The 134,664-nt window shown below is 34.9% G+C and overlaps 23 protein-coding genes, 2 long non-coding RNA genes and 2 pseudogenes across 34 annotated transcripts in view; 15 read left to right on the top strand and 12 right to left on the bottom strand.

Moving 5' to 3' along the window:
* Window positions 1-1,781, top strand: part of LOC104706503 (DNA polymerase epsilon subunit B) — a 3,476-nt gene extending 1,695 nt beyond the window's left edge. For both annotated transcript variants that reach the window (XM_087462525.1, XM_087462526.1), the window contains 8 exons: window positions 32-136; window positions 260-340; window positions 440-570; window positions 655-749; window positions 837-936; window positions 1,071-1,185; window positions 1,281-1,391; window positions 1,479-1,781. In XM_087462525.1, coding sequence (XP_087318651.1) covers window positions 32-136; window positions 260-340; window positions 440-570; window positions 655-749; window positions 837-936; window positions 1,071-1,185; window positions 1,281-1,391; window positions 1,479-1,619 — 879 coding nt within the window. In that variant the 3' untranslated portion in view covers window positions 1,620-1,781. The remainder of the gene's footprint in view (window positions 1-31; window positions 137-259; window positions 341-439; window positions 571-654; window positions 750-836; window positions 937-1,070; window positions 1,186-1,280; window positions 1,392-1,478) is intronic.
* Window positions 1,782-1,814: 33 nt separating this feature from the next.
* On the bottom strand, window positions 1,815-5,284 carry LOC104706500 (putative RNA 3'-terminal phosphate cyclase-like protein). The gene is made up of 6 exons (XM_010422699.3): window positions 3,552-5,284; window positions 3,286-3,435; window positions 2,820-2,998; window positions 2,554-2,729; window positions 2,260-2,470; window positions 1,815-2,159 (listed from the first exon to the last, which is right to left on the bottom strand). Exons 1-6 carry the CDS (start codon window positions 3,748-3,750, stop codon window positions 1,950-1,952), a joined length of 1,125 nt encoding a protein of 374 aa, XP_010421001.1. The 5' UTR covers window positions 3,751-5,284; the 3' UTR covers window positions 1,815-1,949.
* A 15,571-nt stretch (window positions 5,285-20,855) lies between these two features.
* On the top strand, window positions 20,856-22,925 carry LOC109125893 (protein FAF-like, chloroplastic). Its single transcript, XM_019228679.2, has 2 exons — window positions 20,856-20,988; window positions 21,103-22,925. Exon 2 carries the CDS (start codon window positions 21,152-21,154, stop codon window positions 22,565-22,567), a length of 1,416 nt encoding a protein of 471 aa, XP_019084224.2. The 5' UTR covers window positions 20,856-20,988; window positions 21,103-21,151; the 3' UTR covers window positions 22,568-22,925.
* Window positions 22,926-26,712: 3,787 nt separating this feature from the next.
* LOC104706498 (J domain-containing protein spf31) lies at window positions 26,713-29,959 on the top strand. Its single transcript, XM_010422697.3, has 9 exons — window positions 26,713-27,036; window positions 27,467-27,557; window positions 27,716-27,776; window positions 27,950-28,027; window positions 28,213-28,286; window positions 28,893-29,006; window positions 29,108-29,215; window positions 29,509-29,547; window positions 29,633-29,959. The coding sequence occupies exons 1-9, from the start codon at window positions 26,948-26,950 to the stop codon at window positions 29,717-29,719; spliced, it is 741 nt and encodes a 246-aa protein (XP_010420999.1). The 5' UTR covers window positions 26,713-26,947; the 3' UTR covers window positions 29,720-29,959.
* A 40-nt stretch (window positions 29,960-29,999) lies between these two features.
* LOC104706497 (glycosyltransferase BC10) lies at window positions 30,000-32,870 on the bottom strand. Its single transcript, XM_010422696.3, has 2 exons — window positions 31,093-32,870; window positions 30,000-30,354 (listed from the first exon to the last, which is right to left on the bottom strand). The coding sequence occupies exon 1, from the start codon at window positions 32,191-32,193 to the stop codon at window positions 31,102-31,104; it is 1,092 nt and encodes a 363-aa protein (XP_010420998.1). The 5' UTR covers window positions 32,194-32,870; the 3' UTR covers window positions 30,000-30,354; window positions 31,093-31,101.
* Window positions 32,871-35,297: 2,427 nt separating this feature from the next.
* Window positions 35,298-37,832, top strand: LOC104706495 (chaperone protein dnaJ 2). The gene is made up of 5 exons (XM_087462524.1): window positions 35,298-35,815; window positions 36,218-36,531; window positions 36,635-36,911; window positions 37,001-37,199; window positions 37,298-37,832. The coding sequence occupies exons 1-5, from the start codon at window positions 35,663-35,665 to the stop codon at window positions 37,618-37,620; spliced, it is 1,266 nt and encodes a 421-aa protein (XP_087318650.1). The 5' UTR covers window positions 35,298-35,662; the 3' UTR covers window positions 37,621-37,832.
* Window positions 37,833-37,914: 82 nt separating this feature from the next.
* Window positions 37,915-40,030, bottom strand: LOC104736217 (putative receptor-like protein kinase At1g49730). Its single transcript, XM_010456168.2, has 7 exons — window positions 39,713-40,030; window positions 39,126-39,381; window positions 38,989-39,041; window positions 38,848-38,915; window positions 38,670-38,765; window positions 38,518-38,587; window positions 37,915-38,437 (listed from the first exon to the last, which is right to left on the bottom strand). The coding sequence occupies exons 1-7, from the start codon at window positions 39,792-39,794 to the stop codon at window positions 38,130-38,132; spliced, it is 933 nt and encodes a 310-aa protein (XP_010454470.2). The 5' UTR covers window positions 39,795-40,030; the 3' UTR covers window positions 37,915-38,129.
* Window positions 40,031-40,716: 686 nt separating this feature from the next.
* On the top strand, window positions 40,717-43,341 carry LOC104706493 (uncharacterized). 2 transcript variants are annotated; one of them, XM_010422691.3, is made up of 4 exons: window positions 40,717-41,100; window positions 41,823-42,077; window positions 42,443-42,690; window positions 42,773-43,341. In XM_010422691.3, exons 2-4 carry the CDS (start codon window positions 41,864-41,866, stop codon window positions 43,163-43,165), a joined length of 855 nt encoding a protein of 284 aa, XP_010420993.1. In that variant the 5' UTR covers window positions 40,717-41,100; window positions 41,823-41,863; the 3' UTR covers window positions 43,166-43,341. The 2 variants fall into 2 exon arrangements, with proteins under 2 accessions (XP_010420993.1, XP_010420994.1); XM_010422692.3 differs by having other exon boundaries at window positions 40,814-41,100; window positions 41,838-42,077.
* Window positions 43,342-44,142: 801 nt separating this feature from the next.
* LOC104706492 (ubiquitin carboxyl-terminal hydrolase 8) lies at window positions 44,143-50,909 on the top strand. 2 transcript variants are annotated; one of them, XM_087462523.1, is made up of 13 exons: window positions 44,143-44,458; window positions 45,053-45,304; window positions 45,820-45,961; window positions 46,522-46,581; window positions 46,709-46,801; window positions 46,953-47,270; window positions 47,370-47,510; window positions 47,645-47,815; window positions 48,198-48,455; window positions 48,555-48,703; window positions 49,015-49,548; window positions 49,835-50,108; window positions 50,380-50,909. In XM_087462523.1, exons 1-13 carry the CDS (start codon window positions 44,367-44,369, stop codon window positions 50,491-50,493), a joined length of 2,598 nt encoding a protein of 865 aa, XP_087318649.1. In that variant the 5' UTR covers window positions 44,143-44,366; the 3' UTR covers window positions 50,494-50,909. The 2 variants fall into 2 exon arrangements, 1 of the variants encoding a protein (XP_087318649.1); XR_015564207.1 differs by having other exon boundaries at window positions 44,194-44,458; window positions 47,645-47,829.
* A 7,155-nt stretch (window positions 50,910-58,064) lies between these two features.
* Window positions 58,065-59,972, top strand: LOC104706491 (protein STRICTOSIDINE SYNTHASE-LIKE 3). The gene is made up of 3 exons (XM_010422689.3): window positions 58,065-58,853; window positions 58,959-59,126; window positions 59,423-59,972. Exons 1-3 carry the CDS (start codon window positions 58,234-58,236, stop codon window positions 59,820-59,822), a joined length of 1,188 nt encoding a protein of 395 aa, XP_010420991.2. The 5' UTR covers window positions 58,065-58,233; the 3' UTR covers window positions 59,823-59,972.
* Window positions 59,973-60,214: 242 nt separating this feature from the next.
* Window positions 60,215-67,449, top strand: LOC104706490 (replication factor C subunit 1). Its single transcript, XM_010422688.3, has 23 exons — window positions 60,215-60,426; window positions 60,642-60,689; window positions 60,788-60,913; window positions 61,179-61,646; window positions 61,731-61,798; window positions 61,879-61,954; window positions 62,037-62,098; window positions 62,182-62,327; window positions 62,501-62,637; window positions 62,718-62,906; window positions 62,994-63,115; window positions 63,197-63,404; window positions 63,801-63,854; window positions 64,283-64,452; window positions 64,634-64,724; window positions 64,914-65,083; window positions 65,391-65,430; window positions 65,736-65,860; window positions 66,065-66,137; window positions 66,261-66,353; window positions 66,442-66,691; window positions 66,851-66,907; window positions 67,065-67,449. The coding sequence occupies exons 2-23, from the start codon at window positions 60,687-60,689 to the stop codon at window positions 67,205-67,207; spliced, it is 2,871 nt and encodes a 956-aa protein (XP_010420990.2). The 5' UTR covers window positions 60,215-60,426; window positions 60,642-60,686; the 3' UTR covers window positions 67,208-67,449.
* Window positions 67,450-67,690: 241 nt separating this feature from the next.
* On the bottom strand, window positions 67,691-71,003 carry LOC104706489 (E3 ubiquitin-protein ligase RHF2A). The gene is made up of 9 exons (XM_010422686.3): window positions 70,597-71,003; window positions 70,247-70,384; window positions 70,095-70,141; window positions 69,725-69,787; window positions 69,502-69,610; window positions 69,049-69,395; window positions 68,853-68,957; window positions 68,430-68,773; window positions 67,691-68,057 (listed from the first exon to the last, which is right to left on the bottom strand). Exons 1-8 carry the CDS (start codon window positions 70,600-70,602, stop codon window positions 68,461-68,463), a joined length of 1,128 nt encoding a protein of 375 aa, XP_010420988.1. The 5' UTR covers window positions 70,603-71,003; the 3' UTR covers window positions 67,691-68,057; window positions 68,430-68,460.
* Window positions 71,004-72,998: 1,995 nt separating this feature from the next.
* On the bottom strand, window positions 72,999-76,618 carry LOC104706488 (outer envelope protein 61). The gene is made up of 11 exons (XM_010422685.3): window positions 76,182-76,618; window positions 75,762-75,992; window positions 75,546-75,602; window positions 75,307-75,435; window positions 75,101-75,178; window positions 74,914-74,984; window positions 74,741-74,790; window positions 74,410-74,584; window positions 73,707-74,244; window positions 73,475-73,618; window positions 72,999-73,375 (listed from the first exon to the last, which is right to left on the bottom strand). Exons 1-11 carry the CDS (start codon window positions 76,275-76,277, stop codon window positions 73,229-73,231), a joined length of 1,716 nt encoding a protein of 571 aa, XP_010420987.2. The 5' UTR covers window positions 76,278-76,618; the 3' UTR covers window positions 72,999-73,228.
* Window positions 76,619-85,484: 8,866 nt separating this feature from the next.
* LOC104706487 (protein AAL-toxin resistant 7) lies at window positions 85,485-87,438 on the top strand. The gene is made up of 2 exons (XM_010422684.3): window positions 85,485-86,604; window positions 87,155-87,438. The coding sequence occupies exons 1-2, from the start codon at window positions 85,736-85,738 to the stop codon at window positions 87,204-87,206; spliced, it is 921 nt and encodes a 306-aa protein (XP_010420986.1). The 5' UTR covers window positions 85,485-85,735; the 3' UTR covers window positions 87,207-87,438.
* A 322-nt stretch (window positions 87,439-87,760) lies between these two features.
* LOC104706485 (protein WHAT'S THIS FACTOR 1 homolog, chloroplastic-like) lies at window positions 87,761-89,537 on the bottom strand. The gene is made up of 2 exons (XM_010422683.3): window positions 89,401-89,537; window positions 87,761-89,246 (listed from the first exon to the last, which is right to left on the bottom strand). Exon 2 carries the CDS (start codon window positions 89,223-89,225, stop codon window positions 87,891-87,893), a length of 1,335 nt encoding a protein of 444 aa, XP_010420985.1. The 5' UTR covers window positions 89,226-89,246; window positions 89,401-89,537; the 3' UTR covers window positions 87,761-87,890.
* Window positions 89,538-92,111: 2,574 nt separating this feature from the next.
* LOC104706484 (ethylene-responsive transcription factor ERF016 pseudogene) lies at window positions 92,112-93,131 on the top strand (annotated as a pseudogene). The gene has a single exon (XR_015564546.1). The product of XR_015564546.1 is annotated as an ethylene-responsive transcription factor ERF016 pseudogene (transcript).
* Window positions 93,132-95,833: 2,702 nt separating this feature from the next.
* LOC104706483 (uncharacterized) lies at window positions 95,834-98,618 on the top strand. Its single transcript, XM_019229221.2, has 4 exons — window positions 95,834-96,631; window positions 97,713-97,808; window positions 98,133-98,200; window positions 98,375-98,618. The coding sequence occupies exons 1-3, from the start codon at window positions 96,014-96,016 to the stop codon at window positions 98,148-98,150; spliced, it is 732 nt and encodes a 243-aa protein (XP_019084766.1). The 5' UTR covers window positions 95,834-96,013; the 3' UTR covers window positions 98,151-98,200; window positions 98,375-98,618.
* LOC147939740 (uncharacterized) lies at window positions 98,133-98,664 on the top strand. Its single transcript, XM_087463618.1, has 2 exons — window positions 98,133-98,200; window positions 98,375-98,664. Exons 1-2 carry the CDS (start codon window positions 98,181-98,183, stop codon window positions 98,505-98,507), a joined length of 153 nt encoding a protein of 50 aa, XP_087319744.1. The 5' UTR covers window positions 98,133-98,180; the 3' UTR covers window positions 98,508-98,664.
* A 1,615-nt stretch (window positions 98,665-100,279) lies between these two features.
* Window positions 100,280-101,777, bottom strand: LOC104706482 (uncharacterized). Its single transcript, XR_754450.2, has 2 exons — window positions 101,553-101,777; window positions 100,280-100,538 (listed from the first exon to the last, which is right to left on the bottom strand). It is a non-coding gene; the product is annotated as an uncharacterized LOC104706482 (long non-coding RNA).
* Window positions 101,778-103,055: 1,278 nt separating this feature from the next.
* Window positions 103,056-104,482, top strand: LOC104706481 (protein OXIDATIVE STRESS 3 LIKE 1). The gene is made up of 2 exons (XM_010422681.2): window positions 103,056-103,665; window positions 103,803-104,482. The coding sequence occupies exons 1-2, from the start codon at window positions 103,394-103,396 to the stop codon at window positions 104,353-104,355; spliced, it is 825 nt and encodes a 274-aa protein (XP_010420983.1). The 5' UTR covers window positions 103,056-103,393; the 3' UTR covers window positions 104,356-104,482.
* Window positions 104,483-104,949: 467 nt separating this feature from the next.
* HMA8 (copper-transporting ATPase PAA2, chloroplastic-like) lies at window positions 104,950-110,893 on the bottom strand. 4 transcript variants are annotated; one of them, XM_087460356.1, is made up of 18 exons: window positions 110,243-110,864; window positions 110,043-110,120; window positions 109,595-109,692; window positions 109,454-109,507; window positions 109,247-109,333; window positions 108,994-109,161; window positions 108,541-108,651; window positions 108,196-108,264; window positions 107,789-107,898; window positions 107,511-107,616; window positions 107,239-107,305; window positions 106,836-106,915; window positions 106,233-106,687; window positions 105,911-106,085; window positions 105,590-105,721; window positions 105,336-105,486; window positions 105,089-105,220; window positions 104,950-104,996 (listed from the first exon to the last, which is right to left on the bottom strand). In XM_087460356.1, the coding sequence occupies exons 1-17, from the start codon at window positions 110,862-110,864 to the stop codon at window positions 105,129-105,131; spliced, it is 2,655 nt and encodes an 884-aa protein (XP_087316482.1). In that variant the 3' UTR covers window positions 104,950-104,996; window positions 105,089-105,128. The 4 variants fall into 4 exon arrangements, with proteins under 4 accessions (XP_087316482.1, XP_087316485.1, XP_087316483.1 ...); XM_087460359.1 differs by having other exon boundaries at window positions 109,247-109,340; window positions 110,243-110,383; XM_087460357.1 differs by having other exon boundaries at window positions 104,972-105,220; window positions 109,247-109,340; window positions 110,243-110,893.
* Window positions 110,894-110,965: 72 nt separating this feature from the next.
* LOC104706478 (ylmG homolog protein 2, chloroplastic-like) lies at window positions 110,966-112,960 on the top strand. The gene is made up of 3 exons (XM_010422677.3): window positions 110,966-111,545; window positions 111,978-112,180; window positions 112,559-112,960. Exons 1-3 carry the CDS (start codon window positions 111,240-111,242, stop codon window positions 112,800-112,802), a joined length of 753 nt encoding a protein of 250 aa, XP_010420979.1. The 5' UTR covers window positions 110,966-111,239; the 3' UTR covers window positions 112,803-112,960.
* Window positions 112,861-113,446, bottom strand: LOC104706479 (uncharacterized). The gene has a single exon (XM_010422678.3). It carries the CDS (start codon window positions 113,332-113,334, stop codon window positions 112,996-112,998), a length of 339 nt encoding a protein of 112 aa, XP_010420980.1. The 5' UTR covers window positions 113,335-113,446; the 3' UTR covers window positions 112,861-112,995.
* Window positions 113,447-113,486: 40 nt separating this feature from the next.
* On the bottom strand, window positions 113,487-115,906 carry LOC104706477 (uncharacterized). The gene is made up of 6 exons (XM_087462522.1): window positions 115,158-115,906; window positions 114,627-115,066; window positions 114,367-114,528; window positions 114,200-114,275; window positions 113,960-114,115; window positions 113,487-113,876 (listed from the first exon to the last, which is right to left on the bottom strand). Exons 1-6 carry the CDS (start codon window positions 115,878-115,880, stop codon window positions 113,754-113,756), a joined length of 1,680 nt encoding a protein of 559 aa, XP_087318648.1. The 5' UTR covers window positions 115,881-115,906; the 3' UTR covers window positions 113,487-113,753.
* A 4,379-nt stretch (window positions 115,907-120,285) lies between these two features.
* On the bottom strand, window positions 120,286-122,343 carry LOC104706476 (uncharacterized). 3 transcript variants are annotated; one of them, XR_015564201.1, is made up of 5 exons: window positions 121,551-122,092; window positions 121,241-121,287; window positions 121,064-121,164; window positions 120,827-120,964; window positions 120,286-120,518 (listed from the first exon to the last, which is right to left on the bottom strand). It is a non-coding gene; the product is annotated as an uncharacterized LOC104706476 (long non-coding RNA). The 3 variants fall into 3 exon arrangements; XR_015564202.1 differs by lacking the exon at window positions 121,064-121,164 and having other exon boundaries at window positions 120,827-121,063; window positions 121,551-122,343; XR_754449.3 differs by lacking the exon at window positions 121,064-121,164 and having other exon boundaries at window positions 121,551-122,090.
* A 1,766-nt stretch (window positions 122,344-124,109) lies between these two features.
* On the bottom strand, window positions 124,110-127,640 carry LOC104706475 (cytokinin dehydrogenase 7). The gene is made up of 4 exons (XM_010422674.3): window positions 126,706-127,640; window positions 126,311-126,589; window positions 125,199-125,461; window positions 124,110-124,549 (listed from the first exon to the last, which is right to left on the bottom strand). The coding sequence occupies exons 1-4, from the start codon at window positions 127,417-127,419 to the stop codon at window positions 124,240-124,242; spliced, it is 1,566 nt and encodes a 521-aa protein (XP_010420976.1). The 5' UTR covers window positions 127,420-127,640; the 3' UTR covers window positions 124,110-124,239.
* A 3,597-nt stretch (window positions 127,641-131,237) lies between these two features.
* LOC104709268 (uncharacterized) lies at window positions 131,238-133,750 on the top strand (annotated as a pseudogene).
* Window positions 133,751-134,664: the final 914 nt, after the last annotated feature.

Raw genomic sequence — 134,664 nt, 5'->3', positions numbered from 1 at the left:
TCTAAAACTGTATTCTCATCTTGTGGTGAAGGTGATTACATGTGGGTTTCCTCCCATAGAAGACAGGGACAAAACACTAAAGACACATTCTGAATGTGACTTCTTCGGAAGCGGCTCACAAACTAAAGAAGAGACGGTAATCTTTGATTTGTTGTTTGTGCTCCCAGATTGAGAATTTTCTAACTTTTCAATGCAATCCCTTACAAAGTAGGTATGTGACAGCAGACATAATATGTTTTTTTTTTTTGCCTGCCAACAGATAAAACTTGCAGACCTTGAAAGACAAGCTGTGAATGACACATATGTCATATTGTCTGACATATGGTTGGACGACGAAGAGGTGAGTTGGATACCAAGTACTCTATTTAACATCAATCTGTATGACTATGCTCCTTTTGTGACATTGCTTGATCGGCATAATATGTTATCCGTAGAGAAGGTTATCGGAAAGCTGGAAACTGTTCTTGACGGTTTTGAAAGTGTGGAGACAGTACCCTCCTTGTTTGTTTTTATGGGAAACTTTTGTTCTCGCCCATGCAACTTAACCTTTGGTTCTTATTCAACCCTTAGGTAAGGGATCATTGTAATTAGAGTCTCTTCAATTGTTAATGGAAATTATATTTTCTCGATGACATGTATTTGTATCATTCTCAGGGAGCAGTTTGGTAAACTTGGGAGGATGATAGAAAACCATCCGCGGCTAAAAGAAAATAGTCGGTTTTTATTCATTCCAGGTCCTGATGACGCAGGTACTATCACCACCATTAGTATCGAAATAATCTTTAACAGAAGTCCATGAGGCGACATGACTTATAAAAGCTCATGATATTTGACAGGTCCCTCAACAGTCTTGCCAAGATGTGCTTTACCAAACTATTTAACAGAAGAGCTTCGGAACATTATTCCCAATGCAATTTTTTCAAGCAATCCTTGCAGGTGACTTTTCTATACGACGTGTGAACTCTCTATTGCTCATTAGGATTTTTGACTTCTGAATTGTGAACATTGGATTTACTGAGATGGACCCAAACACTAAAGTGGCAGCATAATCTTGTGTTTGTAAAATGCAGAGTAAAGTTCTATAACCAAGAGATTGTGTTCTTCCGACAAGATCTACTGTATAGGATGCGTCGTTCATGCTTAGTAACCCCTTCCTCAGAAGAAACTGAGGACCCTTTTAAGCATGTAAACACATTTCTCGTCTCCATTATTTTCTTACTTTTGATTTAGAAGATTTTTGGGTAATGATGGAAAACCCCTGAAACCTGTTGTTGGTACAGCTTGTCTACACAATAACTCATCAGAGCCATCTGTGCCCTCTACCTCTCATGGTGCAACCCATCATTTGGAACTACGATCACTCTCTTCGACTGTACCCAACTCCTCATACGGTATTCATAAATCTTCTTATTATAGATTTAAAGTCCACTCCAAAGATTCCTTAGAATAATAAAGGGTTACCTGTTGTTTTAAAACAGATAGTATTAGGTGACAAGAGTGAGCAAGAGGTATGTAAATTCGGGGGAACAACATGTTTCAATCCAGGCTCCTTTTCAACTGATAGCACCTTTGTAGCTTATCGACCTTCCGCTCAAGAAGTCGAACTCTCTGCTTTGTGATTCTCTTTTAACATTCCATGAAGATCAATTACCAGACAAGCGTGAGCTTAAATGTACTTCATATCCTATTCTTTGCTTCTCTGTTGTACTCTTATTACAGTACCTCCTATTAGGATGTCTTTAATGTAACCCAAAGTTATTCATAAATTCAGTTCGATCCTATTATCAGTGTCGATCTAAATTATCAAAACAAAGTAGACGAAAATGTAAATTGCCATTACAACAAGGTCGAGAATACACATCCAAAGTTAACACTATAGAAAAGTGATTTCATTTAGACAAAACTGTAAAGCTGTTTGTGTTAACAAACACAACAACAATTGTGAGAAATCAAGACAGCTTTCTGGAGAGGTTAACTAAACCACTTCCAACGCACTTGAGTATAACAGTCCCTGTCAATGGATCAGGTTTGATTGTAAACTGAACTCCCATAAACTCCTTTATGTTCCTCAACGTCTCCACACCATAAGGAGATAACGTTCCCACTCGAACCTTTGACAAGTCTGGTTCGCATGACGCACACAGTATAAACAGCAATCCCTGTAGAAATCCAGAGAATTAACAACACGCAGTTAAAAGTCATTACTTTGAAAGCGATCCATTTGGGTATCTACGGTAATGCTTAGAATTTTAAACGTACCTGGTGGGTTGAATCGACAACTCCACCTTTCTCAATCTCATGAAGAAGCCATGAAGCTATTTCAGCGCCTGTGTCTTCTGCTGGCAATCTCTCTTTCTTCTCTACATCAAGCTCAGTTTCGTCTGTTCTTAAACAAGACACTGTTGTATCTGCAGATATGTAACACCCTGTAGTTGTTTCTGCTACCAAAGAGATCCCATATCCAGGAGATCTGCAATAACGTATTTATCAAAACGTTCAGCTCTTATCAATCAAGTATCTCTCGTCTTTAGTTTTTAGTTAAAACCTTCTTACTTTCCAGCCTGAGAACCAGCTCTGTGATCTAGGGTAATGTGAACATCAGGCAGGAGATTGTTAAAGATTCCACGAGCTGCAAATCTCATGGAATGTTCAAAGTCAGTAGTCACTCTTGTAGAGAAAGTGCTACCACGTATCCTCTTCACCATTCCTTCTTCTACCCAATGAACCGCCTGAAGCAAGCACCGATATAACAGATCAGAAATCTATATGAAGTGGGCAGTGAGGAAAAGAATAAAAGAAGGAAATTAATAAGTACATACAGTTAGAGTCTTAACAGTTGGAACTGTTAAGAAAACTTCTCCACCCCCATCTGGAGCTACTCCACGGGCTTCGATTTTAAGGTCTAAACCCTCTTCAGGGACTCCAAAACGCTTTAAGATTTGCAACGTAGTGGAACGGAATGTGTCAACGCTCGGGTCTCTTGGATCATTTGTAATTCCTGCAAAAGTTAAATATTTGCTCCCTCAGATCATATAACATAATCCCACATGCTTGCTTTTAAATCTGTAACCTTTCTCTTTTTCAAATATAATGTAATGAAGCTGGATGAATGACTCAAGCCTACAGCCCAAGCTTCATTTGGTCAAAACCAAGTACAGTGATTGATATATAGCACCTAAGAACATTCATATTTCTAATGACTCAAAAGCTTCTATCTTCTTCAAGCTCCCAGCGGAGAACAAAATTAACAAGAAGTCAGGTGCAGCAAGAACACTAGTTGGTTACCTCTGAGCCTAATGGAAAGGGGCTTCTTGCCAAATAATGCTAACACAACCAATGGCTCCAGATAATAGCCAATGGATCGACTCAGTGCACAGTTATGAACCAAGTTCTTCCCTCCCATTATAATTCCAGGCTTGTACTTTAATTGAGTACCTGCCAAATTGATATTGCAACAGAACCAATCAAGTAAAAAAAAAAAACAAATTGATACAAATCTGTACTCCAATCATATAAGCTTGAGCTCAAAAGAAAAGGTGAAACACACTTACCGGTCTCGTTAACCTCAACGACAGCGTCATCGGTGACAGTTTCGATGAGGCGGAGAAGAGAAATCTCGTGGGGGCGGAGACCAGGAATCATATCGTCGGAACGAATCTCATCGATTGTGATGCGTGTAGATGAAAGTGTTGAAAGAAGCAGCCTTTGCCTGAAGCTTTGGCTTCCCTTCATCTTCTTCGCCTTCCCCATTTTTTTTTTTTTTTTGCTTTTTTCTTTCTCTGGCGCTCTCTCGAATCTGTCCTTTTCAGACGTTTTCTTAAACCCTAAATCCTAACTACGATGACCTTCCTTCTTCTCACCTAACTCACACTTATGAGGCTTATTTTTATTATTTTAATTTGGGCTTTACTGGTTCAGGCCTTAGGCCCATAAATGTTTTATCCCCCTCTTTTTTTTGTTCGTAGTATATTCAGGTTCAATTCTAATAACACACGTAACAGAAGAAAAACAAATTATAACCATCACTCTCACTCTGTATGTATAGAAATTTTACTATATAGAACAAATGTTTTCACTTCAAGTTTTCAATCAAGAAAATAGCTGAAAATTTACGGTTTTGTGAATAAATCTTTAGACATTAAATTATGAAATATACTCTAAATACCACTAAATTAAGGTTTTGTTTCAAAAATTCCATCATTAAATTTTTTTAAAAAATACCACTACAAAAAAATTTAGTCGAACATTAAAACTTAATGTTTAAGGATTTATAATTTAAAATGTTAGGTTTTTTAATATTTTGAATTTAAGGTTTAGTTTTTTAACTTTTTAGGGTTTATGATTTAGTTTTGAAGGTTTAAACTGTAAAGTTTAGTTTTAGTTTGTGGTATTTCTAGAGAAAATACTTATTTTTTTATAAATATTATTTTTGGAAGAAAACCAAAAACTAATTTAAATAGAGTTTATGAGAATTTCCTTAAATTACTAACCCAAAATCAAATACTTAAAAGTTTTTATACTTAGAAGAAAAAAAAACTTAAAGATTTTTGTGATTGCCCACCAAATTTTCCCTGTAGATTTTATGCTATCTCCAAAAAGTAGTCACCAATAAAATGACGACACCCATAATCAAACTTTAGTGAAATCTAAGTATTTATGATTTGAACAGAATTATAGTGTTGGGCCATCCCATTTGTTCGAGGAGGTATTCAACTTGATGTTTTAAGGATTTGGTAGGATTTTAATATTTTAGAAATTTGAAAGATTTCAGAGATTTTTAGGAGATTTGATTGTATTTTAGATATTTTTTATTTTTCTTTTTAGAAAATGAAATGTGTAACTATAAGATTCTGTGAGATTTTATTGGTAAACTTTGTGTGATTTTAAAATATTTTGCAATACAAAAAAAAGAAAGAAAATCTGTCAAAAAAGAAAGAAAGAAGTTGTGGGAGATGAAGACATAAACTTGTCGAGACACCACCACAGAGCCTAAATTATGCAAGAAAGAAAAAGAAGATTTAAGTGAGATGAAGAACAGAGAAAGAAGATGAGCAAAATGGAGAAGAAGAAGGTGGAAGACACATGAGGAGAAGAAGGAACAAGTCAATAAGGAAGTTGGGCTTAGTAGTTTTGTATGTGTGTTGTAAGAAAAAATCCATGTGATCCTATATTTCAATGGTTCTCTATAGACAATAACCAAACAACAGAGTAAAGGGATAGAGAGAGAAGCAAACATGAATGGAAGAAAGAAAAAAAGCAAACGTGAAACAAAAAAATGTCGTGTGATGAGATACAACTTGAGGAAGAAGATGATGTGGCCATAGTTTCAATATTAAATAGTTTCAGCATTCTCTATTGTGTAATCGGACATGAGAGAAAATTGTGATAAAGTTACTTGTGTTCTGTTCTAATTTTCATTGTTAAACACTTGATTATCCCATAATTGTAACCTATCATCGTGAATGTGTTTCTACGAACAGAGATGGTCTGCGGAGAGTTGCCGGAGTTATCTGCGGAGAAAGCTTACAGAACAGAGATGGTGGTGGTTTTAGGACTGTGTTTTTTTTGTTTTGTTTTTAATGAAATCTTTTAAAATTTCACTCAAATGGTATGATTTTGAGAGGAGTATTTTTTAACTAAAAAACAAAGAAAAAGTCTCTTAGAATCATTCAAAGTAGTATTCTAAAAAAAGTTGTGATATATTGAATAACAAGAGATTTTAAGTTGGTTTTATAAACTATTGATTGAATAACAAAAGATTCTGAATTATTTTAAAGGATTTCATAAAAATCTTAGTTGAATAACATAGGATTTCATAAGATTTTTTAAAATTCTTAATTGAATAATAGAGGATTTAAAGAATACTTTAAAATCCTTTAAAATGTTAAGTTCAATACCTCCCTCTAAATGTTCTTGCGAACACATACATCTCTAATTTTACGCACATACATGTGTGTTAAAAATGCTTTAATTTAGCTATTACATTCATCATTTAACAATCATCTAACTAGCCTTACGATTTGAAAAGTTAATTACAATATACCAATTTAACAATAGTATTGTAGCTGTTCCAAAAAAAAATCCACTACCGGTAAGCAAGATTCTGTTTTGCAAATCAAAAGATTTGGCACAAAAGAAAACAAGAAAACATGGGTGTGACTGATTACCAAACACCAAATATACCAAAAACATTAGTTTTTTTTATTTCTTTTAGGAAGAAAAAAAAACAAAAGCGATGTCTCGTCAAACAAAAGAGCAAAAGACACTAATTACAACCTCTTAAATTGCGATTTAACCCTTATTATTCGATTGTACGGACAATTAGATTTAACGCATCGTTTTGTCCGTACAACTCACTCTCCAACTCCAGTCTTCTTGCTTTCCACTTTCATTTTGCATCTTGGTCCTTTATTTTACCATTTCATCTAACATATATGCACCACTTCAATCAACTCAATATTACAACCTCAAATTTACTACCAATCTCGAGGTTTTGATGTAACTAAAGCTATTTCTAACGAGAATAATACAATGACAATTGGGTAAACGTGAAACACTAGAGCATCCATTGAATATGATTGTTAAATAAATAAATAAAATATTTCCGAGTAAACATATTTAAAAAGCTGACATGGAAATTGTAACATGATGTTTGTCAAAAAAAAAAAAAAAAAAAAAAAGGGAAATTGTAACATGATTTAATTTGTTCTACTTGCTTGAATGCTACTTGCGGGTGCGTGTTTGTAAGGTGTGTATTTGATCCTTGCTATTTATATTCTCACTTGAATTAGAAAATAAGTTGTAACCACATATATACAAAATATATTTATAACAATGAAAGCTGCTTTTTTTTCATCTTTTGTTGTATGCCTAGTCTCATGAATCGGTGCCTTCTGAATCCTTATTTATTTGTTGTCGGCCACCTTTATTTCTTATCATCCTCTTTGGTTTTGTTACGGAACATCTTGAATCCTTGAATACATCGTAATTTAGTTACAACTTACAAGCTTGATTTCTATCAATCAGTACTTATATAACGTTCTAAACTAGTTTTCACACAAACTGTAAGTTGCATTCAAAATCTCAAAGGACAATAATATGCAAAGAAAAGAGCACCACAATTTAAAGAGGTTTATTTAGAAGTCCATAGTTTTGCATAATTAGATCATTGATATTAAAATCTTTACCAAAATTTTATGTTACCCGTTTGGATTTCTCGTTCGGTGACATTCAATATTTGAATTAGGGTGTTTGAAGTTTGAACTTCCCAGGACAGAGGATAATGCAAAGTATATATACTATCTTCCATGAGTGGTATACTTATGTTTACTAATTAAAAAACATAAATATTTATAAGAGTAACTTTTCCATTTTGCAAATACTAATTACAATCAGTTGTAATGCACGATAAATTATAATCATAAATATAAGAGTATTTTATAATCGATTAAATATCCAATAAAATTAGACATTATACATAAATTTGTAAATCAGTTGGACACACGATACGAACCATGTATATATATCTTCTTCTTGTTCTTCTTTTTAAAAGGATTATATCCCTATTATAAATCTCACAACTCATGTATGAGCTAAATCGTGCAAGATTGTGAAGTGGATTCTCAAGAATTGAGTAAAGTGGTGTATACAATCCAATCCATAACACATTAACACGTGACATACAAATATGGCAAATAACTTGGGATCTACGAGACTCACGTGGGAATATATCATACATGTTTACCGTACGAATTTGCATGAGATCATATATCCTTTGTTTTAATTGGATGGTCGAGAGAAACAGTAAAGTGATATGATATCATATCTCTCTCTTTTATTATAATTAAATTGTCTCTCAAAGAGATAATAAAGAATATTATGAAACGATAAAAATTCCTTCAGGTTGTACACCATTTAGCATATATTTGTGGCTACGTACGCTGCGTTCGGTCCTTTCACCCCACTTCCGATAATTCCTCCAATAGGAGCCGTCAATCTCACCGCGATTGGTACGGTGGCCCCAAAACGCTCAGACCAGCCTCCTTCGACCTTACCTAGAATTTTTTTGTTTTTTTTTTTCTCTTAACCTAAATGGTTTCTTAATTAAAGACAACGTATCTGTAATGTTTTTATAACTTTACAACTATGTATGTATATTACCAAAATGCAAGTGTGATTAATAAATTAAAAATTTTATTCTACACTAACCTAGACGTAGTTGGTCATTTCATTTGGTACACGTGGCATCCTCCCATTTGTTGAATTTGCTACGCTGAAATAGACAACACGAAATGGAAAAATTCCATCCAAAAGAAGAAAAATTCTCTCCAATCTTCGTTGCTTTTTATTTCCACCTTTGTATTAATAATAAGTAGTTAAATAAAAGGAAAAATGTTCTAAATTTTTGTTTCCCCTCTTTCTCTTCCTTTATTTTTCTGCCACCGGATTTGGCATCCTCTCCCACTTATAAAAAAAATACTAAAATTTGATGTCACAAATAAATAAGATATGTTAAACTATTTTTGATATTTTTCTAATAAAAACTCAAAAATAATTTTTGTGATTTTGAATTTTACATACTAATTAATATTACTTTTAAAAGAGCATGGTTAATTAGTATTTAGAAATATATCAGTGTCTGTCTTGAATCACATATTCGATGTTGGAAGTGGCTAATATTGGATTAATTTAACTTCAAAAAGACTTAATTTTGATAGTTTTTCAACAGCACAAAAGTTTGAAACTATTTTGTTTGATGGAATAGAGAAAAATGAATATTAAGATAATATTTTTTTTTTAATAAAAATTATTTGATGTATACTTGTTGTAAAAATAAAAAAAAATAGTTACGTTTTTTTTAGTTGAATGGTCTTGTAAAGTTTATTATTTTTTATATGATGTGATATTTCGTATTTTATTATATGCTTTTAACATGAACCCTTTTTCTAAAAAATTTATGTCGCTTTTTCGTTTTAAAATTGGCTATGAATTATTGAGAGAAATGAAAAAAAAAATACTTCGGTATAGCTTAGTGCAAGTAGTGGGGACTGCGGTATAGCTTTATTCTGGAAAGAGGTCTTCGACCACTGTTGACTATCACCATCGAAATTCCAAAAGGTCATGGACTCACGGTGCCCATAAGTTCAATGAAACACGTATAGTGTAAATTAAATCATAATTAAAAAAATAATGTGCCGTTTGTTTTCCAATAATTATACAATATCTTCGCAAATTATTATTTAGTTTCTCATTCATTTTTTCTAACGCAAATCAATGTATTCACAAAGAATTTAATCTATATAATCTACGAGTCCATCCAATTTTTATATAAAATATTGAAATATTGCCATAATTAATACATATGCTAAATTAATAGTATAATTGACATACGGTTGTTAAAGTTTTATAGCCTGAATTTTATAGTTTTGTTTTCTTACGCTTTAAACATGATATTATGACAATAGGTATGTATTCCAATATATATACATTAGAGGTGATAAAGGCTTGGATCTTCCCATTCATAAAAAAATGTTGTAGATTATATTTTATGATTATCTTAGATAAAATCAGTGAAAAAGAACTAACTTACTTATAAAGATAATCTTAGATATTATAATTATCTTAGATATTATAGGAGGCGCGCGAGAAATAAATAAACATGTACTAAAAAAAAAATTGATATATGGGGTGGTGTCTTTCGTGGATTCTCGAGTGTTTGGGTCACTGTGGAGGTGTTTTGTTTTCCAAAAACCATTAGACGCTGAAATCATTACAATTAAGGTTTAACGAGCAAAGAAATAAGGTAGTGTGAGGTTGTTTTTAGTTTTTAAGGGTTTTATTGTTTTAGAATACTTAAGTGATTCTAATGTCCGGAAAATAAATCCTGTTTAAAAGATATCTTGATCCTCTTTATGATGTATCTAATGAAATATATATACAGTATACATTATCAAATATTGACTCATGTGGGGAGTTAATCATTCACTCCTCAATCTTCTACATAAAATTTGGACTAATTAGCTTCAACTAAATGCATGCAACGATGAATTATATTGGCAATTGATAATATAGAGAATGTATATATGTAAAGGACAAATTGGTCAATCCTAGATACCTAGTCTCCTATGTAACACTATATATATTATATCTTACACATCTAATAGGATCATTTAGCCTTCTAACTATACATGGTGTCAGAGCTTCGATATCTAAATAAACAAAAACCTATTTTTTTTTCTCATGGCTTCTTCTCCAGTTACTTCATCTGAAACCGTCGCTTTTGACACCACCTTTCTTGTCAATGTTAGTATGTCGAACATTACCAAACTCACTAACACCAATTTTCTCATGTGGAGTCATCAAGTTCATACGTTACTTGATGGCTACGACCTCTCTGGCTACCTTGATGGATCTGTGGTCATTCCATCGCCCACTGTCACTACCAATAATGTTGTCAGTCCTAACCGTGACTATACCCATTGGAAACGTCAAGACCGGTTGCTCTATAGCTCCTTGCTTGGGGCTATCTCCGTTAATATTCAACCACTACTCTCCACTGCTACTACTTCTGCTGAGATCTGGTCGAAACTCACCGATACGTATGCGAAACCAAGCTGTGGTCATATTTTGCAGCTTCGACAACAAATCAAACACTGGGTGAAAGGTAACAAATCGATTAACGAGTACTTTCAAGGGTTCACTACACGGTTCGATCAGCTGGCATTGCTTGGTGCTCCCTACCCTCATGAGGATCAGATAGATTTCATTCTCGAAGGTCTCCACGACGACTACAAAACGGTGGTTGATCAGATCTCTGGTCGTGATACTGCTTCCTCGCTTACCGGGACCTATGAAAAGTTGATTAGTCTTGAAGTTAACTTCATGCCTTAGTGGTCAACTCCTCTGCTTTCCCTATTGCTGCCAATGTTGCGACATCTCGGGGTCACCACAATAACAATAGACACGGCCAGCACAACACCAACAACCATTGTCCCGCTTGCTCCTACAACAAGAACAACAATCAGACCTGGCAGCAGCAGCAGTTTCGACCACAGCAGGATCAATCTCGAGGATACCAAGGCCGATGTCAAATCTGTGGAGTCTTTGGACATAGTGCTCGCCGCTGTTCCCAGTTGCAGTACGGTAATGTTGCCTCGTCCTCCTCGGCACCATGGCAGCCACACACCAACATGGTTCATGCGTCTGCTAGCAATCCTTGGATCGTTGATTCTAGAGCGACGCATCATCTAACCTCTGACTTGAATAATTTGTCTTTGGTGGAGAATAAGTTACTCTCGCTGATGGTTCCAGCGTCCCTATCACCCAAACTGGTTCATCAATTCTCTCAACCCCCTCTAAATGTTTGACCTTAAATGATATCCTCTATGTTCCCGATATTCGTAAGAATTTAATCTCTGTATATTGTTTGTGCAATGCTAATCAAGTATCTGTGGCATTCTTTTCTGCTTATTTTCAGGTGAGGGATCTACGCACGGGGGTCCGGTTACTCCAAGGCAGAACTAAAGATGGGTTGTACGAGTGGCCAGTCACCTCCAATACTATCACCTCCCTGTTTGCTTCCCCATCACCAAAAACATCTCTTTCCTCGTGGCATTCACGACTTGGTCACCCTTCTTCTTCTGTTTTGCAAAACATTGTGTCTCAATTTTCTTTACCGCTTATTCATTCATCGCACAAAAACTCTCCATGTTATCATTGCTTTATTAATAAAAGCCATAAGCTACATTTTTATTCCAACACTATTCATTCTCGTGAACCACTTGAATATGTTTACACAGATGTCTGGACTTCCCCTCTTGTTTCTGTTGACAATGATAAACATTATCTTATCCTTGTGGATCACTTCACTAGGTACACTTGGTTCTATCCGTTGAAACAAAAATCACATGTACGGGATACGTTTGTTGCGTTCACGGCTCTTGTGGAGACGCGCTTCAAAACCAAAATCAGAACCTTGTATTCTGACAATGGAGGTGAGTTTGTGGGTCTTCGATCCTTCCTCTCTGAGCATGGTATTTCTCATCTCACCTCTCCTCCACATACACCAGAGCACAATGGTATCTCGGAACTCAAGCACCGCCATATTGTTGAGACGGGTCTTACTCTTCTTCATCAGGCTTCTCTCCCGAACCAATATTGGACGTATGCATTTGCTGCATCTGTGTATCTTATCAACAACAACCAAACTACTTGAAGTTGCGGGTCTTCGGGTGCTTATGTTTTCCCTGGCTCCGCCCATATGCACAACACAAACTCGATCAACGATCCCAATCGTGTGTATTTTTGGGGTACTCTTTAACACAGAGTGCCTACCTTTGTCTTGATACAGTCACAAGTCGAATCTATGTGTCTAGGCATGTTCAATTTGTCGAAACAGAGTTTCTTTTCCTTAAACTCACGCCCTCCTCTCACTCTCCACCCGATTTTGTTCCTACCCACAGTCCCTCTGTTCGTCTTGTTCCAATGTCGTCTCCGCCTCTCGTACATCCTGCTTCGTTGCCGCCCCCGAGCATGGATTCTCACCTACCGTCGCAGGCAATCTCGTCGTCGCCTTTGGTTTCCCAGGTACGTGATGAATCTCGTTCATCTTCGTTAATGGGCTCAGGAAATAATGCTTTAGGTTCGGACACTTTGAGTTTAGCACAGGCCCACTCCAATACCGACCAAAGCCCACCTTTACACTCACCTAATCCAAGCCCGTCTCACCATCACTCCAATACCAATCCAAGCCCAAGCCCATCTCATATCACCTCTCCCACTCCTCCTTCCTCCCCGACAACACCTAATCTCTTATCACCAACTTCTACGACACTGTCATCAACACCAACAACCTCACCGTCTCCATCTCCTAATCCCTCGCCTGCGCCTAATCCACCAGCGGTCCTCCCGCAAAACAATCACCCAATGCAAACTAGAGCTAAAAACAATATCACCAAACCGCAAAATCGACTCACCCTTCTCGCTACCTCTTACCACACCAAACCAACTATCCCGAGAACGGTGAACCAGGCTCTAAAGGATGATAAGTGGCGTGCAGCCATGGGCGATGAGATAAATGCTCAAACAAGGAATCACACGTTTGATATGGTTCATCCCCGTCCAGATATGAATTTCATTGATACAAAGTGGATATTCACATTGAAATACTTACCCGATGGTTCTCTTGATCGGTATAAGGCCAGATTGGTGGCTCGAGGGTTTACTCAACAATATGGATTGGATTACTCAGAAACTTTTAGTCCGGTTGTGAAATCACTTACCATTCGTCTTGTGTTGCAGTTAGCGGTTTCAAACTCATGGTGTCTTAAGCAACTTGATGTAAACAATGCGTTCCTCCAAGGCACAATAACGGAAGAGGTTTATGTCTCTCAGCCACCTGGCTTTGTCGACCTTGATCGCCTACATTACGTATGTCGTCTCCGCAAGGCTCTCTATAGATTAAAGCAGGCTCTGCGTGCGTGGTATCAAGACCTTAAAGGCTATCTGTGTTCTCTCGGCTTTCATAACTCGCTTGCGGATACATCGGTGTTTATTTATATTCATGGTGCTCAGATTGTCTACGTTTTGGTATATGTGGATGATATCATTGTTACAGGATCAACTCCGGGCTTAGTTATGACACTTATTGATGAGCTTTCACGGCATTTCTCCTTGAAAGATCCTACTGACTTGACTTATTTTCTGGGTGTTGAGGTCACACGTACGACGACCGGTCTTCACTTGATGCAACACCGCTATATCCTGGATTTGTTAACCAAAACAAACATGCTCAATTCGAAGCCGGTAGCGACTCCTATGGTGCCAACACCAAAATTGTCACTCTTGTCAGGTTCTTCTTTAGATGATCCACACCAATATCGTACTGTTCTTGGGAGCTTGCAGTATTTAGCTTTTACACGACCGAATATCGCCTATGTGGTGAATAGACTCTCCTAATTTATGCATCGACCCACCGATATGCACTGGCAGGCGGTCAAGCGCCTCCTACGCTATCTTGCATGAACGGTTTCCCATGGTATTCTTCTTCGTTCCATGACACCCTTGACCCTTCATGCCTTCTCCGACGCGGACTGGGCACGTGATGTTGATGATTTTGTTTCCACAAATGCTTACATTATGTATTTTGGGGATTCACCAATTGCTTGGTCCTCAAAGAAGCATAGAGGCGTGGCTCGTTCATCCACTGAAGCTGAATACCGAGCGGTTGAAAACACAACCTCTGAGATCCGCTGGGTGTGCTCATTGCTCACTGAACTTGGACTTACGTTGCCATCCGCACCGATAATCTACTGCGACAATGTCGGTGCTACTTACCTGTATGCCAATCCCATTTTCCACTCACGTATGAAGTATCTAGCTCTTGACTATCACTTCATTCGTGACGATGTTCAATCTGGAGCCTTATGCGTTGCTCATGTCTCCACCAAAGATCAACTCGCAGATGCTTTGACGAAACCTTTACCTCGGCCTCGGTTCCAAGAGCTTTTTCACAAGATTGGAGTTAAGGAACTACCTCCATCATGAAGGGGCATATAGAGAATGTATATATGTAAAGGACATATTGGTCAATCCTAAATAACTAGTCTCCTATGTACACTATATATATTGTATCTTACATATCTAATAGGATGATTCAGCCTCCTAACCTTACACATAAACCCATTCGGTAGTTATGCAAATATTTGACGTTCACATCTCGCTGCTGCTTCGTTCTCGTTCGAAAGTTATGCAAATGTAGTTAAATCGCAGTGTTAAAAAATTTTAATAACCAAAATAAAAATTAGCGCCCAAATTAAAATTCATTAAGGAGAAAGTACCAACTAATAATACCTATGACATTTGAAAATAAAGTATTACAATATATTAATAGTAAGAGTATATTATGATAAAAATCTACAATGGAACTATATATGCTCTTTTTTACTAGATATTTATATTAAATGTACATTTTATCATCTGAAATTTTTTTAACAGTTAAAAATGTAATAGCCGCGGCCACCATAATATTAAGGTGTCTATATTCCTCTCTTTAAAAAATTGTTTAAAAATTTACGGAAAGTTGGAACTTCACGTTTCATTGGCCTCCACTTGTTTTGGAATTTTATCCTAGCCTATGGCCTAACCTCCTTATTTGTTTATAGTTTCATACGCCACAGCCACACTTGTAGATTCACGCACCCCTTGTCGAAAAAAAGATAAAATAAAAAATCATGAACCCCTGATTAATTACTATATTTGGTTCGATAGAATTTCCTTACAAAATTTTCTTCTGATTAAATTTCAGTTAATCCTGAACTAGTGCTGAAGTCGGTGGATATCTATAGAATTTTATAGGACAAGAGAATCCCAAGTAAATAAATATTTTCAAGAATACTGTTGACTAGAATAATTAAAGAGAATCGATAAATAATTAGAGTATATCATTAACAGATGAATTGTTATTTAAAATGATAATGAATTTGCTATTCTTAAAGTGTTTTCATTTTAAATGTCCTAAAACAAGAGTCAACTAGCTAGGAATCGAACCATGCATTATATTGGTTGGAAACAAGTAAACCGCATTATAAACAGTACAGAAACGACGTTTGTATAAATGGGCGGCACTAAAATAATGCGTATCGTTTTAAAATAGTTTCTATCACATTATTTTTGGGTTAGAACTCCTATTTTTGAAAAGCTTTACGTATCCAGCCATGCATAACGAGGAAAGTGTGCCCATTCGTCATTTCCATTTTCACATCTGCCATATACCTTTTTATATATTAAATTATGTTTATGTTCAATGTTATATTCACGTAGGTAATATTAAATCCCAATATTGTTAGAAATAGTTGGTATAGTTTTCGTCTTTACGATATGGTTGCCGGTAAAGTGGCTTTTCTAAAATTTTGTTTACATAGATTTTGTTGTCGTTGTTTTATGACATTGATTTTCATATGCATATGTAATATCTAATTCGCTATGCTAAAATTCTAGGGAGCCAACTTCATATCTCACATACAGTTAATATGATTATTACAAAATTTTAAATATTAAAATCAGCCAAATATCAATTTAAACGATTATTTACACCACAATTCGCAACACAAAATTTTGATTTGGTAATTTCGTTTTGTTGTGATATGGAACATTAATTTTAAAAGTTACTATTTTTTTTGTTGTTGCTAATTTAGTATAGTTAAGCTAAGTCTAGTATTTCCTACACTGCGTACGAACGCGTTAAATTGCATCAAGGAAAAAAAAAAGTTAGGCCCGAAGTACCAAAAACTTAGATTTTTATTTTTTTGTTTTTGATGAACATGGTGAAAAAAAAAAGTTTTGATGAAAATAAACTAATTGAAATTGAATGGTGTTCCTTTGGTTTATAGGTAGAGACAAAACGCATCCATGTCTAGCTTTATGCCTTTCCCTTCTATTCATGTGTGGCGACGCGCTCTCTATCTCTCTCTCTCTCTACGCCCTAAAAGCTCTCTTGATCATGCAACTTTCTATATATATTACTACTAAATTCTATAGTCACTTCTTTTTGGTTTCGACGTTCATATTATAAATACCAAGAAAGGGATCAACATCGAGACCTTTTTGTTTAATTACTATTAATTGTTTATATTCTGATGAACGACGCTACGTATATGAGCATCTTCTGCACATTCGTAGAGAGAGAAAAAGAGAGACAAAAGGACCCAACATGCAAACAACAAGACACGAGCTTTCGGTTGCTTTCCACTTTCGTGATTCTTCTCTTGGGTAAGCTTACTTTTTAATTACTATTTTAATCTTTCCTATTTCTCTGATCAGCTATTATTAATTACAATAAACTCAAAAACCACTTTTCTTTCTATTTCATCTCAATATAGTTTTTGTTTTCAATCATAATTGTATCTCGACTGAAAACAAAACATTGTATCTCGACTGTGGGTTTTAAAATTTTTAAATGCATTCATATTGTAGTTTAGTTTGTTTACAAATAGTTTTTTATTACGAATATGGTCGTAGGTGTTATATATGTTCGTGTGTCCATATGTGCATTAACATAACTTATAACGGAAAACGAACTTATATAATACCCTTAATTATACCATCGAATGGGCAATATGTTTGTTCCCATTTTCTTTACGGTTCTTTAACTAGTTAATTTTAGTTTTGGAACGCACGAACATGTTTATGTGCAAACTTACATGGATATCCTTAATTCCTTATGTGCATTAACTAATTAATTTTAACATGTTTCTTAGCAACAATTAATATAAAAGGAATCAATTATCTTAATTAAACAATTTCTAACAGCATTTTGGTGATTTCTGTGCTATATTGTCTGAGAATAAATTCCATAAACATTTAAATCGGTTTCTAAACCATATGTTACATCATATGATGCTACGTATATCTATAAGGAGGGTACTTCTATATTGTATATATGGGGTGAAAGTATATTCCACGTATATATATAACAAAATAATAGAAACAATACATATAGATAAATAGGAATCTAAATCTATCGAATAAACCCCTTATGCTATATATTATCTATATGTTTTAGGTATTTTCATCTCTGTCATTTTATAACTTATTAGTATTTTATCGTTCTTCAAATTGATTCCATGCATAAATTTTTTTCGAATTTTACACACACTTGGGTAGTCAGGCCTAGACGTTTTCATCACACACATTTACACCTAGAGCTATATTATTTAAATAGAAATTTTTAAAATAAGAAAGATTTCCTAATGTTGTGGATTTAGCTCATATAATATCTCGAAAAAATTAAGCAAATAAATTACATAAAATTTTGAAACTGAACTAATATTGGAAATTAACCAAACGAGGTTATATCAGCGTTTTATGTAGGTTGGTACATTTTCTAAGTGATAAATTGACGGTGAAATAATTGTGTACAGTGATTAAATAATGATCCATAGCCTTAGAGAATTCAGTAGTTATTTGATGATGTCATGATGAGTTTAGTGTTATATATGGATAAACCTTTAATTTTTGGTAAATTAATTGGTCCGTCCAATTGAATTTGGTCCTTTAAAAGGAGAAAAGTGATTCCTTTGCTTCCACCTTAAGCGATGTTTTGCCCACAATGAGTGTCTCTCGCTATCTTCCTTTAACCTAATTGGAAATGTTTGTGCTTTGTGGATGTCGTTGCCTTTGTGTTTTCTCCTTTTGGTAATTTTCGTTTCCAAATATATATTACTAATTAAGTATTAAAGAATTATTTCATAATACTTAAAATCATTTGTGAAGCATTTACAAAGTTTTAAAGGTTTATGGAGGTTAGAAACAACATAACGTGAATATTTTGGAATATTTGATTTTTTTTCTCTCTCTTTGAATTTTTTACAACTTTTATGATACCATTTTTCAAAATTATGAATAAATGATAATTGATGATATAGTGTTAATCCTTATATAAATTATAAATAGCTCAATGAAAACATGGTATAACGAATATATAATTCAATTGATAAATAAAAGCATACTTGTTTTTGAGTTTTTAGTTTACTTTTTGGGTCCATTCCAATATATATGCCAATGTATCAAAACATACATTTGATTTTGAAAGAATTTGGTAGTGGCTCATATCCAGAATACCATAAAAGAAGGAGAAACTTTTTCGATTTGAATGTCCATTCCCACGAATTAGTGATTTCATTTTGAGCATGAGAGTAGGTAGAATGTCGAAACATAAGTCATGAGACTCACCGACTCATGACCAAAATATTATCCACGATGAGCAGAAAATATGGCTTAAAACAAAGGGCAGGTGTTTAAATTGTTTGAACTTTGAATGATTGAGATCTTTAAATACATTTTGATTCACTTAATGAAGAAGAAAAACAAAATATTTATATGTAAGAAACAAAAAAAGTGCATAATGGTATGGGTGATTATGAATTCATTACAAATGGAGATTAGACGTTGCGGGCCAATATTCTGGAGATATGATGCGATCATACCATTCGAAAAGAAACGAAAAAAAACTTGTACATATATACTCATGAAACCAATTTATTTAGAACAATACATGTAAGTACGTAGGGTACGCATTTGATATCTTTGGATACTTTTAGAACATTTTATCGTTTTCCGGATAGGACCAACAATGATCTCATCATCATCATCATTTTTATCAACATCATATATATACGGATATGCATATATATCTATACGCACGTAAACATGCAACCACGTACACTTGAGAACAAAAGTTTATTCAGTCTTCGTGTCCCCATGCACACGTCTCTATCTCTCGGACCGTATTTTACTCCTACCACACCAACTTGTGATTTTCCCAAATAAATCACAGACTAATTACGTACGATTAATATAATTAAACAGCCATATATTTTAGACCAAAAGCACCTAGTAAACTTTATAATATTTAATTATGATGCTCGTGTAGTTTTACATTTCTTCAAATAAACTTTACAAAGTGTTTCAAACTACGATTATATGTTTTGAAGGTTACACCTTTTATCACTTATATAACTTAATTACTTTCAAATTTTTATATGTTTTCTTTTTGTGGTTTGGTCACAAATAGTTTATTAGAATCGCTCTCCGGCCGCATCTTACTTACGCGCCAAAACGTTGACTGTAAACTAACATTGGTTAGGGTAACTGTTATTTTTTTAAAAAATGTAACCAACGTAATCATTTTTGTAGTAGTGCCATTATTCAAATTTGATAACATGGTTTTTTCAAATATATTACTTTCATAAAAAAAATGTAGTAAAGTAGAAAATATCAATTGGTGGATCCTTTTTTTTATCGATAATATGCATTGTGCCGATTTGAAACCGATTGATAAGTGTATATATATGAGATGACACTATCACAAACTATGTAATTTTTACCTTCTTTACTTTTAATTGTAGAAGATTTAACATAGCTATATTGAAGACGTCGACGTTATAGACTACAAATCATCTTACGTAATTAATATTTAAATTGTAGGTTTAGACAAATATTCTTTGATGACAACTATTATGAGATGCTTTAAGCATAAAGCTTCAAACGGCGTTGTTTTTGCTCAATAGTAGTCAGTAGTATAAAAATAAACCTACCACCAAGTGGTAGAAAGGTAACTAACTTATAAAAAAACGAACATCCTAATAATGGCATCCAGCTTTCTTTGCATATTTTTGGAACATTCTCATCGTTTTAGCTCTAAAGAAAGATGAAAATTGTGACTTCCACAATGTGCCACGTTATTGGTTCAACAGGGAATAGATGCCATACGTCAACATTTTTCTTGACCTATATGTACACTATAGTATTTTTTTTTTTGTTTTAACATTGATTTCGTTTCATATCCGTTAGTTTTGTTTGGCGACACACGCGTTAGTTATAAGAACACAACTAAAATTACCCGTCTCGTTTTTGTTTTTGCAAAGTTAGCGTAATACATGCAGAATTTAGATTGTAGTGCGGGTGGTCGGGAAATCATTAGAATTAAAACCCTAGATAAACACAAAAAAAAAGTAAAATCAAATTACAACTACACATGTATTTTCGAACATTATAACTAATAATAACTAATTCTCAGGCAATACATATAAATTGCTGATTAAATATGATTAACTATACACTAGTAATGTATTTTCTTTGTCAACAACATCAAAATACATGCATTTAATACAGTTTTTTTTTTTTTGCATCAAATTCTTAATTAAAAAATATATGTTACAATATTAAAAACTTTTTTCATTGTTTTGAGAAATCAATACCATAAAGATAATTGAAAAAAAGAAAATATGAAAGCAATGAAGAGAGTTTATGGAGGACCCCACAGTACATGGTTCCATAATGAAAGAAGTTCTCTCTATATATAAAGCACCTCTTCACTCCCCTCTTCATGTCTCATTCTCATCTATCAAACCATAACAAAACACATCTTCTCTAATCAAACACAACACTTTGAATATTTCACCCTTGCTTTGAACTCTCTCAAACCTCCAGGTATGTTACATGTCCCATAAACGTGATCATCATCACAATGAAACAAAAAAAAGAGCTTAATTTCATAATTTTGTATTAACATTTCTGATTTTTTTTTGTAATAATTTTGTGCAGCAAAGCGAGGGAATAGTGTTGTCAGGAGGTTTGTGATTCCTTATCTGAGATGATGGCTTGTGGCTTAAGCAAGAGCCTTGGCTTGTCTTCTTCTTTGAAGAGACAGCAAGGCATAGTGACGATCCTTGGTGGCATTTCGTCGAACACTTCATCTGCACCTTCACTCAGGAGAACCTTCTCCGCCGATTTGTCATCCAAGACTTGGGTTTCCCAAAATGGGTTTTCTCCTATGAAGAGGATCTCTTCCTCTGAGAAGCTTCGTGTTCCCTCTTCTCCTCCTGACGATGACGAAGCGGATGAAGAATCAAGATCCGGAGTCGATATCTGGGCACAGATTCAACAAGACAAGAACGCTAAGAAAGAGGATGAGACCGAACCGGGTCAGTCCAATGTATGGAGTTCGATCTTGTCCGACAAGAAGAAGAACGAGTCGAGCAACGACACGGTTCCTCCGCCGTACGTTCATCCTTTGATGAAACGTGCGAGTTCTTTGAGCGAGAAAAGCCTCGAAATTTGCACGGAGAGTCTCGGATCCGAGACGGGTTGCGAAGGCTTCTCTTCGTATGCATCGTCGGAGACTGGAGATGCTGAAATCGAGATTCAGGAGGAGACGAGTCTCGTTCTCAACGTGACGGAGACCAAGGTAGAAGACGAAATAACAGAGTCTTTGGTTGAGGTTGAGGCTGAGCAAGAATCACCAATCACGGTTCCGATTCACACACCTTGCATCGAGCTGCCACGAGGATCGTTTCCACCTCCGATTCGTTCTCTTTCGAGCCAATCTGGTTCGTCTCTGCACATGAAAACTCGCCGCGATAATGGCCGATTGGTTCTTGAGGCTGTCTCTATGCCGTCGCACAACAACTTCGCCGCGAAACGCCAAGACGGACGCCTCCTCCTCACTTTTGCTGAAGTCAGCGACGAACCCATCGAGAAAGAGGACGAGACTGAATCGGAGGTTCAGTGGTTCGAAGAGGAAGAAGAAGAGAAAGAAGAGGAAGAAGATGAGGCACCAGACGAGTTTGCCTACAAGCCCAATGGGATTCTCTATAAGTTAGCACAAAAGCCCATTCCTGTGACTGTTCATAGGTTGGCCCATAAGCCCATTGGGGTACCAAAGAGAAACGCAAAATGGCCTGTGACTGATGAATTCGACACCAAATCGGATCTCTCGACTCCGGTGGTTCACTCTCTGCCGCCGAGGCCAAGGGTGGCTCAGCTTGCTAGGTCAACAAAACCGCCGTCCACGGTGGACGATACCGTAGGAGCTGCTTGCTTCAACACATGTGACTACTCTTGGAAGTCCTCTAACACTGAATCTTTTGGCCCAAACACCAAAACCCAATTCCAAGCCCAAAACTTTGTCAACAAAGCAATTGGTGTTGGACATGACAGTTGGATTAATGGCTGCAAGGAACGTAGGAGGTCACTCTTATCAGTTGAGCCATTTTGCATTGCCACTTAGACCCGACCAAAAAGGAGGGGGGTAATTTACGAAGAATCATAAAGCATATGATATTATTATCTATATATGTGTATATGTAATCGAGTTTGTGTATACTCGAATATATATGCATATTAACCCAATAATTGTTGTTGATCATGGTTTTTTTTTACTTTAATTTTTTTCCTCTATATATGTTTTACCACTAACCTTTTTGGTTTGTGGGTAAAAAAAAAAGAAAAATAATTATATAAAGAAAATAAAGAATTAAGAGTAGGAGAGGGAAGAAAGTTTGAGGGGGTGAACATTATTAGAAGTATAATTTATTGTTTTTGATGAGGTTTGTGACCTCGTTAAAGTAAAGACATATTTACGAAAAGTGTTGTGTTTTGTACAAATTTTTGTTGTTCCATACTGTTCGCAAATAAAATATGTGAACTCGTTTTATTCATTCATGTCTCACTACATTAAAGTTGCAAGTATGAGCACATGAAGATAAAAATTAAGTTTAGTGTGAGAACTGAAACCAGAATTCTCCTTTGGAAGTGTTTTACGAGTGGAGGAGCTCACCATCGTTAGAGTTCCAAACTAAACTGACAGTTTTTGAGTGCTAAAAAGTGTATATTATTACTTGAGTGTAAAAATTTTTCCCCTCCCCAATACAATGACCCCCCTTATGTATTTATACTAGCTGATTACACACAATCAATGCCTAATTAAGTCTCTACGCAAATCTCGCATCCTAATCAATTCGATTAAATATGAGAATCTTTGACCGAGTCCGAACTCCGAGCTGACTCGTGGGACGCCTCTCCGCGTTCCAGCCTTCTCTTTAGGCTTGATGGGCCGATCAATGCTACGTTCTTGGCCCATTCAGTGTGTCCGGCCCATGCCCCTTGCCCATTATCCGAGATGACCAATCGTGGGTATAACAGTTACCAGTTTGAACTTTTAAAAATTTATAAGTTGAGAGAAAAACCAGTTAATTCTTTGGAAATTGGAAATAGAAAACTATGATTTTTTATGGAGATGTTCATGAGTGTACTGTCGAACGGTTCATGAGTTTGAACTTCAAAGCAAGAACAGTTCATGAGTTGGAAACAAATATCACATATTGGTTTCATTTTAGTTGAATTGTTGGGTACGTGCATATATACATTGGTTACTATTCATAAGCATCTCATATGTGACCCCCCTCCAAAAAAAAGTATTTAATTATATTATCCCCTCCAAAAAAAAGTATTTAATTACATTACGGGATAATAAAATCAATACCTAATTCATATGTGGTAAGAAAAATGCAGTATTTCTTAAATTACTAATAAAATGACTATATTGTGAACTCGATTATGATAATTTCTTCTGTTTTATGACAGATTTTGTTTTCCGTAGTATATTTTTTACTACCAATCAAGTTTTTTTTTAATCGTCTAAATTTATTATTTATTTTGTTTCATTTTTTGTATTCATCATCAAATATTTCTATCGTGAGTAATTTCTTCTGTCTCTATTAAATTAAATTTACTACAGACAACATTTTCTTCTCTAGACTAATGACTCATTCAATTGTAAATAAAATCATACTGAACGATTCTAATTACATATCGCTAGAGATCTCTGTAAGTGTAATTTACATGAACCTTAAGATCTTTTAAACAACATGATTAATCACATGACAGAATTATAAAGTAGGGTTAGCGGAGTACCTCCTCCATTCATTGTAATAGAGAACAACTTTCTGATGTCCTGATCTTCTAGTTAGGTGATTAGGTTTCTCTCCTCTTGCCTATAAACTTCTTCTTTATGTGTTGTCTCTCTGAGATTTATTTTGGATGCCTTTATGATGGACTAAAGGCATATATTTATAGGTGGAAAGAGGACATAATTCAGTTTCCTTAAGATTTAATCTCAGCCGTTCATCAAAGTAGAGATTGATTAGGAAAAACTCTTTTGTTACCAATTTAATTGGTTACCAAATATATTAAGGAATAACATTATTCCATAGAAAACGGATGACTATAAGACAACATAATAGAAAAAGAAAATAATCTTATTATATAAATCTTGATGTCAAAGTTACTCATTAACAAGATCGTGACATGTGTCAATTGTATATCTAAGATATTTACATGTGTCCAGATTATTGCTTAATATGATCGCGACATGTGTCAAATTAACGATCTTAGATTTTGATTCATGTCTAAGTTAATCGCTAAAAAAAAGTTAAAAAAAAATTTACCAAACAAAAAAACTAATCCAAAAACAAAAAGAAAAAATTTACCTATCACTGTAAGGAAATTGAACATATCTTATGTTTTATTACAAGTTCTAAATCTATCATAAAAAAGAAAATATATACAGAAGTAACAATAAATAACTATTTATATATAAAAATTGAACTAATTTCTTATTATTAACCTAATTCTCCTAGATTTTTTTTTGTATTTATATAATAATCACGACATATATAAATGTTTGGTTTCAATTTAATTATTAACATGATCGAGAAAAGTGTCAAGTCTATCGATTAGATTTTACACGGGTCTGAAAATTTAGAAAAAGAAAACTAACAATTTCATCATGTAAATTATAAATTTTTGTTTTCAAATTTAGTCGTCAACGTTATCATCACATATGTCAAGTTATCAATTTAAGATGTTGACAAGTGTAAAAATATGTTCTCAACGTAATAACAACACATTTATACAAAACTTCATTTTGAAGTTACTCATTAACATGATCGGAACTATATTCTATTTTTATGTTATATATTATTATAAATAATATATATGAGATTACAACACGTATAAATATTTGTAACATGTATCATGATTTAATCTAAAATATTATATTATTTATTTCAATTTCATTATCAATTATAAATATCTATATGATGTAAATTAAAATTTTATATGTTTTTAGTCAAATTTTGTTTTCAGTTAGGGATTTGAACAATTAATATTTGATTATATTCCTTCTTCTTAATTTTTTTACTTTATAATTTAGTTAAGATTTTACATTATTTACTTCAATTTGATTTTCAAATTAGAAACCTGTGATGATTTAAAATAAAGTTTTGTAATATTTTTTTTAAGTTAAGGATATGTAATACCAAAAAAAATTATTATGTTGTAGTATTTTTAGTTTCTATTTATATCTATGAATTATCCAAGTCTCATATATCATTGTGCTTATAGTTTTCTATTTTTTATTTTTATTATGTCAAATAATTTTTTTTTTTTTCAATTTCTCAATTTGTATTGGGTTGGTTATAAACTCATTGCAATGGTGGAGATGTTTTTTCTAAGTTTTTTTTGTGAGTAAACAATTTTAATGGTTAAAGAAACAATGACACAACAATTATAGTGGTTAAAGAAACAATGACACAACAATTTTAGTGGTTAAAGGAACTATGTCAAAGTGAAAGGAAAGATACATAAAATTGGTTCAATTTGTTCATACAAACATTTTATAGGTGATGATAAAGACTATACTTTAACAATAATATATTTTTTGGTGTATGAACATATTCTTTATGGTAAAACTTAGAGCTAATGGATGTTAATAAGAAGACACTTTGACGAGTTGTTTGCATGTAAAATATTATACCAATAAGTTGTGGAATGTTTTTAAAATTTGGCAATTCTGATATTCATTTTGAATGTTTGGCAAAATTTTTGGTTGCTGATAATTTTATTTTAGATTATTTTAATAATTTATATAATAAATTTAAAATAGAAAAATATAAATTAATACATTAATCTAAAAATAAAGAAAAAACAAATTTCATCAATGGGAATATGATTTTTCCCTAACTAAAAGATATTTATATATATTTACTTCTGAAAAGTAGTTTTTTATTTATAGCAAAAGATTAATATATCATATTACTTATTTTTATTTGACAATTTAAAACCCGCACGATGTGCGGGTCCTAATCTAGTTCCTTATAATCTCCGGTAAACTTTGCTCCATTAATATGAATAATTATTAATATCGTATTATTTGGGATTCAACATTCAAATTTTATAGTGTAAAAGCATTAATTAATTCTTGATTAACCTATTAATCAATTTTTTTTTTTTGATAATGTAATTTACTTTAAAAACCATATTTTGTCAAAGTGCTCCAATAAATATCTAAAAATTGATATTTTTCTTCTCAAAGAATAATAATTTATCTAGTTGACAGTTAATTACATTCTCTGTCCCTAAATCCGAATACACTTGTTTGACCCGAAAGACTCAGATCCAGACCCACAATTTAACCCATCCGAATACCCGACTGCAATTCCAGAATAGAGAGAGCCCAGAGAATCCGCCAATTTGGTTTCTCCCTTCAACTCTTTTTTTGTTTGCCATCGTTGGAAGGAGAAGAAGATAATCATAAGAAAACAGAGTCATGGGAGAGGTGAAAATAGAAGACGATGCGATTCTTAAATCTTTCCTCGCCGAGGTCGGTGAAGTTGAGAGAGACAACGAAGTCGTCAGGTTCCTTTCGAAACCCTTTTTTTCCTTATCTCTCTAATTTAGCTTGTACCCTTTCACCTCTGTTCCCGATCTGACATCGTGTTTATGCAATTCATAGTGGGCTAGGGTTTCTATGTTCTGCGATTACCTCTTAGGACGATCGTAACTTTGGGAACTGTATGAAACGGAATTAAACAGCTCTTTTGGATATGCTTAATTTTGACTATGCACTAATTAGAAAGTGGATCTTCTGAATATTGGATCAATTTCTCTCCTTTTTCACTGTCTTGTTGTTGTTTTGTTTTGGGGCAATACGAAGTTGTGATCTGGGGGTAGTTTTTGCACATGTCTTCTATGTATAGTAGTGTTACAGTTAATATCATTATGGTAGTTTTGTTGCATTTTCATGTCTCTAGTGATTTTATATCTTCAAGTTTTGAAACTTTTGTAGGATTCTCTCATGCTTCAAACTGAACCCGTTTGAGCATCTTAACCTATCTTTCGATTCTTCCACGGATGACGTTAAAAGACAGTACAGAAAGGTATTTTTTCTTCCTGCGAGTTTCACTTTTGAGGACATTTGTTTTTTATTCCATGGTTTATCGACTTGGTAGAAACAAAATCGTTGCCCAAGTGGTTACTACGCCACTGATTGACAACACACTGGAGACTTTGTGACTGATCTCAACCTTTTTTCCAGATATCTTTGATGGTTCACCCTGACAAATGCAAACATCCACAAGCACAGGACGCTTTTGGAGGTTTATATTCTTAAAATTTTGTTTTCCATAGTTTATTTACATATTCAGTTGTTTTTGTGTGAATCCACCATCTCGGTGTTGTATCAAGCATGAAATGCTTGGCTCTCTCCTTAAAGATTTGATTAGTCTGGATGAACTCGTAATGTTTTTAATGTTTTATGATAACTGAACAGCATTGGCAAAAGCGCAACAACTACTGCTGAACGACCAAGAAAGAGATTATATTCTCACCCAAGTCCATGCTGCGAAAGGTAAGATTTTGTAGTTTATCTTGGGTCCAACTGTCCACTGTCCAAGTATTACCTGTTTGATAACTTTCTGGAGTTGTTAGGAACTCCTCTGGCTTTTCTGAATCTGTAAATTATACCAGAATCTGTAGTTTACCTTCAATTTTTCTGTCTCGTCAAACCTTCTTTCTTTCGACGGTGAAATGCAGAAGAGCTTAGGATGAAGAGAAAGAAACAGTTAAAGAAAGATACCGCTTCTAAAATAAAGTCCTTGGTTGATGAGGTAAGAAACCCGTTTCTTTCGGGGTTCTGATCTAAGCTTTATTTATCTGACATCCTCGTTGTTTACCTCTTCTGTTTGTCCAACGTGATTGGATACAGAGTCAAGCTGGCTCATTGTAACCTGTGATATCTATAGTATTATTTTTGAAACTGCATATTTTCTTTATAAGACCCTAGCTTTTGTCAGAATCAGGCTTCTTCTGGAGGGAACTAACTGTTGTTGCTTGTTCAGTGAGTGTATAGTATCTGTTTCTTTCTGGCAAGTTGCAATTTTCGCAAGAAGTTTTCTTTGAGTTTCCAGATGAAGTTGTTGCCAGATGCATGTGTAACATAGTAGTACATTTTGAAAATATCTTGCTTAGCTGATATGATCTTGTTGTTCGGTTTAATACCCTGTTCCATGAAATAAGACTTCTAAGCTACATAATTTCTAGCTCATGTTTGTCAAAGTTTAAATGTCTTTCTTCGTTGTTGCTTTCACTGATTTCTGTTATGTCACCACTTATTGTATTCTCATATATCTAAATCCTTAATATCTTATGTTCCATTTTTTCTTTTAATAGTCCAGATTCCTTTTAACTTGTCTACACAATTTTTATGTACACAGGGAAAGCATGAGCACATATTTGAGCAATCTGAAGAGTTTCAGAGGGAGCTTAAGTTAAAGGTCCGAGAGATATTAACAGACCAAGAGTGGCGTAGAAGAAAAATGGCGATGAGGGTATATAGAGTTTCTAGTTCCCCTTGCGTCATATTTTCTGCGTGAGAAGTGGCACAATCATTCATTCGTTTATTTGTGTTATATTTCTTCTTGATATTTAGATATCAGAAGAAGAGGGAAGACTGAAGAAGGATGAAGCAGAACAAAAGGAGATATGGAAGAAAAAGCGTGAGCATGAAGAACAGTGGGAAGGGACAAGAGAAAAAAGGGTATGTTATTTTGTTGACCAATAATCCTAAATCATTACCTGCCTATGAACGCATTAGTTTAGTATCATTTTAGCTGACCTTTTGACACTTGTGTCAATGGATTTAGAGAAGGGAATTCATCTGAGAATAGTCTGAAGCGTTAATCACTTCTTATGAACAAAACTCTTTGACACTTGTTTTTGGATTCGAAGGAGCAAGTCCTGGTTCCATCTGCTGCTAATATGATCATAAGATCATATATGCAATTGGTTTTTGTCCTTGAAGTTGACTAAAGTTTGGGTCTCCCTGTGTAGGTATCAAGCTGGAGAGACTTTCAAAAATCAGGAAAAAAGGTAAGAGACGCATTGTTAGCTATTGGTGGATTACTTATTTCATTTGGGTCAAAAGTTTCAATCTAAGCTTCTGTTATCTCTTCAGGCCAAAAAAGGAGAGACGCGTCCTCCAAAGTTAAAGACAGAGGATCCGAACAAATCGTACGTCCAAAGGCCAGTCAAGAAAGGCTGATCTATGCCATTTTATAGTTGTTGTTGACATTGATAGACTGGTATTCTCGAGGATGATCTCAGACTCTTTCTGCTTGTGTGTGTGCTTCTCTTTGTACATCACCAACTAGATTTGTCTTTCCAAATAAATCAGAAACATGGAAGAGATATCTCACACGCTTATGACCTCTTTGTATTGCATCTCAGCCAGATGACGATGTCTTTATTAGACTTTAGATTAAAAAAAATTAACTTTGATCTTTTTATATATATTCAATGTGGTGTTCACCACAAGAGAGATCAAGAAAATAACATATCTCTTTCATTGATACATTTATAATGCTACAAACCCCAAGCCTTTGAGGTAAAAAGAGCTCTGCCATGTAACAGCACCAGCTCTAAGAACAAAAAGAAAACAAAAAAATAAAAACAAATTACAAATTCTCCATCTCTTAATCTGTGTTCTCGTGTCGTGTGATATATATATGTCACAACAGCTAACAGGCAAGCGCTGCCTCCAAGTACCACTAAAACTGGTATATTTATTTCGAACATCGTTTCGGTTTGCCACTTCTTAATCCTGAAAGTGGCATCTGTTCCTCAACGGTTCAACCCATATCATAAAACCTCTTGGGTCCAAAACTTTCTTTTGTCACCCTGAAACGACATACCCAAAAGCAAAACAAAATTGAGAGGCTGTTCATTTTTATTAAAGATCCAAACAAGAGAACACCAACACAATGCAATTCCACACATTTTCTTCACAGATGTATGACAGAGCAATGAAACAGAAAATAGCACAATACACTTCTCCGTATCATCCAAAATTGGATAATATAAATTGCTTCTTATGATTTATGATTAGAGCGCATAGTCTAGCCAATGCAGACATTTATCTTAACGATGATACATGCTTTTCATTAAACTTTCACTGAGAAATCAGAAGAGTCTGTGATGATTAATTCTGAACAACCTAAGTGCTCATAATCGTCTTTCCACCATTACCAAGATCTTGCTTAAAATCAGAGTATTGAGGGGTACAGCTAAACTATAGATTGGTAGATGTGTAATGTTAAGGACTGTTTTATCTCAGTTACTAAACAGTACAGTATCTAAATCCAAGCTGATTCTCATGACCATTCGTGCTTTCATAAACACTTCACTAATAAAACATACTCTGATAAAAAATTAAGTCTTGTGTAACCAACCACCATAGCCAAATGTTCTGCTTATAAACATGTTTCATATCAAATGGCTTTAGATCAAAACAAGCCCTAACATTACAACTATCTATCAATGTACGGTTTAGTTCCTTGACCAAGTCACATAGACACATACATAGTAATCCACAAGGATGAAAGTAAGTAAGAAGGGAAAAGGCTTTTGAACACTTACCTGCATAACTTAATCTCTGAAAATCACGGAATCTGCAATGGCCAACAGCGGCTTCAAGCAACCTGGAGTAAATTTGCGTGCGAAAAAGTAGGAGCTAGAGTGGTTTGATCGCCGGAGTCTCTGAATCAGCTCAGGCACGACTTCCTTAGGCTTATAGGTATAAGGATGTCCTTTCACAGTGCCAGTCCAGTTAACCCTAGTAAGCGTATACCCCGTGCAACCATCAGGATCCTTCATGTTCAACAGCGTTGGGAAATAATGCTCCTCAGGGTAACACTCGTCAGAACGATAACAAGGGAGCTTAAATTTACGCCACAAGATCCGATCTTTGATGGTTAACAAAGCATGTTTTCTAGTCATAACAAAGAACTGCGAACCAACTCGGAACTTCTCAAATGGAACCTCAGGCATCATAGCATACCTTCCCCGAGCAATGTAGCGTTTCCAAAGCCTCGGCTCATCAGATATCAGTTCCATAAAACTCCGGTACAAGATCCGGATACCTCTAGGATTAGGAGTAGGATCCGGATCAGATTTATCAAAAGTCGAAGACTCAAAGAGAGAGCTGTAAACGTAGTTGAAAGAGTGGAGAGGAATGCAATACTGAGAGAGCACAGCGAAGTAAGTATTCGCAGGATCATCAAGAAACGCGGTGGCGAGGAGCCGTCTCGTGGCGGAGATAAGCGTCGGAGAGGCTCGTGCCGTGCGCTTAGCATTGGCAATGAAGGCATTCTCAAATACAGAGCCGTTGCCAGGTCTTGTGATATTGGCATAAGGATCTCCGTGGACGTAGACGTTGTAGAGCGATTTAGGATGACCAGAGAAGAAGCGATCCCAGATTGGCGCGAAATGGAGATCGGAGTTGGTGAGGAATAAAAACGCAATCTTGAGCTTAGGGTTAGGGTTTCCAGATGAGAGATGGGAGAGAGAGGTTGAGCCAGCAGCGGCGATGAATAAACTCCGGTCATCAATCTCATCGGAGATTGGGATTAAAGATTCACCAGGAGGAGGTGAAGGGAACACATGTGGCGCAACGAAGAAGAAGACGAATGGGAGACATAGAAGAAGAGAGAAGACGAGAACGAACTGGTTCGAGAACATTTGGTTTTATACAAAAAAAAAACAAAATCGAAACTTTCTTCAAATCGGGAAAACCCTAAAGATTTGACTTTCTCTTCTTCTCCCCCAAAGATACAAATCTACCGGAATGTGCTTGGATCCTCCATGAATTTGAAGTTCTTTTTTTTAATTGGGGGTAAAAAAAATTAGGGATTTTTTTTTGCATCATTGAAGCTCTGAGAAAGAAAGAACTTCAATAGATTCTCATAGCCAGGGAGACTTGGGGGGGGGGGGGTGAATCGGTGGAGAAATTTTAGAAAGAAATCTCCAGAAATATTTGGGGGAAAAAGGGTAAAGATTGAAACTTTAAGGGGGAATTTAATGAGATTTTAGAAATATCTGTTCCAGATCTCAGATTGTAAAAAAAAAAAACAAAAGGGGTCTTTTTCACAGTCAGTGTGATGATGATGAAGAAGAAGAAGAAGAAGATTAGAGATGACGAAAGAGAGGGAGAGAGAGACGATCGATTGTGTTCGCTGCTGCTGTCTCTCCGTTTTGTGATTTTGACGCGCAACTTGTTCGTAGGGGTATTTTTGTCATTTACGTAAACGGACAAGGGTTAATATACCTGACGTCGTCAAGAGTTAACGGCGTTGCTCTGTGTTTTTTTGCCGTCGTTCATATAAACGTCGGTCGATAATGATGTGCAAGTGCTGTTTATTGATTTATTTAATAGTAATATGTATAAGTAACATTTTGTTTTTTAATTGTAATAAACGTGAGAATGTAATAATAAAACCAGCCATTAAATGTTGTATCTTAATTCGGTAGGTCCAACTGATTTGGTAACTGGTGTGGTGTGCACTATCTTCTTCTGCTGGTATGTTTTGTAGTATTTCTTTCTTTTATAAGGAGAAAGGACACGTATTAGATATTTTTAGACTTAATTGCTTATAGTTTTAATTATACCCAACAACAGGATTAAGACCTGCTTAATAGTCCAAAATCTTCGGTTTACCAAAAATATATAAGAGAATAACACATAAATTGCATTATAAAAGGCTAATTGTAATCTGGAAGGTCGAGAGGATTAAGTACGCAGTGAGCTTTCTATCGTAGATACTAGATAATTAATTTTTGTAAGCCTTTATCGTTTTTAGTACTTTCTTGACAGAGTAATTGCCAAAATCAACCCCAACTATTTAGCAAACATTTTCTTATACATAAACCTTAACATCTTGTAAATAACAACATAAACTGAATTAAATTTCAAATTTGCTATCTAAACTATATAAAATATCAATTTCAACATATGCTCGAATGTTGTTAAGTAGAAGTTTAACGATGATGAGTCACACGATCCTGTCACCCACATAACACTGAGACTTACCAAGATAACATCATTTTGGTCATTTTTTGGTTTGTTGTGGCAAAAAATGACCAAAAATAAAGTCCCACAACACACCCAAAAACAGACTTTAATACCCCGTTTTTTTGTCAAACGCTTTGTTTCTTGCCACAATCCACCCAAGAATGACCAAAAAGGACGTGGTTTGAGTAAGTCTTTGTGCCACGTGAACGTCACGAGTCTTTTGACTCAACATCATTAGACTCTGACTTAATACCGTTCGAGGTGATGTTGAAATTGACAATATTACATATGATTTAGGTAGCAAGTTTGAATTAAAATATAGTTTAGGTAGCAAATTTTTGAATTAAAATATAGTTTAGGTTGTTATTTATAGGGTATTGAAGTATAGATATGAATAAACGTTTAACAAATAATTAGGGTTGATTTTGGTCATTTTTATTTTTGGGCAAACTATCTGTGACATACATTATTTTGTCATATTAGAGAGAATATGTTTTTGTTTTTGCAACAAACTTTTAGGAGAAACAATTTTATTCATAATTTGATTTGCGGATTAACTATTTAATGAGAGAAAACATGTGAAAACTTTAGAATATTAGTGTGTTGTTTCTGGAAGATAATTTAATGTTTAAGAATTAAAATTAAAATTAAATCAACATTTGCTGTTACATCGTTTTTTAAAATTAAAACTTTAACTATTTTGCCCTAATGAATATTATTGTTTCATCATCTTTTATGATGGTGCAAACATGAAAATTAGTTTTAAAATTTAAAATATTTGTAAAATCATTTTAAATATTTACAGTGTCACTGAAATTTAAAACGTCATTTTTCTAATAATAAAATAAGCTCCAAAACTCAAAAAAATAAAATAAAGAGAGATAATCAATACGCAGCCTACCATAGCAACAAATATTGATTTTACTTAAATCAGTTAGAAAACACATGACTAACATACACAGATTGGCTAAGTTTAAGGCTGGATCCAGGACCCTGGGTAAAATTCTGGCAAAAAATCTAGCATGAGTGCGGGTTGTGTTCTGTTCTGTTCTATCATACGTTGAAACGTGTTATTCGTACTTCCCAAGTTGTATTAGCTAAGCTCTATCATCAACATTGTTCGTACTTGTCGTAGGCGACACATGACGCACTTACTTTAGTAAACCAGAATAAACAAGGAGTCCCCATATAAATTGTCTAAAGCACTTGAAGTAAAAAAAGAAAGAAAGTCTGAAAGCACTTAAGTAAACGAGTTTATATCTTAATCTTACTCATACCCTGATTAACGATTTGTGTAATCATTTTGTTTCGAAATATGTCATTACTCATGCATTTATGAAAATGATCATTTGGATCAATTGAGCTTAACAAAATTTGTCATCAATATCAATTTTTTGTTTTTTTTTGAACATCTGAAATTTGTCATCAATAACATTTATCAATTGGATTCTCCATGTATATTATTAAGTCAGAGTTGGTTAAATTATAACGATTTTTAAAAATTTGGATTATATGTTCGTGTATATATTGTTTTTTTTTTGTTTTTTTGGGTTTGCAGTTAGATTATGTTGATATATAATACTATAAACTCTTTAATCAATTGTGTCAACAAAAAAAACTCTTAAATCAAATATATTTAGTGGAAAATTAATGGATATTAAATGTATTTGGATTGTAGCTAGAAGATAAAATAAAATCTTAATCTATATAGAAAGGAGACTTTTACAATATGTTGGATGTCATATAATAAGATAGATGAGTAAATGAATTTCTTAATGTAAATGTCTAAGTTATCTCTTTTTTTTTTTCTTCTTTCTATGGTTTTTTATTTTTTTAATTAAATTTCCATTATCTTTTTGATCTCTTTTAAGAGAAATTTCCCACATTCTTTCTCACAGGAAAAGAAACGAATAAAATAAAAGAAAAAAACAAATTGTGAAAAGAGGAAAAGGGAAAAAAGAAAAGAAAGAAAGATATAAAAAGTTCTAGAGTGTTCCGCTCCACAAGACCTTGAACAGAAGAAAAGTCTTCGAGCAGCCACAACAAACTCCCGTCTCCTTCTCCCCCCCTCTCGAAGGACTTTTCCTTCTCTCTGTGTTTTTTTGTCTTTTAGGGTTTTCGTAATAAGAGAAAAGAAAGATGTTCGGAAGAGGACCTTCTAGGAAGAGCGATAACACCAAGTTCTACGAGATCCTTGGTGTTCCTAAGACCGCATCACCTGAAGATCTCAAGAAAGCTTACAAGAAAGCCGCCATCAAAAACCATCCTGATAAGGGTGGAGATCCTGAAAAGGTTTCTCCTTTTTTCTTCAATATTGCTCTGATTCTGTGATAATTGATTTGGTTTCTGTTTTAAAAGTCTAGTCTTTTATTTTGTTTGGTTAGTTTGATTTGGATTCTTCGATCGATGGTGCTCTTAGATCTTTGTTAATGTCTTCTTTATGTTCGATTTGATCTGAAATCTGCGAGTTTTAGGTCAACTGGTGACTCTCCTTTGTGTATAGACTCTTATAGATTTGTGATTCTGTTAATTAGATTCTTGAATTCGACTTGTCTATAAAAATTTCTTCTTTTGGCACTTGAGATAGTTGAATTTATTGTGTTGGAGATTATGTGTATTGAGTAAATTGGTTTGTCTGTAGAGTCTTTGGATTTGAACAAAAATATTCAAACATTATGTTACATGTCTCTGCAGTTTAAAGAGCTAGCTCAGGCTTATGAAGTTCTTAGTGATCCGGAGAAGCGGGAGATCTACGATCAATATGGAGAGGATGCGCTCAAGGAGGGAATGGGTGGTGGAGGAGGTGGGCATGACCCATTTGATATCTTCTCGTCCTTCTTTGGTGGTGGTGGAGGACACCCATTCGGAGGTGGTAGCAGTCGGGGAAGGAGGCAGAGGCGCGGTGAAGATGTTGTTCATCCCCTGAAGGTTTCCTTAGAGGACGTTTATCTCGGAACAACAAAGAAACTCTCACTTTCTAGGAAGGCTTTGTGCTCAAAGTGTAACGGGTTAGTACTTATTACCTTATCCTTTCACGGTTGCGGTATTGCTTTGAATATCCAAGATGTGTAAAAGAGGTTTTCACTGACATAATTTGCTTTATCATTGCAGAAAGGGTTCCAAGTCTGGAGCTTCAACGAAGTGCGGTGGCTGTCAGGGTGCGGGAGTTAAGGTCTCGATCAGGCAGTTTGGACCTGGAATGATTCAGCAGGTGCAGCATGCTTGTAATGATTGCAAAGGCACAGGAGAGACCATCAATGATCGGGATAGGTGTCCGCAATGCAAAGGAGACAAGGTTGTCTCTGAGAAGAAGGTGCTTGAAGTACACGTGGAGAAGGGAATGCAACACAATCAGAAGATCACATTCAGTGGGCAAGCAGATGAAGCGGTTTGTGATACTCTCTATTTTTCCTGTCTTTGATCATTATAATTTTTTTCGTCTATTGACTAATTCCTGCCTTTTTCTTTTGGAAACAGCCTGATACTGTCACTGGAGATATAGTGTTCGTCATTCAACAGAAGGAGCACCCAATGTTTAAACGAAAGGGAGATGACCTGTTTGTGGAGCACACCCTCTCTCTAACTGAGGCCTTGTGTGGCTTCCAGTTTGTCTTGACCCATTTGGACTCAAGAAAGCTTCTCATCAAATCCAATCCGGGAGAGGTCGTCAAACCTGGTACGTATTTTACTTTGCCCCAATCATACACCCCTTTCATTTTTTTATTTACGCCAGTTTATATGTCTTACCGTGGTGTCTATTTTGGTTGCTGATAGATTCATACAAGGCGATAAATGACGAGGGAATGGTGATGTACCAAAGGCCGTTCATGAAGGGCAAGTTATACATCCACTTCACGGTTGAGTTCCCAGAATCGCTGAGCCCGGATCAGACAAAGACCATTGAAGAAGTTTTGCCAAAGCCGACCAAGGCAACTATGAGCGATATGGATATAGACGACTGCGAAGAGACGACTCTGCATGATGTGAACATTGAGGATGAGATGAGAAGGAAGGCACAAACTCAAAGAGAGGCTTATGACGATGATGACGAAGAACACCCAGGCGGTGCTCAGCGTGTGCAATGTGCCCAGCAGTGATCCATCCACATGCGCATCTTAGTGATATCAAACATCTGCTTCTTCTTTTTGCATTGTATTATTTTTGGGTCTTTTTATAGACTTTGCCAATTCAGTGGGAAGAACCTCGTCCTAATTCAAATCCTTGTTACCATTTTTTTTAGTTTGAGAATAAACTTTGTAGTTCCTTTTAAGATTTTATTATCAATTTTTAATGTCCGAAACAAAGAAAATACTACCATTGTTCAATCCAGGTTTTGTTTTTAATGGTATTTTGACCAATAGTAGCAAGGGTTGCTCATGGCTTCAGGCATATTTGTACTTGGTAAAAGAATTGTTTTTCAAATAAGCTAAGAAACGAACAGATCCAAAGTTATATAAAGATGAGTACAATGCTACTACTCTGTTAGTTGTTATTACACATCTAGAATGGTGTGAAATGGGCAAAAGACAAAATAAGGACGATAGACCGTGTGTCTTATCATTTTTAACCATCCAACCAATCCAGTACACAAACAAGAAACTACTATTTATGCTGCAACATCGATCTTCTTTTGTAGATACCGGTATACATGTGTAATTGAGAATGAAGGAGGCTCGTACCTCGTTTTAATGCAGAGTCGAGCAACGGCTAGAACTTTCTGGAGTTCTCTAGAGCTATAGTTGTAACCTAAATCTGGATCAATCATTTTATCAATGGAGTTTGCAATGCATGAGTCTTGTACCCATTCGATCAAGTCGTTGCCTTGTCTGTCTGATGACTGTCCTGTGATTAGCTCCAACATCAATACTCCTAGTTGGAATATCACGTTTCCACATTCCTCATCCGCACATGATCCTACACACACCATTTTTCCCAAACCATGAAGAATTGGTTACATATCCTTGTTCTTGGAAAGAAGTGAATTTAAGTTTTACCTTCAGAGCAAGAATCATGGATTGCTTTGGGATGGTTTTTTGGGTGCCTGTTGACGCGGATATCTGAAATCTATGAGAGGAAGATTCCACTTATTAATAACTGATACAAAAAAAAGGGCTTAAAGGAACCTATATATGAGGGGAAAACTTACTTTTGGGGTGAAGTTTTCATCCAACATGATGTTACATGAGTTCACTGAAACATCATATATCTGTGCATCATTACTGCTGAAGATTAGCAAGTAGTCCTGTGGTCAAAGAGCGGATCATAATCATCTTCTGAGTCCCTTTAATAGTATAACTGGTATGTTAAAATAAAAGCAACATTACCAATGCAGCTGCGACTCCAATGGCTATCTGGATGCGAGTTTTCCAGTTCAAAGGAGTCTTTAGCGGATCTATCAAGAAAGAGACAAAAGATTCAACAAATGATTGCGTTTTGATGATTATGTTTTGAAGGGTTTTTATTACCATTGAGGTGGTCTTTCAAGCTTCCATTTTCAATGTTGTCAAACACTAGCAGCCTGAGAAAAAGCAAGAAGTAAGAAACAAAAACATGTTTTTTCATTCGTTCTTTCAAAGTTTCAAGAGAAATAGACAAAGGAAACCTCTTTCGTCCGATGCAAAAGCCGCGAAGAGTGAGGAGATGACGGTGACGTAAACGACCCAAGAGCTGGACTTCCTCATCAAACCGTTCACGTCCAAGATCAAGAGCATTGAGTTCTTTGACCAAAGCAACCTCACCACCTTTAAATTTGGCTCTGTATGCAGACCCGTGGTAGTTGCTGTAGATAACCTTACGAAAGCCTTCTGTTGCTTTGACTATATCCTTGTATCCAAATCGTCTGATAAATTCTATTCTTCCTGTAATGATGCCACAGTTGGAAGGGCAGGTTGTATAAATAACATACAACACAAGTCTAACACCAGAATAAAAGAAACTGAATCGGTGGACTTAACAATAGAGTTTGATGAAGCTGTAAGTAGAAACACAAAAAAAGTCTCATATATAGAGAACTCAAACCAAGTCACTCAAAATGAATCAGCAATAGTTACGACTTCAGAACAGAGTTTACAGCAAAAACCACTAAGAAAAGTCAAAATCAAGAACTCTAAAAAAAAAACTAATCTGAAAAAGAAAGAGGAAAATGGAAAGAGATAGCGAGAGTGAATTGGGGGGGGGGGGGGGGCATACCGGAGCGAGAACGACCGAGCCAAGCAAGAAGAAGAAACTGGATTCTGCGGCTGAAGCGAAGACGATCATCATCCATGGCCATGGCGATTTCACTTTTTTCTATATTTTTTTTTAAACAGTAGTGCTGCTTCTTCTTCACGAGCTATATCTTTCTCTCTCTCTCTCTCTCTCTCTCTCTCTCTGTCTATCTCTTTAATCTTGTTTTTGTGTGGAGATGATTGCGGAAATTGGATCTGATGCTTTCTTGGAAGAGTGTCAGTTGTACCAAAAAGCTTATTACCCTTCTGAGCTGTAAAATCTCACTGCTTTTTTTCTTTTTTCTTCTTCTTCACTTTTCTATATATATAGTATTTCTTTAAATTATTATTAATCATAACGGTTTTTTTATACTATAATTAATTATTAGAGATTCACTGTCCTTTTTTTTTGATTGTTTGTTAAAAAATAGAAATTATTGGTTCGAGTCTCAGTGATCGATTGATTGTTGAAAAATATAAATTCATAAAAATCTCAATTTCGACATGTTTAACAAAAAAACCCATTTTGTTAAATGAATTGAGTTTAATAAGTTTCTAACAAACTCTGGGGAAGATGATGTCCCATTATTATTAGTAGAGATTACTCGAAATCTTGGTTTTTTAGACACTTAAATGGAAGCATAATAACGAATCATGATGGCCCATAAGATATATTAGTTTTTCTTATAGCATGCGATCTATAATTTTTACAAACCAGACAAAAAAAAAAAAAAAAAAATACTTCGGAAAGAAGAAAAAATGTAACATAGGAGAAACCTTTGGACGGTGCAAACCAGTCACGGACTCACGGTCCATCTTTCCCAAATGTAGCCCTTTAAGAAATTTATGCGGACCGAACGAACATGCGTACTGTTTACAGCACTTTTTGTTTGGTTTTCTCTTCCCAAAGAGCTTCTAAATCTGTATTCTGACTAAACAAACAATTTCTCACTTATGAACAAGGGTGGCATAATTGACAAAACTATTATTATTCCAATTGAAAACAACAAGATGAAATCATGATTACTGTAAAAAATGTAATACCACACATTCATGACACGCACCTCTCCTTTGAAACTTACTCAAGCAAGACACGTCGGAAGTACTTCCTCTCCTTTGAAGCTTTACTCAAGAAGACACGTCGGAACCGTATCTAAACCGTAACCTGACTGTACTTAAACCGTAACCGTATTTATAATGTCACAGATCCGACCCGGAGGCCCAATCAGAGACCCATATTTCACTTTTTTTTTTTTTTTTGGAGCAAACCATACCCACCCGTATTTCACAAAATTGGAATTGTACATTGCTTCTTCCTCGGTCTTCTGCGTCGTCGTCTTTCTTCTTCTTCCTCCGCTTCAGTGGCTTCGGGTACGTTGTTAAACTCTCAGATTCCATCGCTCCTCCTAGTAGATCGAATCGTTTTCTTTTTCTTCTTGAATGATTCAATTTTTTTTTTTAAATCCGAAGTGACTGTTGAAATCTCTCTGAGAAACTCTTCATCTGAAACTGATATCGGAATACGGAATTATTGGGACTTAAGACTGTGAGAGAAGCTTTTGATATTGTTCTTATTTTAGACTATTTTAGTTGTGAGGATCTTAATCTTTTTGTTTGCCTCTATATTTTCTTTGTAGTTTGCTATCTGTAAGCATTAATTAGGAGCTAGTACTAGTATCTACTGTTAATTTGGGTTGCTTGATGCTTACTTTTGTAGCAGTTAGAGAGTTTATAAAAAGAGTGTGGCTTTTCATGTAAGAATGATGTGGGATGGTTTGGTTTCATATTGTTGGTTGTTTACTTAAGCTTTTTGGGGCATTGTCATGCTTATAACGATTGGCGTCTCTATCATGACTGCTTCCAAAAAAATCGATGCTTTGGATTGGCTTTGCAAGATGCTGTGGAGTTTTATATTTTGTAATCCACTTTGAATTGGTACATTAGGTTTAAAGCTATAGCTAATGGTGGCTATATTTTAGATTCTGTTTCTCTGCGGTTTAATATATTAATGTCCTTATTTCTTAGTTGGTTTAAGGGATTGCATAACACAGTTATGCCTGTCATGAACCGTACCTGAATTTTATTCTTCTTAGTTGTCAACTTTGTAGGTCAGATTTGAGAGGGAGTAACAACAATGAGAAGACACGGAAACTTTGCGGACTCACCTGCCGGTGCATATGGAGCTGGACAGATACAGGACGCCCATTCTGAATTCCAAGGTCAACTAGAGGCATTCACGCCTGAGAGGGACCAACCATTTTCAGATTCACAACCAGAGGGTCAATGGAGATGGGAAAGAGATGGCGCAAGTATGTCGAGACCAATGGCTACTGCCGTTTACAATGAAGGTAAGTCTTACTTACTGTGTCGGTATTCATAGTCAGGTCTTTGTGTCTTAGCATTGTAAAGTAGAGCAATCATCATGTGATGGGTTTGTTTCTTAGGTCTAATGAGCCTTGGTAAATTGAAGTAATGCTCATACTCATATATGGCTTAGCGTCCTTTATTATGACCAACAGTTGTTCCTATAATTGGTGAGTGTTCCAATGCCATTTTACATAGGATGGGAGGAGTATTAGTTCTGGTTGAGATATTTGCAGAAATCGTCAGAGGAAGATAAAAATGATATGATTCCTTATGTAGATCCTGCATTGAGTGTTTCTCGAGCTTTAGGTCTTGTCTCTTGATTACAACAGTGTTCTGTTTGACACAGGACAACAAGGTGTTGATTCATCGAGGACGTATTACCGTGGCCAAATGGATCCAAAGCCTGGAATGGAGAAGCAAGGCAGTGTTCCCAGAGCTCAATCACAACACCAAGAAAACCCCAAGACTGGTTATGATAATAACCGTGGGATGCAGACCTTTGAAGGTCTGGAACAGAAGTTCATGGATGATATAACAAGACTAGCAAAAGATCAAATCGAAGCAGAGGATGCAGAGATTGCCAGACATCGAGAGGTTAGCAACAAAATTGGAAAGTTCTGCTACTGAAATACTCTAGTTTGGGTTCTAATTATTTGATCTGAAATCTGATATACAGAAAATAAAGACCATCAATACTCGGTACGAGGAACAGTTAGCTACACTTAGAGCACGTCACACGAGTAAGAGAGAAGATATCATGAGGAAAGAATCACAAGCCAGGCAGCAACAATACAAGCAGCAAGCCATGGGGATGACTGATCAGTACCATCCAAGCACGGTTGGTCCAGCCAATCTAATGCCATCTGGTCATCCCCAAGGTTACAACATTGGCAATGCTCAAGATCCAGTACCTTCGGTGGATGCACCATCCAGATCCTATGGTACAGAACGGTTTGAAGCATACGGAGAGAGAGCTAGGTTTCAGGGCGGAAACAGAGATCACGGGTTCGAGCCTAGGGGTCAGTACCCTGGTGGGACAGTCTACGACACTGCCTCAAGGTTCTACTGATGTGATATTGAACATATATCGTGTGTTTTAGGGGATTCAGTCCCACTTTTTTTTTTGGCTTTATAGATCAATTAAGCTTTTCACGAGGGCATTTTAGAATTCATACTTGAACAGTTTAAAAATAATCACTGTACTAATATACTTTCCAAATTAAAAAAAAATAGAATTCAAGATTATGGAGGATGACTACTTTATCATCAGCAAATTTGAGAAAGAAACCATAACGCAGTCTAATATTTTTATAAAGAAAAAATTCGGAAAACAGGGTAAAAAAATTAGAATATATAAATATCTAAAATACGTTTTTTTTTTTATGTCAATACATAAAATGTTCATAAATAATAGCATGGGTTCTCGCAGAGGATATGGTAGTCACATCGGATATTAACACTGCGTTTGTTCCCTATGGAAGTGGGGATTAGGGGTTCATAGGTCTTTGTCGTGTTATACTTGTTTTGTAGATGGTTCTTGGAAAGCTACAAATCAATATGCGGGTAGATGATGGTTTTGTAAGTCACCCTGGAGTGATGTCCCTACTATGGGAGTTGCCAACCTTCGTCGTAGTCTCTCCCCTCTTCATGCCGAGATTGAAACCCTTGTCTGGGCTATGCACTGCATGATTGGGGCATATAACCAATCTGTAGTCTTTATCACCGACTGCTCCGACTTAGTGAAGATGGTGTCTTTGCCCTCTGAGTGGCCAGCTTTTACATCTTATTTGGAGGACATACAGACGGATAAAGAGGAGTTTGCTTCTTTTTCCTTAGTCTACGTCCCTCGATCTCAGAATGGTAAAGCGGATAATTTAGCGCGACGAGTTCGCACAGTTCCGCATTTAGTTACCTATGTAAACAATGTTTCTTCGTATTGGCTTGTTTGAGTCAATCTTGTTTTCTTGTTGTCAAAAAAAAAAAAAATAAATAATAATAATATTATTGACAAAAAAGTGATTATTACAACAAAAAAAAACAAATTGTGACAATAATATTAATTAACATATAAATTTCCCTCCTTTCTATATCATCTTCACAAGGGACAACAATACTTCCTAAAAAAAAAAAAGAAAAAAAAAATTCTCTGGGCCAAATCTCTCCTTTTTTTTTTTTGGCCCTGGCTTGGCTGGTGTGTAGGTTGTAGATGCTGCTGATTGTCTGAAAAAAAAGTTTTCTCTCATTTGACAACCCTGTGTGGAGGAGGAACAATGAACGGGACGTCGTCCGAGGAATCCCCCGATTCAACTCAGCGGATCGATTCGTTCAATGGCGAGCAGAGAGTCTACTTCGTCCCCTTGAGGTATCTCTCTCTCTCTCTCTCTCTCTCTCTAGCTCTATCGTATCGTTTTCTTTTCTTCATGTCGGTTACTTTTGATGGGGGAATATTCGGCGAATCTGAACCGCATCGAGAGTGAGTTTTGATTCGAATGGGGTTTGGATTTGAATCTTGTGGGAGTTTGTTTAGTAATTTGATTTGATTGATCTAGGGATTTTTAAAACTTATGGATCCTTCTTTTATTTCGGATGCATAGGATTGGATTTTGTTTACCTGATTCTTGTTTGAGCTTATTTTTGCGATGTTACTCCGGAAGAATCAAATGAATGTGATTTGGATTCACTATGTGTGGCGAGATTTGCTTTGATTTTGTTTTGTATGTAGTGCTCAACAATCAGATTTTGTTAGGTTTCAGTATTGATTAAAAATAGGTACTGAGTGTCTTGGTCTGTTTGTTGATAGTTGATTGATAGTTGAGCTAATGATAGACTAAAATGGGAGTCAATCAAAGGTTTACAAAATACGATTCTCATTCATTTCAGAATTATATAAGTACTCTCCAATGTTATTTGGATATCATTCAGTTAAGCAAGGCGTTATTAAAACTTTAATTTTCAGGTGGTGGAAAGATGCCCAAGATTCAATGCCTTCTGAATTAGTTGAAAAAAGAGAGATCTTGTATACAGCAACAACTGGGTCCTCTTATGGAGGCCCTATGAAGTTGATAAATAACATCTTTAACTCCGATATTTTGTTCGATCTGAGGAGAGAAGGAGATGCGTTACAGAATGGTGAAACGGGTGAAGCAAGCGTCTCAGGCAGGGACTTTGCTTTAGTCTCAAGTGATATGTGGCTTCAGGCACTAAAATGGTAAGTGTTGTTTTCTCTGTTCATATCTGATCCTTCTTACTAAAATAATGTGGGCAAAACTGTCACTATCCTTGTCATTTTAGTGTTACATCCAATTGAACTAGAAATTTTCTATCTCAATATCCGATCAGCTGATTCTTCTATGGAATTGTTCTTATTTACTGTATCTGTTCATTCGTTGGAGGTCAAGTTTTTGAAGAACAGGCTGAGGTTGAATAGAAACTTTTTGGGACATGTGACGCCTAACTAGACTCTGCCTATATTTTGGACATCTTGTCAGTTTATCCTATATTAGAAGTTTGTATTACGATGTGTGAGAAAATAAGTATAAAGTTTAATCATGGTAGGAGAAAGTATAAAGTTAAATAAGGTTATTCTTATAATGCAGGATTCTAATCGTGGTACCTATTCTATTATTGCAATATAGTTGCGTACCCTTTGTATATATATTTGGGATTTCTATATATTATTTCCTTCTAAAAAGTGAGGATGATTTCCCTAATCTTTGTTCCTAGGCATCATGATGATAAAAATACTGAGAGAGGCGTAAAAAGTTTCTCGGCTGGAGGAGTTGACAGAGGTGATGTTTATCCAGTACAACTCAGGCTCTCCGTTGTGCAGGAAACCAATTCATTGGCGGTTAAAATTTGCAAAAAGGTGTCTTTAAACTTACAGCCTTTTTTATTTTGCCTGATCAAGTGCCTTGATGGTGCCACATTTTCTTAATACATAGAAGTTGAGTGGTCGAATTTTCTTTTAAGAAGATGATTAGGAACCTAAACTGGATTCTTTTTCACTGGGACCTGGTTTCCTTAGAACTAATGTTTCAAAATAAAAATTCCGTACCAGACAAAACATTTTAGAACTGTAGGTCTGTAGTTCTGCCACTCTTGTATACATGAAACTTAGAAGGAAATTGTTGAAACTATTATGGATATTAAAATTTCCTGCTAGAATATTGCTATCCATCCTGAAACGTCTTGTTTTACAGTGGGCCAAGATGTCTTGTACAGTTCTTCTACTCGTTTCACTAATTCAATACCATTGTTATCATCTACAGAATATACTCCTATACTTAAAACTTCAGATTCCAATGAAGATTCTGCTTGAACCATATTAGAAACAACTTAGTTTCTTGATCTTCTTACCTGTAAAAAATTTGCTTAGCTTCTCAGTTGTTGTTTCTGGTTCCAAATCTTATGTTTTCCCTCATGCAGGACAATTCAGTTGAATGCTTCAGAAGAGCATGCAAGATATTCAGCCTGCATTCTGAGCAGGTAAAGTGTTCCATGCATGACTTTTACCTACTACATGATATGCATGTCAGTTTATGCATATTATATGGTACATGCAATATTCATTTCATGCAAATTACAAATGATACGGCTGCTTTTGATTCTGTAGTTGCGCATTTGGGACATTTCTGGCCAAACAACCTTGTTTTTTGAAAGTGATGTGAACACTTCCAAAGATTGTCAACAACAAGCAGATCAGGAAGTAAGTGTAATGCTTTTTTTAGTGAATGCGCGAATTGCATCATAATATGTTACAATGAAATGCTTGTTCAGACTTGCCTTCCATTTTTTCCTTTTCTTTAAACTTATTTCTTTGATGCCATTCTTATTCATCATTACTTTTCGTCCAACAGATGCTCCTAGAGCTTCAGATTTATGGATTATCAGACTCCATCAAATTGAAGGAATCAAAAAAGGAAGATGGTTCCACACAGCAAACCAATGGCATTAATGGTGGCACAGTGTTTAGATTTGGACGGAGTAATTCTTTGAGCTTTTTGGCAAAAGCTGGAGAAGCTGGGACTTTGGGGTTGACAGGCTTGCAGAATCTAGGAAATACTTGTTTCATGAACAGTTCCCTTCAATGCTTGGCTCACACACCGAAGCTTGTCGACTTCTTTCTTGGAGAGTATAGTAAAGAAATAAATCTTGACAACCCATTGGGAATGAAAGTATGCCAAATTGTGTCTTGCTGTATAAATACATATTATCTGCTGTGGCTAATTGATATATTCTTGGTTAGCCTCACCGATCAAATTTTCTTCTGGCAGGGTGAGATCGCCTTAGCTTTTGGTGATTTGTTGAGGAGTCTGTGGGCGCCAGGTGCATCAACAGTGGCCCCAAGGACATTCAAAGGAAAACTTGCTCGCTTTGCTCCTCAGTTTAGTGGCTTTAATCAGCATGATTCGCAGGTCAGGAAAAACACTTCAGTTTATAGAATCTGAATTAAGTGAGCGTTCCTGATGTTTCTACCTGTCTCTCAGCATTAAAGACTGCATATTGGGATATTCCATTCATGTTTTGAGGTTTCTTGATTTGGTTGCAGGAACTTCTAGCTTTCTTGCTTGATGGACTCCACGAGGACTTAAACCGTGTAAGGAACAAGCCTTACGTGGAAGCAAAAGATGGGGATGGCCGTCCAGACGCAGAAGTGGCTGATGAATATTGGCGAAATCATGTGGCTCGCAATGATTCGATAATTGTTGATGTGTGCCAAGTAAATATCTTCAGGTTCCTAAATTGTTTATATACCTCTGCTGACAACCACTCGAAGGATTGGGTTGCACATTAGGAAACTTTAGTTTAGTCAAAAAATGTTGGATGGCTCAAGCTGTCTAGTATTCTGGTATCCAATTTGGGGTTCTACGTATCATTTTGATCTAAGTGCAATTTTATCTTCTTGATTTCAGTTCCGCGCACATAATATTTTCGTTGATTTAAGGAGATATTGCCCTGTAGAATACTCTATGTACACTTTTTGTTTTGAGAGTTGCTTTCGTTTGATATGATGCTCTTTGCACTTTAACCATCTGACCATGCCAAGAAAATATCCTAATATTGTCGATCACTAATACATTTATATGCATTTCTGGTTGCAGGGCCAATACAAATCAACATTAGTTTGTCCTATTTGCAAAAAGGTTTCTGTTATGTTTGATCCGTTCATGTACCTATCGCTACCTTTGCCATGCACATCAATGCGAACGATGGATTTAACAGTCATGAGTGCCGATGGGAGTAGTCTGCCTATTCCATTGACTGTCAACGTTCCTAAGTTTGGAAAATTCGAAGATCTTCATAAGGCTCTTGTCACTGCCTGCTCTTTACCAGAGGATGAGACTTTACTGGTTACTGAGGTATAATTCTACAATGTATATGCTATATTGTGCTTAAGTGGACAATTGGGTAACATATACAGTGGAATTTCTCTTCATATGATCTTCTCACTTGTATAGGTGTACAATAATCGGATTCTTCGCTTCCTGGAGGAGCCTACTGATTCATTAACCTTGATCAGAGATGGTGACAAACTTGTCGTGTACCGGTTAAAGAAAGATGCAAACAATTCTCCTTTGATTGTGTATATGCATCAGAAGCTGGAAGAGTAAGTTTGCATAACACAGTAGTACTCAAATGCTAATTAGGTTCATATCAATGACAATTTCCCCTAGCCCCATTTTCCTTGGCGGGTGGTTGTAAACATTATCTATTTGCTTATGTTGGCAACAACATGAAAGTAAAAATCATTACTTCTTCACGTCAATACCTATACCTCTTTTCTTTATCTAATGTATCTTTATCGTGCTATTTCTCAACCAATAAATGGTAGTGCAGTTTAACCACTGTTCAGAAGTGTCATGCATGAAATTTATATCTAGTGGGTACCAAATATTTAACCGTTTCAATGTTTTTCAGGCAGTTTATATCTGGGAAATCTAGCCCAACTTTGAAGGCATTTGGGATCCCTTTGGTCTCTAGGCTTTGTGATGTCGAGAATGGATCTGATGTCGAGAACCTGTACCTGAAGCTGCTTACTTCATTTAAGATGCCTACTGAACTCTTCACAGAGAATCATGAAATTCCAACTGAAGAAGAAGCCACTGATAAAGCAGATACCGTTGGTACTACAACTGAGGATATAAATTCCATTGACGTGAAGGAAACTGCTGAATCTCTTCCAGATCCTGTGTTGAGGCTTTACCTAACTGACGACAGAGGAAACTTAATAGAATCTGAAGTATTGAAAGAAAAGCCTATAAATAAATCCAAGCGGGTGAATGTGCTTGCACGTTGGCCAGTAAAAGAGCTTGACGTTTATGATACTTGTCTTCTGAGCTCCTTACCTGAGGTTTGCAAATTTGGAACTAAGAGACCCCAAGAAACCGTTTCGCTTTACAAGTGCCTTGAAGCATTCTTGACGGAGGAGCCTCTTGGTCCTGATGACATGTGGTGAGTTGAGGATCAAAACCATTTCTCATATATATACTCAGCTTTTCGATTATCTTTTGACAATCGCGCTCATAGGCAATTGAAAATTGAATGAGAATTAAGTCATGTGATTTGTTTTGTTGTCTTGAAATTTTTGTAGGCCTGTAGCATTGTATTATGCTATATGTTCCTCACATCGTCATCATCTTTAGATTTATCTCAAGTTTTGTCAATCTTTTTGTGCGCCTGACTTGCTCTTTACTATTCGTCTGATTGCTGGTAGCTGACATGAGTCAAATTGTTATAGGTATTGTCCTGGCTGCAAAGAGCACCGGCAAGCCATTAAAAAGTTAGATCTCTGGAGGTTGCCAGAGATCCTGGTTATTCACCTGAAGAGATTTTCTTATAGCCGGTTTATGAAGAACAAGCTTGAGGCGTATGTGGACTTCCCGCTCGATGATCTTGATCTATCGACCTACATCTCCTACAAGAATGGTCAGACAACTTATCGCTACATGCTGTATGCGATTAGCAATCACTACGGGAGCATGGGAGGTGGTCATTACACTGCATATGTTCACGTAAGTGAAAAGACATTTGTAATTATCGTCTTATATATCTCTTGTCTCAGCCGTTCATCTATTTTAAGTGTTTGTGTTGCAAAACTGTGGAACTCTTGTAGATTAAGATAGTATTAGAAAATTGTAAGAAGTTGAGTTACCCATAATCTAGATGTCACAAACCGGGATAGATTATGGTTAAACTTAAAACTGCTGGTATCCAGATTCATAGAGTTATAGTTGTTGACCTAATAAGGATGGTAGTTACATTCAATTTCATCTTCTTTTGCAGCATGGAGGTGATCGATGGTATGACTTTGATGATAGCCATGTCCACCCAATCAGTCAAGAAAAGATCAAGACCTCAGCTGCTTACGTTCTGTTCTATAAACGCCTTGTAGACTAAAAAGAACCTGAAGCGGAAAAGACAAGAAAGAGGTATTTGCAGTTTTGCCACTCTGTAAGGGGAAGGCTTATTTAAAACATCATTAGCTTGATTCTCGTTTCACTACAAGATCAAGATCAAGATGAGCAGCTATGTGGTGAGACTTATTTTACAGGACAGTAAGAGACAAAGAAGAGCAAAAGTGCGGGGGGGGGGGGGGGGGGGGGATTCATTTAATTTTTACAAAATTGGTGTCTGATTATTTCATTAACCATATTCAAATTAGAGTAGAGGAATAGAGATAAATTGCTTTTGAACAAAGCCCTTTTGTGGGTTATGTTCTAAATTGTTGTTTAGTTCTTGTGTGTCAGTTTTTTTGGCCCTCGACCAAGGAAGATTAAGTTACATCTATTTAACTGATTCTTTTCTTTTTGCAATGTCTTATTTTCCTTTACAAAATTGTTCGTATTACTACTTCGATAGACATTGCCTTTGAATCTCCCGTAGTCTAAATCTGCTCCACACTTCTCCAGTCAGAGCCATAGTCTAGTGATGGTTGTCGCGTTGTCAAACAGAACCATAGTCTAATGATTTAAGCTAATGTCGTCATTGCGTCATTATACGAATTCAAATGGATATACACTTGGTGGCTACGCATAAATACAAATCTGTTAGAGCATCTCCTCCAACAATCACCTTCATTTTAAGGGGAATAAACCTTCAAAATAAAGGTTTGAGAGTCACTTATTCCAATGGTACATTCTCAAATTCATTTTTAATTTTTTTTTATATTTACATTCTAGTCCATAATATTACTAATAATTAGTTATAGTGATAAGACTTTCATGTCTTATATTAATAAAGTAAAGTTTTTTCAAACTCATGCTCTAATAAGCTGACAAGTTTGCACTCTATTCTTTGACATGTGTAATTCTTCTAAATTTTAAATCTATTATTTTTCATAAGATTTAATTATACTTTTATAGTAAAAAATAACCTATCATTTTTCAATACCAATTTAGTAATTATATATTTTCTAATGAGGTATCATTTATCAATATTTTATATAGTTACCAATATTATCAATATTGTAAAATATTTTCCAATATTTAGTTCACAATTTTTATGCCATATTATCAATACATTTTATTTTAAAATAAGATCAATTAATTTCATTCTAAAATAATATCAAGATATGAAGATATGAAAAATATGAAAAATTATAATATTTATTTGTTTTTAAATATTTTCCAATATTTAGTTCACAATTTTTTACGTCATATTATCAATTCATTTTATTTTAAAATAATTTAAAGAAATAAAATATGATATTTTTATCTTTTGCAAAATTGTCATTTTTGGTGTGATCAATTTATTTAGTAGATAAGTAAAATAATTTGAAGACATCAAAATATAATTGTCATAAGATGAATTTTGAAGATCCATGATGTATGATTGTATTCAGTCGGTACCATTTTTGTATTAATTATTAATTAATTTTAAGAATAAATAATAATCATAATAATAACTTATTGTGTATTAATTCTTTAGAATGTAATACCCACAAAATACTTTAATGTATTAATTGCCATACAATTTATGTTTTACAATAAAGATAGAAAAAACATAATCAAAATTTATGGCATATTTATTATTAGAAATGTAACCATAAGTCCCATGAAGTTTGAACAAAAAAAAACTGAATACCTTTCATGTTATTACTTAAGTATTCTTGCATAAACAATTTTAAAGCAAAAACAATTTTTTCTATAAGTATCAAGGCAAAGTCTTCATTAAACATCATATTCTACACCTCACATAATTTTATAAATTTTGAAATACGAAATTTTATAATTTAATATAAAATTCGGAGCATATACAGAGATGAATATGTAAAATGTGGGTTTTCCATAGAAAATGTTAGATTAAGAATGTCTAAGCTCATGTTACATAAGGTATGTCTATTTTCTTTACCTTCAGTTTCTACGTCTTCTTCAATATTTGGAGGCTGATTACGTCAACTAGTCCACGTGTTCCTCGAATGGATCTCTTAGTTGTTAGTTTGAAGTTGTCAAATGGTGTTTAGCATGCCTATTTTATTAAGTTTCTAAAATTCATATTACTCTTTGAATATTCAACTAAATGATAAACATAAAACCAAATGTTTATTAGATACATATGATTTTTTCAAGTTGGTTATGCTTCAAGTCACTATCACCTTTTATTTTGATGTGTGGTTACTTCTTTTTGTCTTTTCTATTAGTTTAGAATTTTAATATACATACATTACTCATATATGTATACACTTGGTTTCTTTTGCTAAGTTTAAAATGTTTGATCTCTGTAAATCTAGAAAAATCTTAATGTACTTTTGCTCTTCACAAAGGAAAAAAAAACTTATGTACAAAATAGTAAACTATGGTGAGAGTGAGAAGAAGGTCTACTAAATATGTGAATTCACGTCATTGTATTGATCATTATAATTTGATAAGTTCATCGTCTCCATCAAGAACGTAAGCTGAGTGTTTATCTTTTACTTAACATGAATAATTTACATTATATTTTGCTTACTAAGTTTTGTTGTGACAATCATAATTTCTCATGATGCCTTTGTGGGCAAATAAGGTAATCTGGAAAGAAATTACATGGATGATGATAGTATATAGCCTACAAATTCTGATGAATGACGGGCTTATACAAAATATATTTCACCGATATCACTCGTGGAACTTATGTTGATTTAAAATTTATTTGTTTGATCTTAAAAAAAACTAAACTCACAATTTTTTTTAATTAGATCAAATATTTTAACTTTATTGAATTTTTAGCCAGTCTATAATGCTATTTATTTAGTAATTGTATATGTGTATCAAAGTTGTAAGTTTTTTTTTGTCAACCATTGGACCACAACTCGTCGGCCCAATAGCCAAATCCCTACATTCGTAGGAAGCAAGACTCGATCCTTGGTGTGATGGAGTGTTCTACAATTGGACTTATCAGTGGCCAGTGCACGAAGGTTACTTCACATTTACTTAATTACCTACTTTAATACATCAATACGAATTTCGATACTTTTTTGGTCAACTGAATTCATATTTCTTTTCTTCAATGTTTATTTATGCGAAATACTTATGAAGTTTTTACCATATTATTCAGTGATAGAATAAATAGTAAATAATTTGAATATTGATAATTACAATATTTATGATAATTATTACTAAATTTATTTAAAATAACTAAATATATTTCAATATATATATTAGTTATAAAATGTAGTATAATTTATTATGTTTTACTTAAAAGTAACTAATTATATTTCAATATATATTAGTTATAAAATATTGTATAATTTATTACAATTACCCACACATCGCGTGGGACTTTTTACAGTTTATAATATTTTAAACTATCTATGGAGGTATTTTAAATTTTAAAAATTTGGACGCTTGATAAATCAAGTATCATACAATTATTTGTGTGGGACGTTGTACATACAATTATTTATAAGTATTTTTTTTTCAACTATTTATAAGTATTTTCATATAGAAATTAACATAATTTCAAAAAATATAAAATATTGAGTTGTTTGATCTAGATTGGTCGTTTAAAAATTTAATTAGTGAGATGTTTAATCCATATTTGTTGTTTTAAGTCTTAGATGGACGACTTTAGGAGCTTATAGCTTCTACTTTTATTTAGTATAGATTTACAAAGTTTTTAAAAGGTTTTATAATCCTTATAAATACTTTTTAAAAGGTTTTACAAGGTTTTATAATGTTTATAAAAACTTTTAAAAAGATTTTACAAGGTTTTATAATCTTTATAAATACTTTTTAAAAGATTTTACAAAGTTTTTAAAAGGGTTTACAATCTTTATAAGATCTTTTTAATATATATTACAAGGTTTTTCAAACGTTTTATAATCTTTACGAAAACCTTTTAAAAGATTTTACAAGGTTTTACAATCTCCATAAATACTTTTAAAAAGGTTTTACAAGGCTTTTAAAAGGTTTTACAATCTTTATAAAAATCTTTTAAAACCTTTTAAAACCCTTTAAAAGATTTTACAAGGTTTTCAAAAAACATATTTTGTTTTTACAAGAGTTTCACAATGAAGACGGTAGACATGAATTGCGGATTATGTTTTTACAAGGTTTTACAATCATGTAAAAAATACTTTTCATAAGATTTTTCAAAGGTTTATAATCTTTACAAAAAAACCCTTTTAAACTGAACCAATCTCCAACGGTTTTTATCCATACAACATATTATGCATCTCAAAACATAAAATAAAGTTCCAATGGTAAACTAGGAGTATCACACACATAAATCATCCGTACACACAACATAAAGATAAATCTGATAAATACACGGTAACAATAACATAATTCAGCCGTAGTACAATGACAAATAAGTCACATAATGTTTTGTAAACTGCAAAAAAAGTCACCTGATAATCTCATGAGATTCCAATGTTGTTGTCTGCATGCCATGTCCGTGAAAAAATAAGACCTATAGCGTCAGAGTATGACAGGAGAACCAAAAAATTAATGTGTGTGAGAAACCACTTTGTTCAGAGCCTTTGTCGGCCACTGTGAGCGTATCTTTTTGTTTGTCTAACCACACGTCCAAATCGTGATTTATAGGGTGGTGGGATGGAAGTGTTGGCGGAAGGTTCATCATCTTGAAAAATCAGTTGTTGAAGTTCTTCAACCAATCCGTCTGATTGATAACCTCGATCTTTGTGCAGTGTCTCATCCACATCCAATGCGTCTGCGCTGAGATGGTAGGTTGGAGACTCAACATAGTCACCAATCTCAACTTCATTCATCGTTTGCGTTTGTGTCTGCGTCTCATCCACATCTGTATAATCTGCGTCAGCGTCAGCGTCTGCTTCAGACCGATCATGCACTAAGGCGCTGAGGTGGTGGGTTGGAGCCTCGAGCCTAGGCGAAACGCAAGCCTCGAGCCCAGGCAAAGCATAGTCACCAATTTCAACTTCTTGATCTTCTTGGTGCTGAGAAATGAATTCTTAAGCAAGTGCATAACCTATCTTCCAATATAACTCAGAAACTACGTAATCTCTCTTCAACAAGTGCATAAGTTCATAATCATCTTCTTATTCTTCATTGAAATCACTAGGATCACTGATTACCTTAACATCTTCTTCTTCGCTACTCCAGATTTGAGAATGAGTAAGGTTATTAGTAGATATATACCTCGCACAAACAAGAAAACAATCTCATGCATTACTGGATCGAACAAAAGCATCTTCTAATGTTTCCATAGAAGCCAACATCCATAGATTCAAAGCCATTGGAAACCTTTTAAGATCTAGCATCAAAAGAGATTTAACATTGTTTATAGACTTCACCGAAGATGCGAGATCTTAAAGGGTTTCCAATGGCTTTGCAACTATGGATGTTGGCTACTATGCCAACATTAGAAGATGCTTTTGTTCGATCAGGTAATGCATGAGATTGTTTTCCTATTTGTGCGAGGTATATATCTACTAATCACTCTACTTATTCTCAAATCTGGAGTAATGAAGAACAAGATGTTAAGGTAATCAATGTTCTTATTGATTTCAATGAAGAAGTAGATGATGATGATCTTATGCACTTTTTGAGGAGAGGTTACATAGTTTCTGAGTTAGATTGGAAGAGAGGTTATGCACTTGCACAAGAATTCATTTCTCAGAACCAAGAAGAACAGGAAGTTGAGATTGGTGAATATGCTTCGCCTGAGCTTGAGGCTTGTGTTTCCCATAGGCTCGAGGCTCCAACCCACTGCCTAAGTGCATAATCGGTCAGACACAGCCGCTGACGAATACACAGACTATGCAGATGTGGATGAGACGTAGACGCAGTCGCTGAACGAAGTTGAGGTTGGTGACTATGTAGAGGCTCCAACCAACCATCTTAGCGTAGACGCATTGGATGTGGATGAGACACTAGACGAAGATCGAGGTGATCAATCAGACGGATTGGTTGAAGAACTTCAACAACTGATTTTTCAAGGTGATGAACCTTCTGCCAGCATTTCCATCCCACCACCCTATAAATCGCGATTCGGACGTGTGGTTAGACAAACAAAAATATACTCTCCCAGTGGCCAACAAAGGCTCTGAAAAAGGTGGTTTCTCACACACATTACTTTTTTGGTTCCCCTGTCATACTCTGATGCTATTGGTCTCATTTTTACAGGGACATGGCATGAAGGCAACATCATTGGAAATTCATGAGATTATCAAATGACTTTTTTTGCAGTTTACAAAATATTATATGGCTGATTTATCATTGTACTACAGCTAAATTAATTTTTTGTTACTTTGTATTTATCAGATTTATCTTTTTGTTGTGTGTACGACTGATTTATATGTGTGATACTCCTAGTACGAATATAAAACATACAATTAAAAAAATATATCAAATAATATTAGTAAATACAAAATGTTATATGATAACATAAACTAATATATAATTTTTTAAAACATAAAATAAAATTACATGATATAAAAACACTAATCTTTTGTTGACTTTCAAGTAATTCGCAAACTCTTGTTGAACTGGCCTTTTGACGCACAACGTTAAGTGGCTAAACGGAAAAATTAGACGGGGTTAATTGTCTGTTAACGAGATCCGGTAATAGCAAAACGACGCAGTTTATAACACCCTAAGACCCCCAAATTGAGAAATCGATTCTCATTTTCCTCAAATCACAAACCCTAATCGATTCTCATTTTCCCTAAATTTCAAACCCCAATCAATAATCTCTTTTCTTCTTCGATTTCTCTCTTCTTCTTCGAGTTCAACAGATGAGTTATAGCTCAGAAACATCGGTGGTAGCTTCGTTTGACCGTGAAGTGCCATCGAAGTGTGTTTGTAGAGCAGGTGTACACTCGTGAGCAGACGATTCTCCAGCTTTATCAAGCATATTCTGTTTGGGATGACGCATTGAAAGCTTCTTTGTCGGAGTCATCAGTTGAATTCGAAGAAGATCATCCAATCAAAGAAGAAAAGAGGAATCACAAATTAGGGTTTGTGATTTGGGGATTTTGGGAGGAATTGATAATCGGGTTCGATTTGGGGATGTAATTAAAGAAGAAAACGATATCATTTTACCAACTAACGGATCTCGTTAACGCATAATTAACCCCGTTTAATATCTCTGTCTGGCCAGTTGGCGTTGTGCTTCAAACGGCAAAGTCAACAAGACTTCATGATTTAATTAGAAGTCAAGAAAAGAGTGATGATTTTTTTCAACAAATGAAGACTTGTGATTTAAATCAACGAAAATGCTAACTTGAGGATTTTAGTAACATTTTTCTCAATTTAAATCCCTTAAAAATTTGAAGTTTTTTTAGGGATTGTTGCAGATGCTCTTAGTCTAATTTTTCCTAATAAAAGGTACGATTGTAATGTATCTAAAGCTCTACAAAAAAACTGTAAGTTGGAACAGTAAGCGATTAGAAAATAGTGCAGAGCTTTACACGAAAATTGTATAAAAAAAGCTGAGAATAAATCTTTAATAATTTTTTTTAGTAAACCTTTTGTGATCGGTAAAATTTTAAAACGGTACCACTTGTCTTTGTCTTTGTTTACCATTAAAGCTTTGTAGGCTTGTAGCGTACCACGTACAGTAGTACTGTGAGAGCTCTCTTGGCATTGCTCAACCACCAATGGATCCACCTACCCTTCTTCTTCTTCATCTTTCCCTTTTAAACCCTAAATTTCTCTATACCTCAACAAGGCCACAATCATGGCTATGTTCTTATCTCCTAGAACCATCACTCTTCTCTCTCTCACCCTCTCCCTCGCGCTCTACTGCAGCATCGACCCTTTCGACCACTGCGCCATCTCCGATTTCCCAAATTTCGTCTCTCACGAGGTTATCTCCCCACGTCCCGATGAAGTTCAATGGGAGAGAGATTCACAGAACTCACTTCAGAAATCAAAGATTCTGTTTTTAAACCAAGTACAAGGTCCCGAGAGCGTCGCGTTTGATCCTCTCGGACGTGGTCCGTACACAGGTGTTGCTGACGGTAGGGTTCTATTTTGGAACGGTGACGAATGGATTGATTTCGCTTACACTTCGAGTAATCGATCGGTGATTTGTGATCCGAAGCCTTCTGCTTTGAGTTACTTGAGGAACGAACATATCTGTGGACGTCCTTTGGGTCTTCGTTTCGATAAGAGAAGCGGAGATTTGTACATCGCTGATGCGTATATGGGACTTTTGAAAGTAGGTCCTGAAGGTGGCTTAGCAATGCCGCTTGTAACTGAAGCTGAGGGTGTGCCATTGGGTTTTACTAATGATCTTGACATTGATGATGATGGATCTGTTTACTTTACTGATAGCAGCATCAATTACCAGAGGAGGTCTGTGTTCTCTTGATTTTGAATCTCACTTGTAGAATGTTGCTGATTGTTTTTTTTTTATCTCTGCAAGTTCTGATTTTTTTCCAAGTGTGATTCTCTTTTCAGGAACTTCTTGCAGCTCGTCTTCTCTGGAGACAACAGTGGGAGAGTTCTCAAGTATGATCCAATAGCTAAGAAAGCTGTTGTTCTAGTCCCAAATGTTCAGTTTCCCAATGGTGTGTCTATCAGCAAAGATGGTTCTTTCTTTCTTTTCTGCGAAGGAGATGTTGGAAGGTGAGTGAGTGAGTAGTAGTTCTAGTAGTTCTGTTTCCAATTCTTTGATGTTGTCACCAATGATTGATGATGGGCTTATCCTAAATTAGTTGCCTCACTATTTAGAAATCTTGATGTTTCTTTGAAATCTTGATGTTGAATCAGTTGCTTTACTAGTAGAAAAAAGGAGCAGGGTAGGCCTCACTACTGATTGTTTAATGAGAATTGACAATATCTGTTTGTGTGACATTGAAGCCTCTAAAGACTATCGGAGCCATTACATCTAAGAATCGTCTTTTTGTGTTTATGTAATGCAGACTAAGAAGATACTGGTTAAAAGGGGAGAAAGCTGGAACGACAGATGTGTTTGCGGTATTACCAGGGCATCCTGATAACGTAAGGACAAACCAAAAAGGTGAATTTTGGGTGGCGCTTCATTGCAAGCGCAACTACTACTCATACTTAATGGCAAGATACCCTAAGCTGAGGATGTTCATACTAAGACTCCCAATCACTGCAAGGACACACTACTCGTTCCAGATCGGGTTGCGGCCGCACGGATTGGTGGTTAAGTATAGCCCTGAAGGGAAGCTTATGCAGGTTTTGGAAGATAGTGAAGGGAAGTTTGTGAGATCGGTGAGTGAAGTTGAAGAAAAAGATGGGAAGCTTTGGCTGGGGAGTGTGTTGATGAACTTTGTTGCTGTCTATGACCTCTGATTGCTTTACCTATACGTAAACCACTTCACTGGGTTTCTAGATTTAACAAATTCCCAAAACAGTAGGTGTGTATTTAAAATCAAAGGCAATCACTTAGCACAAACAAAGAAACAAATCAATAAATCCCAAAAGTTATTACGAACCGATAAATTAAAGTGTTAATCTCAGTCCGAACCGAAATGGTAACATCGTAGATGACATTAAATTTTTCAATCAGACTCATTACTCTTCCGTATTACGTAAAACTCAGCTAACAGAAATCAGAAACTGCGATTTCTCTAAATTGCGATACCAAATTAAAATTAACCAAGACGAGTAACTGGTTCGTTCTGCTTTGCACCGGTTCACCGGTTAGGTTAAATCTGTGCTTACCGGTATCAGGTATAATTTTTGGGTTAAATATGTTTTTTAAGAACTTTAAAGTATTTATCACAAGTTTTCGAGAAAACGAGGGATTCAATTAAAAAAGCTTTTCTCCAGAAAACTTCTCTTTTTACAATAGAGGTGTGCTGCCATTAGGAGTAGACACGGCGACCGTTTCTTCTTCATCTTCTTCGCCTAAATCTTGCTTGTAACCGGAAAAATCGCCGGAGGATAAGCAAGGGTTCGGTTTTGTTTCTCTTGTTCTATCCTTCTCTTTTTAGATTTTGTGAAATTGTCATAACCCTAAGAAAATTCAGAAGCCTCTTGCCTCGATAAAATATATATTGCTGGATTCTGTTGATCCCGATTGTTACTAGGGTTTACGCATGCTTTCAAGTTCATCCGATTACGAGTCTTCGTTTATCCCAACTTCTAATTTTTGTGGTTTTGCTGCAGCATTGTACTCTTTGTTTTTTGTAGTCGAAGTCTCGAGACGGGCAAATGGTGAGTTGAAGTTTCGTTTTCTTTCTTTGGTACTAGTTTTAGAGGTATGAAGTATGTAGGACTGATAAAGATAGCATCTATTGTACTTGAATTTGCAGTCGGATATTAGGAAGTGGTTTATGAAAGCCCATGAAAAAGGGAACGGAAGTGCTCCGAAATCGACCTCTTCCAAGACAGGTGCTGTAAAAAGTGCTGCAGAGACTGCACCCATAAAATCAGAGCAGGTGAGTTTAGTATGTGTTGTATCTTAGGGAAACACTGGAGTAGGTATTGCTAGCAGGAAGGAAGTTAGTGGGTTCTTTGTGACATTGGCATTGCATTCTGTGAGGTCGCATGAAACTTGAAACACATATTGTTTGTCTTTACTTTGTTTTCAGAGCCATTGGGAGTGAGTTATAGGCGATTCAAATATGCTAGTTGCTGTTACAGTCATATATCTTTGGTTTGTTTATTGAAATAAGTGTTGTTTCTGTTCATCACTTGGGGCAGCCTAGTGGAGACCTGGAAACTGCTGCTAGAAGAAAAACGAGCAAGTATTTTGGGAAAGATAAAACAATAGTTAAAGATGAGAAAGAGGAGGAAGAATTACCTGCCAAGAGGAAACTTAAGACTGATTCTGATGATTTAAGCAAGCCCCGTCCAAGAAAGGTTACCAAGGTTGATGATGACGATGACGATTTTGATGTACCTATTCCAAGGAAGACTCGTGATAGCACTCCCAGCAAAAAACTAAAGTCGGGGTCAGGTAGAGGAATCGCAACTAAAACTGTTGATAAAGACGAGGATGATGATGGTGAAGATGCCCAAGAAAAGGAGACTCCTCTGAAATCAGGTGGAAGAGGCCGTGGCGGTAGAGCTGCATCAGGGGCCCCAACTGCTGGAAGAGGTAGAGGTGGAGGGCGAGGTGGGTTTATGAATTTTGGTGAAAGGAAAGACCCACCGCATAAAGGAGAAAAGGTCTGCCCCTTATGTGATCAAACCTCTTACCTTATCTTGACTATTACGTGAGGTCGTAATGTATTGACCTGTCTCTGTTTTCAGGAGGTTCCTGAAGGCACCCCTGATTGCTTAGCTGGATCGACATTTGTAATTAGTGGAACACTTGATAGGTATTTCATTTTACGCACTTCATGCCTTTTCCACGTTTGTATTTCATTTTACAGTTTTGTGTACCCTCTTGACATTGCAGTTTAGAAAGAGAAGAAGCAGAAGATCTTATAAAGCGGCATGGTGGTCGTATTACAGGCTCTGTTAGCAAGAAAACGGTCTGCCTCCATACCGTTAATTTTCTTTTTCCCTTTGTTGGATTAAAAGGTAATGGCGTAAAGTTACAATTCTTGTTTTCAGACGTACCTTTTGTGTGATGAAGATATCGGCGGAAGGAAATCTGAAAAAGCTAAAGAGCTGGGGTGTGTGCTCATCAATGTTATTACAATAAACTTTTGAGGTGTTTTTGGTCTTCTAGCATCCTAACTTATAATATTCTGTTCAGCACTAAGTTCCTTACAGAGGATGGCCTATTTGACATGATCCGGTCCTCGAAACCCATAAAAAAGTCTCTGCCTGAAAGGACGAACAAAGGCACTGAAAAAGTCTGTGCACCACCGAAGACAAGCCCTCAGAAAGAAGTGACAAGAGGTATGAATCATACTCTTGTATTGCATGAACTTTGTAGTTTGTGTCTTAAATTTACTTACATGTCTCCAGATATTGCTCTTTTGGCTTCAGTTGTAAACGCTTGAGCCATTTAATCAGTGTCCATTTATTCTCAGTTATCCTTACAATTAATAGTGATGACAAACATATTTTAGGAAAGCCTTTAGCAAAAAGTTCGCCCAACAAGGTTCCCCCAGCGAAAGGAAAAAAGAAAGTTATTGAGACTTCCTTGCCATGGACGGAAAAATACAGACCGAAGGTTCCAAATGAGATTGTTGGGAATCAGTCACTGGTACGTGATTGAAACTATTGTATGTTGCTTTTTTGTTCAATGACATGAAAATGATGGATCCTTTATCAAATCAATTGCAGGTAACTCAGATTCACAACTGGCTGTCCCACTGGCATGATCAATTTGGAGGTACTGGAAGTAAAGGAAAGGGGAAGAAAGTGAATGATGCCGGTGCCAACAAGGCTATACTTTTGAGCGGAACACCTGGTATTGGAAAAACAACATCAGCAAAGTTGGTTAGTCAGATGCTTGGTTTCCAGACAGTTGAGGTTAGCTCATAATTATTTCAATTTCATTGGTTAGTGATACAATATCTTGCACATGCTTGGAAGATGGACTTTTTACTTTCAATGTAGGTTAATGCTAGTGACAGTCGTGGAAAGGCGAACTCGAATATCGCCAAAGGTATTGGTGGTAGTAATGCAAATACGGTGAAGGAACTTGTCAATAACGAAGCCATGGCCGCTAACTTGGATAGGTATGTTGGTGTTATTTTTTTATGGCCCTAGTCCCAGAAGCTTGTATTTTTTCCTGACTTGGTGGAAGATTTGATCTTCAGGTCAAAGCACCCGAAGACTGTTCTAATCATGGATGAAGTAGATGGAATGTCTGCAGGCGACAGGGGAGGTGTTGCCGATCTTATTGCTAGCATTAAAATATCAAAGATTCCTATCATCTGCATTTGCAATGACAAATACAGTCAGAAACTGAAGAGTTTAGTAAACTATTGTCTTCCCCTCAATTTCCGGAAGCCCACGAAACAGCAGGTTGGATTTAGATGATTGTTTTCTTTTGATAGGATTGTGAACAGGATTTCATGCAATGGACCAATGGTTGTCTCTTTGGCATTTTTTCTTTGTACCATTATTAGGCCTTGAGCTCTTCATTATCTTTTTCGATTTTTCCACCATCAGATACTTTTTCGAGCAGTTGACAAGAAGTTACCCATTTATACTTTTAGACGATAGGGGTATTGTGGAAATATATGAAGTTTCACACCTGCTTAATAGTTGACCATTTGCTAAAGGCTTCTATATTCATTAGGAAATAAAAATATACTAATAAGTTTCCGTTGCATTGAGGATCTGAGTGGCCGTATATCCTCTGTTTTATCGTTAGCAATGTCTGTTTATCTTATGAAACCAACTTGTCTTTTGTTACAGATGGGAAAAAGGCTGATGCATATTGCTAAGGCAGAAGGCCTTGAAGTTAATGAAGTAAGATTCTGTAAAGTTTTTTTTTTTTTTTTTCACTAACTTCTATTAGTCAATGCTAGCCAGTTCCATATAACTTTCTTCTTTTTAAGACTATTTTCTTTCCGGAAATCTGGTCCATGTCAGGCCCCTTTTACTAATTAAACAAATGGGAATAGAAGTAGATATGGTATAATGTACTGTGTTATGCAACACTCTTTTCCTTTTAAACCTACCTTTGCATTTCTTGAAATTCCCCTGGGAAAGCGTATGCCAGTTGTAATGGATTAAACACCTAAGAATAGAACTTGAGTCCTGTGTTCTCTGTGTCCACTCTTCCTGTATTCTACTACTTCCTCTTTTTCTGCTTAGTCTCATAAAGCATTTTGGTGGTGGGGCTTATGTGCTATCAGTTTGTCCCCTGAACATCATCTATCTTTCCTTTTTCTCAGATTGCCCTGGAAGAACTCGCTGAGAGAGTGAATGGTGACATACGATTGGCCCTAAATCAGCTCCAATATATGAGCCTGTCCATGTCAGCCATCAAGTACGATGATATCAGGCAGCGCCTGCTAAGCAGTGCTAAGGATGAAGATATTTCCCCTTTCTCAGCTGTTGACAAGTAATGCCTCAAGTCTTTTAGTTTAGTTCATCATTGATGCACATAGTAGTGTATAATATATGCTCTATAAGTGTTTGGCATTGCCAATTTTCTGAAGTTAAGTCATATAGCTGCTGTTATATAAGAAAATTTATTTCCCTTGTTTTGTAGTAAAACTTCGTTATAAATGATTTCTTTCCAGGTTGTTTAGTTATAATGGTGGGAAGCTGAGAATGGATGAACGGATTGACCTGAGCATGAGTGATCCTGATTTGGTTCCTCTAATTATACAGGTCTATTATTATTTTGGATTCTTGTGGGGTTGTTTTGTTATATCTTTTGGAACATTAAATAATTTCCTGGTACCTCTAACATTAGTGATTTCTGAAATTTGTAATCCCACATGAGAACGTATAGAACATTGAGACTTGTACTTCATTTACCGTTAAATTTAAGACTGTATTTTCTTTCCATCTGGGCAGGAAAACTATCTCAATTATAGGCCATCAGGTAAAGATGAGACAAAACGAATGGAGTTACTTGCTCGTGCTGCTGAATCCATTGCGGATGGAGATATTATCAACGTGCAGATTCGAAGATACAGGCAATGGCAACTTTCTCAGTCATGCTGTGTTGCATCTTCTATTCTCCCGTAAGTTGGTTCCACTTCTTGAGAAGAAAATTGATTCTTTTTACCAAAAGTGCTATTTACCCTCCACATGAAGTGTGTGTTGCTGATGTATATGCCATGTCTATTCTCTAGTGTTCTCATTTTTTACTATTCTTTCTACACCTTAAGTTCGTCTTTGATGGAGATCAGGTTGAATAAATCATATGCTGCCATGTATATATGTGTTGTTGTGTCTTTGTATGGATTTCTGTTCTCCGGTGTAGAATTACAGGGAATAATGTGCTTTCCAATACTTGAGAACTGACGTATACTTGTTTTGTTTGAATAGAGCTTCGTTGTTGCATGGATCAAGGGAGGTATTCGAGCAGGTAATGATCTTCAGTAAAGCTCATTTCACGCTATGAATGTGACCTGGAAACTTTAGCTATCATTCAATGCGCCTCTTTTTTCTGATGATGCATTTTTTTCTGCATTAAAGATTTTGAGTATGCAATGCACAACTCATATATTGGCAAATCAGAAAAGTTAGTTCTTTTCTAGGTTGTAAAATTTGAGCATGATTACTATAGCATATACTTATGGTTATGGTATGAGCCTGTTTCTCCGTTTTGTTGCTCTAGAGCTGCCTAAAATGTCATAATTTAGATTAACCATGCATAATTATTCAATGCAGGGTGAGCGTAACTTCAATAGATTTGGTGGGTGGCTTGGCAAGAATTCTACTGCGGGAAAAAATAGACGGTTAATGGAGGATCTGCATGTTCATGTCCTTGCTTCCCGAGAATCCAGCTCTGGAAGGTTGTTTCCACCTGTACAGTTAGCCTTATGGGTTACTTCTTTCTGCTAGTAAATTGTTATCTTATTTAATTGCTACCTTGCTTTTCTTCATATTTCATCCGTCTCTGAAGAGTTAGCTTGGTGTACATACTGCCTGTCCTTTTAACAATATTATGTGATATTTTCTTATTGCAACTTTCTGACAAACGTCAATATTGACCACAGGGAGACTCTTCGTGTTGATTATCTTCCCCTGCTCATGAATCGCTTGACTAGCCCACTTCAGACGCTGCCTAAGGTTTGACGTACTAATATTTGTTTATTGTTCGTAACCTCACTATACTCTTGTTTTATTAAATATAAAAAGATATCTATGTTATCTGTTAATTAAAATCATATTTATGTTAAAATATGTACTTAGGATGAAGCTGTTTCAGAAGTTGTTGATTTCATGAACTCCTACTCTATAAGTCAGGAGGACTTTGATACTATTATGGAGTTGGGAAAATTTAAGGTATACACGATTTCCTTTTTCATGGGATATCACTGCCACAGCTGCGACAATGAATCTTCATTAATGTATTGCAAACTTTACAAATCAGGGGCGTGCAAATCCGATGGAGAGTGTTCCACCTCCAGTTAAAGCAGCTTTGACTAGAAAATATAATGAGTTGAATAAAACCAGAATGGTACGTGTTGCTGACATGGTGCAACTTCCGGGAATGAAAAAGGCCCCTAAGAAGCGAATAGCTGCTATGCTGGAGCCAACTGTTGATAGTTTGGGAGATGAGGATGGCGAGCCGTTAGCAGAAAATGAAGAAGAAAATGCATCAGACGCTGAAGAAGACTCAGGTACTGTGCATTTTTGTGAATGAATTATTTTTGTAGAATCAGGTAACTTGGCCTGTATAACACGAAGAGTCTCCCTTCGGTGTCTAATGGGACTTGGAACTAGACCACATGGAATCCTGACTGGGTTTCTTTGTTTTTTTTGTCTTTCTGCTATTCCAGAAGAAGCAAATGATGGAGAAAAGCTAGAGTCGAATCTAAAAAATCTGAATGCTAGAGGTTGGTCCTGTTATGCCTTATGATAAGTTGTCTTCTCTTTCAAAAAGACAGTCAGTCTAGAACCAAAATTAATATATCTTGGTCGAAGCGACGACTTCTTGGCTAAACTTTACTCCACATCTCTTAACTCTTAACGAACTACAATCGGGTTTTGCAGGGATCCAAGTTGAATTGGATTTGAAGGGAGCTGGGAGCTCTGGTTCAAGAAAAGCAGCTGGTAAAGGCAAAGGCAAAGCAGCAGATGCGTCTGCTGAGAAGAAAGCTACAGGGAGAGGCTCTGGTACCAAGAGAAAGAGATGAGAAGTCAATGGCCTCAGTTTTCAGGCAAAAATTGTTTCCGAGAAGTGTCTATTTCTGGAATGTTCATGTTTGGCATACAAAGGGGTAGATGAATTCGAGGTTTTTAGAGGTTTTTTTCTTTCTCTTTTCATGATTGGTAGATGAATTCATGATGTTTTTAGAGCGGATTTTAGTATTGGTAGTGAACTCTGAATGCGTTTGCTCTTTTGACTAATGATGAAAAACTAGTACGGTTTAGAAAATATGGACAAATAAGCGTAATGGATGAAGATTTTCTGTAGTGGCTTGAATCTGAGAAAATCCATAATTTTCTCTCAAAAGGCAGGTGTATAAAAACTGTTTTGTATGAGATCATAAATCTTACAGTGTCAATAACTAAAACAAAAGCTATCATTAACGCACCGCCATAGTTTTTTTCCAATTATTTTAGTAGCAGAAAATATAAATACACAAGCATTAGAATAGATACATCAAATTGGTGGGTTTGCTTGGCCAAAATTTTGGCGATACATAAGTAATATTGATAAGAAATCCGTAATGTGAACCACAATGTGAATTTACAACAGACAAACCAAATAACCAACCCTCCTGATACATAAGTAAGTCTTCTTTACTCTTTTCTTTTTCTTTTTTAGTTTTTCTTGGGTTTGCTTAAACATACATAACACAGAAGAAGGCATCTCAAAGCATCCTTTTGGTCATAAAATAACCATTCTTTATTTTGAGAAATAGAAAACTCTTTTACATTATCAACAAACCTTCTTCCTAATGCTTCTCCCACGCTTTTGAAACATCTGACTCTGTATATATATATTATCAGAATTTCACAATGGCCATCATCTCCCTGTCTCTGCAAAACACAGACAACAGAACAAGATCTTAGCATTCATTTAGAAACACAGGCTTTAACATGGATGAAGGATCTTGTTGTTCAGTTTTTTGGAAAAATAAAAATAGTAAGATACAACAAATATTTTCAGGTTTGCATAGACCTTAATCATCTACAATATCTCTTTTGCGAGCACATAATGAACTATCAGTATGTAAAAATCACTGATGATGTAGAATTTGAAGATCAAGGGGTGAATAATGCAATTGATAAGACAGGCTAAAGCTTAGTTGATGGTGAAATAAGAACACGAATTCTACAATGACTAACCATTGATGAACAAACACTGGATAAGCTAGCCTGAATCAGTAGAGCAAGGAGTCAAAAATTTACCTTTGCCAACAAGATGCTGGCACTTGCTTATTTAGCTTGAACCAGAACCAGTCGCACATGTATCTTTAACACCTCTTTCATTCATAGAATGTTCACCACCCGCTTCTGATCTATTATGCTCATTGTTTGATTCAGGAGTGTAATTTTCTGAGACATCTGATACAGATGCAGAGCTGGGCCTACTGTTTTCTCTCGTTTCTAGACGTTCCATCATGCGGGACACAGTGGCGATCCCGGCACTGACCTCTCGTTTAACCTCAGAGCCAATATCTGCCATGGACGTGTTGCGAGAAAAAAATCTATCTTTCCAGCTCCTTGTGTTCTTTGATATCGATTCTTTGTATCTACAGTGTGCATCAGAAATCATTTAGAAAATAGTAAAATCGATATAAAGGTCAAAGTTAGCCAGATGAGCCAGGATACCTCGTTGACACAGCGTTTAATCGAGACTTTAGCGATTCCGAAAATGATTGGAGTTCTGATGGTCCAGCTCTATCTTGATCACTTGGGGAAGATTGATTAACAGACCTGTGTATGGTTAGCAAAGGAAGGATCAGATTGGCTGCATATGACTACACCGTAACAAAAGACGACAGAGGATGAGAATTCAGGTGAAGACCTGGTGTTTGAATCAGATGCCGAGGGAGAAACCTGGCGGGGATGAGAAGGTGTTTGTGGCTGATTTGAACCCTCCCCTAAACCATTGTGAGGAGACAGCGGAAGGTTTGTGACTGTGTCACTCTCATCTCTCTGAGATGGAGAAGAAGGCATGGGGGGATGAGGTGCAGGAGAAGAAGCATTAGGATGCGAAGAAAACACCATGAACTGTGGATGGCTTTGACTTGAAGACCTGCTTCTGTGGCCTTCCCTTCTTACCCCATGTCTCGCTCTTCCCATAGCAGCAGCAGCAGCCAAGTGCTGAATGATTCGCTCTTCAATCTCGGCATTATCCACCCCAACTGGGAGCTAAATTAAAAGAGATTTGTACAGAGATAGAGCTCAATCAATTCACTAGGAAAAATGTGTAATAAACTCAAAATGATAAAAAAAAAAAAAAAAAAAAGTCACATACATGTTGTAATTCAAAATCGCCAAGAGTTGGATGACGAAATATGGTGGCATTTCTAGATGGAGTGAAGCGGAAATTCCTCTCCTGTACAACACCCTCAAGCAACTCCTGACTGAAAAACATTATTACATACACACAACTGAAACCTCTATCAAGGATTCCTCATGGTAATGTTACCATTTACCAATTAAAAAAAAAAATCGTAGTACGAGGAGAAAAAATTAACCTAGTGGGGTCTTTGAGACTAAGTGATTGCCAACACATTGGACACTGTGAACTCCTTTGACACCTTTAAATTTGAAATACAAATGTCAGGGACCTGGTAAGCTTGGCACAAAGAAACACGAATACAAAACTTGAAGGTATAGATTATTGAAGGTTCGTCATCTCGAGTTGTAATTAGAATCTCCTAACTTCCCCTTAAATTCCCAAAACCAAGACAAAAAAAAACTCTTTAACCCACATACACCACATAAAGAACAGAGAGGACTTGAAAACCCACACATTCTATAAGAACAACTTCTTTGGAATATTTTATGTTCAATGATAGTATCTCTATTGTGGTAAATGCACAAAGTGTTTAAAGAGCAGCTTACCACTCAAGAATGCATTGAAGATGATACTCATGCTTGCAACTAGTCAACTGCGAAATCAAAAAAAAAAAAAAAACAAAGAATGAATGAATCGATGTATAATTTAAATGGAAAAAGTTTTGGGGGTACATAGTAGTAAGTAGAACATAACATACAGTAGAAGGATCGCTATCACAGAAGGATTCAAGACAAATGCTACAGGCGTCATCACAAGCATCTTGAATCCCACCTTCAACAAAAGCTGCTGCTGAAGTCAGATGCCCCTCCGACGTCGCCGTTTCTCCCGCCGCTCCCTGTAAAAAAAAAATAATCAATCCTCAGATATCAAAACTCCCAAAACCTAAAGACGACAGAATCAACAGACAAAACTTGTTTTAACAATTCAACACGAAAACCCCCAAATACAATTACGCCGAACCAAATCAAAATTATAAGCTCATATCGATCGAATTGAATCCGTGGAGAAATGAAATTCAGAAGAAAAAAAACGAAAACCCTAACTAACCTCCATTTGAAATCGGGATTGAATCGGATGGATGAGCTGAACGGAGAAGGAAGAAAATGAGATAGTAGGGGATTGATCAATCAAAGATTCGATGGAAGAGAAAGGAGAAAAAAAATCTAGGGTTATGAGAGAAAACAAAACCCTAGATTCATGATGATTCGCCGAAGATAACGGGGAGAGGAAGGAGGAAGAAGAAGAAGAAGACAAAGGACAAAAGGAGAAAAGGAACTCTTTCCTCTCTTTTAATTTTCTCTGCGCGTGGGGGGGGGGGGGGGGGGGGGTTTGTGGTCTCTATTGACTCTCTCAAAATTAAAATAAGAATATTTTAATTTTTTTTTTCTATTCTATTTTTAAAAAAGAAAATATATTCCCCATTTTACACTTTAACAAAAAACATTGATTTAGCTGGGTCCCATATTATGACACATGTTTCCTTCTTTTATAGTTTGGGATTTAGTTTTAGTTTTGTAAGATGATTTTTTTTATTGAATTTAGAGAAACTGTTTGATTTGTTACTAAAATTTTATTAGATATTTTAGGATTTTCACTCTATTTGGTCTTCAAATTTAGGTATATTTTCTTATATATTCTATTGTGGTAACTTTTATCAAGTGAGCAAAAAAAAATTGTTTTGTATGACATTTTAGTAAGAAACGAGAAATCTCTTTTATATATTTAAAGATAATCCTTATTTAAGGCGAGCTTATCTTTTACCATTTGATATTCATTGTCAAACTAGTATATTTTCAAATATTACATGCTATCTATTTTGATTATTCTAAATCCAATTGCCAAAAAAAATTGAATATTCTTTAATTTTTCAAAATCTATTATTTCAAAAATTATAATATTCTAACTTACCATTATATACAATCATAAAAAAAAAACCCCCATGTATATATATTCAATGATAAACTAATGGATCTATGATTACATCATTAAACTTATTTATCTAAATTTCATTTTTCTTTATTCTTAACTTATATTTTTAGATCTACTAAAGACCAAAATCATTTTTTTGTGCTCTATATTTTGTTTTATCAAACAAACTCGTTTATTTTCTAAACAACAATGATAACTTATGTTTTGTATCTTCAAATGTAGTACATGAGGATCTTTTTTCAGAACTTCCAATTAAATTTTTGATGTGTTTGGATGCCTGATAAATTTGGAGGTGAAAAAGGGAAAGAGCTACTCAAAGAAGCTGAACGGAGAAGGCATGACGGCGGTGATAGAAAGTATGAAGTCTGATAAAGAGGAAGACAAAGAGGAACACGTCGAATTCGAGATCTCCGACGAAGTTCTTACTGATGATGAAGAAGAAGAAGATGAAGATATAAACAATTTAGTAGATCCAGATCGCGGTTGATGTATATCTATAATTTAGGTAAGTTTTTTTACAGTGAAAAAAAGTTAAACAAAAACAACTGGGTGCATATTGTATCGCAATGTCATATATTGCCCAGAAAAGGTTTTGCATGGAAGATGTTACAGATAACTCTCCATTCAAAATTACTATCATGAATTGCAAATGATGAATTGATATTTATTTTAATTTTATAAGGATATAATAATTTAACCGTAAATGATGAATAAAATGCAGACAAACAAATCATGAATCTCTTCATAACCAAAACGAATGAGTTTTATCTAGTTCTACAAGGTATGAATATCAGCGGCTGATTTCTTCTTAATTAAAATTCAACTTTGTTTGATTTAATTTTTGCCAAACGTTGATGGTAACTGCTGCTATTCATACGTTGTATATCACTAAGACTGCAAATTGATGAATTGATATTTATTTTAATTTTATAAGGATACAATATTAATTTCTAATTAATTTATGAATTGCTTAATTAAATAATACTATAACAGAAAATTAAATGAAACAAAGTTGAATTTTAATTAAGAAGAGTTTATATTATCTTTGACAAAAAGATATTTGTAATTGTAGCATATATGGATCACTTATTGATGGTTTTCAAATGTAATAGAAAAGTATTATACTAATGAATACTTGATGGGGATTCATGTTGAGAAAATAAAAAAAACGAAGCCGCTTGATTTAGAATGTTCAAGGTTATGTTGATTGTTATGGTATCAGTCTTATTGATACCATCGAGATAGATTTAGAGGATACAACTCGATTTAAAGGAAAACAAGAATGTAATTTGACGAGCATATTGATTATACGGTTATTTGTTTCATTATAGCAATTTTGAAACTTAAGGAGAAAGAAAAAACAAGGAAAACAAATTAAGAAACTTTCAATTTGTAATGCCCTATTCATAATTGAATTCCTGAACTCTTAAAACTTATCCATCTCCGACATATAAAAGAAAAAAACTCTCTTGGTTTGTACTTTGTAGGAGAAATAATTATTATGTGTATAAGATAAGGAATATCTAAAAAAAAATGTCGTATTATCTCTAATTAAAACACTACAGAAGGTATAAATAAATTTAGACACAAGTGGGTTAAAAAAGCGACCAACAAAAAAAAACGAGAGTCGGGGGAAAAAAAGAAGATAAAAACCATGTTACAGTTTTACAAACTACAAACCCACCGAAGAAGACTGGTCTGATCTTCACGAAGGAATTAAGTCTTTTAAGATACCGTTGATTCCTTTCCTTTAGTTTCCAATATAGCCGAGCCGATGAAGGACCATTGCTAAGACGAGCATTAATATAGCAAAGATCAATCCGCCTCTTCCAAGCAACCACTTCTTTGCCTTCTTCGCTTGCTCTATCCCGGTTTGAGCCCGATCCGCCCATCGCATCTGCAAACAACATTTTTACACATGAGACAACTATACAATCAACTCCACACTATTCTGTTTTCACATCCTCTTGTGGTTTTTCATAAACCGAATGCATACCATTTTCTCCAAGGCGTCAGGAGAAAGAGAAGCCATGGCTTGCTGAGCTTTTGCAGCATCTTCTTGAGAAAGCTTCATTCCGAATTGTTCGCTCATGCTAGCCATCATCTCCGGATTCATGTTCTTTATCATAGACGTGAACATCTACGAAACACAGAGAATACTATATCAACATCTACAATCACATTATGTTGAGTAAATTGGTCAGATATAAACCGGAAATGACAAAAACCTGTCGCATTGCTGGATCTTTCATTTGGTTTCTCATCTGCTCCTGCAAGTCAGCCGGTGGAGCCGAAGGGATGCTTGATTCGAAACCGCTTCTTGGAGCCACAAAGGAATTACCTGAAGAACTAGACTCACCTACAAAACTACCCATCCCACTCGCTCCTAAACTTTCACGTTGTTCAGATGCTTCTGCATTGCTGTACGATGTTGAAGCTGGAGCTTTTGCTTTCAAAGACGATGCCATGTTGAACATCCTCTCACGCTCTTCTGGTGACATTTTACCCATCATATCAGATGCGAGTTTAAGCATGTCAGGTGTAGGTGCGAACCCGTTTCCTGCAGATGGCCCAGTCGAGGTGAAAGGGTTATCTCCTTTAAACGAAGAGGCTGTTTGAACCATTTTTTGAATCTCTTCAGGTGACATTTTCCCTATCATGCTCGAAGCAGTTTTGAACATGTCTGGTGACATATCTCCAGCTTTGCCTCCGCTCAGAGCAGCAAGTGTATCGGGATCAGTTTTTGAAATGAAGTTCTGGAATGTTCTGCAGGCCATAGAAAGAATAAAAAGAATTACAAAGTCATTCTAATTTTGCCACATGTAGCAGAAAAAGGATGCTTTAGATAATATTTGTCTTCGAGAGCACAAATATTAGGTGTTGAAACAGATGAAACAACACATCAAACACTAGTTTGGAAAGGTTTTGAACCTGATTGCTTCTGGGTTATCTCTGAGAGCCTGCAATCCATCAACGTCAGTCTTTACGCCCTGAGCATGACGACCAACATTGCTTTCTCGTTGTGTCCCAGTAACCTCTTTAGACTGTTTCTTATTGTCTCCGGAAGTAACAGTATTTTCTTCAGTTATGTCTTCAATCACCACACCTAATGAACAAACAACATCACAATTTTTCATTTGTTTTTCCTAATTCATGGACGAAGCATATCAAAAAAAAAATGCAGCAAAGAAACGTCTGGTCTGACATAATTGATAATACACTGCATTATTTCGAACAAATCTTTGAGGGATAAATATAATACCTCTTGATGCATTGCCAGGTCCCTCGACACCCAATCTTTCCTTAACATCTCTGCATCATAAAAGATAAAACTTAAAGTCAAAGTTATTTTTAAAAAGTTGATATCCAAACCTCTAAAATAAGCAGAACTGAAAAGCATGACATTACCAGTAATCAAATTAAAAAAATCCATACCTTAACACATCGGCAATTGTCTCATCTTCAGGGGAAACTTCATTGGCCTTGCTTAGATCGGAGACAGCATCCTGATAGTTTCAGAAAGTCAATGAGTAAACATATATTGAGAAGTTAGTTAAAGTACGCACATATAATATTGACAAGGAATCTCAAGAAACTTCGTATAAGCAACACAAGAACTCACTTCAAGTAGGCCCAGATCTCTGTATGCTTGACCCCTTCTGTATAGGGCTTTGACATTCCTTGCATCATATGCCAAAACCTGAATGCATGTAAGAATGTAAATTTATAGAAGAACACTAAGACAGGATTGATCTTAAAGCCATGTACGACATCACATGTCACACATACAAAAAAAGAAAACAGAACATACACAAGGTGTAGGCATACCTCAGAACCTTCCTTTATGCAATCTTCATGCTGATTCGTCTTCAAATAACATGACATGAGATTGAGAGAACAAGCCAACAAAAGTGCGCCACCTTTAGAAGATGGAATGTCTTTCAGATTGTTCTTCGCCTGTGATATGGTCGAAGAACCATTGTAAGAAAAAGTTACAAATTAAACTCTTCTTGATAAGAGACTGGAACGTCAAGTAGCATGACAAACAATAATGTACGGAGACTTACACGCAAATATTTCTCCGCAGCTTCACTGAAATTTCCTCGGCTATGAAGCTCATTTCCCTGCCAAACGTAGCAGCATATGAGATTAACATCCAAAGCACAACTCAATTGAAAAACTAGGCATCCCCATTCTGTTTCCTTGGTTCCAACAGCTATTCAAACTCGATAAAAAAGGATAAATAAAACCTCCCTAATGAGGAAGGAAATAATAGTACCAACCAGTTTCTTAAGCATCTGAGCAGCATTAATCTGATAAGTAAAGTGAGCATCGGCATGAGCACGCATAGCAGCAATGTCTTCAGGGGAAGCTTTAGCCATCTTCTCACCAATCTCAGCCATATCCTCAGGGCGAGTATGCTTAAGCTGTTCAGCAGCTTGTTTCAAATCCTCAGGCCTCATGTTCTTCATACTCTCAGTTGCCATATTCATCAAATCTGGATTTGACATCATCTGTACCCAAAAAAAAAAAAAAAAAAAAAAAACAGAATGCTACTTTTAAATTGAATCCAATTGTACCAATCATATAAATTATACACTTACACAGACTTGGGAAAGAAGTTTGATCAGAACTAACTTGAATGAATGAATCTATGAAATTGAATTGGGAAATTAAAGAAAGAAAGAAGAAGAAAAAAAAACCTGCTGTTGGATCCTAGCGAAATCAGCAGGAGTCATACGGCTCATCTGATCTTGAGCGAGACGAATCATCTCAGGATCCATCAATCCGTTAAACATCGTTCTTCTAGAAGCTTCGATCGCGAAAATCAGATCGGCAAAACAAACAAAACTTTCAAATCGAAACTCGCCGGAGAAGGAGGATATAACTCGGAATCTGTGATCGAGATTTTTGATAATCGTTAAAAGAGTTTTGAGAATCGGAGGTGAATTGTTTATGCTGCGGAGGCGAATATAATAAAAGAGAGAAATCAAAAAAAATTGGGGAATTTTAATTTAAATCGGCTCTCTCAACCTCCTCAATTGACCGACCGGAATATGCCTGGAGAGGTTTCGAATTGACAATGTTACCCTTGCTCTTTGAAGAGGGCAATGACGTGCCTTTTAGATAAGTTAATTATAGTAATTAATTAGTAGTAGTATATAATAATTATGAGAGCAATATATGCTTATTGTGCATGTCGCCTCTTGTTCCCATGTTGGAAAACTAAAAAAACTAATCTCGTGTTTTCCAATTTTATTTTCTTACACTTAAAATCGAATCTCTCTTGTTAATTAAACTCTTTTATGTGTTTTTTCCTTTGTTAAAAAGAAAAAGTCAAATTACAATATTTCCAATTAACTGTGACACGTGTCATCTTAGAAAATCAGTTAAATAGGCTCAATTTTTTATGTCCGCCGCATAAATCCTTTAGGAAGCATAGGACTTTTGTCTGTCACACAGCAACAATCTCTCTGGACGAGTTTTCATCAACTTATTAAGTTATGGTTAGTGTTCTCTACATATTTTACTCACTTTTCTACATATTTTTATCGACGAATATATCTGTCAAACAAAAAAAGAAGAAAAAAAAAATGTAGGATTTCTCCACCGCAGCATAAATGTTTGAAAGAATGGAAGCGGTGGCCGGTTCACATAGAAGCTATTGGACCACTTTGACTAACAGCTACAATTCTCATATATCTTTCCTCCCGTGTAACCCATTTTTCTTTACCAGAAATTAATTAAATCTGATACAAATATTTAGTACGTACGTAGTCTTATGATAACAGCGAGGAACCATTGAGCAAAGTCACAGTGTCACGACCGAGAGGTATCACCTTTCAGATGTTTGTTTGTTAACTGTTATTTGAACAGTGTAATATACCTCCAAATAACAAGTGTTATAATTAATTAAGTATTTATTTGGTTGTATGAGCACGAAGATATTTGATATCTAATTTTCATAAAATAATAAAATATGAATGAACATATGAATTCAACCTAAAATTAATAGCTACTAATTCAGAAATTGTTATCACGGGAATTTTGTACTGTGAACAGTAATTAAGTGCGATATGGATATATATGAGACAATCTTCCAGCCTCGAACTGTATTGCTATAGCAGAAGCTCTGTACATATATGTTAGGCAACATCCCTCGAAGCTAAGATTACAACATATGCATCTATGTGAATTTATAAAGCAACTTTCCAACATGTTGAGTGGAACCAAAGGACACAAGCCTTTCGTCCCTTTAGAGTATATATACATGTTAGACATCCTTAAAGTATCACTAATTTCCTAACTTTATCCTTAAAAGCTTATATATATATATATATAATGATCATATTGTTGATTCATTGATTGTATGGCTAAGCACATGATAGGATAATGGGGTGAGTTTGTCCTGATATTTTGGAACAATGTACCCTCTATTGTACGATGAAGATAAATGTAAATATCTAGAAAAATATCGTATTTCATTTTTTTACTGTCCACATTTTTTTATAGTTTGCTAAAAAAAAAAAAAGGTTGCTGGAAAAGAAAAGAGTGAAGGATGGTGGAAGGAAACAGAAGGAAGCTTTGATTGTTGTCGGAACGTGGAAAAATCTCACGTGGCAGTTTCACTCTGATTGGTTCCTAAACCACCGGCCCACGTGTCATGACACTTGTCACTGGGACCTCTCTCTCTTTCTCTCTTACAGCCGCAAGTTGTACGATTGCCGTTCTTATTAGGATGGGTCACATCATCAATCCTCAGCCCACTACCTTCCTCCATTAACCCATCAAACCGGTCTCTAGTTTCTGTGTGTATATCGACGGAATGGATTGGTAAACATATCACCATTGGGCGCTAAGATTTTACCACTTGAATGATTACTAACTGCTATAGAAGAAACACAAAGCGGAAAACGAAATAAAATGATACACACCTAATATTGTTCATCGTAGTGTCTACACACCCAGTAGTGTTAGCTAATGTGAAGATACTTCGATATTGTACACGAGACAATACTCACCTAATATTGTACTCGAGACAAATTCTTATATATGCAGCCATGCAGGTTCCATATGTTAAACGTCAAGACACAAAACATTTGTATAAGATATATACCGAGTCATTGGTCATTTCTATGAGCTAATTATATGTATACCAACTAAAACCATGTCTTATGGTTGACCAAATACCAATTCCGACGATTTACACAAAGAAAACCCCTAAAAGCACAATTCACTCCACACTTTGTTATTCTTTTTTTTTACAAGTTAATATTATAAAAACATACATACTAAACTATTGGTAAAAGGTTAATTTAAAAAACAAGATTAAATTAATTAGTTAAAAGGCATATAGCTATGACTATGATACGAGTTAAACCAGTAATTAACTAATTTGCTTGAGTTGTACGTATGTTAAAGTTGAAATTTTGTAATCAGTATACTAAACGAGATTTGTGAACATGTCCATGGCAATTTACAGATTTGGCGGAAATTATAGGTACTTCGAAACAAATTGTAACCGTCGCTTTGCAATATATTATAGACTTGAAAGTTTTCTAAACTTAGTGACGTTTATCAAATGTCATATTCGATATATTAATATTCTGATAAGTATTTAACGTTATATGATCTTACGTACACTGAAGAGGTAAACATTCTTGGTTTCTAAGTATTATTGCTTTTGTATATACAGCAAGCTAGCCACTGCAAAGGCTGACTCTGATGCATGCTGGTGTACGTGTTTAGTAAATTGCATTTTCTTACTATTTTCCTTGCAGTGAGAAATACAATGATTAGGATTCAGATTTGTGACGACAAAAATATTATATTCGCTTGGGCATTGGTGTGAACGGAATCCAACAAAAAAGGCTTTGATTGGTGGAATTGGTGGTCTCTCTATACAACAAAACTAAAACCAAAAGCATTTGCATCTTTATCCACTTCTTCACGGTTCACATCTCTCGTCTTTATCTGGATATTTATCTTGTTTCTTTCCCCTCATTTTATAAACAAGTTTATCAGATTGAGTTTTTACTTTTGTCTAACTTTAATTATGATCATTCTTCTTATGATGTGTAGTTGTGTACTTGTCTATTACTCATGAAAAATTACTCTTTCGACAGTACTTTAAAAAACATCCTTTACTTTTCACATATCACTCTCATGGTGTTATATTTTAAAACAATATGTATATAATTCTTTTAGAACCAATTGTGTAACATAACTATAAATTAGTCCTCTCCTCACTGCAAAAAAGTGGAAACAGCATAGATACTTATGTAATCCAAAATAAATAAATAGTTTATTTCTGAAGTGAACCATATACTAGCGAGATAGAATTTCATAACTTGAGAAAACAGCAATTAATGGAGGCCAATCACACCCAAATAACACGCAGAAGCTTTGACTTTGAACTATGAGTAGCAGGTAATAATAATAGAAAATTATACATATTCGCTCAAACCATGACTCCTTCTGCCAGTAACACGATACTATCGCGCGATTGTAGTTATTTGGAAAATGAATACTTAAATAAACTTAGTTATACCATCTCTTGGGGGAACCAACCAAGATTTGCAATTTGTAAACGTTTATCATCTTTTATTTACTTTATACGTTGGCGATAGATAAATATAGTTTTACACAATTACGTTTTCATATATAAAATTTAAACAGTCATGTACTGTAAGTGTTTACCTCTCTAGATTCTAATAATTAAAAGAAAAAATATTTTATAATGTAATACATTGATATATGAAACCATTACAATTAAATGTGAAAAGAGAAAAAGTATAAATGTGAAAATTAAATAAAAATCTTTACAACGACGACTTGTTGTATTGATTAAAATTAAGTGAATAAATACGGAGGAAGTCGAGGGTGGTCCAAAATTGACAACTAAATGATAAACAGTGAAGCGCATGTGCATGCATGCAAAATAATACATATATTAGTGAATCACAATTTAAAAAAAATGGAAATGAGAAGCCGCTGCTACATTTTTTTCCAATATATATACAACGTAAAAAATCCTCTTAAGTTTTTTATATTGATATGATTGAAGATCAGTTACTGCAATAGCAACTGAAAAGTATTAGGTGAGAGATCTTTAAACTCAGTCTGCTGCTAATGGCAACAAGATGGCAATGTAATTATGATTTTTCTCTTATTGAGTCGCATATCTTTTTAACAGAATCTGAGATAGTAAAGATAATTTCATTTTTGATATAATTTCATGTTTGATCCACCATATTAATCATAACATGACATGGTAAAGAAAATAGCTAGTTTCACTTTTTTACGTACCTAAACTCATCAAACTATTAAGTTAGCAATATCTTAATTAATATTATATAATATATTAAATAATTAAAGTTCGTAATTTTATAAAAACAAAATTATGAATCAGTTATAGCGCCAGGAAAATATTTCTTGTCACAACTTACACATTCACATTTAAAAGTCGTACTAGTTAGTTATACGATCTACATACAATTACAGCCAGATTAAATCATCTTTACCGGATAAGATTAAATATACTAAGTGAAGGGGATGAGAGAAAAGGAAATTTTTATATCCGAGTATATATGAATAATTTCCAGCTTAAAGCGGTAATTATTGACTCTCCCTAACAAAGTTTTACCAACGACCTTTCATTTCTTTCCTCTTTCGTCTGCCGTTGACTCTTTCTTTGTCCCATACATACCTGAATTTGTTTTACCTACATTGCTTATTTTTAATTTTTCTTTTCTTTTTTAAAAAAATAATTCGATATATATATTAAATTTCTCAAAAAATTATGTTTATACAATTATACTTAGCCAGTATTCATTATTTACTAAATCCGTTCTAAATTAATCGTATATCAAACGATTTAAAGATTATTAACAAGTTGTCGATTTGACATACATGTTGTGCATGGCATCAGCACACTTTTTTTTGTTTCCTTTCATTCAGACGGTTTACAATTCTTATCACACTTAAATGCTTGGTAAATCTCTTTCTGTAACTAAAATGATGCTTAATGAATGTTGCTATACAAATATTGATGGGCTCTCAGTAGCAGAACCAACGTCGGTCGGTCGCAGTCGGTGAGATGGGGGCACATGTCTCGGGTGATAAATAGAAAGTCACTGCAAAAAAAATGTAATATTACATCATTTATTTAATATTTTTGCATCAGATTTAAATGATACAAAAATAATCTGCATCATTTTAATGAATGATTTATATTTTATTGATGTAAATAATTTGTATCGGTTGAAACAAATATTTGTATCGATTATTGTAATTGAAGTTATTATGTATCATTACAAAAACATAATACTAATTTTGCATCAGTTAATATAAATAATTTTAATATTTGTTTCAGTTAGAGTAAACGATGTTAAATATTTATGTCAATTCTAAATACCTGATGTTAAGATTATAATATCAGTTTTAATAAATGATTCAAATAATTGTATATTTTACAATTAAAATTTTAAATCAAATATAATTAATTGCTGAATTTTGTGTTAGTTTCAAACTAATTATAATAATTTTGCTGTTTTCAATAATCAATAATTATAAATTAAATAATATTAAAAATTAAATTTCATAGAAAATATGGATACATAGTTTGAAAATCAAAAACAAATCCCACAATCATTAGCTAATTTTGTTCTTAATTCACCATAGTCTTGAATCTCATCTTGAAAATCATTTAGATCTGTTCCATCAATGGTGAATCACAGAGATATGTGTCTCTATCTCCATCACGTCCGCTCAGCTCCTTCTAAGCCTCATAATTCTAGAAATATTAATTGACATCATCTAAAATATATTTACATTGTGCTTTATGTTTTTATCCTTCTCAGAGTCTCTCTCACCTTCCTTCAACGTCTTGATAACAAAAGCTTTGTGAAATGGAACACTTTAGACTGAGAATTTTACACCGTTGACATTTGTTTGGGATGTCTTCTATGATCTTAATTAGGGGCAAACCAAGAACTGGTGACTCCAACTTCTTCACCTCCAACAATTCCTCACGGCGACTTGATGACATGGTTTTATGTTATATTGTTTTGGGGTTTTGTTCTTTTCGGGTGCATTTGGATGGCATAGAAAAGGCAAATCACTACAAAGTTATAATAAAATATATTGATAAAAAAAAAGAAGATGAAATGAAGAAGAAGAACCGAAGAAGTTATATTAAAAAGAAATAAAAAACTATTAGAATTAGATAGTGCAAAGGTAACGTAGATTTCTAGAGATATTTAGAAGAAGTTAGGATTCTATTTTTTAAGAAAATTTGTAATTTGATTCACTTAATCGTGGGAAAATGGATATTCTATTTCCAACAAAATAGTAAATTAGGGAGATAATTTTTTTTTAAATAATTAGAAAGAAAAGGATTTTTTTTTGGTTCGGCAATTATAAAAAAAAAGTGATGTAAAGCCATAAAAAATGATGCTAAATTACCAGTTTTATAAGAATCGATACAATTTTTTTTTCTTATATAATTAGTATCACTAATTAGTGACTTAAATCATATATCATTTTCTTAAGTGATGTAAATATAAATTTATAAATAAATCAATTATTTAAGTGATGTAAATTTATACATTTATATCAATATATAAAAGTGATACAAATTAATTTTTATTTACATCAGTTTCAATCAATTGATGCCACACAAATTAAAACGACATCGGTTATTGCAAATGATGTTACATTTTTAATTTTTGTATCAATGATAAATAAGTAATTTAAAATTGTATCACTTAGTTGTATGGTTCAATTTAAGTGATTTAATTTAAGCTTTTCTTTGTAGTGAGTGTTTGAATGATGGTGTGATCAAACTCAATTTTAAAACGTTACTGAACCAGTGAACCTAAGTTACATTCATTATCTTTTTGATATATGAAAGAGTAAAATTAGGGAGTAAAATGTGCAATAAATTTACTAAGAAAATGGAATATGATTTATTTTTTTGATATCTGTCGTGATACAGAAATTACTTTTACTGTCACTAGTACTGCTGTCTGAAAAAACTCTGCCAAAGAGAAAATAAAGGAGAGAAAACAAATTGGGTAACAGTAGCCATACCTCTGTCACTCACTCCCTCTTCAGGGTAATACACACACACGTATATCTCTACATATATCGCAATATCATAAAAGAAAAAGATAATAATAATTCCATACTTGCAAATCTTTATAAGCCGCAATTTTTTTAATTTGACTTCACCGGTGGCCCATATGTAATTAATTATCAGAAACCAACACAACAATTACTAGAATGTTATTTTAATTAAGATAATTTTGGTTTATGATCTGCGGTTGGAAAATCGAAAACTAACATTTGCTTTCCAATGACACCCTTAGTGTGTGAAAGTGAAATTAGGAAAAAGGGCCGTATTGAATTATATTGTGCATTGACAATGAAAGGAGGGAGGGAGAGAGAGGGAGAGAGTTGAATTTGAAAGAAACCTCGAATTTGGACTATATATTTCTGCTTTTATATATCCCCACAGTATTGCCTGCAGACACATTTTCACCATACCTCTCCCTCTCTCATACTCTGGTGTTGTCATAATCTCAATCTCTTTTAGTACAACAACTTATTTGGTGAATAACATAACTATTACTACAATTCTGCATGCATTGATGGAGAAAATAAAAACTAGATAACTACTGGCTGTCTCTTAGTCAAATAAAGCTCAAATTTAAAAATTTGGGTACATGTAGTCGCTACACATTTTCTTTGACCGCATCTACTGAAACCCTATCGATTTTAAACTAGGGTTAGAAAAAAAAAGGTATATATTCTCCTTTCTGCTTCTTTCATTTATATTAATCTTACGTTTCTCGAATTAATGTATTTTAGTTTCCTTAAATCTCTGTACTAATAGGTTAAGAATATAGTATGAGATCATGGAGTTAGGCATGAATCAAGACAAACTAAAGTTACCATTATCTGTAAACGTTTGACTAGTTAGTTTTGAACAAATCTCGTATGTATGTACGTAGTAGACCATTGTTTTGTTTCTCGGAATAAACGGATAATGGGTGATGATCGTATATGGTAATACTCTATTCAATTCATTCGTGTTTATATCATTTGTGTACTTTCACATAAAATTTCAAAAGTGGTAAAATTCCAAGAATCAAAAATATCTTCATAAGTTATACAGGGTTACGTCTCTTTTCACTAAATCGAATCTAGTAAAATTTTCAATGTCTGTTATAAAGTGAGCGGTAGAATATTAATATTTGCATCATATATGCAAAAAATAAAAGAAAATAAAATCATTTAAAAGAGCATTTGTTTGATCTTCATGTAGGTGGGTCCCACTGTACTTGCAGACAAAGGCTTTTAACAGAAGACTAGTGTCATATGGATTCTCTTCCCTAAAACTCCAATAATACCCCCCCCCCCCCCCTCCCAAAACAGAAAGAATTATTTTCTTCTTCAAAAAAAAAAAGACATTTGTTGTTTTTAAATATATCAAACCTTTTATATTTCTGCATAATTTTCATTTTATCTATTTTGGAATCAATCAATTACAAAATCTTCTGTTGCGATAAGAACCCTTTTGCTTTTATTGGGGAAGTTATGTTGCTAAGATCCAAACACACAGTTTATCTCTTACCATTTACATTATTCTAAATATAGTATGTATCAGTTTAGCATGTCTTGTAGTGGATACAAAATTTTAGACTTCTTTTTCAGAGAACAGTCACTTTAAATATTTGCTTACACGAGAAAGAAAAGAAAAGAAATTAACACAATTTCTTCTACCAATTTTATCTTTTGTTAAGTAAGAGAGAGGACACTTTGGTCAATTACTGCCAAGTGCCCAACCATCCAAACAGACCCATTTACGGCAAAGTTTAATGAAAGAAAAAAACAATTCAGTTTTTGCCAAAATTGGGAGAGAAAAAAAACACACACACACAGACACTGATTAACTCTGAAGTAATATGTCTCATTTTTTTATAATAATTTCGAGTTTTCTTACAAAAATAAAATTTCAGTAATATTGGGCGAGAAGAGCAGAGTATTTATATCACCCACGAGGCTTTGCTTCTTCTTCCTCCTTCATCACCTCTCTTTCTCTTTCTGTTCTCTTTCCGGAGACATTTGTCTAAATCTCATCATTATTTACAATCTCTTCTAACTCAAAATACAGCCTTGAGAAAAATAATGATCCAAGAGAAGAAACACATGTTGTTAGTAGTACTTATATAAATCATAATTAAAATCTTTAATGGTCAGATCAAACAAGCAAGAACCACGCGTCTCAGCTACTTACATCCGATCTCTCGTGAAGCAACAACTTCTTGCTTCTTCCACCACCACTACTATTATGACCACCACAACCGATGGAAGCGGTGGCGGCGGCGGCGGCGGCAAAACGCAATCGCAAACGCAAACGCACAAGAAACAAGTGAGGAGGCGACTTCACACTAGCCGTCCTTACCAAGAACGTCTCCTCAACATGGCTGAAGCTCGTAGAGAAATCGTCACCGCTTTAAAACAACACCGCGCTTCCATGAGACAAGCCTCTAGGATCCCACCGCCTCAACCACCGCCACCACCGCAGCCGCTTAATCTCTTCTCTCCGTCGCCTCCTCCTCCTCCACCTCCGGATCCGTTTTCTTGGACGAATCCGTCTCTCAATTTCCTCCTCCCTAACCAACCTTTAGGGTTAAACCTAAACTTCCAAGATTTCAACGACTACATCCAAACCTCATCGACAACATCTTCATCTTCATCATCATCATCATCTTCATCTTCCTCATCATCGTTTTTTCCGACTAATCCACACATCTACTCTTCCCCTTCACCTCCTCCCACCTTCACCACCGCCACCTCAGATTCAGCTCCTCAACCACCCTCTTCCTCCGCCGGGGAGAACAACGTGGGGACGTCAGCTTGGTGGTCAGAGCTCATGATGAAAACGGTGGAGGCGCCGGAGATTAAACCGGAGACAGAAGAAGTCGAAGATGACGTGTTCCCTAAGCTTAGTGACGTCATGGAGTTCCCTTCGTGGTTAAACCAAACTGAAGAAGAATTGTTTCATCCTTACAATCTCACTGATCATTACTCAATCCCTCACAATCCTCCCTTATCCTGGTAATTATATATATTTTTTTTTTGTATGCTAAATTAAATTATTAAATCTGTATTCTCTTCCTCCGGAATCACCGGCGGTGAAAATTGCGGCGGTTCTTGCATAAACTTCAGTGATTGAGATTTGAGGCAGAACACAAAAAACAGAATCATTTTTTTGTTTCTTTTTGATAATTAAAAATTTGAACGTATTGATTAAACAATATGAAAAACTTGTGGTATGAGAAGGATCCACATCGGTTTATTGCATGATCTGAAGCTGTCCGTTGTTTTTTTTTTTGTTATGGTCCAATCCAATGATAATATCGCCGACATCTATCAAACACTATCCTTACCCCATTTTTCTGAAACTGTCCCAAAACCGTCTTGACGTCATCCGATATATAATTATAAGTTATATATTCTTGTTGTGAATTATCATTGCTTGTATTATTCAAGTTTGGTTGCTTGGTAACTTAGTGTTCTTCATTATATTTTGTTCTTTTTTCCCATTATCGTGGTAATTGATTATATCTACTGTAACGTTATTGATGTGTGATATTGTAATTTACAGTATGGAGATTGGAGAGATTGAAGGCATGGATGGAGAAGACTGGCTTGCTTGAACCACAACAAAGATTGATTACTGTTTACTTTTTTTTTCGCAGACATGATGAATCAACTCTTTGGTTCTTTTCTTATTTTTCCCTTATTTTATTTGTTTTCTTATAAATTTTTCTTTTTGTTCGGAGACATTTTGAATCTTCTTAAAATAAACAAGAAGCCTGCGGAGAGAAAATGTTCGATTTGGCAAAGTCACATGATTATTGCAATAAACTTTTCCTCTTTCTTCTTCTATTATTAATTTTATTTATGTTTAAAAACTTATTACTAATTTTTAATGTTTCTGTTAAACTCTTTTTTTTTTTTTTTGGATCCACTGTTCTTTTTAGTCTAGTGTGTATTTCAATTGTCATAAAGAGTTCTCACAATCCTGTTACAGCTTTAATAGGTTACCCCTTCCCTCACCTATACGAGCATGTTATACAGTTGAATTTACACCTTAGCTAGGTATCTATTTTTTCTTTTTTTCTTTTTTGTCTATTTCAATCTTATTGTAAAATTCACCTACTCGGTATTGTGTACAATTCAGACTTCCCTTCTTCTACAATATTGGAGATTGTTTGAATAGAAACTTCATGAACCTTGTGAAGATAGTAACGTCAGGTGTTTTACATATACAAAGGAAGAGGAAAGTTTCCAAACTTTCCATCAGATTCTTGCTCAGCAAATGATTTAGAGACTTTTCTCTAAACTTTGTTATGCTCTTCATATGCATCATTGACTTCATCAATGTCCATCTCATCATCATCTGTTCCCACATCATCATCATCTTTCTCAAATTCAACACTCAAACTTTCATCTCCTGAACCACTCTCCAGCAGTTCGCTTTCTTGCATGTCCAAAGTATCACTATAAGTTGGAATATCTCTCTTCCTTCCTCTGTAACCCGTAAACTTCAGCAGCTTCTCTTTCCAAAGTATCAAAGGACACTTGTCAATCAGCTCTGGCCCTTGGTAACCTTCTGTCAAGAACACACTGAACCTCTTCCCTCTCTCAGAGACATAGAAGATACCACAATGCTTCAGAAAAATCCTCATCAGCTTCTGCGGCATCACAAACTCCCTTCTGAAATGGGTCAGATGATCCGTCACCAATCTCTTCTCAAGTGTAAAGCTAAGCAGTTCGTGCATAACCGCAATCGCCCGTTTGTCGAATTCCTTTGAACCTGCTTCGAGTCCACGTGCATCAGCATAAGGAGACAGGTAAGTTCGTTTCTGAAAATGTTCTATCTTCCCTCTGTACCTGTACATTTTCTTGTATGACGGAGGAAACTTCATGGGGAAAGCCAGTGAAAGCACACCTGGCTTGTGATCGTTTTCCTCAGTTAAACCTAGAGTCTTCTTCTCCAACTCTGTGACAGCCCAAGCTGGGTTCCATGAAACAAGCTCAAGATACTCCTCATCTCCAAGTTTCACAACTTTAAAATGCTGAGGAAACTTGTTGACCCAGTTTATCCTAAAATCAAGAGGCAACCCAAAATCCCTCCGGAAATGAACAATCTTATCCAAAGGAAGCTTCTTATCAATAGACATCATCAAACACCTAGTCACATGTTCTGCAGCCTTGTCTCCATTCCCCTCAAGTAACCTGTCATGCTCGTCCAACAAGTCTTCCCCTTCCTCTGTCAACCCACACCACAAGACCCCTCTCTGATCTTTGTACAACTCAAACAACTTAGGAGACTTTCTGATGAAATCGCTGATCTTATGCGGTTTAGGCAAATTAATCTGTCTTCTGTACTGCTCCAACGACCTGACTGTAATGATCATATCTCGCTCACCCTTCAACACCTCCATCAAGAAAATCACTTTGGAAGCAATTTTCCATTTCTCTGTAGCTATCTCGAGCTCTTGGACTCTCTTTTCCCTACTCCTATCTTGAACACGCTTGCTGCTGGTCATGAACCTCACCCATACCCGTCCGAAAGAGGACTCGCCGGATAAAACGCTTCTCTCAGGCATTATCGCAAACATGTTATGGGCATTCACGTAGAATCGTAGCCTACATCGTAACCCTTCCATCACAGCCTCACCTTTATGCACCTAAACAACAACAACCATCAACCCTTAGTTTTTTCCACCTCTAGATCGACTTAAACACAATAATTGGATCGATAGATTATTTACATCAAAACCGTGAAACTAGTCTTTCAGATGCCATGCGTGATGTAAATGTACAAACTGAGAGATGCAGTACCTTAAAATATACGTCGGAGAAGTAATAGAGTCTGAAGGGTAAGCGGCGAGGTGAAAATGTGGGGAAAAGCCATGCGACGGAGGTCCGGCGGCGACAAGAAGACACACAAGGCAGAAGAAGATGCTCAGTGTCTTTGTTTTCTTCTATGATTCTATCTTGTAAATGAGCCCCATAAAGCCCATTAAGTACTTATATGGGCTTTTCCATTTGAGTCTGAAAAATCCACTGTTGACATCATTGTTGACAGTTAACATTATAACGATGGGATCATGGGACCATATAAACGATTGATTGTGTTTGTACTATATAACTTTTTCGTTTTCTGAAGAAATGACTGTTTTGCAGTTGTTAATGACAATGCCATATTTCGACGTTTGGTCGTTAATTCAAAATTCGAAACGTTAATTTTTACTGTTTATTATAATTTTAAAATCATCACTCGAGTTTCTCTGATATGTAGTTAAAACCTGGAGTATTGTTGAATCAACAATTGTAAAATGAATAAAATTCAATTGTTGTTGTCAGTCGTTTTGTTATTGACAACTAGGAAACAAATTAGTAATAAAATGTCTGGTTTGGTTAATCGTTTTATCCAACGTCTGTTATATAGCCGCTGAATACAAACCTAATTAAAAAGCAAAAAAATATATATATATATATATATATATAATTATATATACATAATAGATGATTAAGAAAGAAGTGGGGAAGGATCCAAATTCATTCCTTCACAAGTGTAGCTTTCATGAAACGTGTTACAATACTATGATAGGATGTTGACCAAACACATGTCTATCTATCAATTTATCTATATTAAATATATAAAATAATTTAAACTCCTAATTTCATCTATGGCACAAGGGACTACAAATGTACCAAACCATCCACTTTATATTTTACATGATACCTTTCACTTTTGGAAAAGATATTTAAAAGAGAGTTACCAATTATACTATAACACCATTTGATCTACCCCAGTTATATAGTTATATATAATTGCTTCAACAACTTTTATAATTAAAACGGTTTATAAATCCAAACCGGGAGAACAAGGCATACATAAACTATTATTTAACCGACATATATAATAGAGCTTTACGTGTTAATATATCCGTTTAAATTGCAATATATGTGGAGAAAGCATAACGATCTATTTTAACCGGGTCAGAACAGTCTGTTGCAAATGCGCTAATGCTATCGTCGTCTTTTGTTGGTTGATCATATGTAATATTGCAGACTTTGCTGTTGTTTATGTCATTGTTTTGAATTATTTATCTTAGTCACATGTCAATGCTTATGCTCATAAATAAGTTCTTCGTTTGTAAAATCTTCACATCATATATAATGGGTCACCAATTTGAAAGGTTTGTTTTGATCATTTAAATATGTGGTCGACAAAAAAAAGGAAAAAAATAGTAGATAAATTAAGTCATGGTCTCTATATATACGTTATATACACGTTATTAGTCGTACTACTAAGGTGCTTAACACTTTTGGATACAAACAAGCAACCAAAAACAAAAAAACGGTATTGTGGTACTACTCAATGATACCGGTTTCAATTGGACTTATATGCCATATTCCTTGTTTTTGCTCAAAGAAAATATATAAAAATGCGATATGTCTTCTACGACTGAAGCAAAAAAAAACGTTCAAATAGAGAAAGAATGTAAATAAAAGAAACAGATACATTAATTGTAAAGTACCACATTACTTGGCATCGGTATAACTCGTTTAATAAAAACACATTTCAAGCTAGTTTTGCAGATCACGATTGCCAAAATACTTAGATTTAGTAGTCATCAGAAGAGTTACATATGTTTTTAAATCACTCGATCAAATTTGTAGAAATATTGTAAGCTTTTAACAAAAAAAGAATTATTGTAAAACTTAAAAAACTAGGAAAGTCTATAAACAACCCTAACGATTATTTCCATAAGAACTTTCAATTTTCAAGATGTAAAAAACGTTTTTCGTTTTGAATAAAGATTACATTTTTTTTTTTTTTTTAAGTTGTAATGTTGTATTCATTAGGTCATATGCATCAAGGGTTTCTTAACTAAGTTTTCACTAATTAAAAAATTAAAAGTAACAAAAAAGTAGGAGAGAAAGTGAGAAACTTTTCTCAAAAATTCTCATTTGAGTATTCTGGATACATGGCTAATTCTAACTGGTTATATTTTATTTTTCTAATTTCTTATTTAAATAAATAATAATTTTAGATAAAATAATTAAAATACAATATTTTGAGAAACCCACTAAATATTGGCTAATTCTATCTGGTTATATTTTATTTTTCTAATTTCTTATTTAAATAAATAATAATTTTATATAAAAATAATTAAAATACAATATTTTGAGAAACCCACTAAATATTTACCAATGCAGATGCTCTTATAAATTTTCAAATTTGAAATTAAAAACTAGTAATAAATAAAACTTATACTTAAATAATAAGAAGTGAAAAAAGATAATATATATGATTAATGTTTTAATTTTGTGGTTTAGTTAAAAAAAAAAAAAGGTAAAATAAGCAATTGAAAACATCATAATAACTGGAGGGAATTAATTTACAGAGCACGTGTGGAATAATAAAACGTGATCGCTAACTAGGCATCCGCGTTGCCACGTAGGCATCATCTTCTTCAACAACGCGCATACAATCTGCGACCTTCTTCATATAACTGTACTTATCACACACTCATGTATATATACACTCACAAGCCGCCATTTTCACTATACTGTCATCTCCAAAACATACCTGAAGATACATACATACACCACTATTTCATCACTCATACTCAAAAATACACAAAAACCCAATTTTATATTATCCAACTCTAGATATGGAAGCTGCATCGCCCAAGTACACTGGTGTACGGAAGAGGAAGTGGGGTAAATGGGTTGCTGAGATACGTCTCCCCAACAGCCGTGAGAGGATCTGGCTCGGCTCTTTTGAATCAGCTGAGAAAGCGGCGCGTGCTTTCGACGCGGCTCTTTACTGTCTCCGTGGCCCTGGGGCACGTTTTAACTTCCCAGATAATCCCCCGGTGATTCCCGGCGGTCGTTCTCTTACGCCGCAGCAGATTCAGGTCGTGGCGAGCCGTTTCGCCTGCGAGGAGGAGGAGGATCAGCTAGTACCACCGCAACCGTCTCCGCCACGTGGCGACCATAAGACGGAGGAGGAGGAGGAGGAGGAAGAGATAATTTCAGCACGTGGGGAAATGAGTGGTGGGAGTGGTGGGCCTATGTTAGGGCAAGTTGAGCAAGGTAATAACAACAACAACGAGGGTACTACTAATAGTAGTAACGACACGTCGTCGTATTGGCCTTTTATATGGGAGGACGAGAATCTTGTAGGTGGTCCTCAAACCTCGGGGGAGTTCGGTTTTTTCACGGATGATGATTCAACCAATTTGTATTTTCCAACACAATCGTCTGATTTTTACTATGATGAAGCTTGTGAAGATGATTTCTCTCATTACAGTATTAACCTTTGGAATTTCTGAGATCCAATTTTTTTCGTGATCTTGGAACATATATTCCTATATATTGATTTTTATTCAATTTATGGATTTATTTCAAGATTTCAAAATGATCTTGAACCAGAATCTTCAGCTACCACCACCTAGAGGTGAATCATTGTTTGAAGCCTTTATATATATGTCACAATGTAAGCAAGCCTCTTTGTTCTTCTTTATGGTCTAGTTAATTATAGCCAGACTTCATCATCTGATTCTTCTTCTTCTTTTTTTTCTTTTTTACTATACGGTATAGTCTATACCAATTTGCTTCACATTTCTTTTCTTTTTTTCTTCTTCTTTGTATTTATGTGCTATGTCCACACTGTAATTTCCTTCTCTTTTCTAGGATTTGCTTGCATATTTTTGTAACAAGCCAATCTTGACCCCGTATCTTTTGGTCTTAGATGGTTTTCTATGTTCATCATATATATACATAAGGTTCCCTATGCGTGTTATTCTATATATAAATTACTCACGTTTTTACGTGTGTGAAAATGTTGTTATATAAATAAAACTTGTACTAAAGACTCGATACAAATATCATATGAATGATGTTAGTCCAACTAGTTTTTGAGGTGTCGTTTTTAATACGGCTGAATTGTTAAAGTTATATTTGAAAGCAGATGATTTACATCTTGTGGGGTCAACACAAATATAATCAAAATATGATTACGGATTTGGACTATATATAAGCCAAAAACAATAGCCTTCATAGCTAACAGTACAATAGATATTAGATGGATTAAATCACTGAACTGTGGCAGAGGTCGAAAATTGAGATAATTTTATACCGAATAAAAGACTATAAAAGAGTTTGTCAAAAAAAAAAAAAAAAAAAAAAAAAAGACTATAAAAGTACTTAAATAAGAGTGTTCTATGATATTAACAGACCAAAACTAACAAGATCCAAAACAAAGTCATAAAATCAAGTTATTAAACGTTAATTTGTGGTAATACAATTAGACGCAGTGAATTTATAAGCGTTCTTTACTTATTTGCAGTAGCATGCTATGCTACAAAATAGTGTGGCAACCTTTTTTTTGTTTTTAATATAAAGAATTTATTTGTTTGATGTTCGACCACATATACTACTAGTACTAATGAATGATTCATACTTGGTGGTAAAGCTACAAAGGTTACGTAGGCGTATACTAAATTGTTGTGTATTGACAATACAGTAATGTATGTGATTGGCGGTTTTTAGTACTACTACTATGAACGACTCTCGTTGAGGGGTACTGGGAGCGGGATGAGCAATGTCCCAATGGTCCCCAAATTCTAAAGATATCACGCTATGTAAAAATATAGCCCAATGGCCAAAAAACATATACTTTAGAAAACTGCCATATTATAATTAACAAAATACATTTGTGGTTATATGAACTAACGATTATATGATTTGTATCCCTGCGCAAGTGGGAAGTTCGCTGACAGCGAAGTACTGGATGGTGATTTCGATAGCATGATTTATATATTTTCTACTGACAGCGAAGTACGAGTTCTCCAAGATCAACCCGATGTCAACTTTTTAAGTACATCTCGTCTTCAACCAAGCTCTGAACCAATCCTGGTTTAATTTCTGATATGTGTAAACCGATTGATCACTTGATTTGTGCCTGAAAAACTCGTACCAGAGTTTCTTCTCTTTTTAAAACCCAAACTCGAAACCTCCTTTTACGGACTTGGTCAGTTCTTCTTCACACAATCTCAGCCACTATATCACTATATATAGTCTGATTCTTGACGAGTATAAAATCATGCAAGCACCACGTTACGCTCTAAGGTTGTATGCGATCATATTCGAAATCAAAGCTTGCTAGAGATGGATTTTAGAATCTAAACTGTTTCGATTGACTTATGTTTTAATTATCAACTCTAAAACTTATGTTGAACTCAAGATTAGCTCCAACTCTGGTTTCGGAGAGAGCCTACCCATAAGTGATAAGTCAATTCCAGGACCACGATCTACGGGCCCTCCTTAATTGCTTATTAAATTCTAGTTGGCTCCATATAATTTTTTTTTATGGCATGTCTAACTAAAAAAAGTAGCTCGTACAAACTTTACTTCTTTTCATTTAATAGAGAAACCCTTACCCATAAAACAACCACGTACGTAATAACGTATACATAACGTACGTAATAGTTAATGTGTGCTTTTTAACTTATTATCGTGTGGACATTTCGTGACGAATAGAGAAGGTTCTTTATTTGCAAGACAAATTCAACAATACTTAGCATCGACGTTAAGATAATTTAATCTGTTTTGGTCTTCAAACAGAGAAAATTACTTCCATCATAGAAGATTAGTAATGGAGTCAAGGTCCAAATTTATTAATTTACACCAAAAATAAATAAATATTGTATCACCACAACTCAAATTGTGTCCTTCATTACAACATCACGGACGGGCAATATGAATTACAGCTTGATTTCCTAATTAATATTGTCCATGCATGTAGTTTGGCTCCTAGTCCTAGTTATACACTATTAAGTTAAAATAAACAGTACAGTTTCTTCGACCCAAGGTTATTTAAGTTTCTTGCTTTTTTTTTTGTTAATCACTTTCTAGAAACTACTTTTTATATAACCTAAAAAGATATTTACCTAAATTTCTATAAATTTGTTTGATTGGCAGTACAAAGCAGAACATCATTAATTACAGGTAATTTATACAAAACTTAAAGATAAAATTAACTATTCAAAGCATATATTCAAGCTAAATATTAAACAATAACCATAAATACAAGTTGTTTGAACTTCTTCCTTCTTCCCTTAACTCTGATGAATCACTAATTAAAACTAACTGATCTCCAACGAATAACTCCAAAATTATACAAAAGATAATAAAAAAACAACAACCAAACAAGGAAACAGTAATTAACAAATTGTAGACATGCAGTCAATAAGTGCAATTTTTTTCTTCTTCTTTTGACATCTGTCTACATATGCAATAATTCATCCAACAATTCATAATAACTAATAACATCTCTTTCTCTCTATCTCTATCGAGTTAATTTAGCTCTCGCTCTCTCTCAAAAAAAGCTTAATATATTTTGTTATCTTGGTCCGAAAAAGGAAAAAAAGAAAACATGGCTCCCTCGTTTCTAAGCGTCGCAAAATTCGTTGAGGCACTACTCCGCCGGAGATTCTCCTCCGCTGGTCTCTCTCTTCAAACCTTACCCATCGACTCCGAAACCACCATACAGTTCTGGGGACCACCACCGTCGGAAAATACACAAAAACCTTCGCTCCTCCTCCTCCACGGTTTTGGCCCTTCCGCTGTGTGGCAATGGAGCCATCAGGTGAAGCCGCTCTCTCAATCCTTTCGTCTCTACGTCCCCGACCTTGTCTTCTTCGGCGGCTCCTCTTCCACCGTGGAGAACCGCACAGAGATGTTTCAGGCTTTGTGCATGGGGAAGCTCATGGAGAAGCTCGAAGTCGAGAGATTCAGCGTCATTGGTACGAGCTACGGCGGGTTCGTGGCGTATAACATGGCGAAAATGTTTCCGGAGAAAGTGGTGCTTGCTAGCTCCGGCGTTAATATGCGGCGGAGTGACAACGAGGCGTTCATCGCGAGGGCCAAGTGTAACGGCATCAAGGAGGTGATGCTTCCTTCATCCGCGTCAGATCTCAGGAGAACGTCTGGGATAGTTTCTTTTAAGAGACTCGATTACGTACCAGATTTTGTCTTGAACGACTTTTGCCAGGTACTTTTATTTATTTTGTCTTTATTTAACGCAAAATCCAAAGATCACCTTCAAGTTTCAACTATATAATTTTTTTTAATAAAACAAAACTCAAGAAATTCGAAAACCCTATAAATCATGGGAGATTCTCAAAAATAGCACGAAATTAATTTTTTTTTCCAAACTTAATAAAACATCTCAAAAATTCTAAAAATAGCACTAATTAATCTTTCAAAATTAAATCATAAATTCAAAATACTAAACCCTACCCCTCAAAACTATACACTAAATGTAAAATTGAGAACCCAAACCCAAAAACAAAAATTTTAAAAATTAATTTCAAATATTTTAATGTGTTAAATAGTGTTAATTTTGAAAATTTATAGAATGTGTGCTAGAATTGTCCATACAACTTGTTTTAGTGCTATTTTAGGGTATTTCTCGTAAAAAATATTTACAACCAATTACTCCATCTATTTTGTAGAAGTCTCTATTTTCATTAGCCGAAAAAGGTGAAATCTTCGTTTTGTTGTTTATAATTTTTAAGTCAAACTTACACAAAATGTTTTTTATTCATGAACAACATGTATTATGCAAATATATATAGACGATGATGCAACGATAACAGTATTAAAACAATCTGTTATAGTGTATGCTATTTTTGCAAATTTCTTGCTCTAAGTTGAATGAGTTTACTTAAAGGTTGTATTCTTGTATTAGAGTTGTATGGAAATATAGAACAATGTTTTTTAAAGAAAAAGAAAAAAAAACTAAACCCACACTTAAATGCTTTTTTGTCCTACTAATTTAAAGATATATGCACTCCACTAATTTATTATCTTTGGAAAGACTAGTGGATATAAAAAAGATGAAGAAAGTTGTCACTTTCATGTGGTTATAGGCTTATATGAAAGCTTGTATAGAAGAATTGAGTAAGAATGAAAGGATATTGCCTTGTAGTTCGCAAAGAAGGACAGATATTTCTAAACTTTTTATTTAAATAACAAAATATATTTATATCGGGGTCGAAAGAAAAGTTTAGCTTGCATGATTGTCGATCGGCAACAAATAAATTGATACACATTAAATTGTAAATTGACAGAAAATGTATTCGGAGAAGAGAGAAGAAAAAGCAGAACTTTTGGAGGGGCTGAGTATTGGGAAGGATGACAAAACTAACGTTTCTCCGATTCAACAGGTTCGCTGATCGCTATCATCACTTTAATTTTCTTTTGGTTTTATGCGATCACTAACAATAACCTATAAGTCTGTTAGTTGCTGACATTTATTAGTTATTTAAGTAGTAGGGTTTCTAAATAGTACTGTAATATATAATACGAGACAAAGACATTACATCAAAGTTTGCATTTGAATTACAAACGTATGAAAACCCATTTAAGCGGAAACGCCTAGATTTATTGAATATGGGAATATCAAATACTAGATATATTACAACATGATTAAATTAAATGATAACTATTTGCATCTACAAGTGATTAATGAATAAGCATGAATCATGCAGGATGTAATGCTGATATAGGGGGAGCAAGATCAAGTTTTTCCTTTAAAAATGACCCATGACCTCAAAGAGTAAGACCCTTGATTATATTATTTCTATCTGGACTTTGATCTGACAAAAGTTTAATTGTATATATGTATATGCTAGAATACAAAGAGTACGATTAGAGAACTAATTTGGAACGGAGGTAGTAGTGTCTATAGTGAGTTATTCATATTCGTTTGGTTTTGTATATTTTTTTCCAGGACGTTGGGGAAAATGGCGACGCTAAAAGTGATACCAAAGACATCACATATACCACAAACGGAAAAGTCCAAAGAGTTCAATGGTATAGTCATGTCTTTCTTAGTATCTCCCTCTCCCTCTCCTTCAATATAAATGTAAACATCCATGTTCAAATATAGATTGCAAAATTTATGGTTTCGTCAGTGTTTAGAAGTGTTTGTGTACAATTTTGAATTAAATACAAAAAATTGTAAATTTGTAACATGAGTAGTAACGTTCGATGAATGCCAAATTACTCCATGAGACAAAATGTCCCTAGAATTTGAGTAGGAGCGTAAAAGTCCCTAGAATTTTGACCATGGGTCACTAGAATTTGAAAAGTAACATTGGTAGCTCTAAAATAATACTTTTTAAATTAATACTCTTTAAATTAAACGTATATCAAGTATTTCCCTTCTAAACAACAATTCTTTAGTATAAAATAACATTGGTAGCTCTAAAATATAACCATTAATTATATCAAAAAACATTAAAAAAACATTCGTGAAACCCTGAAAACAAATTGGTGGGCTTAAAATGGATAGAAAAACTGGTGGCTCTAAGTTGTCATCTGGACTCGGCCTTATTACGGGAGCCTCTCTAAACTTGTTTATTAAACAAGAACCAGTCCAATATTATACTTCAGCCATATAGGGGTCTTCTTGACCGTCCATAAATTCCTTCCTTTTGTCTGATCACAACTTGCGTTGTTGGAAAATGCATGTTTAAGCTAATGTCTTTTTCGATAGTACTATTGGTGAGCGCAAGTCCTTTGGTAAATAGTAAATTTTAATAACCCAATAAGTCGTAGGACGACCGAAGCTGAAAGCCCAAGAGGCCAAGACCGAGAGTAGTTCAAATAAACTAGACATACATAACAAGGATCAGACTCGATCCAAGTGGTTAGCACATAATTGTCCAGACCCATGGTCCATTACCAAGTTTTTAAAAGAAAAAAAAAACATTTCATATAAAAACCAAAATTTATATATAAGGTAAGTACTAATTTCCTTGTCGGCCTTTGTATTTCTCATTGAAGTTTTTATCAATAAATTATTCAGACGAAAAAAAATATATATTTAAGATAATGGTCGAAGAAACTAGACTTTGTATTGTTGTTATTTTATCAAGGGATCTAGCTAGAAATTTCGTCTTCTAACTCTTAAGCCTTCTAAAGTTCTAATTATATTAAAGCTGACCGGTTCTATCCCCTGTTTTAAAAATCATAACCTAGCACCAATTACATCTTGCAAAATCGCTAGGCCTACTCTCTCTACTTACATTAATAACTAATTCCCACCTACCATCGATTATCCAATTATACTTGTCTAATTTAATTATAAGTCATCTAATCCAATTACTTACCGCTTAATTTTATATATAATGATTATTTTTATAGCCAAATATAAATCAAATATGTACTTTTTTGTTATTTAGACATTTGAATTCAGAGTTTACGATGTTTTACAATAACTAATATACAAACTTGTAAAGAAAATCATAAATTTTCTTTTAAAATAACAGTATTAAAATTACGTTCTATGTGTTTACCGTAATTTTAAAGACAATACTATAGTTTGATATTTTATTAAATATTTTTATTTAACATAAACAGAATTTTTTACATATATTTAATATTATATATTTTTATTTTATTATTAAATTAATAAAATAACTCTAAAATTAGTCTTCGATTAATCCCGTTTTTCTCGCTAGGTGCTAAGCCCATCATGACCGACCGACTAGCGCCTAGCGATTTCTAAAACAGCGGTTCTAGCTAGTAGCTAGGCTAAGATCGTAATTTAGATGCTTGAAGTTGATTTATGCTGATGCATGCTAGAAGGAAGGCTTTAGTTAACAAATTAAAACGGATGGTAGAAGTTAAATTTATGACAAGTCACGGGGATGTTGTTCATTTTCTTTGAATGATTTCATCTACAACTCTCCTTTTGTTTTTTGTTTTTTTCTGTTTCTTAACAAAAACATTCCTCCACAAATGTATTCCTTGAAGAGTATTTTTAGCATGCCAGACAGAGACATTATCATTTCTTATTAAAGACTTAAGAAAATATAGAATGAAAATAGGCAAAGCCAAAGATTAAATTAATAGACATAGTGTTGACCAAGAGCTTTCCTCACACCAAGCTGATGTTGAAAATGATGAAGTTGGCACAGTCCACCGTTGATTGTGTAAAAGGTAACAAGCAACCAAAAGAGATGTTAGGTATATAAATCATGTGAAAGGGGATTATGGATAATAACACAAATGGAATGAAGGGAATAGGAAACGCCACGTGATCGGAGGGAGGGACAAGACGGTGGAGGCAACAAACAAACATTGAGTAGGGTAAGTGGGTCAGACACGATAGATTGAATATTAATTGAAAAGCGAAAAGCGAAATGAGAGAGTGAGTGGGTCTATCAATGAGGACTAATAAAGGATGGGGGTGGAGGACCCCATTGGGAATGATCCTGATCCTAATGAGACCTATGTTGATACGCGGTTTCGAATTTGAATGCTTTACGCAACCCACCCCACCCCTAGCGACTCTTCTTTCTTTCTTTTTATTCACCAAAGTGTTTTTTCTTTTCTTCTTTTATTGTTCGTAATTTACTTGAATATATATATATATATATATATAAATGGATATTATGTCCTTTTCTTCTTGCAGAGAAGAAAATTTGGCGGAAGATCATGAAGGATTTGACTAGAAGAAATTATAAAATTTGTATTACGATGAAGTTCATGCATTTGTTATATCAGTTGTTACTATTTTGATACACAAAATATTTATGCATGGGGTTATACTGAAGTACTAATTTGGTTGCATATAAACATGTGGTTGAATTGAATCAAACACAGATCAGCAGTGTAAAATATAAATTAAAGAACGTGCTTGTTCGTACATGTAGTTTTAGAGTTTAAACTTTAGAAGCATGTAGGTTGGACATAACTGATATGATAAAAGGCGGGACTACTACTATAATAATATGTTGTTGATCGCATTCAGAAAAAAAAGAGTGATATATTAATACTATGCAGTGCGGCAGTGGAGTGTTTCAATAATATGATATTTGTTGATAGAAATATATAGTTTAAAAATATTGGCAAAAAATTCATGTAAACGACCTAAATTTGTTCAAAATTGTTATAACTACCTCTAAACGTATTCTCTCTATCTCTTCTCATACCATAGATAGCACCGAATCACCGATTGCTTGCAGGAGCAGCAAAATGAACGTGCCACAAATCGATATTATGATCATTATTTTATGAGAAATTGCGATCTATAAAAAGAAAAAAAGTAATAATGGCAAAAAAAATCTTTAGAAAACTAAAGGAGCATAAATTAATGAATGGGAATCTAGAAAGAAGATAAACATAAATCTTCCAAAAGTGGTAACTGGTTATATAGAGTACATTTCTTGACAATTAAATAATTACGAAAATAAATATTATCGGCTGGGGAAGATGTTTTAGTGGGTCCCATGTTTGATATGTGGATAAGACTCACCGTATTTCGCTCATTAAAAGATGACCATCTCGTCATCGCCACGTCACATGTTCCTATCCAGCCGCAACGGTCATCAATTCTCCACGTGTCCACGTCCAATGGTTCTATCTTCCCGCGAGCTAACTAACAAAAAGCAAGCGATTGGGGGAATAATATATTATTACTAATAAATATATTTTTATTTTACGAAGCGTGTTTTTAAAATATGTCCCTATATTCTTGAATCTCTTCTAAACTGACCCCTTAACTTTGTCATGTTTACTATCTACTTTTATTACCTAAAGTAATCAAAAAATCAATTCTGTTTAATATTTTCGTAGGAGGATAATATAAGTTGACCAACAAGATAAAAATATATCTCTCCTTTTCTAATATTTTTAAATTATATATTTTTTTTCTATTTATATAAAAAACAATGTTAATATATAATTATAATTTCTATTAAAAAATATATAATTATATAATTCTTTTGGTATATAAACGATACAAAAAAATTTTAGTAATTAGAAATATATGTCAATAAAAATAAAATAAATGTTCACAACAACTGTTTTCTGCGGTGGTACTGGAATTATTGACATTACTATAAAAATCGTTACGATTATTTTAAAAAAATATTGTTTTGCCACTGTTAAAATATTGTTTTGCCACTGTTAAATATCAAATTACGTATATTTTTGTATCGTTGATCGTTAACTAAAATATTTTGTTCGTTTACTTATTTGTTTTTATTATACATAGATATAGCATATATGTATTTTTCTTAAAATATTTAAACAAATCATAGTAATATATTTATAGTCTTACTACTATTCATATTTCATACTAAAAATGGTCGAGTTTTGGAATATATAGTTTTCTATAATTACCTTTTATAATCATCATCCAAATGAATCTAAACTGATTTATGCGTCTCTCACAAACAGAAAATAGTCAACGCAAACCTTACAAATCTTAGATGATGCTTACATTTTTGGGGACTAAACCTTACAAATCTTAGATGATGCTTACACTTTTGGGGTTTAAAATGTTAATAAGAAAAGTTAAACGACGAAATTGTAAATAAAGAAAAATAAGGTGAGAAATGGCATGCAAAGTGCGTGGATGAGGATAAGATTAAGTTTCTTCTGTCCCCTCTTCAAAACTTACCTTTTATCTTCTCCCATTTTTAAATTTTTAAAGATTTGTTTCTTTTTCTTTTTAGATAAGAAAGTAATAGTAATAAACAACGTGTATAAATAATAATAATAATAATTCCTTTTTTTGTTTTTATTAGTATTTAATGTTATTTGGAAAACCACCAGAGATAGAGAGAGAGAGCACGTAAGACAAAGAAAGATCGAACAAACAATATAAAGATCTCATCTTCTCTTCTCCTTCTTTTCTCCTCTGTGTCTTTTCTCTATTCTGTGTTTCAAGAAGATTTAAAAACAAACAAAAGGGTCCATTAGTGTTGGTTTTGGTTTTTAAAAAAGTCGACTAAAGATGGATAACAGAGTTGAATCATCTTATGTGTTTAATATCTCCGGCGATAATTCCGACGAATCTCCGGCGATACCTAGTTTGTTATCTCCGTCTGATTCTTCTTCTTCTCCTTGTTCCTCTGCTTCTTCTTCTTCCATTGGTATGAACAGCGACGACGACGGTGAGAAGTCGTCGGAAGACGGTGGAGATGACGCCGGAGATAACGAAGTGGAGTCTCCTTACAAAGGGTCTCTTGAAATGATGGAATCTCTCGAACAAGTCTTACCTGTTAGGTGAGAGATCTCTTAAAGTAGCGATTTTTTTTTACAAAAGTTCGATTCTTTCTTTGTCGTAAAGTTACGATTTTTACAACTTATGCGATCGGTTTATGTTCTGATGATCGATGTTTTGTGTTGTGTGATTTGTGTAGGAAAGGGATATCGAAGTATTACAACGGGAAGTCAAAGTCTTTCACGAATCTAAAGGAGGAGGCGTCGTCGGCGTTGACTTCTTCTTTGTCGATGAAAGATTTAGTAGCGAAGCCGGAGAATCCTTACAGTCGGAGGAGGAGGAATCTTCTCTGCCATCAGATTTGGGAGAACAACAACAACAGCAAGACCACTCCACGTGGCGGGATCTCTAAGAAACATGTCATGAGTTCGAGTAGGAGCGCGTTGACGCTCGCCATGGCGGTTGCTGCTGGGGTGATGACCGGCGGAGAGGGATCTTCTTCCGGATCCGGTGTAGACTCGTCGCCGGGATCGAGTCCGACGACATCTGGAGGATCTCCTCCTAGGCAGAGACATCATCATCATCAGATGGTTAAGCTTCCTCCGTTGTATCCTAGGAGTCAAGGGTCTTTCAGTAATTTGACTTCGTCTCAGTCGTCGTTGGGTTTTTATGCTTGGAGATCGTATTCGGTGGCTGATTTCCCGAGGTGTTTTCCGGCGACGGCGAGTGGGATTGGGTTTAATGACTCTTAGGACAATGATCATGTAACAATTGTTTTGTTAATTTTTTTCTTATATCTTGAAGTAACAACAACATCCGGAGAACAATGTACAGAAGAGTTTTAAAACTTTTGAATGGATTCACATCTTTTTTTTTTCATTTTGGTTTTTTTTTTCATTTTGTTTTTTTTTTCTATCAATTAGGTCACTACCAAATCTTTTCATACTTAAAATCTGTTTATCTATGTTTGGAACATTCTTCTTTTTATTTTGGTCTTATCCAAGTTTTCAATGCTAAAAGCCTTGAAAGTTGAAACCATATGAAATTATCTATATTTGTTTATATAAATATTACAAGTTTAATTAATAGGTAGGTAGTCTAATCACTAATGTATGTATGTCTGGTGATATTGATGAGTGGTCTGAGTCTTATCCACAAAGCCACCCTTAGTACAGTGTATACGAAGAAGCATTTTTGTCCACTCTTTTTAGGCTAACTTTGGGAGCAAGTGGCTCGGCCTTTATACATTCTTGCTTTGCTTTTTCCCCTTTTTTATGAAACTGACTTATTATCAAATTGGAAGTGGATTTTGCTGGTTAAAGATGTTGTCGTGGAGACTGGTGGAGTTCCAAATAAACTCACAAGGTAGAGGAGGGAAAAAATAGTCGTTTTCCTAAAATATGTCCAAAAATAGTCACTTAAGATGATATATTTACGTACAATATTGGTATAACCCCACATTCAGAAGAGCAGAATATACAAAACCTTCATTCTTCTGCTTGGGATCCATATTAGATGGAGCCGATCACAAGCTGTTTCCATTTGTTTCGGATTTATGGAGCTGGAGAAGTAACGAATTTGAAACGACGAAGATCGAGCTCAATGCCATAAGCCCACCTGAAAGCATTTTAATGGTAAGTAAGCATGATATATGACTGGATTCTGTGAATATATTAGACTGGAAGTGAAATAAACTGTTTTGTAATTAATGAACTCGAATGGGCCAGCTCACCTGAGAGGGAAGGTGTCATGGCGAAATCATACTGAGGAAGCAAGACTCCTGCAGCTATAGGGATCGAGATGACGTTATACGCAATTGCCCATGCTAGATTCTGATATACTTTCGACATTGTTGCTTGTGCAAGACTCAGTGCATCCACAACCTATAACCAAAAAGAAACGAAACATGAGTGTATACAGCTTTTGATTTTGAACTAAGAGATTGTTGTCCCTTGACTGAGGGCAAGTGGCTCATGAAGCGTTTACATGAGAAAGTTTGTTGCGGACAAGTATGACTGATGCTGTGTTTGATGCAGCGTTTTCTTGTGCCTCGATCTTTAGAGCTATTCCTACATCAGCTTGAGCCAATGAAGGAGCATCGTTTATGCCATCGCCAACCTTTTGAAAAATACAAATACATTAGTCTAACTTGATAAATTTCTATAACACACCAGTTGCATGACTTAATACAGTTCCATGCGCGTCGGTAAGTTTCTAGGACTAGTTTTTCATGAGCTTCATCGACTTTTCATGGGAAGTAACTATAAGTTGAAAATAGCATTCTAGAAATTCAGTTGAAGAGCTTACCATAGCAACACGATGTCCAGAGGATTGAAGGTTATATATAAACTCGAATTTCATTTCAGGAGACAAGGAATAGTTGGTTGATTCACTCTCGATCCCTACATTCTTTGCCACTGTTGCCACTGCTCCTTCCCTATCCCCTGATAAGAGAACTGTTTTGATGCCCTTCTCCTGAAGCCTTTTTAATAAGAGAAACAAGCAAAACTACGATGATTAGATCCCCACAAGAAAAGTAGCATGTAATTTCATGTTTCTATGCTGACTAAATATAAAAACCAGGGTTGTTAGTTTCATTAAAAATTTGACGGTTAGAGAAAAAAACTACCTGGCTACAGTAAATTCAGCATCTTGGCGCAAGCAATCGGATATTGCAATAGCACCGATGATTCCTTCTCCTTCGCGGCCAACATATACCACAGTCTTCGAGTACCCAGGCGTTGATGATGTGCTTGATAATTTAGTATCCAAAAAACTTTCCAGCTTCACCATGTCGGAGGAGTCGTTCTTTTTGAGGAAACGATCAGAAACCCACTCAAGTGAACCCACTGCAACCAAACGTCCATCTATTTCAGCCAAAGTACCAAAGCCTGGTTCTGTCAATTGGCCTCTTGTTTCTGGAGTTTCCAGATTCAACGTTTCAGCCTCGTTTACAATAGCCTTTGCTATTGGGTGTGTTGCTGTCTTTTCCACTGCAGCAGCCAATTTAAGAACTTCTTGTTCTTCGTACCTTAGAGAAGCAATACCAGAGACGACAGGTCTTCCTTCAGTAAGAGTCCCTGTCTGAAACAATAACTCGATTTGTTCAACTTGGAGAGGCAACAGGAACTGTTCAATAATCTAGGATTTGCCATTTTCATATAAAAAAGAAATAGTGGAGAGAGAAAGATGGGTGAAGAGGATCACAGAAAGCCCAAAAGAGTAGCAATACCTTGTCTAAAGCCACATAATCTACGGAAGCCAGACGTTCTAAGACATCTCCTCCTCTGATAAGATATCCCCGCTTTGCACCTGGACATATTTAGGCTGAAAGTTTCAACAATCTCGAATTTATTGTTGTTTATTACAAATTTTCAGGTACTATAATGTTTTAACTACCCCTATATAAACATGAAAGATTAACACAAGACTGCACATACAACACCACATAAACTAGAAAGGAGCTTCTTCATGTTTCTAGGCCAGTTTTACTGATTTTATGTATTATCTAAAGTTGCTACAGAGTCATTTTCAAATATTCCTAATTGGAAAACTCTGCGCGCAATTAGGCTACTCTTCTCAGCTAGGTTTGCAGACTTTTATGTGCAAGCTAAATAGTTCGCTGGATAACATACCAAGAGAGGTGCCAATTAATATGGCAGTTGGTGTTGCCAGGCCCAGTGCACAGGGACAGGATACTACCTGAAGCACACAGAAAAAAACGAGTTGATTATCTGCTCAGCGTTTATTTTTCTCCAAAGTTTCTTTCCATCCCTTTTTTTATCCTACATTCCCTTCTTGAATTCATATTTTTGCCACAATCACCATTTTCCTCCCTCATTAAGTGCGGCTAGTCCGTGACATTTTCACATATAAGATATAACTTTGAGATGCATGGCTCACTCACCAAGACATCCACGGCCAGTTTTAGGCTTAAGGCCAGAGGATCTCCATCAGGTCCAGCAATATCATTGAGTAAAACATCTGGGAATATGTGTGAACCAATGTAATACCTGAAGCAAAAAACAACTGGGTCTTTCACTTGGTGATCCTGAACAGGAAATTGACACATGATGCTTTTACTTTATACTATAACTAAATAAACAGATTCCTACTAAACATATATAAGAATCTTTTTGAATATCATATGTTATTTCCAATAGAAATATGAAAAGAGGACCATACCAGAAGGCAAACGTCACTGCAGATAAAGACATTATAGTATAGACGAAAGGTCCAGCTATCGCATCTGCCAGCCTCTGTACAGGAGCTGCATTACCTTGTGCATCCTCAACCTAAAAATTCAGACAGGAAATGGTGTGAATGAATTAGAGACTCACTAGAGAGGAACTGAGGGTTCTGACTTATTTTATTCGTACTTTTCCGTATGGAAATAGGTTCAGCTACAAACATGTAAATGAGTTCTATATGTAGGATAAATACTTATTCATTGTATTTTTACTGGCTGCATTTTTCTTTTCACATGATGACTTGAACAGCTCCAACGTTTCACACTGTGACTGATGGAATTATCTCTCACCCAATGTAACTTTTCATTAAACTACATTGGCTCTAGATTCATAGACACTTACCATTCTGACGATTTTAGATATCGTTGAGTTGGAACCAGTAGAAGAAGCTTTGATCCGTAGAGGGCCATCCTGAGATAGGTAAAATGAAATTTCGTAGTTCGAAAAGATTCATGATCACTATATGAGTGTATGTAAATCAAACTTAGTAACTAGGTACGATTAGTGCAGCTAGACAGAAAGCTATCTTCCTCGGTAACGTGGTTCACATTATGAAGTAAAGTAGTATAGTAACAATTGATAGAGGATCATACCCCAAAGTAATAGGTGTGTCATTGAAGCTCTAAACGAATAAACCATAAGTAGCCTTTTGAAAGAATAAACTTTTGTTAGGTAGCATATACGTACCCAGTTTATTGTTCCCGCTGAAACAGAGCAGCCTCCTTCTTTAAACACGGGAAGTGACTCTCCTGTCAGCATAGATTCATCCACAACACTTCTTCCAGCTAGGACACTCCCCTATGACAAAAACAAATAATATAACATGATCACTGCCACAATTAATACTAACACTAACGCACTAACCAGTCACAAAGAATAATAACCATGCTAGAAAAACAAAGAATAGCATATATCCATTATCAAGTAGAGCTAATAGATCCACATGTTTTTTTTCCCAGCACTGATAATTCCAAATATAATTTCCTAAAATTACAGAATCATGGTTACCACGTATTTAAATAGAATTTCATAACTTCTTTTTTGAGACCCACACAATTCTTTTTGCTATGATCGGACAGTTCAGCATGAATAAGCAAGGAAATCGTAATTGTCACTCGCTAGAAAGACAGAAACACTAACATCGACAGGAAATGTTTCACCAGGCAAAACCAACAGTGAGTCTCCAACTCGGATATCATCAACTGGGACATTGACGCAAATTGAATCAGAGGAAAGTACAGAATCAGCTGCTGTGTTATTATTATCTGATGAAGTTATCACAAGTCTTGATTGAGTGGAGATGAGTGACTGCAAAAACACGTTTTAAGTCAGAAAGGGAGGAAAAAGCCTTCAAGTTAATCTTGGGAGGAGAGTCAAGGAATGCCCAACTTACCAACAGTTCATTCATATCGCTAGATGCTTTAAGCTTTGCTCTTTCTTCCAAAGAACGACCAAGGAGCACAAAGCCAAGCAGCATGACCTGCATACTAAATGACAAGAGCTATCAATCAGAAATAAACCATTGAAATTCTATTTTGCGTGAAATGATAGTAAACATAAAAAGTTTTCATCCCCTTGTAGATGTGCTAGAGAAACTCACCGGTTCCTCGAAGAAGGAAGCATCCCACTCCAGTTCTGGATTAACTAATGAGATCTGCAAAATACCGAATGCAGGGAACTGCAGGTTTCAGAATAGGATACCCACCAGTCAAAAATAAATCACAGGGTACGAAAAACTTACCAAGCTGATGGTAAACGCAGCCATAGATCCCAATCCAACTAACGAATTCATATTAGGTGATCTTTTCCCAAAAGCCTTTATACCATCAAACAGCAATTCTACAATATAACTTTATCTGTTTCAGTCATTTTGCTTCCGAACGGCCTCAAAAATCACTACCACCAGTTTGGAGCGTTTATGAAACTCTCAAAGAATAGTAGGAATATCACTGTCACTTAAGTAGTGTGAACTTCATATTTTCTCTCTTATGAAAACGACCACCCAATCAAGGTAAACACTACCCCCGTTGGAAGCATTGATTCAACAAAGCTTAACTATGTAATCAGGCACACATCTAAGCCTGAAGAATAGCTTCATAATGACTACTTTGTCACCTAAACTTATTATGCATGAGCTGGTAAGCATTATACATTAGATTTTGTTAAAAGGTTTGGACAAAAAAACAAACCTCTTCCTGGTCCCAACAAAGCTCCAACTGCCAAACCGCCTTTCACGTAAGAGTTGTGTAGCAAATCCCAAATCCCTCCTAGTAACATCAAGTGCAAGAGAAAGTCAAAAACCACATTTGTATCCAACAAATGACAATTTACAGCACAAATTTGCGTTATAATTTAATTTTCTAAAGTAAGAAAATGTGAAACAATGTACCATGAGCAATATGAATTCCCAAGGAATGAAGAATATGCGAAGTGTGAGACCCGCAACACAAAGCCACCAGTGTCCACGCAAACGCCACACGATTCCTACTCTTAACGAGCAATTCCTCTTTCTTACTAACCATCTCCTTCCACTTCTTCACATTCTCCGCCACTCCCATCCCCGAGACTCTCCTCTTAGCCTCAAAGCCACTCTCAGTCAATCTCTTAGCTAAACTCTCCGCCACATCCACCACCACCTCAAACTCCGATTTAAGCCTCACAGCCGCGGTTTCCGTCAGCATGTTAACCACAGCAGACGCGACTCGGTCATCAGACATCAGAACCGACTTAACCCGAGCGACGCAGCCACCACACATCATCCCACTCACATCGAGTAAAACAGGCTTATCGCTCGTAACAGATTTCACAGATTCGATTGAAGATTCCGCGGATTCAAACGATTGAGTACTAATCTCGACCGAGTTTGATACCAAAAAACCAGGCCTCGAACAGTACCGTCGGATACGAAGCCGGCGCTGTTTTGGAAAGCATCGCTTCACGTAATTACCGGGATGAGGGATTTGCAGACTCGACGGCGGTAGAAGATGAAGCCGGAGAAGATTGCTCGCCATATTCCCCGGCGAGACAACGACGATAGTGCAAAGTAAGAATCTAGTGGTGCGTATGGGTTCCCGTTTAAGAAGAGTCGTCAGAAACTGACACGTCGGATTTGGATTTGTATATCCAAAACCACAAGTGGAATTTTAAAAAGCCAGGCTGTCACCTGAGAAGTCAGAATAGTAAAACGCAGCGTTTTAATAAATGAAGTCGAAGATCTTTTAATACGACCTTCTGGTTCTATTAGAGGATTATGGGCTCCGGGGACACAGCGATGCCACGTGTCATCTTCGTGAAATATCACTTTTTTTGGGAGGTACTTTATCTTCTTCGCTTCTTCTGCTCATACTCTCAAAGCTTCTACGAATTATCTCAAAAGCTTTGCTACAATGGAGGCGAGTGCGAACGAACCAGCTATTAAAAGCTTGAAATCCTTTCAGTCAGGACCGATACCGAACTTTTTCGTGTCTCTTTCATCGGCATTTACGCAAACACCTCTTGTGCGTTCGAGCAAACCTAATTTGCTACTTTTACCACAAGCTGCAGACTCTGTCAAAATGATTCAGGACTTTCATCGGTCTCTGGTATCCGCTACTGAGAAATTCTCAGGGTTTGTCCATTCGCTTGCCTCTAAGAACCCTCTCTTTCAGGAAGCGGTTCGTCTTTCGTCCGAGTTTCGTGTTCTGTGCGATGAGGTAACTTCTCTTTCCCTGCTTATTGCATATTGACATAATGAATGGTTTGTGTGGAAACGAGTTTCTTCACTTCTTGTGGTTAAGTTAAGAAGATAATTATGTGTTTCCGATGAACTAGCCTCAGCTTCTGATTGTTACTGTAATGGGTGAACAACCTTTTTGGTTTCTGTTTTTGGAAAAAATGGATCATTTTTAAACAGCCAGTAGTTTGGATCATATACGAAGACTATGAGATTGATGTATAGACCACTTAGCTTTTGTTGGACATGAGTTGTATATGTCCAAGTTTGGATCTTTTTGGTTATATTCTTCACTACATCTAAGTAATATTGAAGATGAACTCAAACTCGGTGTTAGGATTAGTCAGGGATATGTTTGAGTGTGGTTTTTGGTTATTAAAGATGAAGAAGAGCCTTGTGTTGTGTATTTCAGATTCGTTTGAGAAACACTTCAAGGGTGAGGTTTGCAATGTCTAATCATGGATTTGCTGCGGTACTGCCTGGAGATTCAGTTGCAGGTTTGGTGGTCGCTAATGGGTTGATAAATTTTCTCAACATATATAACACCATCCTCGTTGTCCGTCTTGTACTCACCTGGTTTCCTAGTGCTCCTCCTGCCATTGTTAACCCCCTCAGGTTAAAAACTTTCCTTACTGTTTTCCTGCTTGTATTGGGAAAACTCCCACTACATTTTTTAAATCTTATCCAGGTTTAAAACTTGCCTTACTGTTTTCCTGCTTGTATTGGGAAATGCCACTACATTTTTTAAATCTTATCCAGGTTTAAAAGATTTGAACACTCCCTGGGAACAAAACCTAGATCATATATTTCCTATTTGTCATTGCAGAAGTTAATCTATATGCTTGATTTAGAGGGAGTTTTGTTTGGGAAAAACTTGGTCCTCTTCTTATATATGGCCAACTCTTGAATTGTCTAAGGATTGGTTAAAACCCCTGATGGATCTTACCCTCTCTAGTTGATTGCTAAATTATGTGTATGTTGCCATTGTATCAGCACTTTGTGTGATCCATACTTGAACGTATTCCGGGGATTCATACCACCTCTTGGAGGATTAGATTTGTCTCCCATTTTGGCGTTCCTTGTTCTCAATGCCTTTACCAGCTCTGCTATGGCACTTCCTTGCGAACTCCCGCCTGCAGAAGGAGCGGCTCCTTCTCCATCTTCTGGTGAGACAAAGTGGATGCGAAGGAGAAGGTTGAGCAAGGACCACAGACCGACCTCAGCTTCTATGAACTGAACCTGTCTAAAAAATCGACCTTTCGAGTAATTGTATTCTCATCTTTTGTATTTCCGAGTTTTTGTATAAATTTTCTTTAGAAAATGAATAAAAGAGTTGTGTTCCTGATATACAAGAAATATTGTAAAACTTTGCAAAAGATGAGCTTTTCTTCTTCATTCTGTGGCGTCAAATCAACTTTCACTCAAGTTCTCTAAGCAGAGGCTTTGCACATCAAGACGAAAACAAGAACGATGAGTATGACAAGCAACCCACCAAACGAACCACATAGCCTGTGAATCCAGTAAGGATCAAACCTGGTCAAGCTCGGGTCATAATACAGGGACGAGGCAATAGCCAAAATCAACAAGAGGAGAAGCACAGAGAGGCAAAACATAAAGCTGAAGAGTTCTTCTTCCTCTTCTTGATCTTCCTCTGATAAGCTATCAATGTAGAGAGGCGAGAGCACGGCTAGTACCGACAAGCTTATTGCCAAAAGCTTCCATGACGTTGTAAACCTCCCCATCATCGGGTTAGACAATCCCGTTTCCATCCAAAAAAATTTAAAACACCAAATGTTTAACTTTCTTTACAATCCTCAAGAAAAGATCTGAAGGAAAATGGTTTGTTTCTTGTTAAATAATCAGTACACAAGTTGCAGGATAGTTTCGAGTATCAGTTTAGGTGGTATGGTTACTATCAACACTGAGAAAAGGAAGATTCTTTTGTTTCTGGTTGAACAGTAATGACCACACATTGCTAAAATATTCCATGGTATCGTATGCTTAATACTTTTCTTTTAGTTCTATCTTTTTACAAAAAAAGCAGAGCCCAAAAGACATTATACCACTGTTTCTATATCACTACCTTTTGTATAACTATGAACCTCTACAACAGATAATTTGGTCCTAACAATGCAGCGGTTCATCAATTCAGAGCTATATATACACATCGCCAAAACTTGTCCACTCATCAGAAGAACTTGGCGCCAACATTTGGGTGAGAGTCCTCAAGGTGAGCATAAAGTGAAGTCATTTTCAATCCGGTGATATGAATCTGTGATCTAGAAAGTTCTTCAAGAAATGCATTCTCCACCTACAACGACAATACCGCCACTAAATAAACAAAAAAAAGCACAAGTGGGAGCTTAACTAAATGTTTCTCAACTAATATCGTACCTGTGTCCATCCAAATAGCTTGAGTGATTTAAGTGACGAGCAGCAACTCAAAATCCGTCGTAGGTCCTCTTCTGTGAGCTTTCGACACCACGAGAGGTCCAAATACTTCAACCTCTTACAAACTTTGGCAAGCGAAAAGGCAGTATCTGGACCAACCTATCGTAACAAAACTCCTTTAAACACTCTTGGGGACAAACCAGCTTAGAAATGAACGAGACTTTAGTTAACTAGAACACTCACATCTACGACTTTGTTTAGGCAGAGTTGGTTAAAAGAACCTCCCAAGACTTCAAGAAACGCAGCAACAGCTTCGTCACTGTCAAAGGATGCCCCCAAAGATTGACATTCAAAACAAACAGTCTACAAAATTTATGTAAAGAAAGAAACATTGTGAGACTTGTGCAAACCTAAATCTGTTATTTCCAAATATGACTGAGTTCAAAGATTTGCATCCCTCGGTAAGAAATTCCAATGACTTATCAGTCAACTTCCTCAATTCTGAGATGTCAAGAGCTTCTAACTTCTTACAATATCTCCCAATATGCCAAATGCAGTCATCAGTCAACTCACTAGTTTACCATAGAGAACACCAAAAACAAAAAACATTAGTTTCCAGCATTGGTAACGATTTGAGTCTTTTCGAGGCCTCAACAAAAGAGTAACTTACTGGCAATTAGCGAGAGATAGATCAGTGAGATTAGAGCAACTGAACATAAAGAAGGCTCTAAGAACACCATCATTAACACAATCGAGTCCTGCAACCGAGAGATAGTTCAATTTCTGGAACTTATACAGGCTGTTAGTGAACTCTTTACACCGTTTCATCCCTTGGCATCCTCCAATACTAAGTCCTTTAAGAGTGGTTCTAAAGATATCCGCAAGAGTCTTCAAAGCTCGGGAAGTGAGAAGAGAGCAGTGAGAGAGGTTAATAAACTGAAGCAGAGGAGAACAAGACGCGATAAAGGTCAATAATGCATAGTCTGTCAAAGAGAATGCTCCTTGAAGAGATAGCGTAGTCAACGAAGGGAACCCTTTAGGCGAACGTTTCAAGAACTCGGTTATCGAGTAATCCGTAATAGCTCGTCCGCAAAGATCAAGAATCAACACCTGAAAGAGTAGTAACAAAAATTTACAAATTTCAAGATTTGCTAACAAAACTCCCAATTCCTACTAGCAAACGGATTTTGGAATTACGTACCTTCAAGGTATCTCTACCAGAATCACACAAGATCTTAACCAAGTCATCCTCAGTTAAACCAACGCAGTTACTCGCACGAACCTCACAGGGAGAGTCATCAATCAAAAGATGCATAAAACGTGCGTCTAGTTTGCCAAAACCACTAACATGACCCGAGAGCTTCTTCCTCAAGTGATCAGGAACAAGTTTCAAAGACTTGATTGCTTCACAGTTCTTAGCAAGAGCTCTCACACTCAAATCCGTAAGCATTGGAGCTTTCCTCTGTATAACCAGATCAATCTCCATATCATCATTACTACTTGTAGTAGAGATCTCATCTCTTCTCATCTTGATCACTTCCTTAGCTTTCTGAAACTCGTTTCTCTCTTCCTCCTCATCTCTCTTAACATCATCATCATCAGCTTCATCCTTCTTTTTCTCAACAGTCTCATGATCAGAATGCAAACTAAGAGCAAACTTTTTCGCGGCAATGTAGTCTTGTTTATTTTTTCTTCGTTTCTCTCTCTCTTCAGCCCACTTTGCATACCAATCTTTGAAGTAAGGTTTAGGATCATGAGAACCGGTGATGCTCTCTAGTTCCTCCATCTCGTCGTGTTGCAACCCTAGTGATATACCTTGACGATTAGCCTCCTTCGCTGCTATGAGAAGTGCTCCGATTATGTCTGCATCTGTGCTCATCCGTCGATTTTCTCGAGAATCGTTAGGAGAATTCGATGGATTCATCTTGGAGAGATCGAGTCGAATCTGAATCTGAATCTTCTTCTTGATGGTTAGGGGATGAATGAATCAGAAAAGAGAGAAAAAAAAAACAAGACGTGTATTTATACCTTACTGAATTGACCTCATTAGTCAACTCCTCTTGTTATTGGTTAATGGTTATATAAAATATATATATATATATATATATATATATATTACTGAGCATGCAGATAATTTATTGATTATTTTCTGAACAAATTGGAGAAATTTTTCAACTAATATTTTTTAAAAAATTAAGATAATTGGAGTATACATCTAATTAGGGTTTTAAGATTTGTTTGAAAGACTTATTTAACAAATTAGGAAGTAGGAACTAATAAATGTGTGATTACTAAATTCAGAACAGCAGAAGAAGTTAAGTCCTTCTCCTCCAACTCTACCATGGGCTCATTAGGATCTTAGGCCCATTTTGGTAAACCTACTTCTACTTTTCTATTCCAATTGCTTCAAGAGCCATGCCCTGGCATTCTCAATCAAACTTTTATGGTTAAGGACTTGGTTAACAACAGTTACGGAAATCATTTTATATCGTTTGGAAACAAATACTTTTCTTTTTCTTTGTTTAATGTTTTTTTTTTCTGTTTGATATTTTTGAAAGAAACAATGTGTATATACATATTACTATGGGGATATATAGATTACAGATTAGCAAAGTCACATGGAAGATTTCATATCAATAAAAACAAAAATGAAGATTTCATTGTAGATTGATATAATGAATACTAGTGTTTTCTTGTCTCTCTGATCAACTTGTTTATAGTGTGGTATCAAAGCTAGCTACCTATTTTTTATTTTATTTTTCTAACTTTGGACTTCATATGAAATGGAAAAAAGAAAAAAAATCATAGGAAATCTTCATCCTATCTATCATTTGTTCATTTGTCTTTGTATATACGAACTACAAAGTATACAACGTCAAAGATCGATATCCTTTATACAATAAACCTTCTAAAATATTATAACATCAAATCTAAAATATTTTTTATTAATTTATTAAAGATACTAATTAATCGAAAAAATTGTTGGAACCAAAACATTTACTAAATAAGTGAGTTATTAATTTATAACGGTTTTACTGTATATACAATTGGGTCTTTTTTACTTTCTTATTTTTTTTTCTTCTTATTTATTGAGAATATTAATAAGAACTGAATTTAATTAGGAGGGTAGGGACCAAGTCATATATATAAGGACTTTGGATGATTGTTAAATCCAAAATCCATAACAGCAACAACGTGTGCAAGTAGATGGCCTTCCAAATTTGGATTGTTTTGAGAAAATATAAGTTTTCATGTAAAATCATCATGAATAATTTATTTTTCATATATCTATAATAAATTTAGGGAAGGGGGTTCTTATTCAAAATACCATTTTATAGTGATGGCATTTTAGAATATTCCATTTTTGCTAATATATTATGGATTTGCCATTTTCTAACATTGAAAAAGTTCATATTAATCTTTTTTATTTTGCTAACGTACTTTATAACAAATACTATATTTTAAGAAAAAAATAGAACCGACTAAACCCAAACATAACATGATAATCATATGTTCAATAGTATTTTGTAGCTCAAAAATGACAAATTCATAAGATTTTTAGACAAAATGACAAAATCAATGCCATCATAAAAAATGACAAATCCATAATTAATTCTTTATTTTTTTGTAATTATTGACAGATTTTTCTACTTAAAAAAAACTAATGGCATATATAGTCATATTATTTTCTAAGATCTCAAGAATATAGCTTTTGTCACAAAAATGATTTTGAGTGTCACCTAATAAATACGGTGATTCGAATATGATATTGGTGAAAATATTGATATTTAATCAAACAACAAATACAGTGATTTACTTCAATCTCGTTATAAAGAAATGAATGAAAAACCCATAACTCTGCAGTTCAATTAAAATTTACAAATAATGTTCATATGTGTGAGAGTGTCTGTCTATGTATAGTTCATACATACCGTGTTGGGCATATCACATCACATCATTGTAATGTCGTTGTGGAGAGATAGAGATATGAAAACTGAAAAGTATGTGAATCGAAATCGTTGAATGTGGAATGGTCCTTCCTAAAAGAATAGCTGTAATTGAACTCTATATGACATCGTTTTCTAGTGGACCACGATATATTCAACACATATACACAAATACTATTTCGTTTTGTATGTTTGTGGCAGTAAAGTTGTAGATTGAGAGTTTTTGTGAATTTATATAGTAACGGCAAGTCCGAGGACGTAAATCGAAAGTATCTTTATGATAATTGTCTTCTCATCGTTGTTCGATTGTGCTCTATTCTTTTTTTTACTTTAAAGTTTCAATTTTTCGTTTCACTTTGTCTTTTTTTTTTTTTTCTCTCTTTGAAGTTTTCATTTCTTGGACACTAAAACTTTATCTTTCTTTTCATTTTATGGGGGAATCATAGTTATTCTTTTGGTTAATTAATTTAATTCGCTACAAAGCAAGTTAAAATTCACATGCATAAAGTATCTCCATTCACGTGTCAAACGGAACGTAATTCCATAAAACCCAACCCACACAAACTAATTTTCGCGATGGAAAAATCTCAACAAAAAAAAAATGGTTTAAAAACATACATAACCAACTGTCATCAAAAATCAAATTCATCAGTCATGACAACTTTATAAAGATGTATCTCACCATACCATTATTTTATGAATTCAAGTTTGAATTTTGGTCTCCCATTACCCCACTAGAACTCAGGATTTCAAGATTTTAACCCAAATATTAGTTGTCTCCAAGTTGAAGAGTACCTTTAAATACACTTCAAATCTAATAAATAGTTCAAGAAAAAGATTGAACCATTATTAATCTGTAGCATATTATTTACATCTATTTAAATTTGGTTCCAGATCTCAATTTCATTATAATTTGTTTTTTATTCGTTACCAAAAAAACTTCGGACTTATACAATACAAGCAAAACTAATTTAGAGAGGGAAAAACTATTTTTGTGAGCTATTTTGAAAAATAAAACTGTAATATGAAGGATTGAATAGAAGGTTCGAAATTCAAACCTTCATCCTTAAAGCCAAGACATAAAGCAATAACAAACTAATTAGCTAATGAGAAGTTTGGAAATAAAAATCGGCATATGGCCGGGTTTACCACCATAAATCATAATCTGTTTTGGTCGACGAAAATAATGCGTCGTTAATGTGTCTAGTACTCTAGTTACAGAATGTGTCTAGTACTCTAGTTACAGTTTTATGCAAAAAAAATAGATTAAATTACTTATTAGAAGATAGCCTAATCATAAAAGACCTACTAAGCCAATTATATATTAAAACTAATATAATAAGTTATTTATTGCATAATACCTTTCCTCGATTTAGACAAATCAAAGCTATAAAATAGTAAGAATTAAGAACGTATTTGGCTTGTAGTGACCCATAAGCAGCAAATAAAGTAGTTAAAAATTTGAAGAACACGTCCGTGCATGCATGGCACGTTTAGCAGAGAACGTACTAGGAATGCTCTTGCATGGGAAATTCTTTGCCATTGTTTATTTAGTAGTATATGATTTGCCTCTTACAATGAAATCATCATATTACTTACAATGAAATCATCATCTTATAATTGCGTTATCTAAAGCTGTGAACAAATATATAAAAATTAGAATCTCATCTTTTGTGAAAGAGAAGAAACAAACAGAAAAGCAACGGGAAAAGAAAAGTTGTTAGAGGAAAAATAATTTATTCTATTATTTTGTTGGGAGTGGGGAAAATCAAGTAAGATTTTGGTTCGAAATCCAAAATTTTGAAATCTTTTTTTTTTCTTGTTTTTTTATACGAAGATTTATCCACTTACATGCGACAAGCTTTCACATTTTTTCATTTAAAAGGGCACTTTCTTTGTTGAACAGAGATTGTAGTTCTCTAAGAAAGGGAGTTATGACATCACTAAAAGATGTTAAAATATTGGCTTCTTTCACCAAATTAAATATCCTTTTTGTGACTTGTGTGTGTGGGACTTATCATATTTATTTTCTGCACGTTTGATGGCTTAAAAATATAGTATTTGTTTTGAATTTTTGCAACCGAGTGAGATTAATTAACAGATATCTTTTTCTACTTCGTAAACTAGTAAAAATGTTTTGTATTGTTATGGATATATTTGTGTGTTTTTTGTAGCCAAAAATTTTTTTGTTACAGATTTGTGACAAAATTAATTAATAACTATTTGGTAGCAGTAAATTTTACCCTCGTAGCTAACTGTCGCAATTTGCTACAATTTAAATACTAATTGAAAAGTAGCAAATTGTTACTATTTGATACTTTTTTGTTGTAGCTATTTGTTACATAGTTAGCTACACAGTTAGTTGTCATAAACTTGTTACAATTTGGAAAAATATGTCTAATTTAGTGTTGAAGTTAATTGTTATTAAAAAGTGACAAAAAAATATAAACAAAATTTTTTATAATTTAAATAAAATTTTTCTTTCAATGTAAACAAAAACATCAACTACTCTTCTCTAATCTCTTCAGCTCTCTCTTTTAAGTTCTTGCTCAACATCACTTCATCATCTTTGCTTGAGGTTGAATGCCTTAGTTCTTCAAGACCTTTTGTAGCTTCTGCAAACAGAGTAAAAATAGAAGTTTAGTATGGTTTGCAGAAGATATCCAATTACTCCAAGGAAAATAACTCTGTCCACATTGTCACTGCATATACGCATAGAAGTGAGAAGTCACTCACATGTTACGGTTACGGTGATGGTGCGTAACCATAACTCATATTGGAAACTCAAAAGAAAAAAATCCAAAAGCAGCATCATGGGACATCTCTTGTGTTATATTAATCAATTTTAATTAGAGGAATATTAGACCCAACATAGAGAAGTAGAATATACAAGTTGAGTCTTATAACAAGGTTTATAGTTTACCTGAAAACAACCAACTTGTGGGTTCTCCTTGTGTTCTTCAGATGCTAAGTGAGTGTTGTGATTTGCCTTGAAGTCGCAAGACAACTGCTCTTTTACAACATCCTCTTTCTTGTTCTTTTCTTGTAGTTTCTTGAAGAACTAACAGATATAGCCACAGCAAAAGAGAGCTTTATTAAACAAAACGCAGAATTAAACATGATACAGAAAAGTCAGTTCCACGAGATGAGGATACACAACCTGCAACTTCATGTAATCACAGAAAAGTGAGTTCCACGAGATAGCCAATGAATTACAAAACAGTGACAAGCTCTAAACGATAATTACATCCCAGCTCCAGACTAATAGGCAATACTCAAAGAACAATTCAATAACCACAAATAAAATGCAAATCAAACTGAAAGAAACAATATTCACCTCTGTTTCAGCTCATTAGCAGATTCTCTTAAAAGATCCGCCCAATCCTGCAATTTGGAGAGTCCAAAATTCCAGATTATTAGATATAGAAACTAAAATAAAGACAGATTGGTAACAGATCTATACATACAAACTGCAATTGCCCAAAAAACTGAGTTCATTCATAGCCTAAGAACAAGGTGAATCGGATAGAGAACTCTTGGCTATGAACTAAAATAACATGTGGTAATAAGTAAAATTAAGTAGCCCGAGAATCAATCAGAGGATGAGAATCAATTTTGTGAGGAGTGTGGATTTGAATAATTCAAACCTGAAAGTAGCAACGGAGAGAGATCGAGAAGGATGATGATTATGGTAGTTACGGAGACCAATACGACGTGGTTTTTGGGCAAACGACGGTGGTTGATCTCTTTCAACAACTGAAACAGAGCTTCTCTTCTCAAATCTCCACCAGCTGCGAACGTGTTTGGTTGTACCGCAAAGTGATTCATCTTTCCGAAATTTTCAAACAAAAAATTTAAAATAACCTGATTCACATGAATTTTGAAAATTAGATCTCTAAGCAATAAAAAAAAAAACACAGGATCTGAATCTGGATTAACAACAAGTCGAGAACAGTTCCGTTAATTCTGAAAGCCAAATTCACAGATCTGAAGGATTTTGCTTCCCCTTAGTCGGTCTAAACTTTTTTTTTCTTTTTTCTTTTTTTGTCTCCAATTAACCACTGTAAAAAGGGACATGTTATTGTGCTTTTTTTGTAAGTAATTTTTTACTACAATCTGTGACATTTTATGTTAGTGTGAACCATTGCTACACCATTTTGTGTTTCTAAATTTGTAATAATTTTGCTACAATTTATCTATGTTACTATTTGTCATTATATAGCTATATTTAGTAACCAATTAGCTACAAATTCTATTAACTAAAATTTTGTCACTAATTTGTAACTATTTGTAGTTAAAATTTGATATTATTTTTTTTTTGTAGCAAAAGACGTAACTATATAATCAAAATTTACTAGTGGTATTATGTAAGACCAAAAGTCGATTTGAAGTTTTCTTTTCAGGCAAACTAATTTTAGTGATCTATCTAGCTATGCTTGGTTTGATATCTTCCAACTAGCTTTACGTTATCTTTATGGGCATGTGAGCTTTTTTCCAAAAGGAAAACGGAAAATAGAAGACAAAAGAATCAGAATCTCTTACAAAAATTAATATATATGATTATCAACAATAACAAAAATATAAGCAAAGGAAAAAAACAAAAAAAAACAATATATTGTGTGTGTAAAAAAATGTTATCTTTTTGATAATATATGTAGAAAGGTTGGTGAAGCTCAAAACCTTTTTCGTTGATTCTTTTGTGGTAAGAAGAGAAGAATCTGATGCCCCAAATCTACAAGTCTTATTAATTAACTTTTCTTTCTCTCGTAAAATGGCAAACCAAAAAAGAGAGTAATATGGAATAACGAGTCAAGTAAACCTTCCGAGACTGATCAACGGATCCATCTTTTTATTTTTTTTCAAACTATTCATATGCGAAACACTATCCCAATCATGATTCATGTAACGGTTGCACGATTAGTCGTAAAGAATCTCCTACATACCAAGTTGTATACATTTGATCAATTGGTTTCATACTCTCCTTTTCTTTTAAATCGTCTTTCTCACCAATTCATATCTATTGTCAATACCACTCGCGTGCTATATAACATGGCATTGATATGGACATCATCTAATTTGCTTGCCGTCGACATCTTTATATATATAACTTGTTCGATTTAAAATTGGTAGATTTCGCTATCACATCACAGAATTATACAAGTAACAACAGTACTCTATATATGAATCTGAACTTTGACTGGAAAAGTCTACGGCATGTCACAATCTTTTAAATAAAAGTTGGAAAAAAAAAACAGCTTCACTTTTTTTCTATCATACACTCCATCCGTTTCAAAATATAGGATGTTTTAACTAAAACACACAGATTAAGAAGTCATTACTTTTAACAAATTCAACCAATCAGAAATAATACTGCATAATATAAAATACTAAACTAATCTAAAAGTTGCATCGAAAATTGAAAACATTCTATATTATGAAACAAAAAACTTCTCTAAAACATCTTATATTTTGAAACGGAGAGAGTAATAAATTTTAATTTTTTGCCACATATCATCATCAAGTGCATACATTATTCGAGCCGTCCAAATCGAATAGTATATAGGACATATAAGAATTTAGTAGAAATTATCCAAAATAGGGTCGTAGTCACAATAGTATCATGGACCGGCTCCAATATGGATGGTGGGTGATTGATTTGGTTGATCCATTTATAGATTTTGGATTAATTATTGAGACAGCATGTGAAGACACTATCTTTTCAATGTCTATCAATTCTCTCATGCATCTCTTATCCTAAATCTAACGAGGTCATGAAGCATAGAAACTTATGTGGAAATATAGGGATACGTAATTCAAAGGGAAGTGTTAACATATAAAATGAAAACAATACGAAAGAATAATCAGTTTTTTATTAACGTATTAAACAAGATAGCATTTATTTCAGCAATGAGGTCGACAACCTAACTCTTCAAAACTCCAATTTTTTCAACAATGTCTCTTTCCATCTCTTTTTTTTCTATCATAGTACCATATATATATCATTCGAGATTGTTAGACAATCTTCTCACTTAATGGACGGGTTAAAAGAAAATGATTACATTAGTATTAGTGTCACTAGAGTCAACATATATTAAAGGATAAATTAGATTCCAAGATAATATTTTAAACCAAAATAAGAACGTTTTTCTTGTTATGTTCTTCATAACTAGACATGACTCATACGCTGATACTGAGACGATAGGCCATTTTTATAAGAAACACAGTTGATTTTTTTTTTCTTGGGAGAAAGAAAAATACAGACAAAACATACATTAAGCCCACAAAACTCAAGAATACAAAAGAAAAGGAAAAGGAAAAAAAAAACAATATGAGGGGTCAAGGAGACCTATTGAAAATTTTTTGGCCGGGTGAAAGGATAGCCATAGGATCAAACATAGCTTTCCTGTCAACAAATCTCGACCATCGGTTTCCAAAATGGCGAATCCATTCCTCTCGAGACTTGTAATGAGGAAGATACAATTTGAAATCTGTTCCATTTCTGACACACCAATGAACGATCTCTTGGTTTTGAGCTACCAATTTCTCAACCGATGAAGCTTTTGTACACGGCGGCACGAACCGAAGCAATGCCACAATGTAGAATATCTCTCCTTCCGGCACTTCCACCGACATCCGGTCATCCCACCTGATTACCAAAAAAAAATCCGACCAAATTACTTATTTAATCATTCATATCCTCTCGATTGGTTTTATTTCTTACGTCAACTAGTTTGGTACCAGCAAATCTCATTTTCCACATAAAGTAAAAATATATAAAGTCACAAAACTACCCTTGGGTAAACTACAATAGAAAAGGCTATTTTAGAAAAAGTAAATAAAAAGAAATTACATCAAAGTGGGTCTCAGAAGCGTATCATTGTCCCCACAGATTTTTCATATTTCGAACTCTTTCCCTATACGACGCTAACCTTAACGACGGTTACAATACAACTCCTTCACCCACCCAACCGTAATACCTAATACGGTATCGTATTAGTTTAGTTTTTTGATCTCGCCTACAAAATCTAAACGACCTCACTATATTCCAACTTTTTTGTACTTATAAAACCGCACGTGTGCCAGTGCCACGTTTCGCGACAATTTGTTGATCACACTCGCTGACTTGTGTGGTGCCTTAAAAGTTTACGCATGCACGACTAATCATCACACGTGACAAACACGTGCAATGAAAAAAACTAACTAGACCGATCTTGTTTTAGTCTTTTGGATAGGTGCCTTGTCTAACCAAAAATGAAAAAAGAGAGAGAGAGAGAGAGAGAGAGAGCAATATTCACCTGCTTCGCAAGAGTGGGTACACTAGCATCGGCCCATTGACTCCGTTCTTGACAAGTTCTTTAAACACCGTCCGGTTAAATTCTCCGATGTCTCGCTTCGACACGAAGAGGTTAAGCCACGGGTGGGGCGTTTCCCACGTGCCGATCTCCTTGGCGATCTCCTCGGACCGTTTAACCCGAAGTAAAAAGTCAACGTAAGACAGATCTACCTCAAACCTTAATCCTTCAATAAATCTTAGCCGTTCGATCAATCTCTCCACCCTCTACTCAAAAGTCAAAACAAAAAAAAATGAATCAGTCAGGGGTGTTTTGGTACATTCAGGATAATTCTGGATAAAACGATGGCCAGATTTTAGCCGGGACCGTTTGAAATCAAATCATCAATGTTTTTTTACTAAGAACGTTTACATGCTACAATTACAATTTTCACCCTTTACGTCCCATACCGCACGACCAATAGACACGTCACACGTATTGAAGTTAACCTAAATAATTGAGTAGCAGCAAAAAGCAAGTGATCTGAAAATATGGGTTTCATGAGAAAGACAACAAAAGCATAAAGGAAAAAAAGGAAAAGAAAGAAAAAAAAAAAAAAAAAAAAGAAGAAGACAAATGTCGTATTCGTAATAGCGTGGTTACGACAAGGGCATTAGAGAGAAGCACATATATAGAGTAAATATTTTTATGTCAGACAATCCAAAATCGAAGATACATTACCCAATGTCTCGTCAGTTTCATATTATGCAGTCAGACAAGAGACTGTATAATTCCCTTTCCCACCCTATTATATTTCCTTAATTATAAAATATTACAAAAAAAATTCTAATGTTTTCTTTTTGAATTTTATGTTGTAATCATGGAGGTCGAGAAAACTCAATGCGGTCCTATATGAAATACGTGTCGTATGACTGTAAGCGAACTAGAAAGAAAGAAAAAGAGTCCGTTGATTTGATCCGACGGTCAACTTCACACTTCATCTAAGGTCAATTTCGGTCAAACAAGGTTTCTAGAACATCAGAAGGTTCCACCACCGTCGGATCATTATTCAATCAAAGATGAACGGTTCTTGAATTTTTAAATAATGTTAAAAAGAGTTATTATTATTTATTTACCTTGTCGACGGTTGAGTTGGAATCGGAGTCTCTGTAGTGAAGACAGAGTTCGAGGCAATAAAGAACCGACCCAGAAGATTGTGGGAGTCGGGTCGGGTCAAAATCATGATCCGGGTGGAGCGGAACAGTCGGCCATCCGTTGACCGGGTCATCACCGTTGACGAACACGAATCCTTCCACGTAATCGAACGATGACGACTCGTCCTTCTGACTCACTAGCCACTCGGCATCCCGAGTGAACTCGTCGAACTCGGTGTATACTACTCTTATCCATCTCACCTAATTAATACAAATTAAAATATATATTTATTTTGATTGGATTATACCAAAAATATATATATAATTTGATATTATGAAAATAAAATATATATATATATATATAATTAGTAATCTACCATATCTGGAGCTGGCTGTAGCAAAACCCTAGCTCTGGTGATGATACCAAACTGGCCAAGACCACCTAAAACGGAGAAGAAGAGCTCAGAGTTCTCAACCTCCGAGCAAGTGACGACGTCTCCGTTTCCCGTTATGACGTCTAACTCCGTTACATTCGACGTCTGTGGTCCGTAACGGAACGCTTGTCCACTAACGCCGGCATTGGACAACGTCCCACCCACCGTCAGCCCGAGGTAATCAGTCCACGACCTCGGAGCCAAACCGTACTCCGAAACGCACCGTTTCAACACATTTTCCCATAATGCCCCTCCGGAGACATCGACGTACGCCGTGTCACCACAAAACCCCACCTCGAAATGATTCTCCGCCGTGGAGCTCATATCGACGACGAGTCCTCCTTCCGCCATGGCTTGGCCGTTGATGGAATGGCCGTTTCCGCGAGCCGCCACCGTGAGTTTATCCGACCTCAGAGCCGCTTTCACCGCTCCGGCAATATCCTCCGGTCCCACGGGTCTCACCACGGCAAGTGGCTTCACACAGTTCATGCCGCCGAAATCCCTCCCGGCGATATCAGCGGCTGCGCCGCCGCACAGGATTTCTCCTTGGATGTTAAGTGACTCAGAAACGCCATCAGTAGATAATACGGCGGCGGTGACGGCGGAGGTAGCCTCGGCGTCGTTATCCAAGAAGTATGGTTCTATGTAAGCTATCATTTTTGTTTGGTGTGTGTGTGTGTGTGTGATTGTGTGTAAATGCTAAATTGAGAGACTCTAATGTAGATGGAAGCTTTTAGGCTTTTGGTACCAAACCTTTTTTTGTTTGTCTGTGGTGAGAGAGAAGCTTGTGTGGCTTAGCTATAAATAGCGACTGAGGTTATAGCTTTTGGACTGTTTTTTAATTGTGATGAATTTTTTAATTTCATTCGGCCGTTGAAATGCAATACTTTTAATAACGTCTTTTTAAAAAAAACTTATGTTATTTTAAACGAAGATATTGATTTTAAAATGTCTCTTAATATTGTCAACACTGAGTTAATTAAAAGGAGGAAAAAAAACAAAGAGAAAAAGAAAAAGATTTCAACCGTTCTTAAAAGAATGGTTAAAGGATCCTCAAAATCTGTCCCGTACCGAAAAAGAAAAAATTAAAAACAAAAAAGAAAACAAGAAAAATCTATGAAATTTATTGTGTAAGAAAGTTGGTATGTATGTATGCTTACGGCATTATAGAGAGATGACGTAGTTATTGTTTTTTGTCCAATGAGCCAAGAAGCTGAGTTTTCTAGTTTCTACCACCATCCGTAACTCACGTTAAGCTTAAGTTGAAATTGTTGGCCTCAAATAAGAAGAGCACTTGCTGAACTAATGGGTTTAAATTATTAATATTGTTGGCCTCAAATAAGAAGAGCACTTGCTGAACTAATGGGTTTAAATTATTAATACTAGTACTCTTCTGTCCCATAAAGATTAATGTTTTGGAACATTTTTTTATCCCACAAAAACTGATGTTTTGTAAATTTCAAAAAGTAATCATTAAAAATATTTAAAATTTTGAATTGTTATTGGTTTAAAATTAAATAATATTTTTTTAATCAAATAAACTAATATATTTAAAGTCAGTAATCATTATTTTCTTAAAATGTGTAAAATATTCTAATGACATAGAGAATATCATTTAAACAACAGTTACATACAACACGGTTAAGAATTTTCTAAGAGACTTCGGTGATTAGGAAAGATGCAGTAAAAGATGATGAAAGTGAAAAACAGTTAAGTTTAACAGTTAGTAATAACAAAGACTGTTAATAGTAAAAGAATGTCACAAAAACATAACATAACATATAAAAAATAATTTTATTCTTAGGATTTTATTATTTTATGATAATACTATAAATGAGTATTATTTTGAAAAAAGAAAAAAAAAATCCGAACTCTAAATGGTTGCAAAAACCATTTGATTGTATGGTGGTTGACAACCTCCAAATTTTTTCTTCTAACCATGCTTAGAGATTCTTCCTTTGGAAATTTTCATCTTCCATTTGGTTAATAATTTTTAAGACGGTTCAAATTCAACCGTCAGTAGATGGATTTAAATGTCTTAAGATTACCACTAAAACCAGTTTGACCAACAACAAAAAAAAACCACTATAAAACCAGTAAATTTTATTTGTTGAGACAAAAAACAGTGTTGTGTATGAAGTTAAAAATTTGATCAAAAAAAAAAAATGTATGAAGTTAAAATAGGTTTGGATTTTGAAAGATAAGATATTTAATTCCTTTTCATCTAATCTTTTAAAACTTAAACACAAAATTTGGAATTTACACATTGATCCTAAACTATTTGATAAAACTTTTGGACAACAAAAAGTAAAAAAGATTATGGAGGTTGTAGATGATAACATTGTGTCATTCCCATCCCGAAATTTTAGCTATGGTTGATTGATGAGAATCACTAGCTCTGGTTTAAGAAAATATATAGTTGTTTTCCAATATAATTCATGTACGTAAATGAGTTCAGGATTAACACAAATTTTAATTTACTGTTTTTGATCACGATACATTTCTCATATCCGTACTGAGTCATTTGTAAAAAAATGTATATGTTGAACGCCACAACAAAATAGTATATATCATCGATATAGTGGAACTAAACCTACGTACTGTACATACATACGTAGAAGTAGTTACCAAAAATAACTGAGATAAATAATTTTTGGAAAATCTACAATTTTTATTTTTATCTGTATGTCTACAAAATCATATACAAAGGCTAATATAGAAAACAAATACTTTTTAAAATTTCACTTGAGAAACAGCTCTTAAATGCTATGAAGAAACCGCTCGTTAGCAAGTTTTTATTTTGTATGTCAATATAAAGATTTAAATTATTAGTTTTTAGTTTTAATCTACACTTTTCCAAAATCACTGTAATCAGATTTCGTTGTTGTCTAAAAAAATCACTATATATTTATCAAAAATGTCTTTTATAAATATAGAGAATTATATGAGTTATCGCAAGAATTACAAAGTTGGACTTAGTATTAATATATAAGTACATTAGGATAACGAAAAATCCCAAGATTGGGTCAAATTGCGCAATTAATTTACTATTCAGAAGAAGACAAGATCCAATACAATCGTGTTCACAACTTCTCGACTTCTAGAAGAAGTACATCACCTGATGAATCCCTCTCCTCCCACCTTAACTAATTTACCTAATTAAGTAGTTATAACTTACGAGAGGATTAATAAATTAAAGAAAACGACATAACAGTCTAAAGTCTAAACAGTAGCCAGAACAACGAAACTTTTACTTGACAAGCTTGCGATGTTTCTTCGTTTGAAAGAAAGAATTTGGTCATTGCTTCTTTGAATCCACCATCTCATTTGGGATATTAGTGCAACGAAAAAAAACTTTCATTATCCTGTAAATGAAGCAAAATGCTTTGAAATTTTGAAAATCAGAATATTCATGAATATGCAAATCTAACATATTATGAAATAATAAATTTAATGTATAATATGTATAAAAATATATTTTAAGTGAGTGTTATCTCATTGACTTTTAAAGTTTTAATCATATAAAAACAAGAGATTTTGTGACGATTCCTAAATTAACTTTTTAAACATGTGAAAGAATCATTTATTCTTTTTTATTTGTTAAAGGGTATAATCGTTTATTCTTAGTTCTTACTATTTAAAATGTTTATAGTGGTTGTCCATAGTTAAATCTGAAATATAAGAATTTAAACAAAACTTATTGTCCTATATATGTTATTTTATTAAACATATAAGGTTTAGAAGATTAGGTAAAAAATTTACATGTTGAGACTGTAGATTGTGTTAATCCGGTAATAAACCATACATTTAAGTTTCGTTTCTTTATCACAAACAAAAATTTGAAATTATTGACTAACCTTTGTACTACTAATTCCCATTTATTTCTCATGCATAAAGTAAAACGTTAATGATGTTAAAAAAAAAAAAGTAAACGTAAAAGAATTGACGACATGTGTCTATCTTATTCACAACCTTCAATTATTGTGGGTTTATTATTATTGTTTTACAATAATCGTGGGGCAGGCAAATGTAACTTTATGGGTTGATTCTGGTATACCACCCCAACCATAGCACTTCTTCAATAAATATCATAGATTTTTTATCTCTTTTTTGAACATTATAAACTATATTTTTCTCCATTAAACATCACAAACTATATATTTTCTTCTAATTACAACATAACAATTCTAAATTATGATTAGACTTAGTAAACCTATAATTACATTTTGAAAACCACGTTCACATTAAGTGAACCAAAAAAACAGAACCCACGATCAGTTTTCTTCTTCTCCATATCAAAGTCCCAAAATCTTAGGGTTCTCTCTTCCTCTCAATTTATCACAACAACTACTCACTTCTCTTTCTCTCGATTTTCCTGGTACGGTCTCTCTCTCCTTTCATAGTTTCTCTCTCTCTTGTTAGTCTAGATTTTTTTTTTGTCAAAAGCTTAGAGCTGTTACTTTTTCAGTTATCCGATGAACGAAGAAGACATGGATGCGATGCAACACGACACGAAAATGGAAAATATTGATAACAATCTTAGTGAAGAAAACGAAGATGACTGCAAATTAGAAAAAAACAAAAGAGAGGGTAAGAAAAAGAAAAACGACGATGAAGCGGAAGATGATGAAGATGGAGTAGATCGGTTTGAGTTTGAAGTAGAAGATTCGTAGGAAATTTTGTTGATGAATTGTCTGTTGGTCGAAATGAAATTCCAGATAGTTCCGATGAAGAGGAAGATCCGATTGTTTTACGAGATAGAAGAATCCGAAGGAACAGAGTTGATAAATTATATATTGGTCAATTGTTCTTCAATGGTGTTGAGTTCAAAGAGGCTGTAATTGAGTATGCTTTAAACTCAGGGAATAATGTGGTTCAAGGAAGATGGGAGAAGACAAGGCTTGAATTCAAGTGTGGCGTTGTTGGCAAGTGTAAGTGGAGGGTGTATTGCTCTTATGATGAGCCCAGAAAAATGTGGGTGGTGAAAACGAAATATCGAAAGCACAGTTGTACTCCGAATGAGAGATGCAGGCTACTTAGAAGTCTGGTTATTGCAAGGCTTTTCATGGACAAGCTAAGAGTAAATCCTAAATTCATGCCTCTAGAACAAACAAAACAAAAAAATTGTCAATTTTGGTCGCAAGTTGCAACCCCTCCCAAGTCCCAACGCGATTCAGCGAGGCTGTCCTGCACCAGACAAGCCTACCAATTTAGGAAATTATATGTTAAGCTGACCTTTTTTTTTTTTTTGAAAAAGAGTTAATTGTTAAGCTGACTTTGATTAAAGATAAATGGAAGTTGGTGAGTTCTAGGGGTCAATGTCAGAGCGCAAGGCTGCTAGCTTTAAAGTTGATTGAGAAGGAGTATGAAGAACAGTTTGCTCACATTCGTGGCTATGCCAAAGAGATTATGTCTACAAATCCTGGATCAACTGCCATTGTTGAAACTATACCTAACTCTATCAATGAAGATGTTTTCAACCGCTTTTATGTTTTTTTTGAAAGAACACGCACACTTTGGAGAGGTTCTTGTCGACCAATTATCGGGCTTGATGGTACATTCTTGAAGACTGCAGTGAAAGGAGTGTTGTTGGCTGCAATTGGTCATGACGCAAACAATCAGATTTATCCACTTGCTTGGGCTGTGGTACAATCTGAAACTGGGGATAACTGGTTATGGTTCCTCCAGCAACTCAAGGCTGATTTAAAACTCAAAGATGGTGAATGATTTGTTTTGATCTCTGATAAATCAAGGGTACATATCAAAATTTTGACTTATCTCTCTGTTTTGTCCTTTCTTTCTAACGTAACAACCTATGTGTTGTATTTTTTATTTTTTTTTTACTTTCAGGGACTCATCAGTTCAGTGCAAACGGAATTGCCTAAAGCTGAACATAGATTTTGTGTGAAACACATCATTGAGAACTTGAAGAATAAGCATCCACAAAAAGATATGATCAAACCATTAATATAGCAACTAGCTTGGAGCTACAACAAGACTGAGTTTAAAGAGAATCTCAACAAAGTGAAAGAGTATAATGTTGACGTCTACGATTCAGTGATGAAAAAGAAACCCGAGACGTGGTCAAGAGCTTTCTTTAAACTTGGAAGCAACTGTGAGGATGTTGATAACAACGCCACAAAATCATTCAACGCATCAATTACAAAAGCAAGGGCTAAGGCAATGATTCCAATGTTGGAGACAATTAGGAGGCAAGCTATGCATCAAATGGTGAAGAGGCAAAATAAATCCAAGAATCACGAAGGAAGATTTACAAAGTATGTTGCCAAGATTCTCGCAGAGCAGAAGAAAGATGCAAACAAGTGTGATACAACTCCCGCAACTCATGGAGTATACGAGGTTATGCTTTATGGGAATAAGAATTCAGTGAACACGAAAAGAAGAACATGTACATGTGGTAAATGGCAAATCAGTGGGATTCCATGTGAGCATGCTTATGGAGCAATGATTGATTATGATATGAATGTTGAAGATTATGTATCAGGATTTTTCAGCACTGATTTGTGGCGAGACAATTACGAGCAGTCCATACATCCAATGAGAAGGCCAAGATTCTGGATGACATCTATGTATCGCTTGGTAACAGCACCACCTGAGCCTATACTACCCGGGAAGAAAAAAATAAATAGACAGAAGACATATCAAAGGATTAAAGGAAAACACGAGTCACCGAAGAAGAAAACAATAAAAGAAACACTTGGAAGGAAGGGACGCATTATACGTTGTTCGTCTTGTGGTGAAACTGGTCATAATGCAGCTGGGTGTAAAAAATATCCAAAGGAAAAGACAAAGATACAAAGAACTACTGAGGTATGATCCTTTTCTTTTGCTTTTGTTATTTTTCTGGTTCGTTTGATAATTGTTTGTATTTATTTTTTAGGTCGGGTCATCATCATATCAAGTACCTGATACAATCTCTCTCACGCAACCATCGCAAACAAGCACCGACATGGTGGTTTATGAGTAAAATTTTTAACGTAGCTATGAACGTTTCCTTTAGCTTAGTTTTGCAAACATGAATGATACCTTTTGGAGTTTTTGTTATTTTGGTGATAGTTTTTGCTTTTTCGAAACCATCGTTTTATACATCTTAACATTAGATTACTTTAATATTGAAAAAGCAATTTCAGAAATCTTGTTAGCGTTCAAGAAATTTTAATGGAAATATAAACCCTAAGATTTTGGGACTTTGATATGAAGAAGAAGGAGACTGATTGTGGGTTCTGTTTTTTTGGTTCACTTAAAGTAAACGTGGTTTTCAAAACGTGATTATCGGTTTACTAAGTCTAATCACAATTTAGAGTCGCTATGTTGTAATTAGAAGATAATATATTGTTTGTGATGTTTAATGGAGAAAAATATAGTTTATGGTGTTCAGAAAAGAGGCAAAGAGTTTATAATGTTTATCGAAGAAGTAGTATAGTTAGGGTAGTATACCAGAGTCAACCCTAACTTTATCATATGAATTTCGCTGACTTGGGTATGTATTAAAAGGGAAAAGAAAAAGGTTTGTGACCGACCCAACTTAACCATTATAATATAAAGATCTTGGAGGGGCAATTCCCAAATTCCGCCTGAAATAAATTAAGTAATTCCGGATTGTTGTCCGATAAAGTAATTTAACAACATCTATTTAACCTTTTGAAATATATACACGAATTCAGTATGTTTTCTTTAAAAATTAAGAACGAGCAAACAAATTATATGTGAAAAGATAAATTTGAAGTTCTACATTATTTTTACTAGAACTCAGACTCTTGTGATGTTACGCGAAAGTATTTAAAAAAAAGAATTAAATTTTAAATTATATATTATAAAATTATTAAAAATATATAATAAATAATAAAATAAAAAATTATTTCAAAAGAAGAAAATAATAAG

This window comes from Camelina sativa, chromosome 8, assembly GCF_030686135.1.
Source record: "Camelina sativa cultivar CO46 ecotype springtype chromosome 8, ASM3068613v1".
NCBI lineage: Eukaryota > Viridiplantae > Streptophyta > Magnoliopsida > Brassicales > Brassicaceae > Camelina > Camelina sativa.
The sequence above is the reverse complement of the archived record's forward strand: the minus strand, read 5'-3'. Positions and strand labels throughout refer to the sequence as shown.

Excerpts from the sequence above, each read along its gene's own strand:
- LOC104706500 (XM_010422699.3), bottom strand. The coding sequence starts at position 3,750 with ATGGGGAAGGCGAAGAAGATGAAGGGAAGCCAAAGCTTCAGGCAAAGG. Across the intron at positions 3,436-3,551 it reads CGTTGAGGTTAACGAGACCG|GTACTCAATTAAAGTACAAG; the intron begins GTAAGTGTGTTT and ends TCAATTTGGCAG. Across the intron at positions 2,730-2,819 it reads CAACTGTTAAGACTCTAACT|GCGGTTCATTGGGTAGAAGA; the intron begins GTATGTACTTAT and ends TGCTTGCTTCAG.
- LOC109125893 (XM_019228679.2), top strand. The coding sequence starts at position 21,152 with ATGATGGCTTGTGGCTTAAGCAAGAGCCTTGGCTTGTCTTCTTCTTTG.
- LOC104706498 (XM_010422697.3), top strand. The coding sequence starts at position 26,948 with ATGGGAGAGGTGAAAATAGAAGACGATGCGATTCTTAAATCTTTCCTC. Across the intron at positions 29,007-29,107 it reads GAAGAAAAATGGCGATGAGG|ATATCAGAAGAAGAGGGAAG; the intron begins GTATATAGAGTT and ends CTTGATATTTAG. Across the intron at positions 29,548-29,632 it reads TTCAAAAATCAGGAAAAAAG|GCCAAAAAAGGAGAGACGCG; the intron begins GTAAGAGACGCA and ends TTATCTCTTCAG.
- LOC104706497 (XM_010422696.3), bottom strand. The coding sequence starts at position 32,193 with ATGTTCTCGAACCAGTTCGTTCTCGTCTTCTCTCTTCTTCTATGTCTC.
- LOC104706495 (XM_087462524.1), top strand. The coding sequence starts at position 35,663 with ATGTTCGGAAGAGGACCTTCTAGGAAGAGCGATAACACCAAGTTCTAC. Across the intron at positions 36,912-37,000 it reads GTGGGCAAGCAGATGAAGCG|CCTGATACTGTCACTGGAGA; the intron begins GTTTGTGATACT and ends TTTTGGAAACAG. Across the intron at positions 37,200-37,297 it reads GGGAGAGGTCGTCAAACCTG|ATTCATACAAGGCGATAAAT; the intron begins GTACGTATTTTA and ends GGTTGCTGATAG.
- LOC104736217 (XM_010456168.2), bottom strand. The coding sequence starts at position 39,794 with ATGGCCATGGATGATGATCGTCTTCGCTTCAGCCGCAGAATCCAGTTT. Across the intron at positions 38,588-38,669 it reads ATGAAAACTTCACCCCAAAA|ATTTCAGATATCCGCGTCAA; the intron begins GTAAGTTTTCCC and ends TTCCTCTCATAG. Across the intron at positions 38,438-38,517 it reads CCATGATTCTTGCTCTGAAG|GATCATGTGCGGATGAGGAA; the intron begins GTAAAACTTAAA and ends TGGTGTGTGTAG.
- LOC104706493 (XM_010422691.3), top strand. The coding sequence starts at position 41,864 with ATGAGAAGACACGGAAACTTTGCGGACTCACCTGCCGGTGCATATGGA. Across the intron at positions 42,078-42,442 it reads TACTGCCGTTTACAATGAAG|GACAACAAGGTGTTGATTCA; the intron begins GTAAGTCTTACT and ends TGTTTGACACAG. Across the intron at positions 42,691-42,772 it reads AGATTGCCAGACATCGAGAG|AAAATAAAGACCATCAATAC; the intron begins GTTAGCAACAAA and ends TCTGATATACAG.
- LOC104706492 (XM_087462523.1), top strand. The coding sequence starts at position 44,367 with ATGAACGGGACGTCGTCCGAGGAATCCCCCGATTCAACTCAGCGGATC. Across the intron at positions 46,582-46,708 it reads TCAGCCTGCATTCTGAGCAG|TTGCGCATTTGGGACATTTC; the intron begins GTAAAGTGTTCC and ends TTGATTCTGTAG. Across the intron at positions 48,704-49,014 it reads ATGCATCAGAAGCTGGAAGA|GCAGTTTATATCTGGGAAAT; the intron begins GTAAGTTTGCAT and ends AATGTTTTTCAG.
- LOC104706491 (XM_010422689.3), top strand. The coding sequence starts at position 58,234 with ATGGCTATGTTCTTATCTCCTAGAACCATCACTCTTCTCTCTCTCACC. Across the intron at positions 58,854-58,958 it reads AGCATCAATTACCAGAGGAG|GAACTTCTTGCAGCTCGTCT; the intron begins GTCTGTGTTCTC and ends TTCTCTTTTCAG. Across the intron at positions 59,127-59,422 it reads TGCGAAGGAGATGTTGGAAG|ACTAAGAAGATACTGGTTAA; the intron begins GTGAGTGAGTGA and ends TATGTAATGCAG.
- LOC104706490 (XM_010422688.3), top strand. Across the intron at positions 61,955-62,036 it reads GCTCTGTTAGCAAGAAAACG|ACGTACCTTTTGTGTGATGA; the intron begins GTCTGCCTCCAT and ends TCTTGTTTTCAG. Across the intron at positions 63,855-64,282 it reads AAGGCCTTGAAGTTAATGAA|ATTGCCCTGGAAGAACTCGC; the intron begins GTAAGATTCTGT and ends CCTTTTTCTCAG.
- LOC104706489 (XM_010422686.3), bottom strand. Across the intron at positions 70,142-70,246 it reads GTGATAGCGATCCTTCTACT|TTGACTAGTTGCAAGCATGA; the intron begins GTATGTTATGTT and ends TTGATTTCGCAG. Across the intron at positions 69,611-69,724 it reads AGTCTCAAAGACCCCACTAG|TCAGGAGTTGCTTGAGGGTG; the intron begins GTTAATTTTTTC and ends AATGTTTTTCAG.
- LOC104706488 (XM_010422685.3), bottom strand. The coding sequence starts at position 76,277 with ATGTTTAACGGATTGATGGATCCTGAGATGATTCGTCTCGCTCAAGAT. Across the intron at positions 75,436-75,545 it reads CTGCGGAGAAATATTTGCGT|GCGAAGAACAATCTGAAAGA; the intron begins GTAAGTCTCCGT and ends ACCATATCACAG. Across the intron at positions 74,791-74,913 it reads ACAATTGCCGATGTGTTAAG|AGATGTTAAGGAAAGATTGG; the intron begins GTATGGATTTTT and ends TTTATGATGCAG.
- LOC104706487 (XM_010422684.3), top strand. The coding sequence starts at position 85,736 with ATGGTCAGATCAAACAAGCAAGAACCACGCGTCTCAGCTACTTACATC. Across the intron at positions 86,605-87,154 it reads CACAATCCTCCCTTATCCTG|TATGGAGATTGGAGAGATTG; the intron begins GTAATTATATAT and ends TGTAATTTACAG.
- LOC104706485 (XM_010422683.3), bottom strand. The coding sequence starts at position 89,225 with ATGGAAGGGTTACGATGTAGGCTACGATTCTACGTGAATGCCCATAAC.
- LOC104706483 (XM_019229221.2), top strand. The coding sequence starts at position 96,014 with ATGGCTCCCTCGTTTCTAAGCGTCGCAAAATTCGTTGAGGCACTACTC. Across the intron at positions 96,632-97,712 it reads TCTTGAACGACTTTTGCCAG|AAAATGTATTCGGAGAAGAG; the intron begins GTACTTTTATTT and ends GTAAATTGACAG.
- LOC147939740 (XM_087463618.1), top strand. The coding sequence starts at position 98,181 with ATGACCCATGACCTCAAAGA. Across the intron at positions 98,201-98,374 it reads ATGACCCATGACCTCAAAGA|GACGTTGGGGAAAATGGCGA; the intron begins GTAAGACCCTTG and ends ATTTTTTTCCAG.
- LOC104706481 (XM_010422681.2), top strand. The coding sequence starts at position 103,394 with ATGGATAACAGAGTTGAATCATCTTATGTGTTTAATATCTCCGGCGAT. Across the intron at positions 103,666-103,802 it reads GAACAAGTCTTACCTGTTAG|GAAAGGGATATCGAAGTATT; the intron begins GTGAGAGATCTC and ends TGATTTGTGTAG.
- HMA8 (XM_087460356.1), bottom strand. The coding sequence starts at position 110,864 with ATGGCGAGCAATCTTCTCCGGCTTCATCTTCTACCGCCGTCGAGTCTG. Across the intron at positions 109,334-109,453 it reads CTTCCTTCTTCGAGGAACCG|GTCATGCTGCTTGGCTTTGT; the intron begins GTGAGTTTCTCT and ends TTTAGTATGCAG. Across the intron at positions 108,265-108,540 it reads CAGCGGGAACAATAAACTGG|GATGGCCCTCTACGGATCAA; the intron begins GTACGTATATGC and ends TACCTATCTCAG.
- LOC104706478 (XM_010422677.3), top strand. The coding sequence starts at position 111,240 with ATGGAGGCGAGTGCGAACGAACCAGCTATTAAAAGCTTGAAATCCTTT. Across the intron at positions 111,546-111,977 it reads TTCGTGTTCTGTGCGATGAG|ATTCGTTTGAGAAACACTTC; the intron begins GTAACTTCTCTT and ends TGTGTATTTCAG. Across the intron at positions 112,181-112,558 it reads GCCATTGTTAACCCCCTCAG|CACTTTGTGTGATCCATACT; the intron begins GTTAAAAACTTT and ends CCATTGTATCAG.
- LOC104706479 (XM_010422678.3), bottom strand. The coding sequence starts at position 113,334 with ATGGAAACGGGATTGTCTAACCCGATGATGGGGAGGTTTACAACGTCA.
- LOC104706477 (XM_087462522.1), bottom strand. The coding sequence starts at position 115,880 with ATGAATCCATCGAATTCTCCTAACGATTCTCGAGAAAATCGACGGATG. Across the intron at positions 114,529-114,626 it reads CTATCTCTCGCTAATTGCCA|TGAGTTGACTGATGACTGCA; the intron begins GTAAGTTACTCT and ends ATGGTAAACTAG. Across the intron at positions 113,877-113,959 it reads AGCTATTTGGATGGACACAG|GTGGAGAATGCATTTCTTGA; the intron begins GTACGATATTAG and ends TTGTCGTTGTAG.
- LOC104706475 (XM_010422674.3), bottom strand. The coding sequence starts at position 127,419 with ATGATAGCTTACATAGAACCATACTTCTTGGATAACGACGCCGAGGCT. Across the intron at positions 126,590-126,705 it reads TACAGCCAGCTCCAGATATG|GTGAGATGGATAAGAGTAGT; the intron begins GTAGATTACTAA and ends TGTATTAATTAG. Across the intron at positions 125,462-126,310 it reads CCAACTCAACCGTCGACAAG|AGGGTGGAGAGATTGATCGA; the intron begins GTAAATAAATAA and ends ACTTTTGAGTAG.